We start from the raw sequence: 142,500 nt of genomic DNA, 5'->3' as shown, positions 1-142,500 counted from the left end.
CTCACGGTAATGCGCACACACACACACACACATAAAAACAGGTCTCAATACCAGACATTCATAGACACCTTAGCCGAGAAAATATCATAACCCAAATCTCAGATCTCAGTAAGGTAGCATAAAATCACCTCCGAGAATTTTGCGGGCATAACACAAAGTCCTCTGCAAAAACTCATGGCCGCAAAAGGAACACTAATGGCAATTCCAAAAACGGTCAGTCCATGTACTGGATTTACATAAATATGGCTTCCAGACCGTTTTCTTCATGGTTACGACCCAATCTTCTTCCTCCTTTTATTTTATTCTGGTTTTCTCCCGGACTGGGTTAGACAAAGGTAGATTTGTAGGTTATCCGTCCCATAAGGCTTTGGCTGGGATATATTTATCAAAGTAATGTTATAGATAATCATGTCGTATTAGAGGAAAAAATGGCTGAATCATCCTTTCCGTTTGGAGTCTAAACTTTCCCGTAACCTCTTTATTCATTTTTTTATATAGCTGAATATCATGACCTGGACTATATTATATTTTTGGGCTTTTGTAACTTACAGGTACTGAGCAAAGACAAACTGACACCGAACAAAATAGCCTATTAAGAACAGGCTATTTAGCTTCCGTCCCAAAACGATACTGTACAGTCATTTTAAAAAGTAGGTAAACCTGATGCACTCTCTACAAAGAGAAAGTAATGACTAGCAAATGTCGGAGAACTTTTGAATTTGACGCTCCCTGTCTAGAAAATTGAAGCAGACGAGTTGGTCTTAAAATCTCAGCTCTAAGGGGATGTGCAGCGTATAGGTGCCCCGCTTTACGGAAACATATATACATAATAAGCATACAAACATGGAATCAAATTCTATTGGCAAGGGTAGTGTGAAATTATTTGACTAGCGTAGCTGTCAAGGTGAATCAAGCAAATGCACACACTTCAGTGACAGACCTGGTAGATAAATAGATAGATAGAATATATAATTTAGGCCAAAGGCCAAGCCCTGGGACCTTTAAAGTCATTCCGGGCTAAAAGGAAAATTAGGAGTAAGAGGTTCTAAAAGTTTAACAGAAGGAAAACCTCGCAGTTGGGCTGTGAAACAATCATTAGAAGGTGGAAGGTAAGATGGACGAAAGACTGAATGGAGGCAGAATAAAAGGAATAAAAAAGGGGTTACAGTTAGGGGCCGAAGGGACGCTGCAAAGAACCTTCAGTAATGCCTACAGTGGACCGCGAGAGGTGCACTGACAGCACTAACCCCCTAAGGGGCAAACCTGGCAGATGACACTACGAACAGTGGCGATGTAGTTTCTTCATGTTCGTACGTTTATTCGAAAGAAACTTGGCGGTCACTACTGAGTCTTAAGCTGAAATTACTGTAGTACTAATAATTGAAAGGATAGGCAGCGATAGCACAAAAATCAGCGTCCCAATCACTACCATTATATTGAAAAATACGGTTTGAAAAACCACACTCATGCCTTGCCTTGCGTATAAGTCCCATTTTAGTATTTTGTTATTAGCCCGTTTAGAATATGCATAAGTCATTTAAAAAATATCATACGTTTTGGTGTATATGTAAGGCAGAAGTTAAACCTAGATAAAATCCTCAAAATATGGGAGGTCATATAGAGCAGGAATAGATTGTCACCCTTGGAAAGAAGGACAGATTTAAAACGCACTCGTGTAAGTCCAAGGTTAAACCAATCAGTAGATTTCCTACAGGGAAGCTTACAGGCAATTTTGAGAAGCCATATATATATATATATATATATATATATATATATATATATATATATATATATATATATATATATATATATATATATATATATATATATAGATAGATAGATAGATAGATAGATAGATAGATAGATAGATAGATAGATAGATAGATAGATAGATATATGTAGTAAGGTTATACTAAAATAATAATGCTATAACTTGCCTTACACCTTAAAATAGCAGTATTCATTCTGATGCTACAATCTTAAGCCTCTTGGAGATATTTACAAAACAGTATCGTTATTTGTGTGTTATGGTACAGAAAAATTTATTCATATCATTACACATTCCAAAACGCATAATGGTCATCTGGGCCTTATGCAGTCGGACGTAATATCTGACTGTCTAGCAGCATAATCTCTCTCTCTCTCTCTCTCTCTCTCTCTCTCTCTCTCTCTCTCTCTCTCTCTCTCTCTCTCTCTCTCTTTGACACATACACACGCACTGTATATCATCAGCATTGTAACTCTAAGCCTCATAAAGACATCACAACACTGACACAAACGAAGTAAAATAATACAGTACAGTAAGAGTGTACGTACACTTTGTTTTCCTTAGTTTTTATACGCATGCCACGCACGAGGAGCCTTTAGTGATGATCTCAAGTCGTTTCAGAACTAATCGTGACAGAAGGGACGTGACAATATATCTAATCTTATACAAAATGAACAGATTTACTTCAAGATGAAAAAATCCAAACACTATTATTTTAAAGCAAATGTAATATTGATTTTAGAATGTGAAAAAAAATCGTATCGTATTCCCCTTTAACCTGAGGAGATAATTCGTGAAAAAGCGCATGACAATACTGGTTGGCGATTGACCAAAGACCGGCCAACGAACAACCACATGGACTGATTAACGAAGCCACAAACAAACAGGAACTAAGGAGGAAATATGATAAACAATTATCAGTAAACACTGACTTAACCTCTACAATCTAAACTGCAGAAGAAAATCAAACATATATGGCGGGTGGTGCGTGGGTACTAGCCTACCATTACCTTATAGTGGCACAAGAACTTAGCTCCACCAACACCTGGCCAGGTTGAGGAGAGCTAAGCACCATAAGCCCTTTAAAACATAGGCAACGATGAGCAACTTGGTTCACTGCCCTTTTTAACTAAGCAATCAGGGGAATAGGACAGCCTGAATTGTGTTGAGATCAATTTCATCCAATGCCACTGTGGATGTTCTTAAGTTTTTAATCAGTCACAGTGATATATACTTTCATTTTTTCAGGGAAACGTCCGTTATGGGTTCAAGCATAAAGTCAAAAGAAAATAGCTCGCCAAATGTTTGTTTTCAAGTGAGCAAGGAACGAATGAATGATTAGAAACTATCTGGCATCGTGACTACCAGGGTCACTGATGCCGATATAGTTTCTTGAAATCTACAGATAAATATATATTCAATTTAAAACCATTTAGAGTTCACTATAAAAACAGGAACAAAAGAACAAGTGAGCGAGGGTGGTCTGGTTTATTCCGCCGACGACTTTTAAGAGACGGGTCACCAAAACTTGAACAGCCACTTTCGGGAAACTATTCATTTATAACTGGGAAAACTGATTATTTCCTATTATATAGTCTAGAACTTAAAACCTGACGAAGAGCGCAGTCCGTGTTCATTAACAGGTGATCGCTCATTACATATACAACATGTCCTTATGGCAAACGAGGACAGAGGCAGTACGATTTTCACTTCAGTTACCTTTTTGCTTTGCCCTTGAAAAAGAGACTTTTACTGAACAAGAAGAAGAAGAAGAAGAGCGTATTTATTCATCTGGTGCCCAGCAGCAGCAGGCCCAAGTCTTCATTCAAGAAGGCTGCCAAAGAATTTGCTTTTTTGTGTATCTGATTTCACTTTATTTTTAAGAACTATGGCAATGAGCTCAATAATCTCAAGGCGAAGAGGACCGTGCAAAATCTTACTCAGCAACTTCGTAAACTAAGTATTTCTTCTAGATAATTCTATGGCGGAAAATTGGGTGAAATTAGGCATAAATCTCATTTTAGTACCCATTCTTATCTACGCTCTTATATAAACTTGCTTGATTGATAAGTGAAATCTGACAGATTCCCTGAACAATCTTTCCGGCAGGTTAATTGAATTTACATCAATCTATTTCCGAAAATGGCATCAAATGTTAAATAATTCACCGAAATCAAGCATAAAATATACCTGTGACGTTGACTTGACGACCAGTTTACTTTAAAAGATGGAATTAAATCAATTAAGCATCGAGAAGTTGTTAGTGGTCTCTGTGACTACTCTGGTTAGAGTTACAGGTCTGCAAGTTTTCACTTTGTTGGGGTGGGGGCGGAAGTAGGGAAAAGCAGAGAAAATGGGTGGTTCATTTAACCTGACAGTCAAATCTGAAACATGCCACTACCATTAGACGGAAGTCTTACCAACAAATAAAAAGTTATGCTAAAACGCTATAGAAAACATGTGGAAAGATCAAGATATATATATATATATATATATATATATATATATATATATATATATATATATATATATATATATATATATATATATATATATATATATATATATATATATATATATATATATAAAGCCATGCACGCTCATGAATGAGTTTGCTCTACAATCTTCTCAACTTCTAGGGGAGAGAATCAAACAAAATGTTAAAACAAAGATGGTGTTACAACAATCTAGGAAACGCAATCAGGCAACACGTCCCATCCCTAAACCAAGAGGCTTGATGTAAGATTACACTCGCGCCTTCAAAATATACAGCTTATTAATCTAAATATAACTGACACTCGAATAAATGCGAAATCCTACACAGATTCTAATGTATAATTTAGTCAAACCCAACATATAAAACACGATACGTATAAAACTAAAAAGTCTATCGCAGGCAACAAATCGTCACTACAACGACAGAGAGAGAGAGAGAGAGAGAGAGAGAGAGAGAGAGAGAGAGAGAGAGAGTCGTAGCCCCAAATACCTCTCATTTTCTGCCTTACAACGACGTCAGCTCACCTAAACTTAACCATGATGTCATTGCTATCAAGAGCCAAATCCACGCACTGATAGAGAGCGCACACTTCACCTTCCGTGCTCGCTTACTCTCTTTGTGCTTCTGTACGTACAAACACACACACACACACACACATGAAGTTACACATATTGAATGCAATGTATACATCTTAATTTCCATAACACCATTACATGTTTATACTGTTAATCAGTGAAATTCCAATATTCCCCTACCGGCAAGTAGGAAGAATCATTATCTATTTCTTAATAAATTGTTTATACTTGGGAGTTTAAATTTAACAAGCACAGTAATAGAATGGAATAAACTTAAGTAAATCACATATAAAAATAATGAAAGTTTCCTATTTGAAATTACCTTTTGATGAAATAAAAACTGTCTACTGCTGGTTTCCCTCTTTCCATACAGACATACATACATACGTATATGAAACATGAGTGTGTGCGACAGAGAGAGAGAGAGAGAGAGATACAAAATAGGAAACGTTCCTTAGTTTTGTAACTATTTCAGTAAGCTTATTTCAATGTATTTTAATTTTACTTATTACATATTCAATGTCAAATGTAATGCATTAAATACCCTACTAGTGACAATTCAATTAGCAATTTTACTTGAGATTATAATATATTCATGACACTTGATTCGTATGACATTATTTGTTCTTGCCTATTACCAATACTAACATTTTTCTTTACAAATAAATCATAAATATCATTAATTCGTATTACTCTTCGCGCAAGAGATGTCTTACTTTCTTTTATCCTTTCATTGTTGCTACCATCTTGAAAAGTAAACTGGAGTGAAACTGCGAATCCCTACAAACATTTCGGTATACTTATGAATGGTATCTTCATCTAGTATAGGACCGAACAAGACAATTATCTCCGACAGCGTCTAATTGGTGTTCAAGTAAAGACAATAATGATGATCTATAATGACAGCATCGTCCCAAAGACCAACCCACTGTTGACGTACGACTTAATAGCTAATTGCTCGTCTGGTGCAGAATTAAAAAAAAAACAAAGGCGCATCACAGCTTTACGCTTTTGTTGTTGTCGTAATTCACAAACAATATCTTGACGCTTATTACTCCGTCTTCATAAATGAAATGTTAACGACACGATGCCCGTGATATCACAAACGGGGAAAAAATCCCATCTGGTTCCCAAGATCGGCACTGCTGAATTTTTCTTCTAGTCCAACAAACCAAAGGGGGTGATGCCACCAAGTAGTTCGATAATAAGAAGTCAATTCATCCTTCTTTTCCAGAAACAAGAATCGATAAGTTGGCAAACACATATAAGTGGTCATTACGAAGCAAACGAGTGTTAGGGTGCGCCTACACAGCAGTAGAACATGTCATAAACACTCGTTGGCGATTTATCGGATACACATCACAAACAGTGCCTCATACGATTTACAGCATTTAACAAAGGGTTGTTCTTCAGTTGAGGTCGTTGACTTGTTTTCAACTTGTTTGTAACAAGGATGCAGTGAGTTGCCGACGCGTATTTATGACGTGTTTTATTGCAGTGTAGACGCACCCTTGACACATAACCATAACGTAGGTCGTACTAACCCTTAAACGATATGGAAACGCGGCAGCAGTTCCTTTTCCAAGAAGGCCACTTACTAAATCATGTTCTCAAAAGCATAAAAGCAATATTTTTCAATATTCTCTGCATGTTTAATGAACAAATAACGCAGTTCCTGCGCTCTTTGTTGTTCACGCAAATATTTTCATGGCTCTTTTTTAATAAATTACAATATAAAAAAAATCATTTTTAGAACTACTGTACTACTTTCCTCTACGCTGTTAAGACGGAGGACAGCTAACATATCAAATCTGATCTCTTTAAGAAAACGGGGTGAGAGAGAGAGAGAGAGAGAGAGAGAGAGAGAGAGAGAGAGAGAGAGAGAGAGAGAGAGAATTAGGACTTTCCTTCTCAAGTAACAAGCATTTTTGTAAATTAGACACAAGGGAATGCTGTGTGTTTTTATCAATATCTAAAATGAGACTTAGCAAAAGATAGTTTCCTGCACATATGCAAATGAATTAATATTTAAGAACAATACTGATTTCAACATAAGCGGCAGGGATGATAAAGGTAATAAAAACAAGCTAAGCCAAGGGCATTATCCAGTAAAATGAAACTGTTAATCAGTCTGCCACTTCAACACCCTATTACAGAAAAAAATAACTTTTGATAATGTCCAGATATCAAGGAGAACTTCTCAGATGGAAACCAAAACAACTCTTCAACACTGCAGCAACAAAAAAGTCTCATCACATCATTTCTAAAAAGATTTGAAGACTTCAGTATTTTTATCGGTGGAGTAAACATGTACGCCATTCTAATCAGACCCTTCAATAGCCACACACATCAGCGGCAACTGAAAACAATCAAAACTCCACTTTTCTATATTTTGATTTAAAAATTAATCCCACAGACAGGAACATCATTAATGAACAGCAATACAAAACATGTCTCTATAGCAATTTTCAAAGGGAAACGGTATATGCCGTACCTACAACTTATTTTTTCTCATATTATTATTAGTATATTATTAAAATAGTTTAACCAGATCACTGAGCTGATTAACGGCTCCATGAGGGACGGGCAATTTTTTTATATATACCAGCATCACAATTCAAATTGAGCAAGATGAATTTCCTAAAATAAAAAAGTTAAAACACTGAACCATTCGTGGGAACCATCTTGTCTTAACCCAATGGTTTTATTTAAGAAGATGACAAAGCCTCATTCAAAAAATTCTGTTGGTAAAAATATACTTCTGAAAAATTTTAATCCCCAACAAAAACAATACATGTCTGACTGCACACAGACTTCTGATAGATAACATCTTTCTTGAAATCTGGATAAGGTTGTCATAGAATTCCAAACCACACAAACACACTTGTTATCTAACTGTTCCCGCAGGGTGTGAGACTTGAGAGATAATTCATTTAATCCTGACAAGCTGACTTGTGCACCAACCTCTGAAGGGTTCCCCATCGCCTGTCTCTAAATCTTTAAGTTGGACTGCCAAAATCTTCAATAGTTTATCCATGATAATAAGTACCTCAGGTGAGGGAGTATGCAAAGGTATCCAACTACCATGTGGTTAGCGCTTGACAAATGTGAAAATCGACTTGACCATCCTTCACTAAATGTACTTCCTACAGATTATTCCTATATGCTGCTGATCATTAGTGATAAGCTTAAGCTGAGGTTGACAGAACCTTCAATAGTCACTGTGGGGATAGATTTAGACATGAAAGATACCTTGTCTGTTCTTACAATATGATGATTGTAAGACATTACTGTACTTTACAAATTCACAAACTGAAAAAAATGCCTGGTAATGTTTTAACTTTTCTTTAACAAACAAATCAATAGTTTTTTAGATAATAATCAGAACTTGAAATTATTGAGTGCATGTTCAAACAAGAGGCCCGTGGGCTACAGTATTTACCTAAGCCCCATTGCTGCACACGCATGTATATATGATTTAGGTTCTTCTATACATTCCTAGCCAAAAACTCGAATCCTTGTGGTCTTACCTCTGGCATATGAAGCAAGGGTTTGAACAAACTTGATTCTACAAAGCATAAGGTCTGATGCTTATCAGTCTTACACGGTGGCCCTTTTGTTCTCAAGAAGGGTATTTTTAACGATTCTCCTTAAATATTCCAAAGTAAAACTTTGAAAAGCTATTGTGACCCACTTCTGCCCTTCAAATAATTTTTACAATTTTTTTGAATGACCCCAACATATATCAGCTATTTCTTAATCAACCTACTTCCCCTTTGAAGAAGGTGTGGGCCCCATCTGAACAAACTTTAATCCCCAGTGGTTCTAAGAAGTCAAAAATCAGGAAATTGAACTATTGTACACAGGCATATATAAATACAGGCAGACAGATGAAACATGAGCTTTGATCAGAAAAGCACACTTGCTTTCAGCTCCCAACTGTAACTACTAACTGACTAAATCAATGGTCCAAAATGTAACTAACAAGTAAAATAGCTAGAACAGTACCTGACCATAACTATGATACACTTGCCTACGGCATCAATAAAATTTTCCTCATTTGTGTTGACACAAGTGTTTTCAAATCGTTTTTATGGCTTTCTGGATCAAAATCTACTGCCTAACAAAACGCCACTAGTGATAATAAGTACTGTAGTTCATATCCTTTCAGGTTACAAAACTTTTGTACCCTACCCTGTGCTATCATTGTTACTGCCTCCAATGTCATGCAACACCACTCATGTATTTCCAGTGCTTCCACTTCCTCTTGTTTCATAGCTGTCATTCAATTTAGTCTGGGTTTTCCAGCTGTCCTGGTGCCCTCAGGACCCTAGTGACACTATCACATATATATTCCATGCTATGCTATAAAGTTCTCATAATAATTTTGAGCTCATGCTACCAATACAACCATAAAATACTTGAAACCTACAGCTGACTACATCAAGTCTAGCTCTAGCCTAAATCAGCTCCTACTTTGGTTTAATCCCATTTCCATCAGCACATCTGTTAACTGCATCCTACCTGTCTATTGAAAAAAAAAAACATGATAATTCAAAAATATATTCTTTAAAAAAGTTTCATTCTTCCTTCTAGTTCAAAAATATGCTTATACCAAAAAAGATGCAGTACCACCAGTAGACTGCTTACATCATGCAAGATACATCATAACACACAACTTGTCATCTTACTCATCTTTATAATTTTATAATGGCACGGATACTTTATGTACAGTATTCCATTAAATCCAAATATTCAGTGCTGCAACCTTTTATACAAAGTTCATGTAAATAACTCAAGGGTCTTTCCTTTTCCTTATTATTTTCATTTTTATTTTTTAGGATTCTCACCTAATATCTGTAAGGTGGCATGATGTATCAGGGAACTGCTTGTAAAAAAAATAAGTAGTTCCCTGATACTGGGTTTTCTTCTTCAGGTGGAGAACTGTCTCAACAAAAAATGATAATTAGGATGGTTCAAAGATGATTTCATATGATAACATATTGATAGATTAGATTGTGGTAGACTGTACTGGCTTGTGGCAAACTGTTGCAACCCATTTCCAAGGGACACATGGGCTAGCCTTCATTAGGCTATAGCAACTACCTGAGCTCCTGGTAAGGGTATATTAGGTAAAATATTTTATTTTGGTAACCATGTCTCAGTGTGCCTTCATCAATCACTCCATCCTAGGTTTACTTCCTGCACCTGTCAACGTAAATCTAAAGGGCAATGCTTTTTCATTTCTTGTCAAATCCTCATGGAGGAATTGCTGAGTTAATGTTCAGTACTCTACTAACTTATGTGGGAACATGTTAGATTCCTATAACATATAGTACTATAAACAATATGCTTACTGAGTACAATATTTCAGTCAAATCTGAGACATTCTCCTCCTCAACCAGAATTGTTTTCTCCTGTGCTTTACCTTCCATAAATCTCCTACTTTCTCTTAGCTCTTATCCAAGTAGATCTGGGTCTTCCAACTTTTCTGTATTGTGCTATGCTCAAATTAATTTTAAAGTCAAGCTATAACATGATTGTAAATAACTGACAACCTAAGGCTCCTTTGGTGCGCTGAAAAAATTATAACCCTTTTCTCTATCTAAGGCACTATATTTTTATGGGATATTCATGTTAATTTGCTAGCCCCAAATATTTTTTACCTAACTACTAAATTTACCATTAACAAACAACATATTCTTTCCCAGATGTTTTTATTACTCAACCAATTATGTGATTCCTTAGTTCTGTTAGCAAATTGGAGTTAATTTTTCTTATTTTATGCTCCTTTGGCCATGACCGTGCCCTCCTGCAAGGACTAAAAACTAAAATACAGTACAGTGATTTGTCATAAATTACATTAAATAATCTTAGGTTTAAATTGCATTTTTTTATTCTTTTATGAGACTTCTGAAAAATTTTACATTCATTTCTTTGGAAAAGACTGAGTACCCTATTATTTGCTCTGTTTCTAATCCATACTGTTTGGTGCAACTGGTGTTATCACTCCACAGTTGTGCAAGTGCAGTTTTGCATATAATTTGTCAAGAACTTTCTTTTTTCCCCCTTTTAATACAAAAAATAATTTGTTCATTCATGTGTTCTGCAACGGATCATAATGCTTCTATTTCATTTGGATATGCAGTTGCTTTTTAGCCAAGGCTGCGAACAGCGGTTACTAATTCTTTGACCCCAAGCTAAGAAACAATGCAGTATATCCACTGCCATGATGTAAGTTCTTTAATAAGACAACAATAGCAATCATTATATATCAGATGAAATACAACTTTCTAAGTATTTGATGTGATTCTGGTGAAACAAATATTAATTTCTGGCATATATGCTGGGCTAACCCGTGTCTAACGAAAGGGGGGAACCCCAGTGAAAAACCATCATTTTAGGGGCAGGTTAAGTTAGCTAGGGCCAAATGTCCTAAGTGAGATTAAGTTAAAAATGTTATGTTACTGTATACCTGCAGTTTTCATTCAATTTCAGTTTTTTTTTTGATAAAAAATCCTATTATTATCATTACTACTAGCTAAGCTGCAACCTTAGGCAGAAATGCAGAATGCTGCAGGCCTAAGGACCCCAGTAAGAAAAGCAGCCCTGAACAGAAAAGAAAACTGAGAAGCAAAGAATAAATAATCCAAGAAAGAGAAATAACAAAGAAAAACAAGTAGGATAAATAAAAAAAATTAAATCAAATAAAAAATTAAAAGGAATAAGGTAAATAATGAAAAAGCATTTGTGCCTAGTTTGAACCTCTTAAGTTCCAATGATTCAGCTACTGTACAAGATTTGAAAGGTTATTCTCAATTTGGTCTAAACAGTTATAACTTTGAGAAAACTGTGTGGTATTGCACCTTATAGTAGAAGAGGCAAGACTGTTAGAAATAACTATACATCTAGTATTATGTGGTACAAAGAATGATCAGAATTATGAAAAGCTATATCTTATACAGCATACACAATTAGCCTATTGAACAATGATGCCAGAAATAAATATTAACAACAGAGATCAGAATTTTAATAAAAATCAAGTTTTTGTTCATCAGTTTAAGATGTAAGTCTGCCACTGAAGATTACAGATGAATATTCACAACAAGGAAGAATAAAAGAATGGGCAGGTCTCCAAAAATCTTTAGAAGATTCTCATTATACCACTTTTGTCCAGCTTAAAAAGAGAAACACTGAATATATTTCTCAAAATGAATTGGAAATCAAGAATGACACCTAAAATTTTGAATGAGTTGCATGCAGTTGAAGAAGCACTGTCAATGAAAAGATCTAGGTAGGGAGGGGGAGGGATTTAAATTCCTTTGAGCTGTTAATAATTATATTTTGGGCATAATTTGCATCATGCACTAATTTTAGCTAAATCTCAACTGGAAGATTCAGCAAACAAAGCTGTATACTCAGAAGATAAGATCAATGCATAGCATCATCTGCATCAGGATTAGGCATGTTTTCCAGATTAAACCACACAATCCATCATACATATATAATCACTGTCAGGTATGGGTGTGGTTGTAGTGCACTAACCAAATGCTTCCAGAAGAAATGAATATCAAATTCATCAGAATTACATTACAAACTATCATACAATTGCATTTCACCAATTTTAGAATGGAAAGCAATAGTAAATATTTAACTTTATAGATGGCTAACCATACATCAAGCTAGATTTGGTGGGGGATCAAGGAGAGGTAGAAGTGCAGAAGAGTTGCAATAGTTAGGCCTAGGCCATTTCCAATGGTTGCTGCCTGCTTAAAATCAGATCAAAGACAGATTTCTACAGAGATGCATTCTAACCTAACCCCCTCAGCCTAACCAATCCTAGATGCTGTGACCTGACCTGGTCAGGAAGATGGAAATTTGACCCCTGGATCCCACCAATGGGGCATCATACATAGCAGAACATGTGCGCAACTAGGGCTATCTGCAGTATCACCAAAAAGCCCCCTTGGTTAGGCAGAACCAGTGACCTAGGTTACCTTAGGATACGGAGGCATAGGCCTACGCCAGGTTATGACATGTTATGTTAGGATGCAGCAACCTAATACTGCAGCTTCTTATCCCCTTCCCGGCCTACCTAATTACATTGGCCTCTTGTTAGACACAGATTATCAGGTGTAACGGGTTAGCCTAAAAATGCGTTTCCACAGGAAATTACATCCAAAATCCTCAAAATGAATCTACACTAAATCCAACATAAGCTAGACCTACTGCACTAAGACAGCCAAGTGGCCTTTAGCCTCAGATTAAAAGATTTACCCTCAGGCTATGTATTGCCTCATATCAGAATGGGGTAGTCTAAGCTGAGCCCACAACAGTCTAAGTAAGCTTGTCAATGAATGTCTATGCCTGTTATGATTTTAATTCAACAATTACAACATGACAGGCTAAACTTACCATGTTTTTGGGCTATGCAAACTAGACTACCGTAGGCTAAGACACAATTCACGTAACCTAAATACATATATCCTAAATAAATAACATATCAATAGGCCTAATCAAGTGTGTGAATAACGTAAATCTGGTGAACTAACCTTTTTACTTTTGACGTTTTGTCATCTGAAGCCACCAACGTAATTGTTAAAGTCAGCTTTCCAAGATGTAAATAAAACGACAACAAAATGCTTACATTTGTATTTACTTTACGATTCACTGATCTGCAAAAATAATAGAGCACAGATGCTCATAGATTATTGTGAATATTGAATTCTCTCTCTCTCTCTCTCTCTCTCTCTCTCTCTCTCTCTCTCTCTCTCTCTCTCTCTCTCTCTCTCTCTCTCTCTGACCAAACCTCAACATACAAAGGGGTATTCTTTCGTACTCGACGCTTTAATAAACCAGTTGTCTTTGTTTATCATTCTTTATTATTAACAATTCCTAAGAAAAACGCCGAGATTATTAATATATTTTCCGAAATAAAGCTGCTTTGGGTTTTAATTTCACTGTATCAACTGTTCACTTAAAGTATTAGAGTATGTTTTAACTATAAATTGTCATCATAACGGAAGAGCTTGCCTTCATTCTCGTAGTGATAGATTGATATATAGATCTATCACATACAAACTGTTTGATGTTAATAGTCTTTAAGCTGTAATTTGACAGTGACAAAACGATGTTACACTTTATATTTCATTTTGAAAATTCATATAATTATTTAAAACTTCCTCCGTTTGGAAGGAATAGAAAGATATGTGAATAGGTAACGGCTAACTACAGTAAATAGAAAAAATGGTTCTTATGAATCTGTCCCCCTTAGCTAATGAAAACCTACGGGATAAGTTTTCCACATTTCACGCACAATCCCATTCATCCAAAGCAAAAAAACTCTATTTTTCATCTAGTTGAGCTGTCGTGTTCTTTTGCTCCGCAAACATACAGGATGCACCCAGAATATATATATATATATATATATATATATATATATATATATATATATATATATATATATATATATATATATATATATATATAATTTCATTACAACATAAAATTAATTATTTTTAGAAATACATTTCCATATTCAAAATTTCTACACGCACAGACAGAACATTCTTGCCTAGATATGGAGTAAGTCTTATATATATATATATATATATATATATATATATATATATATATATATATATATATATATATATATATATATATATATATATATATATATATATATGTGTGTGTGTGTGTGTGTGTGTGTGTGTGTGTGTGTGAGTGTGTGTGTGTGTGTGTAAAATGAAGGTGTTCAATGCTTAGTTTTACAATGCTCTACAAACGATTTTTTTTATTAAAAATCTGGCATCCAAAGCAAAGGTTACAATTGTTTTCGGTTATTTGTGTTTGAAAAATATCTTCAAACAAATTCGAACCTGAGGACTCCATCAACGAGAATTAACTAGAGTGTTCTGAGTGCATCGAATAAGCTTCCTATTGACAGCATCTCCCTCTGTAGGCTAAAATTACACAGGATAGTTAAGCGACCTAAATAAATATTCTCTCAGGGGCAGGAACACCACTACAGGACGTCGATCCATTAACAGGGATTAACAGTGCAGATCCACCGCGACAGGGTATGAAAAGGTTCTCGTTCTTAAGGCAGAATAAAGAGCCCGTGCTGGCATATAGCCGGCTTCTTGTAAAGAATTACTACAAAATAAAGTTGCGGGCTGCTCTAAGAGCAGGAGACATACTACGGGGAGGCTGGCTTACTCGAACAATAACAAAACCAACTACAAGGGAAGAATACGTCCAGAGAACCAAGGATTGCAATTTATTTGTTTTAATGTGACATTTTTAAGAAGTAAATTATTCACATTATATAAACTACGTAGAACAAAGAAAGAGGTCCACTCCGTCCACTAAACTTTCTACGAAAATGTTAAAATTGGAATAGGAATGTTGTATAAACCGCCAAATACAAAGACAACAGCAGAAGGTAAGGTAACAGTAATGTTCTGATTCTGGAATCAAACCAATAACAATAGTAAGGCAGTAAAAAAAAAGATAAAAAATAGTGACGTTGACTGGTTTTCTCAAAACAAAATTATAGATTTGATATAACAATAAACAAACGTAGGACATATATTGAAAAGCATTCATCTTTCGAGATAAAGGTTGATCTGACCCATTTACATTTACAGAAACCCGGACAAAACTTGTCAATGGAATAAATTACATTTGTGAGAGAAAATTCGGAAGTTTTTAGTTTTTATGACAAGCTGCTTTATTCATAATATACCAAGATAACATCTGATCATTATAAAAGATCTGAAGTGAAAGAAAACTCGCCATTATTTAATGACGAAATGAGAATAGCTATGAAAAGGAAACGGAAAGCAGAAGATAAAAACTTAAAAAGGAAAATTCCTGAAATGGCAGGAATGCGAAAATAACTGACATTGAAATAAGGTGGCTGACCTGATACAAAGTTAAAGGACAGATACAAGAAGCAGGTGCAGATGCGAATAAGTTGTGCCTGTCTGTAAAAGATTTAACGGATATAAAATGAAATCAACTCTCTTAGGAGGTAACAGCGAAGATCATACAAATAAATTTGCCAAGTTTTTCTTCTGTAAAAATAGAAAACTTGCATAGCAATTTTGATTCGTGTAACAAAAATCGAGCACAAGTTGTCTTTAGACCCTTAAAAAGATTAAAAAAACATACTGTGATGTCGACCTATTTCCAATGGCAAATCTTGAGACTGCAGAAAATATTTATGAAGTTTGGGAGTCACACACACACACACACAAAGTATAAACAAGATTCTACATGTACAGTGATGTAGGGCAAACGACAAACCAATTTCAAGAGTCAAGGAGATAAACAGCCTCTACGATCTTATGGATCTACATAAAACTTTCTATTTTCATCTAAAAATGAATTGTCGAAACAGTAGGCCTACTACATTTCCAACTTATCGAGCCCCTGAAAGGCATAAAATTTTACCACATAATCAACCAGTCTTCAAAAGAAAAACGAAAATCACTCCACTACAACAGCATCACGCTCTGTGATGAATGATCCGTTGAAATGCATTGGTGATGGTGAATGTGTTACATTAATGTTACTGGACCTAAGTGTACCCTATAACACAGTAGTAAATGTGTTTAGAATACAAGGAGCGATGGACGAAGGGCACAAACAAAGCATTAAAATGGACTTAGAATTATTTGATATACAAACACTTCAAAGAGCAAATTATAAATAGTTAATCAATGCAAGCAAATCCTATAAAGGGAAACACTATGAGGCAGTGGTCGAGGGCTACGTGATTTAGTATATACGCTATCAGACTATCATAGCTGATTTTTAAAAATGAAGTCAAGTGTAAAATTTTCACAAATTATATCAGTTTTGCCTAGCCATAGGCAGTGTTGAAAATAGCATATCCAGAACATGGACCAAAATGTAGGATGTAAAGTTGAACGGATCAAAAAACCGGAACTAAACTGGAGCAAAATTGAATGGTTATCAGTCGGTACAAAAGGAACTTGCAATCGAGTTTTCTTTACAGCCGCTACAACGTATGTAATCAAGGCCACCGCGCCCCATGAAACCTTAACCACGGCCCGGTGGTGGCCTATCCTATATCGTTGCCAGAAGCACGATTATGGCTGTCTTTAACCCTAAATAAAATAAAAACTACTGAGGCTAGAGGGCTGTAATTTGGTATATTTGATAATTGGAGGGTGAATGATCAACGTAACAATTTGCAGCCCTCTAGCCTCAGTAGTTTTAAGATATGAGGGCGGACAGAAAAGTACGGACAGAGAAAGTGCGGACAAAAAAAAGTGCCGACGGACAGACAAAGGCAGCACAATAGTTTTCTTTTACATAAAACTAAAAATCTGGAGCACTGATTGATAAACAGTTTACTGTGCTAGATCAGATGCTAAATTTAGTGGAAATTTGCCCACACCATTTCAGAAATGTAGCTTTCATTAAGAAGTATTAAAATATGGAAATATTATAAATAAATGTACCTTCATAAATAGATGATTTGAGAGCTGTGAGTGACGTCATAAAATTGTTGCCAAATGACTTACTGCGGCTGAAATGATTGTAGAAAGGCAGCCCTATTAATAACGGATAATGAGATGGCAAAGTCATTCCAGTCATAACTTGAGATATTTGCTGGTTGTGCGTTGAAGCTAGATTTGTCTGCTGAATATGTGTTTTAACCCACATTGTGATACAAAATAAGAAAACGAGATATATATGAAGAAACCGGGGTCGTATACCGCTTTACGATTAACTACGCGCAAGAGTGCTGGTTTTAAATTATTATATAGATTAATAAAACCAAGATACGTTAGATAGTGAAAAAGGTCTTTTGACTACATGGCTCCCACACTTCTCGATAAGTTGCCCTAGAAATTTAAGAGAGTGTTATTATTATTATTATTATTATTATTATTATTATTATTATTATTATTATTATTATTATTATTATTATTAAATTGGTCTGTCACAGTCGTCCTATTCTACTGGGTGGTTTTTATAGTGTGGGGTTCCGGGTTGCATCCTGCCTCCTTAGGAGTCCATCACTTTTCTCACTATTGCGCTGTTTCTAGTAGCACACTCTTATACGTGAGTCCTGGAGCTACTTCGGCATCTAGTTTTTCCAGATTCCTTTTCATGGGTCTTGGGATCGTGCCTAGTGTTCCTATGATTATGGGTACAATTTCCACTGGCATATCCCATATCCTTCTTATTTCGATTTTCAGGTCTTGATACTCATCAATTTTTTACTTTCTCATCTACCCTGGTGTATCATGGTATTACCACACCAATGAGTGATCCTTTCTTCTTGATTTTGTCAATCAACGTCACATCTGGTCTATTGGCTCGCATCACCCTATCTGTTCTGATAGTATAGTCCCAGATGATCTTTGCCTGATCTTTTTCTATCACTCCCTCAGTTTGGTGTTCGTACCACTTATTACTGCAAGCTAGCTGTTGTTTCTTGCACAGGCTCCAGTGGAGGGCTTTCGCTACTGAATCATGCCTCTTTTTGTGCTGGTTCTGTGCAAGCGCCGGACATTCGCTTGCTATATGGTTTATGGTCTCGTCTTTCATATTGCACTTCCTGCATATGGGTGAGATGTTATTTCCATCTATTGTTCTTTAGACATACCTGGTTCTTAGGGCCTGATCTTGTGCTGCTGTTAGCGTTCCTTCTGTTTCCTTCTTGAGTCTCCCCTCTGAGTTTCATCGCTGGCCAGTGCCCAGTTCTTTAGTCTGTCTCATGCACTGTCCGTTCATTGGTTTGTTGTGCCATTCCTCTGTTCTGTTTTTCATTCTCCTGTCTCTGTATATTTCTGGGTCTACGTCTACTTTTATCAGTCCTTCTCATGTACTCCTTAACCACTCGTCTTCTCTGGTTTTCAGATATTGCCCCATTGCTCTGCTCTCGATGTTGACGCAGTCCTCTATGCTTAGTAGTCCTCTCCCCCATTCCTTTCGTGTTATGTATAGTCTGTCTGTATTTGCTCTTGGGTGTAGTGTTTTGTGTATTGTCATATGTTTCCTTGTTTTCTGGTCTATGCTACGGAGTTCAGCCTTCGTCCACTCCACTACTCCTGCGCTGTATCTGATTACTTGTACTGCCCATGTTTCCGGCGTTGAGTTTTGACTTGAGTATCGCCTTAAGTCTCTGCCTATAGTCTTTCCTGATCGTGTCCATCTCTCAGTATTTTATATCCTCTCCTTCTATTATTCCCAGATATTTGTATCCTGTCTCATCTATGTGTTTGATGCTATTGCCGTCTGGTAGCTTTATCCCTTCAGTTCTTGTTACCTTGCCCCTTTGTATGTTGACCAAGGCGAATCTTTTTTTTTACTCCAAACTCCATCCTGACGACCCCAGATACAATCCTTACAGTCTGGATTAGGGTATCTATTCCTTGATGCTCTTACCATAAAGCTTGATGTCGTCCATGAACATCAGATGGTTAATTCTGTTGCCTCCCTTCTTGAGCTGGTGCCAACATACATCTGCAGTACTTTTGTCATGGGAATCATGGCTACTACGAAGAGTAGTGGGGACAGTGAGTCGCCTTGAAAGATCCCTGTCCTGATGTTAACCTCTGCTAATCTTATCCCAGAGCTTGTAGGTACTGTATTCCAGTTGCGCACTGTATTTTTTAGGAAGTTGATGGTGTTGTCCTCTGCCCCATATATTTTCAGACATTCTATTAGCCATGTGTGCGGCATCATGTCGGAGGCTTTCTTGTAGTCAATCCATGCCATGCTTAGGTTGGTTCTCCTTCTCATTACCATTTTGTCTATCAGGAACTGGTCTTTTGTTCCCCTACACTTCCTTCTGCAGCCTTTCTGTTGGTGGGGGATGGTGTTTGTATCCTCTAGGTAGTTGCATGGCCTTTCACTTATGATACCTGTTAGTAACTTCCACATTATTAGTAGGCAGGTGATAGGCCTATAGTTACTTGATATATTTCCCATGTTCTTGTCTTTCCGTACTAAGGATGTTCTCCCTGTGGTCATCTATTTTGGCACATGGTGGTTTGTGATACAATGCTGGAGTTGTTCTGGTATTCGTGGGTGTAGGGCCTTGAAGTTTTTGAGCCAATATCCACGGACTTCATCGGGACCTGGGGCTTCCCATTTGGGCATTTTCTTTAGTTGGTGTCTTACTGTGTCTGTCGCAATCTCGGTGAATCTTTTTTTATTCTCCCCATTATTATTATTATTATTATTATTATTATTATTATTATTATTATTATTATTATTATATTATTATTATTATTATTATTATTATTATTATTATTTTATTTTTTTTTTTTTTCAGATGAACCCGATTCACATGGAACAAGCCCACAGGGGCCATTGATTGAAATTCAAGTAACAGAGATGAGATAACATAAAGATATGAAATAAGAAACTATTACAAATCTTTTCTAAAACAATTACGACTCGGAAGGAAAAGTTATTCAGGATAACTGCTATACTTTTAAAGAAAACCTAGTGAGCCCCTAAGAAGGGCTCCAAAATTAGAAGTGATATAAACCTCTAGATACTACATGTATTGAAAATATGATATTACCATCTAAGAAAATTGACGTAGCTTTCATAAGAAATATTTTAATGGTGGTATGCCAATTATGCTAGTGCATGATTATAGCAACTGCCTTTATAATGTTCTATCTAGTTACTAATAAAGCAGCAGTATCTACTTGTAATGAGGATGGATACTACAGCTTGTTAATTAAGAGTTGGGCACAAAAAAGTTGGCGTGATCTATTTCAAAATAGAAAAGCAATATACCACACTGAGTGTAACTACATTTTGGAAAACATGGCTCTGTAAAATGCCGAGTTGGTTCCTGGTCGCTCTTCACTCACGCCAGCAACACTGTTATAGACACCCCAAGTTCCTGAGTCAGGTAGTTCAAATAAAAAAAAAAAGGAAGTCAGTGTCACTTCCACGCCTTATAAAAGTTTTTCCATGTGGTCTTTTTCTCAACTTTTCTGAACCACAAGCGTTACCAGTTTTTCATAGACTCGATTTCCTCACAAGCTGGAATTGTCTGTCTGCCTTTTTATCTATTATTTCCAAGGTCTCTTTGTTAAATCTACCCGGTTTATTTTTTATCTCAGTAACCAATTGCTTTTCTCCATGCACTTTCCATTAAAAAAAAAGACATGTTGACCCTTTGGGTCACTTGTGATGCAGCCAAAGTCAACTATAAAGCTTTGGTTGCGTCATTTTTGGCGATTTTACTCTTTATGTTTAGCATTTCAAAGTTTTGACATAAAATCCTAAATAATATGCAAATATTCTGGCCTAACATGACACTAAAACGACCATCGTAGCATGAGTAATGAAGCCATAGAAGGCGTTCATATGAAAAAAAAATCACTTAATACACCCAGTCTCTAAGACAGACAGGACAGACAAAGGCTTAGTGACTGAGAGAGATAAATGTTAATTTAGCTCATATAGCTCACCTTACACAACTTTTTAAAATTATTATTATTAATTATTATTATTATTATTATTATTATTATTATTATTATTATTATTATTATTATTATTATTATTATTATTATTATTATTAATCTTCACATATAAAATGCAATGCTTATTCACACATTCACCTTTTGTGTGTGCGTCACAAATAGTTTATGCGTAATGTAATTCACGCCTAACTATCACAAGATCGTAGACAAGAAAATGCAAGAAATCTAAAGTACACTTGATATATCATGAATACGCTACAGCTGCAAAATTATTATACCTAAATATTGACGTATTTTGTTTGCATGAGCACCACACTATTTTGCACTACAAATTCCTGTTTGACATCATCATAAGTCGTCGAGCCATCTCTTTAACCAGCTCGAATTAAATGTTCTGGTCACATACTTGCTTTGTGTCTTTTACTCAGTTAATAAAGAATCAGTACTGCCCTCTCCAGTTCAGCACATGTCATAAAAATCATAAGCTCAATCAGAAATTAGCTTTTAGGTTTAATATTGCGTTACATTGGTAAATCTATGTTTTATTATGGCAACGGTGTGAATCATTGTCTCAGGGTCTTTATTTCATTAATCTTCGCTTTTAATGTCTTTCTGTCCCCTCATTGACTCTCCTGTCATTGATTTGCACCTTTATCTCTCTTCTAGCTTTTTTTTCTTATTCCTCATAGAAATCATAAAAGGGACGGGATTGCAATTGCTCATTTCAAGGTGGGGTGAATGTCTAATGTCTTGAACAACAAAAACAAGAAGTAAAACGCAAACGTAAACACTGTCAGGTGTTTGTTCCCTTGACGCTTCGAAACGTTGCTTAGGTAATACCCAGGTAATCTACATACGTGGAAGCAGTGTCTGTTAAGTTTCTAGAGAGAAGCAAGACCTCTGTAGTACAGCTTTGGGTAAAAAATGTAGATACATACCGCCCTGAATTTTAACATTGTTAATTTGACGTTGAAATTTGTTTGTGACTAGGCCCATTACCGGTATCCTTCTGGTAGGCTAAAGGTTACTTGGTTGAAGCTTAGCCTAGTAGTAGAACCCACCATCGTATTCAAGTAAATGATCTCGACTAATTACCACTCACTAGGGACGAACCTACCCTAGGGTAATATGCAGAGTAGGGAGATAGCATTACCTGGGGGTGTCCAACCCCCCCCCCCACCAGGTTAGGGCATGACATCCTAGGCTAAGTCGGGGTAGGGAGGTAAGGTCTGGTTTGGTCAAGATAGGCTATGGCATTCTAGGGGTGTCCAACCCCCCCCACCAGGTCAGGGCATGACATCCTAGGTTAAGTCGGGGTAGGAAGGTAAGGTCTGGTTAGGTCAAGATAGGCTATGGCATTCTAGGAAAGATTAGGTAACGGGTAGAAGGTAAGGTCTGGTTAGGTCAAGAAGGCCAGTTTTCATGGTCAGGTTTCTCATGCCTGGACCTGGTGGGGCCCACCAGTCAGGGCATGACTCCTACTCTGGTTAGGTCAAGCATCCGATTAGGCTCCAGTTTTAAATTTTCATTGGGGTAATTTTTCTTGTGGTAAACAGTGTTCTCTGCAGTTATTCAGACACTGTATGTTGTCACCATTTAAGAGTGACACCAAATAGGCAAATTTAATATTAAGTCATTGAGTAAAATTGCCATACCAGCATGGGGTCATATTAGACAGGCTAAATACTAAAGAATTGTTCTCTTAATGAGGAAACCCTCACTGACCAATTATTATAGTAGGCATAGGCAAGGTTAATTTACCAAAGTTGGTCAGGTGTGTGACAGTTTAGGCCTAACTTGTACATATTGGTTAGTTTATTGCTGCAAAATGTTAGGCCAGACTAATATGCCAAACCAACCAGACTATAATGGCTTTACAACCAGACGTAGGTCTTGGCTGGTTCCTAGTTAAAGTACTCAGAGCTAGGTGAGATGGAAACTATGAAATTGATTTATTTAGTCATTGAACTTGTTACTTGGGTTAGTACTACTGTGGATTAGGTACATCACATACTGCTATGCATGACAACTCCATGGGGCCATCCAGGGGGGATGGGTGATGAATCCCTCCCATCCAGGTTAGGGCACAGCAACCTAGGATAGTCTAGGTTAGGTTAGAGTGCATCCATGTAGAAATGTATCTTTGATCCACCTTATAGCTGGATGCAACCCACAGTAGAAAAAGTGCACAACTCTTCTGCACTTTTACTCATATGTTTTGTGATTTGTCATTTAACAGTGGCCTACGTAGAGGTTAATCTTAGTTTAACTATTTTGTTTAATTGAACCATCATTTGTGAATACTGTAATTGCAGCTCCTTTACAAAGTTAGCAGCATTTCATTTTATTACATTAATGGTTAGAGTTCTAGTCATCTCTTAGGTTACCTGTTCTTTAGTAATTAATAAAAATAAATTTTAGTCAGAATTCTGCAACAGGTTCCTCAATATTCTGTTTGGGAAGATCCTTACAGTTGAGATGGTTATGGAATTCACAAGTATCCCAAGACAGAAAGTGTTATTGTAAATGTTTTCATATCTGAAATCCAGAATTGGATTGGCAAACCTCATTGCAATGTTTGATAGGTATTTATCCATGCTGTGATATTGTTCACTGATATAGCACCAATTAAAGTTTAGTATTGACCAGGTAATCTTCATGTACTGCACTATGTGCTAATTCAGTTGTCTGCAATACACTGATGAATATTCATATTTAATTTCAATAAATTTAACACACATTTGAAAGACATTTGTTTGCTGTTAATTTCAGATTTGCCCAAACTCATAATGCCAGAAGATGAACCCTTACTCTTCCAGGAGAAGAAAGGACCAATGGGACCTGAAAAGAACTATGTGTACAATGAAAGTGCAAACAAATTTATACCTGTTATCAGGGCTCAGAGTGGGTAAGTTGACTGTATCTTTTCTACGTTAGTACTGAAAACAAGATTTCATATAAGTAACTTACCAAGTAATACATAGCTATAGTTTCGACTTGAGCTGCAGCTTAAATTTTAAAAGTCGCTGTAGCGTTCTATTGTCTGTGTGTGGTGACTAGCCCTGCCCACTATCAGGGAACAACACAGCTGAAGAGCTCAATTCGTTTCTGCCGGCTTCTGACTGAACATTGGTTGTATGCAGCAGCTTATTTTTACTTTTTGTTACTTGTTGGTTGATATTTCTCCAGGATTTTGTGAAATACTCTTACTTTTGGTAGCCTTCGAGCTTATTAGCTTTAGTTTAGGTTTTTGAGACCTTGTATTATGTCGGACTCTAGTTCCTCCAGTATTCATTATTGTAGCGAAGGCTGCAAGACAAGACGTACGAAAGCTTCATATGATTCTCATTCTCATACTACTGTATTTGTATTAATTGTACGGGGCAAGTGTGTACTAAAGATCTTACATGTAACAAGTGCAAGGACTGGGATGATAGAAAATGGAAGGTTTTGAAAGTCCATTTGGATAAGCTTGAAAGGGATAGGACGTGGTCCCAGGAAACAAGAACCTCCATATCAACGTCAGAGAATTGAAGGCAATCCATTTAGGCCTACAATTCTCGACCGTGAACTTCCAACAAAACAGTGGTGGTCCACTTGGACAACACCACTGTTCTGTCCTACATAAGGAAGCAGGGCAGGACTCACTCCTTCTCCCTCTGCGAAGTGACAAAGGACCTCCTTCTTTGGGCAGAGCAGAATTGAACCAAGATCGTCACTCGGTCCATACAAGGAAAGTTGAACGTGTTGGCAGATGAACTGAGCTGTCGCAAACAGGTCCTTCCCACAGAATGGACCTTGGATCGCCTTCCTCTGTTTTGTTCTCCTGGTCAGACCCTTTGGCATGGGTGACAAACACCTTGCTTCAGAATTGGTCAGACTTAGACTCTATGCATTCCTGCCTTTCAGCTTGGTCAGGGAAGTGCTGAACAAATTCCAGACCCATCACAACGTAACAGTGACTGGTAGTTTCGTTCTGGCCTCTGAAAGAGTGGTTCCCAGACCTTCTGAGAATGTTAGTAGACTTCCCAAGGCTCCTTGTGCAAAGACCAGGTCTTCTCAGACAGCTTCACTTCGGAAGTTTTCACCAAGGACTATCCGCTCTTGCCCTGACAGGCTTCAGACTGTCAGGATGCTCATCAGAGTGAAAGGCTTTTCAAGACCAGCTGCAGAAGCTATTGCAAGATGTAGACATCAGTCTTCTTGCAGGGCCTACCAGGCTAAGTGGATGATATTCCACAGATGGTGTAGAAAACATAACGTCTTTTCTTCTCAGACATCTGTGACTCAGATCTTGGATTTTCTGCTCTATCTGATATCCTTTAGAGGTTTGTCTTCCTCTACCATTAGAGGATACAGGGCCATGCTGAGTTCCGTCTTTAGACACAGAGGTATGGATCTGTCGTTGAACCAGGATCATAGCGACCTAATAAAGTCTCTCAACACATCCAAACAGAGGGAGATAAACTTGGTCGCTTGGAATCTCAATGTAGCCCTGAAGTGGCTTGTAGCCCTCCTTTCGAGCCCGTTTGTTCCACGTCATTAAGGGACCTTACTTGAAAGACCCTCTTCCTTGTCGCTTTGGCTACTGCCAAGTGTATAAGTGAACTGCAGGCCATAGATAAAAGGATAGGATTCTCGCAAGGAGATGCAGTCTGCTCGTTTACTCTTGGTTTCCTGGCCAAGAACGAGGTACCATCCAAGCCATGGCCCTGTTCTTTTACTGTTAAGAATTTGATGGAGATCCTTTCCCTGGAAGAGGAAGTAAGATCTATGTACCCCTTCAGGGCCTTAAGGTATTACCTGGACAGGACCGAGAAGATCAGAGGACCCTCAAGCAACCTCTGGTGCTCTATGAAGAATCCTTCGCGACCCCTTTCTAAGAACACATTGTCGTTTCTAGGAACACATTGTCATTCTTCTTAAGGGACCTTATTACTGAGGTACATTCTCGATTTGAGAGGACATCTTGCCTTCTTTTAAGGTTAAAGCCCATGAGATCACAGCAGTCACTACCTCGTTAGCTTTTAGACATAACTTGTCCATCTCTTCTATTTTACAATCTACGTATTGGAAGTGTAAATTGATCTTCGCATTGCATTATTTGTGAGAAGTGGAAACAGTGTTTGAGAACTGCAGTACCTTGGGACCGTTGTCAGTGGCTGGCATGGTATTGGGGGACGAAGCATAGGAAGCATCCCTTTTATCCTTACCTCTTCGCCTTGATATAGGGTGTCGAGTCTTTGGGGGCCCTGGGGGTACCATGTACCTGGAGTGCCTACCACTCTTTAGTGGATGGGTGGTGGTTTTTATTTCAGTTGTTTTTATTGTGGTACTTTGCCCAGGGCAAGGGCATCTATAGACGCTTTGGTTGGCTGTCGGACATATCCTTTGCTGCAAAGCTCGCACCGAAGTAGAGGTGCTCCACGGCTATATCGCCATACCACTACAGGTTAAGATAAACATCAACCAGAGGCAGTATCTACCTGTAGTAGCTCTCTTACCAGTTCAAGAAACAACAAACATTGTATCAATGCTAGCAACTTTTCTATTTCAAAATCTTTACCATTACTGAATGTTTTGGATTAGAATATGTCCATGTATCCCACCTCCTGTCAATGTGGGATTCAGCTATGTAATTACTTGGTAATTTACTTATTTGAAAATGTTATTTTCATGATAAAATTAAGTTTCATATATGCTTACCAAGTAGTTACAGAATCGGAGCCCTCCCTCCTCCCCTCTCTTGGGCATCAGGGCACAAACGAATTGAACTCTTCAGCCGTGTTGTTCATGTTGTTCCCTGACAGTGGGTGGGGCTAGTCACCTACCCGAAAATGATAGAAGCGCTACAGCAATTTTTAAAATTTAAGCTGCCATGTGAGTTGAAACTATAGCTATGTAATTACATGGTAAATATAGGCTATATGAAACAATTTTATCATGAAAATAACATGTTCACAGAATTTCTGTACTGTAATTTTTGTACATGCAACTTACCCGTCAGATATATACTTAGCTATAGTCTCCGACGTTCCCGACAGAATTTCAAAACTCGCGGCACACGCACAGGTAGGTCAGGTGATCAACCATACCCGCCGCTGGGTGGCGGGAATAGGAACCATTCCAGTTTTCTAATCAGATTTTCTCTGTCGCTGGTTCCGGCAACATCTGTTGTTGGTTCCTCCTGCTTTGATTTTCGTTTTCTCGCTTGCTGAGGATCTATTTTGGCCTGATTTTGGTGACGTATTGATCTTTGGTTTGGCATACGCTATTGTGGACTGTTTTTTGATTTGCTTTTGGATTGTTCTTTAAGATGTCTGACGTTAATGTTTCGCCTGTGTTCCGTGTGTGTGCTAGGCAAGAATGTAAGGTGAGGTTGCCGAAAGCTGGTAGACCCTCACACTGTATGTATGAGGTGTAGGGGAATGATTGTTCTTGGACAATAGGTGCAAGGAGTGTGAGAAATTGTCTGATCAGGAATGGAAGGTTTTGTCTTCTTATCTGAAGAAGCTTGAAAAGGATAGAGTTAGGAAGGCTTCCTCCAGAAGCTCGAGTAGGTCTCGCTCTGCTGAGCACGATTTAGAAATTAACCCAGTAGACTCTCCTAATCCTTTGGTTTCAGCCCCTTCTCCCTTCATCGAACCTGTGGATTCGTCCTCTGAAATGGCTGCGATGAAAGCGGAACTTCTTTCGATGAAATCGCAACTGCGTGCGATGAAGGAAGGTAAGAGTGACAGTGATATGTGCAGTGTCCCCAGTGTAGTGGAGGGGGCGTCTGATCGGCTCCGCATTGCTCCTAGGCCTAGACCTCTTCCAAACTCCCAGGACCAGTGGAGGAGGAATGTCGAAAGTCGCAGGGAGGATGTAGAGCATCCCCAACGATCAGGCGTCCCTTCGCAGCAGATCCTGTTGTTGCATCCCAGGCTGCCTTGGATCGCCATAGAAAAGGCATCCTGAAAAAGTGTTTTCGTCGTCCTGACTGCGTCTTCTCCGAGACGTGGTTGGAGTTCGGCTGAGGAGTCGCGCCCTTTGAAGAGATCTTGGAAGGCTCCTAGAGTAGAGCGTTTGGACTCGAGCCCTGAGCGCTTCCCGGAGGATTCTCCTATTGTCAGGAAGAGAGCTCAGAGATCCCCTCCTCCTCTCCATCAGGGGTGAAGGATCGACGAAGAAGATTTTGATCGGCCTCCAGGAGCAGTTATCGGCGCTTGTTGGATCTCTTTCTAAGGACTCCTCTTCTCGTAGGAAGGATGACTTTCTTCCTGTCAAGAGTTCCAGGAAGCTCGTCTTCAACTCGTCGCTCTTCTCCTGCCAAGCTTCCTTCTTCCAGCAAGTTTTTTCTTCGTCTCATGTAGGCGCTCTTCGCCGAACAGGCGCCAGTCTCCCCAGCAGGCGCACTTGTCTTCCAGGCGCTCATCATCGGAGAGAAGCGCCTCTCCTTCCAGGCGCACTTCGCCTCACTGTACTTCTCCTTTGGGCAGGCGCTCTTCGTCCTTCCAAGCTCCCTCCCTCCTTCCGGCAGGCGCCGCTCTCCTACCAAGCCCCTCGTTTAGGGCCTCTCCTGGAAGGCTCTCATCAGTGGACAGGACCCCTCTCCTGACAGGCGCCCGTCCGGGGTCAGGCGCCATTCTCCTGGTAGGCGCTCTTCGTTGGACAGGAGTGCTTCTCCTTCCAGGCTGGCTTTCCTGATAGGCGCTCTTCTTCTCTTAAGCCTTCCTCTCCGCCTGCTGCTTTGGAGGAAGTTTCAGAAGAGGATTCTCCTAAGGACGCTGGAGTTTCGGATTACAAACGGTTGGCTTCTGGTTCTAATTCAGGAGTTTGGAGATTCTCTTTGTCATGCTGCCCCTCCTTCTCCGGGATCTTTGTGGGACAGCACCAAGTCAACTAGACCCTCTTCGTTTGTCAAGATGCGCCCCTACGATTTCGATGAGGAAGGCCTTTAAAGGAGTCGGGAGTGGATGCAATCTAAGAAGGATGCAAGCAAGACGGTTTCTCTTTCCCTCCTTTGAAACTTTTGGGAAAATCAGGAATGTGGTATGAGACCAAGGAGCCTATGGGGTTGGGGCTCCCCTCATCTGCTGACGCAGATTTCTCTAATCTGGTTGACTCCTCCAGGAGACTTTCCCTTTCTTCAGCCAAGGCGACTTGGGAATGAGTGAAATGGATCATCTCCTCAAGGGTCTTTTTAGAGTTGTGGAGGTCTTCAACTTTATGGATTGGTCTCTTGGAGCTTTTGGCCAACAGGACTCGGGATCCCGAATTCCTGTGTTTGGATGACTTCGTGAGTGTTTTGTCTTGCTTGGACAAAGCAGTGAGGGACGGTTCGGAAGTCGCTGCCTTATTGGAGCTGCTATTCTGAAGAAGAGGTCAGTATTCAGCTCTTTCCTCACAAGTCTGTGTCTCCTCTTCAGAGATCCTCTCTTCTGTTTGCTCCTTTTTCTCCTCACCTTTTCCTCAAAATTTGGTGAAGGAGATTTCTCGCTTCTAGATTATCTGAAAAGGCGACACAGGACCTTTTGGCCCAGTCATCTAAGAGGGTCAGACCTGCCGTCCCTTTCGCCAAGAAGGAGAAGGCTCCCTTTCAGGAGCCCTTTCGAGGTGGTCCTTCGTCCAGATCCTCCTTCAGGAGCAAAAGACCAGAGAGAAGAGGAAGGTCTTCCTCTCGTCCTATCAGAAGGACCAAATGAAGAAACAAGTACTCCAGACGACAGTGGGTGCCAGACTGCTTTCGCCGAGGTCTGGGCACAGAGAGGGGCGGACGACTGGTCCCTCTCCATTTTAAGAAGAGGCTACCTTATCCCCTTCAGGGAAAGTCCTCCTTTAACATCAACTCCCAGGGAGTTATCCGCCAGCTACAGGGATCCCATCAAGAACCAGGCTCTTTTTCTAGCAGTGGAACAAATGTTAGAAAAGGAAGCAATAGAACCAGTTCAAGACCTCCATTCCCGGGTTTTACAACCGTCTTTTTCTGGTTCCGAAATCCTGGGGGTTGGAGACAGGTTCTGGATGTGAGCGCCCTGAATTTCTTCGTAATCAAGACGAAATTCAAAATGGAGACTACCTCTTCGGTTCTTGCAGCTCTTCGTCCAGGGGATTGGATGGTCTCCTGGACCTGCAGGACGCTTACTTCCACATTCCCATTCATCCCCTCGTCCAAGAAAGTTCCTGAGGTTAAGTGATTCGGGAAAAGTTTTTCAATTCAGGTCCCTGTGCTTTGGGTCTTTCGACGGCCCCACAAGTGTTCACGGGCATCTTAAGGAATGTGGCACGCTGGCTTCATTTAGAGGAGTGAGGATATCAATGTATCTCGACGATTGGCTGATTCGAGCTCAATCAAAGGACAGTTGTCTGGAGTACTTGTCGATCACCCTAAATATGACACAGTCCCTTGGACTATTAGTAAACCTTCAGAAATCCCAGGTTGTTCCGCAGCAGAGCATTGTTTACCTGGGGATTCTGATGGATTCTCGGGATTTTCTAGCCTTTCCATCCCAAGAGAGAATAGATCGCTGCATAGAAAAGGTGACAGTTTTTCTAAGGAGAAAACATTGTTCAGCGAGGGGAGTGGATGAGTCTGCTGGGGACCATTTCCTCGCTGGAACAGTTCGTCTCCTTGGGAAAACTTCATCTGAGACCTCTTCAGTTTTTCCTAAAGGAGAGTTGGGACCAGAAGTCTCAGGACTTAGCAACTTTGTTCCAAATTTCGGACAAGATAAAAGAGGATCTCAACTGGTGGTTAGACCCTCGAAAATTATGCCAAGGAATGTCTCTTCAGTTACCGAGCCCTACCCTAGTGTTGTTCTCAGACGCCTCGGAGTCGGGATGGGGGGCAACACTAGGGTCGAAGAAGTGTCAGGCACCTGGGAGGAGACCAGGTGAACTGGCACATCAACAAGAAAGAGCTATCAGCAGTTCATTTGGCTCTCATCAAGTTCGAGTTCCTTGTCGCAGGACAAGTAGTCCAAGTGAACTCAGACAACACTACTGCCCTGGCTTATATAAGGAAACAGGGAGGAACACACTCCTTCTCCCTTTACGAAACGGCAAAAACGTTGCTGTTATGGGCTCAGGAGAGGAGGATCAGACTCCTCACCAGATTTGTACAGGAGAGAGGAATGTGAGGGCCGACCTTCTCAGCAGGAAGGATCAGGTCCTTCCCACAGAGTGGACTCTCCATTCAGAAGTCTGCGAAAGACTGTGGAACCTGTGGGGAAGGACGAATATCGACCTCTTTGCAACCCACTGGAATGCAAGGCTAGAAAACTACTGCTCTCCGATATCGGACCCCAGAGCAGTTGCAATAGACAGTCTTCTCCTAGATTGGACAGGATTAGACGGGTATGCCTTTCCCCCATTCAAGATCCTGGGAGAAGTGGTAAGAAAGTTTGCATCATCGGAAGGCGCGAGACTGACACTAGTAGCTCCGTTTTGGCCAGCTCAAGATTGGTTCACAGAGGTACTGGAATGGATAGTAGATTTTCCAAGATCGCTTCCCACACAGGAACGATCTTCTCAAACAGCCCCACTTCAACAGATTCCACAAGAATCTCCCGCTCTCAGTCTAACTGCCTTCAGACTATCGAAGGTCTGGTCAGAGCGAAGGGTTTTTCGCACAAAGCTGCGAAAGGCTATTGCAAGAGCCAGGAGATCCTCAACCCTTCGCGTCTACCAGTCGAAGTGGGAGGTCTTTAGAAGATGGTGCAGGACCAATAAGATATCCTCTTCCAGTACCTCTGTGACAAACATTGCTGATTTCTTTATCTTCCTGAGGGAACATTGCAACCTCGCTGTATCCACAATTAAAGGGATACAGGAGTATGTTATCTTCAGTTTTCAGACACAGAGATCTGAATATCTCGGAAAACAGAGACCTTCATGACCTTATAAGGTCTTTTGAAACGTCAAAATTCATGACTTGAAACCTCCCAGTTGGAATCTAGACATAGTTTTGAAATTCTTAATGTCTAAAAAATTGAACCTCCTCATCAAGCTTCCTTCAGGGATCTCACCAGGAAGTCACTTTTCCTCTTTGCCCTTGCCTCAGCTAAGAGAATAAGTGAAATACAAGCCTTAGACGGCAAAGTTGGTTTTAAGGAAGGTTCGGCTATATGCTCCTTTAAACCATTCTTTCTAGCAAAGAATGAGAATCCTTCTAAACCGTACAAGAACCTTTGAATTAAAAGGTCTTTCTTCTGTGACAGGACATGAGTTGAGAGGACTCTATGCCCTGTCAGGAGCCTTAAATTTACTTAGAAAGAAGAAATCTCTGGGAGGATCGGTTGAAAGTCTTTGGTGCTCTGTCAGGAATCCTTCAAGAGCGATCTCAAAGAATGCGCTGTCCTTTTTATTAAGGACGTCATCAAGGAAGCGCATATCTCATGTGAAGATGAGCACTTTAAGCTCCTTAGAGTGAAAGCACATTGAAGTGAGAGCCATTGCTACATCCTTGGCTTTTCACAAGACGTTGTCTCTCCAGTCTATTATAGAGGCAACCTATTGAGTGTAATTCAACGTTTGCATCTCATTATTTACGAGATATTAGAGTAACGTATGATAAGTGCTTCTCTCTAGAGCGCACGTATCTGCGGATTCGGTGCTGGGACAGGGGAGCTGAATCCAATCCTATTTAGTTTAGTTAATTTAGTTGTTTTTTAGGCTTGGTGGTGTGTGTTTTTTATGGTTGGTTGAAAGAGGGTGATGGAATTTTGCTTCCCCTTTCAATTCTTATCACTAACAAGGTTAGGATTGGTCAGGTGGTCGGGATTGGTTGTCATGTTCCTTGTAATTTGTATGGACACCTAGCTCTGTCATGTAAGAGGATAGCCCCATTGATACGATTCAGGTGTAGGCTCGGTCATGTAAGTGGGTCAGCCCCTTTGACACGATCCGCTATAGGCTCGGCCATGTTAGTGGGTCATCCCCATTGGCACGATCCAGAAGGGCTGTCAGTCACAGGTCACATCCTCGCTGAAGCTCCTGAGGCAAGCAGACTCATAGACAGTATCCATGAAGTCTTCTGCCCAATCAGGTAAGAACCATGGTTTTTGTTTATCCTACAACATATGTTGTTTTCCCGTTTTTAGTTATTTTCTGTCTCTTGCCCTCCTCCAAGGGTGCCATTCAGCTAAGTATATATCTGACGGGTAAGTTGCATGTACAAAAATGATATTTTTATGATAAAATAAAGTTTTGTACATACTTACCCGGCAGATATATACGATTGATGGCCCGCCCAGCCTCCCTCAGGAGACAGGTGGAAGAGAAAATCTGATTAGAAAACTGGAATGGTTCCTATTCCCGCCAAGCGGGTATGGTTGATCACCTGACCTACCTGTCGCGTGTGCCGCGAGTTTTGAAATTCTGTCGGGAACGTCGGAGACTATAGCTAAGTATATATCTGCCGGGTAAGTATGTACAAAACTTTATTTTATCATAAAATATCATTTTCCTCACAATCCAAAACTCATCTTTCCATTGTGCTGTCATTAACTGTTTTAGAAGATTAGGTGGCTCATGTGGGTTGGTGCATATGCATACATTCCCTCAGCTCCCCATTGGTTAACCAAATCAGTGTGGTTACTGACTGGTCAGCAGCTTCAGTTGATATCCAGACTTTTGGAACCTCTCAGGGTTTTTGTAAAGAATGACGAGTTGAATAATGACAATTAGATTTTATGGAAATATCAATGTAGGTTTGTAAATAGCACCAGCAGTTTTGCTCCACCTGTCTCCTGAGAGAGAAGACAAAGTGTCTGTAAATAAATTTTTTTGCTACATTCTTTCACTTGCACTAATTTCTTTGGTTTTTATTTTTAAACTCATAACCTGAACTTGATTCTGTGTCCTTGGGTGACAAAATGTTGATTTTAGGTCAGTACTTTTCAGACCTGATTTCATGTTAATAATAATGAGATGCTTTCAGGTGCCTTCCTTCTTGAGTAAATATTCTGCTTTCAGTATTCAATGAGTACATTTATAAGGATACATTGCATAGAAAACGTATGTTTTTTGTACATGAAACTTACCCGTCAGATATATACTTAGCTATAGTCTCCGGCGTTCCCGACAGAAATTCAAATTTCGCGGCACACGACAGGTAGGTCAGGTGATCTACCATACCCGCCGCTGGGTGGCGGGAATAGGAACCATTCCGTTTTCATGTCAGATTTTCTCTGTCGCTGGTTCCGCAACATCTGTTGTTGGTTCCTTCTGCTTTGATTTTCATTTTTCGCTTGCTGAGGATTATTTTGGACTGACCTTTGGTGACGTATTGGATCTTTGGCTTGGCATACGCTTTTGTGGACTGTTTTTGATTTTGGCTTTGGTATTTTCTTAAGAATGTCTGATCAGAGTGTTGCACCGGTGTTTTAAGTGTGTGTGTAGAGGTCTGATTGTAAGGTGAGACTACCAAAGCTTGAGATCCTCATTCTGTGTGTTCGAGGTGTAGGGAGAATGAATGCTCTTTTGAGAACACGTGTGTTGAATGTGAGAATCTCACTGAACTGGAATGGAAGGCGTTAAACTCTTATGTTTGCAAGTTGGAGAAGGACAGAGTTAGGAAGGCTTCTTCCAGAAGCGCTAGTAGGTCTCTTTCAAGGAGGTAGATTTAGATCCTAACACTCTTCCAGATTCTCCTGTCACTCCAGTTGTTTCAGCTCCTTCACCCTTCGTCGAACCTGTGGATTAGTAAATCGGAGATGGCTGCTATGAAGGCTACGATCCGCAAGATGCAGTTGCAGATCGCAGCGCTATGGAGAAAAGAAAGTGATAAGTGATAGTGATTTGTGTAGTGTCCCCAGTGTAGTGGAGGGGGCGTCTGACCGGCTCCGCATTGCTCCCTAGGCCTAGACCTCTTCCAAACTCCCAGACCCAGTGGAGGAGGAATGTCGACAGCCGCAAAAGGGGATGAAGAGCGCTCCCAAGCGGTCAGGCGTCCCTTCGGCAGCTCCTGTTGACGCGTCCCAGGCTGCCTTAGATCGCCGTAGGAAAGGGATCTTAAAAAGTGTTTCTCTTCTTCTGCTTCTTCGTCTCCTAAACGTGGTTGGAGTTCGGCTGAGAGTCGCGTCCTTTGAAGAGGACTTGGAAGGCTCCTAGAGGAGACGCCTTGGATTCTAGCCCTGAGCGCTTTCCTGAAGATTCTCCTGTTTCAAGAAGAGAGGACTCAAAGATCTTCCTCCTCTTCTTCTGGTGTTCAGGAGTCCACCAAGCAGATCCTGGTAGGCCTCCAGGCTCAACTCGCTGCTCTTGCTGGCTCTTTATCAAAGAGCTCCTCTCGTCGGAAGGATGCCTCTCTTCCGATTAAGTCCTCAAGAGACTCTCTTCTCCCAGCAAGTCGTCTTCTAGGAAGCGTTCTTCTCCTGTTAAGCGCCCCTCCAGCAGCAGGCGCTCCTCTCCTTCCAGGCTCTCCTCTCCTGGTAGGCGCTCCTCTCCTTGCAGGCGCTCCGTCCAGGCGCTCCTCTCCTTGTAGGCGCTCCTCTCCTGATAGGCGCTCTTCTCCTGGTAGCGCTCCTCTCCTGATAGGCGCTCTTCTCCTGGTAGGCGCTCCTCTCCTGGTAGGCGCCTCTCTCCTCAGCATCTCTTCGTCTCCGAATAGCGCCTCTCACCCAGGCGCCAAATGTCGTCGGTCTTCTCCTGTTGGAGATACTTTCTAGCTCAGTCAGCGCCCTGCTCGTTCGCCTCGTAGAAGTTCCTCTCCAGCCTCCCTTTCGTCTGTTGGCGCCCCTCTCCCAGCAAGGGCTCCTCTTGGTTCGAGCTGCTTCTTCTGTCAGGCGCCAGTCAGCAGGCGCTTCTCTCCGGATCATCGTTCTCCAGTGGACAAAGGCTCTTCTCCTTCTAGGCGCTCTTCTTCTGATAAATGCCCTTCTACTTCTAGCGTTCTCCTCCTCCTTCTGGCCTGGAGGCGTTATCGGAGATTTCTTCAGAACGAATTTCCCTAAAGACATCACAATTTCTGATTACAAGAGGTTGACAGCTCTACTAGTCCAGGAGTATGGAGATTCCCTCAAGCCTGCTTCTCCTCCTTCTCCTGGTTCTATGCTCTCGAGCACCAAGGCCTCTGAAATCTTCCTCTCTTGTTAAAATGCGTCCCTACGATCTCCATGAAGAAAGCTCTTAAAGGTTTCGGAGAGTGGCTCTCCTCAAAGAAGGATGCAGGCAAGACTGTCTTCTCTTTGCCTCCTCTAGGCTTTCGGGAAAGCTGGGAATGTGGTATGAGACCAGGGAGCCGATGGGGTTAGCTCTCCCCTCTTCTGCTGGCTCAGATTTTTCTTCACTGGTAGATTCTTCCAGAAGACTCTCCTCTAATTCGGCCAAGGCTTCTTGGGGACTGTGTGAACTGGACCATTTCCTCAAGGGCCTTTTCCGTGTGCTGGAAGTGTTCAACTTCATGGACTGGTCTCTTGGGGCCTTAGCCAAGAGAAGTCTTCAAGAGGATTCAGTCAGTATGGAGGACCTCAGCAGTGTGTTGTCTTGCCTGGACAAAGCTGTTAAGGGACGGCTCGATGGAATCGCTTCCCTGTTTGGCACTGGCCTGCTTAAGAAGAGGTCAGTCTTCAGCTCTTTCCTCTCTAAATCGGTCTCTCCTTCCCAGAGGTCTTCCCTCTTGTACTCTCCTCTTTCTAGCCATCTTTTCCCACAAGAAACTGTAAAGGAAGTCTCTCGTTCCTTGTCGGAGAAGGCTTCTCAAGACCTTCTGGCTCAGTCTTCGAAGAGGATGAGACCTGCTGCTCCTATTGCTAAGAAGGAGAAGCCCCCCTTTCAGGAGCCCTTTCGTTCATCCAGGTCTATTAGGAGGAAAGACCTGAGAGAAGATCCAGGCCTTCAGGACTCCCTTCCAGGAAGTCCAAGTGAAAATCAAGTCCTCCAGACTCCAGTAGGTGCCAGACTTCTCAAGTTTGCGAAGCCTGGGCACAAAAGGGGGACGGACGAATGGTCCCTCTCTGTTTTGAGGAAGGGTACCTCATTCCCTTCTTTAAAACCTCCCTTGACTACAACTCCGAGGGGAGTTATCGGCGAGATACAAGGATCCTGTCGGAGAGGCAAGCCCTTCTTCTAGCCGTCGATCAAATGCTAGAAAAGTCTGCCATAGAACCGGTTGCAAGATCTTCCATTCCCCGGGTTTTTACAACCGTCTTTTTCTTGTTCCAAAATCCTCGGGGGGTGGAGACCGGTCTTGGACGTGAGCTCCTGAACTCTTTTGTCAGAAAGAAGAAGTTCTCTATGGAGACGGCGTCTTCAGTTCTGTCGTCTCTTCGTCCAGGAGATTGGATGGTGTCCCTGGACCTTCAGGATGCTTACTTCCACGTCCCCATCCATCCCTCCTCCAGGAAGTTCCTAAGGTTCATGGTTCATGGCAGTACCTTTCAGTTCAGGGCTCTTTGCTTGGACTTTCCACAGCTCCCCAAGTGTTCACGACCATTCTCAGGAATGTGGCTCACTGGTTGCACTTGGAGGAGTGAGGATTTCCTTGTATCTCGACGATTGGCTGATTCGGTCCAGTTCAAAGAACCGTTGTCTGGAGGACCTTTCTCGGACTTTAAACCTGGTCCAATCTCTAGGACTTCTTGTGAACCTCGAGAAGTCTCAGATGATTCCTCAGCAGGAAATTGTCTACCTGGGGATTCGGATGGATTCTCGGGGTTTTCGAGCGTTTCCTCCCTGGAAAGAAGGAACGCTGCCTTCAAAAGGTGACAGACTTTCTGGAGAAAGACAGTTGTTGCGAGGGAATGGATGAGTCTGCTGGGGACCATTTCCTCGCTGGAACAGTTCGTTTCTCTGGGAAGGCTTCACCTCAGACCTCTTCAGTTCTTCCTGAAAGAATCTTGGGATCGGAAGTCCCAAGACTTGTCAGATTCCTTCCAAATATCATCTCTGGTAAAGGAACAGCTCCGTTGGTGGTTAGACCCAAAGAAGCTGGGTCTAGGAATTCCTCTACAACCCTGAGCCCTCGCCTAGTGTTGTTCTCAGACGCGTCGGAGTCGGGTTGGGGAGCGACACTAGGCTCGGAAGAAGTGTCAGGTACCTGGGACACGGATCAGAAGGGCCTGGCACATCAACATGAAAGAGCTGGTAGCCATTCACCTAGCTCTTTCCAGATTCGAACTTCTGGTCAAGGGATCAGTAGTTCTAGTCAACTCCGACAACACCACAGCCCTGGCTTATATCAGGAAGCAGGAGGGACACATTCCTTCTCCTGTACATTGCAGCAAGGAACCTTCTGTTGTGGGCGGGGGAGAGAAACATCGTTCTCCTCACCAGATTTGTTCAGGGGAAAGGAATGTGAGGGCGGATCTGCTCAGCAGAAAAGATCAAGTTCTTCCCACGGAGTGGTCCCTTCATCAGGAGGTTTGCAAAGGCTATGGTTCCTGTGGGGAGACCTCATATAGACCTCTTTGCAACCCATTGGAACAAGAGGTTGGAGAACTACTGCTCCCCAATCTCGGACCCCAGAGCAGTAGCTATAGACGGCCTTCTCCTAGATTGGGAGCGGTCTAGACTGTTCGCTTTTCCCCGTTCAAGATAATTGGGGAGGTAATCAGGAAGTTCAGTTTGTCGAGGGCACCAAGCTCACCCTGATCGCTCCCTTTTGGCCATCCAGAGACTGGTTCACAGAGGTACTGGAATGGATGATAGATTTTCCCAGATCGCTCCCTCTCAGGAGGCGATCTTCTCAAACAACCCCACTTCGACAGATTTCACAAGAATCTTCCCGCTCTAAACCTAACTGCCTTCAGACTGTCGAAGGACTGGTTAGAGCGAAGGGTTTTTAGCACAAGGCTGCTAAGGCTATCGCCAGAGCCAGAAGATCTTCTACCTTGCGCCTCTACCAGTCGAAGTGGGAAGTCTTTAGGAGATGGTGCCGATCTAAGAAAGTTTCCTCTTCCAGTACCTCTGTAATGGAGATTGCGGATTTCCTTCTCTACCTAAAGGGAGCAATGTAACCTGGCGGTTTCCACCATAAAGGGGTATAGGAGCATGCTGTCTTCAGTCTTTAGACACAGAGGTCTGAACATCTCGGATAATAAAGACCTTCACGACCTTATAAGGTCTTTTTGAAACTTCTAAAAATAAGTCCCCTAGACCTCCCAGCTGGAATTTGGACGTGGTCCTAAAGTTCTTAATGTCTAACAAGTTTGAGCCTCCTCGATCTGCCTCTTTCAGGGATTTGACCAGAAAATCGCTGTTTTTTTTTGCTCTTGCTTCTGCAAAAGAGTTAGTGAATTACAAGCTTTGGAAGGTTCTGTAGGCTTTAAGAAGGACTCTGCAATCTGCTCCTTTCAGCCTCTCTTCTTAGCAAAGAATGAGAACCCTTCAAAACCTTGGCCTAGGAGTTTTGAGGTCAAAGGACTCTCCGATCTTTCAGGACAGGAGCTGGAACACACACTCTGTCCAGTAAGAAGTCTTAAACATTATTTGGAGAGAAAGAAACAGCTCAGAGGCAACACCGAAAGTCTTTGGTGTTCTGTCAAGGATCCTTCAAGAGCAATTTCAAGAATGCCCAGGCTTTCTTCATTAAGGATATTATAAAAGAGGCTCATCTTTCATGTAAGAAGAACATTTTCAGCTCCTAAGAGTTAATGCTCATGAGGTGAGAGCAATAGCTACTTCTCTAGCTTTCCACAAGTCTTGGTCCCTCCAGTCTATTGTGGACTCTACATACTGGAGATGTAACTCAGTGTTTGCTTCTCATTATTTGAGAGATGTTAGTGTGACATATGAGAAGTGCTTCTCTCTAGGAGCTTACGTATCCGCGGATTCGGTGCTGGGTCAAGGAGCTGAAGCTAATCCTATTTAATTTAGTGTTATTTTTAATTGTTTGTTGTGTTTTTATGGTCGGTTGAAAAAGGTGTTGCAGGTCTCTCTCTTTTTCATCTCGTATTACTAACAAGGTTAGGCTTGGTCAGGTGGTCGGGTTTTGGTTGTTAGCTCCTTGTTGTTTTTTTATTACCTAAGCTCTGTCATGTAAGAGGGATAGCCCCCATTGATATGATTCAGGTAGAGGGCTCTGTCTTGTAAGTGGGTTAATCCCCATTGACACGATCCATAACAGGCTCTGTCATGTAAGTGGGTTTATCCCCATTGATATGATCCAGAAGGGCTGTCAGTCTTAGGTCACTTCCTCGCTGAAGCTCTTGAGGCATGCAGACTCATAGACAGTATCCATGAAGTCTTCTGCCCAATCAGGTAAGAACCATGGTTTTTGTTTATTCCTACAACATATGTTGTTTTCCCGTTTTTAGTTCTTTGCTGTCTCTTGCCCTCCTCCAAGGGTGCCAATCAGCTAAGTATATATCTGACGGGTAAGTTTCATGTACAAAAATGATATTTTATGATAAAATAAAGTTTTGTACATACTTACCCGGCAGATATACGATTAATGGCCCGCCCAGCCTCCCCTCAGGAGACAGGTGGAAAGAAAATCTGACATAGAAAACGGGAATGGTTCTATTCCCGCCACCCAGCGGCGGGTATGGTAGATCACCTGACCTACCTGTCGCGTGTGCCGCGAAATTTGAATTTCTGTCGGGAACGTCGGAGACTATAGCTAAGTATATATCTGCCGGGTAAGTATGTACAAAACTTTATTTTATCATAAAAATATCATTTTTTAGATACAAACCATTGCCTTACATTTAAGTCCCTTCTTCCTCCGATGATTGTTTACAGATGACAGATGTATTAATTTGAGAACTACGTGTTGTACATATGACGGGTAACAGATTTGGGGCTTACCACACTTGAGAGGTATCTGCATCAGGAAATACAGGATTTTCTTTTTTATAAATTCTTAGTTAGTCACCCCTTTGTAACAAAGTGGTAGGTTTTGGCCAGCAGTACTGTTTTCATGAAACATGAGTTTATTCAAAACATTATTTCCATACTGGACTGCTTACATCCCTGTACAAGTTTGATGTTTTATTTTTGGCAACAGTTTAAAAAAATGGACTGAATCCCTTCTTATTTTCTGTAAAGTTGGTAATAAAGGGTATTCAGTATATATCAATAGCCACAGAAATTGTCCTAGGAGTGAATTTTATCCTCCATTTCATCCATTTGAAGAAGTTGCTTTTCTGATTGGCATCATGTTGGAAGTGCCCCTTCTTTCAGCACCACTCTTCTTGTCATTCTAGACCAGTTTCCATACTGTATAGGAGAAAAGACGTTCTCATTGGAGGTTGATGATATATGTACTTTAGCCATCTTCAGTGTAGTTCTCCTGTATTTTGTTGAAATGATTTGTCACTGTCTTAAAAAAATAATAAAATAAGCACTGTTTCCAAATTGCTAAATTAAAATCCAAGGACTTGGCTGATATCTGATTTCAGCGAGAAGTTGGATGAAAACATCGTCAGCCTTTATGTACTATAGACGGTATTTGGCCTTCGCTGCTCTTTTAAAAGGAGTTTGAGTACTTATATTCTCATTTAGGAAGTTTCTAACATCTGAAATTAAAATTACAGTTAAGCTTACATCTAAGGAAAATTGTGAATGCTGTTTTGATGGACTTTTAGAAGTCTTCATGGGTGCATTTAACCTTCTGTTTTTACTGGTGACCAAGATGGCCCATCAACAAGTATCCAAAGAGGTATTCTGTAGAGAAGCTACAGAATACCTTTTTTCTCTTTCTTTTTCTTAGGTTTTTTGTCTGCATCAGTTTTTTCAGTGTTACTATATTTGGTTATGGTTCAGATAAAGGGTAGTACTGTACCCTAAAATTGTAATGTGTTTGTGTCTTTTCTACTTTTTAGGCAACTCAATCCACACATCATTGGAGGTTTTCCATTGGTGGTGTAGTTACAGTAAAATGCAATTCAACTAAAGGTATTTTATTTTATTCCTCTCCTTGCTTAATTTGGAGATAAGAAGGCATAGCAGAGTAATGACCTCATGTTTGTTTTGATATAATTAATTCAGTGATGTTTCCAACTGAAATTGATATCCCCTCTTGTGATGATTTTGCTTTTAACTGGGCATCCTTACTAATAGCCTCTTGTAAATTTGTTTTGTTAATTAGTGGAGACTAGTATGGTTCAACATAACTGAGATGGTATTTGCAGTGCCTGAGACTGACATGTGGATGTTTGAAATTCCCCTTATGAAATGCTTTAGGCATACAAAGTATTTACAGTAGTCCAGATCAGCCTTGTGCATGTTGTGGACATTTTTACCTTATATTGTATTTAATGATAATCTGCAAAGGATTTATGAAGTACTGTAATTTATTCAGAGAGAACAACAAGCTGTTCCTAAAATAAACAGCCAGTTCATCATATAAGTACACTCTATGTACGTTATTTAACTACTATTGAAGTTTAAAGATCTGGATTTTCTATGAACTTGAACATTCATAGGACAGTACTAATTGTTTTTGCATTTTACTTTGTTATATACATAAGATTTGTAAGGCTAATTGAAATAATCCATTGACAAAGTACAGTAGATGGAAAGTTAACATTGATGGGGTCTGGTCAAATAAATTTGCAGTAAATAGTGAGGTGCTACAAGAAAATGTTATTTCAGCTTTGTTGTCTGCTCTTCTTGTAGATTTATAATAAAGTATGTAAAGGTGTAAATTAAACTGAATTAGACCTAGAATATGGAGAAGAAGCTGTTTTAATCAGCTTGAAGAAAATCAGAAGTAATGAGAACAACACATGCTCAGAGGCATAAAATAACATTAAATGGAGAAAGGTTGAATGAGGTTGAATCTTTCTAATATTCTGGGACAGTTATATCCAGTATAGGTACTCACGAGTTGGAATTTAGTAAAAACTAAAAAATGCAAATTAAACAATGGCCACACTGAGTAAAATTTAGAAATCATACGAGATAAAATTACATACAAAAGTAGATTATAAATGAGTGTGTTGCCATACTGATATGAATCATGGTATGACAATGAAAATAAGATTTTAAGCTTTAAGAGAAATGTTAGGAGTCAGATAATAGGATATAGTGAGAAATGATATTTTTTAGTAGAATGGATGATATTACTAATGCAATAAATCCCATAGTAACAAAAATAATGTAAGATGTTTGAGAGCAGCAACGGTGGCTGCCTAGTCAATCCACCAAATGTTTCTTAAAAAATTGCAACTTTGTAATTTTTTATCAGTGCTGACCTAGTGACACCATGGGAAAATGCGAAGAGTTGGATTCGTGAAGCATTTCTTCCCCAAGGATATCCAGATTCTGTTTCTCCTGATTATCTCCATTACCAGTTCTGGGACTCAGCTCAGGTAAATACAGTTATGCATCATTAATAAATAGTACTTTTATAGCTCTTCCAAGTTGTGTACAAGGATTATAAATTAAATTAGTATACCATCTTCTGCACTCAGGTGAATTGATAAATAAGTGCTTTACATAGAAAACATTGTATGTAGAAAATCTGGATTTACGACTCAAAGAATTTTCAGTGATTTGTCTCCAACATTTTCTGATGAAGCTGCTTTAAAGATATCCAAGAATCTTGAAAGAAGTACCCATACTGTTAATAAAAATATGTATATTATCGAACTTTATTATAACTGTATTGATATTATGAATAGTTTAACAAGACCACTGAGATTTTCAGCTAAGTAGGAAGGGACCAAAGCAAATTAATGAAATGTAGAAGGCACAAAGCAGCCTAGCTGGGACCAAAAGGAAGCTACAAAGAACCTTTAGTATTGTGTACAGTGTGCCACTTAGGTGCATAAGTTGTATCTTCTTATGGGGATAACTACCGTAAAAATGAACCTGACTTGTACAGTAGACCTGATGTAAATCTAATAATTAATTGCAACAATTACTTGCTCAGTTTTATTTACAATAATAGTTTTGTTCATGAGACTTACCTGTCAGATATATATATAGCTGTATTCTCCGAAGTCCGACAGAATTTCAAAACTCACGGCACACGCAGTGGGGCCAGGTGGTTAGTACCCATTCCCGCCGCTGGGAGGCGGTATCAGGAACCATTCCCATTTTCTATTCAGATTTTCTCTGTCGCCGGTACTGTCAACATCTGTTTTCAGTACCTCCGTCTTTGGATTTCGTAAACTCGTTTTTTTCACTTAAGTATTCGATTTGACTTTTGGTTTTTTGACTGCATTGGATTGGATTGGATTGCATACGCTTTTGTGGACTGTTTTTTGGATTTTGATTTTGATTGCTCTTTGAATGATGTCTGGATCTAGTTCTGCTAGCTTCAGAGTATGTTGTGTGAATGAGTGTAAGGTGAGGCTACCGAAGACTTTGGTAGATCCTCTCTGTACACTGTATGCATGTTTGGTGAATATTAAATGATCGCTGCAAGGAGTGTGAGACTTTGCCGGATGCAAGCTGGAAGGTGTTTGTTGCCTATATCCGGAAGTTGGGGCGTGATAGGATCTGGAGGTCTTCCTCCAGGAGTGCTAGTAGAGTCAGGATATTTATTCCTCTCCTGTAAACCCGAGCTTCTCGGGGAAAGCAATTAGATCAAATTTAAGACAACAATTTGGAGCTGGTGGTGATACTTGGCCGCCTAAGGTTGTGTTTGTCAAGTACTTGCATCGGCAGTTACTTATACCATTAGAACGTTACAAATTATAAACACCATCCTTGCTCTGGAATCAAAGTGATTTCTCTTTAAAGTGCAGTAAGTGTTGTGATCCCCCTAGTGCAGTGGAGGGGGCGTCAGATCGGCCGTATAATGCCTCTAGGCCTGGACCTCTGTCGGACTCCCAGGACTTTGGGAGTGGGCAAGTCGAAAGCCTCAAGAGGGTTACGCGATCTTCCACCGATCTGGCGTCCTTCGGCAGGACCTGTTGCGCTTCCCAGGCTGCCAAGGATCGTGTGGCGTGCACGTATCCTGAAGGGACTTCTTCGTCCTCTCAGATCGCCCCTAACGCTTCTAGGCCTGGACCTCTGTCGGGAGAGGACTCAGGGAATGGACATGTCGAAAGCCGCAAGAGGGTTACAGGGCTTTCCCAGGCCGATCTGGCGTCTCCTTCGCAGGATCTGTTGACGTTTCTCAGGCTGCAAGAGGAGGTCGTGCTCATGCAGTATCCTGACAGGTTGCTTTTCGCTCAGGGGAGAGAGCTGTCCTCCCGTGCAAGGTGGAAGAAGGTCCCCTCCCCTAGAGTCTTCAGAGAAGATCAGCGCTTCCCACGTCCTCTTCTCAAAAGTTCATATTTTCGATTCTTCTTTGAGTGTTTGGCGCTTTCCATCGGCTGCAGCGTGACGCTCCGCAAGCAGCTATCCTGGACGCTGTAACTGCTCATCAGGACGCTCCTCTGAAGCTGCCGTGCAGACGCTCGGATGTCCGCTCGACAGGGCGCTCATCAGGACTTCTCTTTGGTTGCTCGTCGTGACTCTTCAGAGCAATCTCACCTCGCTCGCTGGATCGCCATCGTGGCGATCGGCTGCAGCCTGACGCTCCGCAAGCAGCTATCCTGGACGCTTCTGTAGCTGCTCATCAGGACGCTCCTCTTGCTGCCGTGCAGGGCGCTCACGGCTGGGTTCGGCTGGGACTTCGTCAGGGACGCTCATCAGGGCGCCTCTTTGGTTGTTCAACGTGGCGCTTCAGAGCAATCAAAGACTGCGAGAATCGAAGCTCCCTTCTGCGTGTTGGACCGCAGGTCTTCGTTCTCCCAAGGACTTGGGAGACTATCTGGTTTCTTCCATTGAAGAGAGAAGTCTCTTGTGAGTCGGGAGCCTGCAGACCTTGAGCAGCCTCCACCCCTTCCTCGTCTACGGTCTACCAGGTGTTAGTGGTCTTCTCAGGACTTGTTTGGCGACAAGTTCAAACCCTCGGCTCCTCTCTCTCCTCCTTCGCAGTTAACCGTCCAAGACGATGAGAGCGTCGGGGTTTGTTAAGATGACTTCGTCTCTCAGCGAAGAAGGCCTTCAAGAAGGTTAACACCTGGATTGAGGAAAGGAAGACCCAAGGCAAGACTTCTTTTACCCTGCCTCCGTCCAAGATTTTGCGACAAAGGCAGGTTTGTGGTACTAGACTGGAGAGGGCGTTGGCTCAAGTGTTCCTTAAATCGTCCCAGGGGTCTTCGCTAGCCTTGGTCGACTCAGCGCCTAGAAGGTCCTTCCTATCTGCAACTAAAGTGTCATGGACTTTGTCGGAGACGGATCACCATTTGAAGGGACTTTTCGTCCCATGGAAGTCTTTTATTTCCTGGACTGGTGTTTGGGGACTCTAGACGTTAAGATTGAAGTTCTTTCTCTATCAGCCTGGGGAGCTGTCCAGCGTCTTGATCTTTGGACAAGGCCGTCAGGGATGACTCGGAGGAACTGGCTTCCCTCTTTTATGCGGGCCTCTTGAAGAAGAGGGCCTTGTACTGTAACTTTACACTAAGTCAGTTTCTCCACAGAGGGCAGAATTGCTGTTCGCCCGTTGTCGAGCCATCTCTTCCCCCTGTCTTTGATCAAGGATCTGCTTGCCAGCTTGAAGGAGAAGGCCACCAGATCTCTTGGCCCACTCGTCAAACGCCCGGCAGTCCCTTTGTAACGTCGTCGTCAGGTCAGACCTCCAGGAAACAGAAGCCCTTTGTGGAGGAGCTTCTTCCTATAGATCCTCTCCCAAGGAAGAGGTCTTTCCAGAGCGGAGCCCGCCTAAACCTAGGGGCAAGAAGTGACCTGCAGCGCCTCCAGACACCTGTAGGAGCCAGGCTTCTTTTGTTTTGCGGGAGCCTGGAGAACAAGAGGGCCGACTCCTGGTCCCTCTAATTATCGAGAGGATACAAGATCCCCTTTCTCGACACGCCACATCTGTGCACGTCGCCCAGGGATTTGTTGCCCTTCTACCATCAAGAGAAGCAACAGCCCCTTTTCGAGTTATTAGTGCAAATGCTCGAGAAAAAAGCTGTGGAGCAAGTCCTGGAGCTGGACTCCCCAGGATTTTTCTGCCAACTGTTTCTAGTTCAAGCAGTCGGAAGGATGGAGACCAGTCCTAGATGTCAGCAGACTGAAACCATTTCATGGTGAAGGGAAGTTCACGATGGAGACGTCCCAGTCTGTTCTAGGAGCATTTAGACCAGGAGATTGGATGGTTGTCTCGCTGGAACTTACAGGACACCTTCTTTCACATCCCCATACATCCCCAGTCGAGGAAGTTCCTGAGGTTTGTCCTCGGGGGACGAGTGTTCCAATTCAGAGCTCTTTGCTTCGGGATAAGCACAGCCCCTATAATCTTCACGATCATCATGAAGAATGTGGCGAGATGGCTTCTCTTAGTGGGCATACGAATCTCGCTTTACCTGGACGATTGGCTCATTCGAGCCTCTTCGCCAGTCAAAGTGTCTGGAGGACCTGAAATCGACTTTGAAGTTGGCGTCCCTAGGACTTTTAGTAAGCGAAGACAAGTCCCATCTGATCCCGACGCGGTCCATAGTGTTCTGGGGATTCAGATGGATTCAGTGGCTTTTCAAGCTTTTCCGTCCCAGGAACGCAGCAGCAATGCTTTGAAAAAGTCCCATCCTTCCTGGGAAGGAAACATGCCCGGTGAGGAATGGATGAGTTTGCTGGGGACCATTTCCTCGCTGGAGAAGTTTGTTTCCCTGGGAAGACTGCATCTCAGATCCCTCCAGTTTTTCCTGGCGGAAAACTAGATAAACTAGGAGGATCTAAAGGAGTCCCTGAGGATCTCTCCGTAGTCAAGGATCTCCTGAGGTGGTGACTCGTCCCCTCAAAGTTGGCAGAAGGGTTTCCTCTACACCTTCAGAGCCCTGATATAGTGTTGTTTTCCGACGCGTCCAGGGAGGGATGAGGAGCAACACTGGGGGAAGGAAGTGTCAGGCACCTGGAGGGGAACAGGTGTCCTGGCACATCAATCTCAAAGAGTTTGGGGCGATTCTGCTGGCCCTGCTTTTCTTCGAGAGCCAAGCTTCAGGCCGAGTGATACAGGTAAACTCGGACAACACCACAGCCCTGGCATACCTCAAGAAACAGGGAGGAACTCACTCCCGGTCCCTGTTTGCCCTGGCGTAGGAGATCCTGCTTTGGGTGCATGCTCGGGGTATCACGATCCTTACGAGGTTCGTGGCAGGAGTGGAGAATGTCCACGAGGACCTTCTCAGTCGGCAGCGTCATCTTCCGACCGAGTGGACCCTTCATGAGGAGGTGTGTCAGGAGCTGTGGAGATTATGGGGAAGTCCTTGGTGGATCTCTTCACGACATCCAGGACAAGGAGGCTTCCTCTATACTGCTCTCCGTACTAGATCCAGGAGCAGTAGCAGTAGTTGCCCTCGTCTGGGATTGGAAGGATTGGATCTTTACGCCTTTCCTCCCTTCAAGATTCTGGGGAGGTCATCAGGAAGTTCGCAGCGCCGGAAGGGACGCCAATGATGTTGATCGCCCCTTTGGCCAGCAGCAGGGTGGTTCACAGAGGTCATGACCTTCCTGGTGGACTTCCCAAGAGCGCTTCCCCTTAGAACCGATCTGCTCAGACAGCCCCACTTTGAAAGGTACCACAAAACCTCCCGCTCTGAGTCTGACTGCGTTCAGACTATCTAAAATTGGCAGAGTGAGGGGTTTTTCATGAGCAGTGGCAAAGGGCTATCGCCTTTGGCGCCAGAGACCCTCCTCCAATTTGGTGTACCAATCTTAGTGGGCCAATTTCAGGAAAGGGTGCAGAAGCAAGGGATTTTCCTCAACCTCGATCTCTGTGCCTCAGATAGCAGACTTCCTTCTTCGTCTTGGGAGAAGGAAAAGCCGGCAGTCTCGACAATTAAAGGGCGTTGAAATGTGCTCTCGGCAGTCTTCAGACATAGAGTTTTAGACTTAACCGACAACAAGGATCTTCACGATCTCTTGAGGTCCTTTGAGACTTCTAAGGTACCTCATCCGTGACGCCTTCCTAGAACCTGGATATCGTCCTAGAATTTTTGAAGTCGGTTACATTCGAGCCTCTTCATTCGGCATCGCCCAGGAATGTGACAAGGAAGGCTTTTTCCTAACTGCTCTGGCGACAACGAAGAGTTAGTGAAATTCAAGCCATCAACAAGCACATAGACTTTAGAGGGCATAAGGCCTTATGCTCCTTAGCCCTATGTTTCTTGCCAAGAATGAGAACCCTTCTACCCCTTGGCCCAAGAGTTTTGAGATCAAGGATATAGCAGAAATTCTTGGGCAAGAATAAGAGAGAGTCCTGTGCCCTGTCAGGGCTCTCAATTTCTTCTTAGATAGGACGAGAAGGAGGCAGAGGCCCGTCGGACAATTTGTGGTGTTCTGTCAAAGGCTGGACTTTCCGATGTCCAAGAATGCTCTGACATTCTTTTTAAGAAGTACGTTCAGGGAGGCTCATTCTACCTGCCAAGACAGTGACATGAGACTCCTGAAAGTCAAGGCTCACTTAGTGAGAGCTATCGCGACCTCGGTGGCTTTCCAGAAGAACATGTCCCTTAGCGATCTTCTGAGTACCACCTTCTGGTAAGCGCGATCGGTGTTAAAGCTGTCACATTTTTTTAGTGGTGTGTGTTGGACGTGAAGGCGACATCTCATGACGTAGTTAGGCTTGGTCAAAACTGCTGGTCGCCCGTGGACAGATCATCTAGAACTCACCAGCTATATAGGTCACTACCTTGCTGGAGACTCTAGTAAAGCAGAAGCAGGCTTGGGTGACAGTATCACGAAGTCAGCTATGCTAACAGGTAAGGAACCAAGGCGTCAATCGCCTACATATTTTGTTTCCTAAATCCAATTCTGTCTCTTCCCACCTCCAATGGTGGGATTCAGCTATATATATATCTGACAGGTAAGTCTCATGAACAAAATGATATTTTAATAATAAAATAAAGTTTGTTCATACTTACCTGGCAGATATATATAATCATAGTGCCCACCCTCCTCCCCTCAGGAGACAGTGGCACTAGAAAATCTGAATAGAAAACAGGAATGGTTCCTGATACCCGCCTCCCAGCGGCGGGAATGGGTACTAACCACCTGGCCCCCCTACGTGTGCCGTGAGTTTTTGAAATTCTGTCGGACTTCGGAGAATACAGCTATATATATATCTGCCAGGTAAGTATGAACAAACTTTATTTTATTATTAAAATATCATTTTTGTACTGTATTTCCAGGCATACTGCAGTAGCATTGCTGGAGCTCTTAGTTTAAAAGCAGCACTAACTGGTTTAGGAGTAGGGGAAGCTTCTGCAACATCATTAGCAGCAACCATTACCTGGCTTTTGAAAGATGGTTGTGGGATGATTGCATCCATTGTTTTTGCATATATGAGAGGGTACGTAGCATTTTTGCATTACAAAGAAATGTGTAATCAAAATCTTTATTCTTAAGTATTTTCTGTTAAGAAAATTCACTTCTCTTTCATCTCAGCACTGTATTTTGAGGGAAAGGGGACTACTTCTCTTTCTTTCAACTGATTAGTCCCACTGTATAGCAGGGTTGGCTGCTTGAGTCAACTTTCTCCATCTATTTCTATTCTTAGCATCTTCTTCCCCCCAGTCCCACCTCACCCATATCGTCCTCACCACATCCATCCATCTGATCCGTTGATGCCCCCCACTCCTCCTCCCCATCACTGGCATGTTCATAGCTCTCTTTATTGGTTCCACCTGCTCTCTTCTTATTACATGGCCATAGTATCTCAAACAAGCTTCCCTAGTCTTCTCCTTTACATGACATATACCACACATTCTTCTTATATCTTGACTCTCTCTCCTTTCCAGTGGTGATATTCCAGCAATCTATCTCACCATCCTCATCTCGGTTCTTTCCAACAGTCCCTCCTCTTTCCTCTTAAGTGCCCAGGTTTCTGCCCCATATAATAGTACGGGCCTGATAACTGTCTTATAAATCTTCATTTTGAGCTTTAATGGCATTTTCTTGTCTAAAACAACTCCAGTTACATCTCTCCATTTTTGCCATGCTGCTTTCACTCTCGGTCTCACTACTTTCTCAGTACCTCCCTCCTCTGTTATTATTGATCCCAAATACTTAAACTCATTGTTCTGCTTTAGCACTATACTATCTTCCACTTGAATGTTCACTTCTTCATGTCCTTCTCTACTACTAGTCATTAGCTCTGTCTTTCCAATGTTCACTTTAAATCCTTTCCTTTCTAGGGCTCCTTTCCATGCTAAAAACCTTTCTTGCAGTTCTTCTTCTGTGTCTGCTATAATGACTAAATCATCAGCAAACAACATATCCCACCGTTCATCGGTGTTCCTTAATTCTGATGTCAGCGTGTCTATAACAACGATGAACGAGAATGTACTCAGAGCTGATCCCTGATGGAGGCCCCCCTCCACAGGGAATGTCTCAGTCTCCTAATATTTTGTTTGTACAGTAGTTCTTGCACCCTCATGCATCATCTTCACTAACCTTACCAACTTCCTCTGGTACTCCTCTCTTTCTCAAACACCAGTACAGTAGACTACTCTTCTTGGTACCCTGTCATATGCCTTTTCAAGATCCACAAAACACAAGCTAACTTTCCTGTTTCCTTCTAGATACTTCTCTTGGACTTGTCTTACTATAAAAACAGCATCTCTTGGACTTGTCTTACTATAAAAACAGCATCCACTGTGCTCTTTCCTTTCATAAGCCCAAACTGCTGCTCAGCCTTCCTTCTACTATTCTTTCTAGTATCTTGAATACATGCTCCAAAAGCTTTATTCCTCTGTAGTTCCCACAGTTTAACATGTCTCCTTTTTGTTTATACATTTTAATCATCCAACTATTTCTCCAGTCCCTTGGCATTTCCTCTACATCCCAGATCTTTTCCAGTAGTGTGTGCACCCACTCTTTGCCTAGATTTCCCAATGCTTTAATCATTTCTTTTGTTACCTCTGACCTTCCTGCAGCTTCTACCTTCTGCTAATTCAAGTAGTGGTATGTTATGTTGTGGTGTGTGAAATAAAGACTACTGCTGTGCTGTATATATGTTCATACAAAACTACAAACCGTTGCGTTTTATATAGGAATATTCCTGGCACAAGCTTGAAACTGTTTTTGAAGGTTGTGAACAAGATGCTTAATTGGTGTCAAGCAGGTGAAATTTCTGAGTGGATGTTCAGCTATCCCTCCAGTCCGTTGCTCAGAACACAAGCTTATGGGACATGGCACAGGTTCACAACCTTTCATGTTCCTCAGGTTTTAAGAGCAGTGCCACTCAGTTCAATGAGATGATCCTCCCACCTTTGGAGAAAGTCTCCTACATAAAAGGAAATGGTTTGTGTCTCCTACATAAAAGGAAATGGTTTGTGTTTTTATTAGAAGTAATAAGCTCTTCGTTGGGCGAGCCGGTAGAGCTGTGGATTGGCACTCGCCAGGCCCGGGTTCGAGTCTCCGGCCGGCTGATGAAGAGTTGGAGGAATTTATTTCTGGTGACAGAAATTCATTTCTTGCTATAATGTGGTTCGGATTCCACAATAAGCTGTAGGTCCCGTTGGTAAGTAACCAATTGGTTCTTAGCCACGTAAAATAAGTCTAATCCTTCGGGCCAGCCCTAGGAGAGCTGTTAATCAGCTCAGTGGTCTGGTAAAACTAAGGTACACTTAACTTTTATTAGAAGTAATACAATATTTTAAAGGTAATTTATATTTTTCCAAGATATATAGACCAGAGCCTTTAACATACTCCCACCCCAACCATTCATGCATAGTTCTTACTGCGAAAGGAAAAAGTGCTGAGTTACTGACAGGTGAGTGGGTGGTTATTGCTGAAAAGCTTCAGTGGCTGTTTCCAGCTTGCACTAGGAATACTCCAGTTTGTATATCTAGAAAAAATGAAGTGTTGTATCTGTAAACATTGGTGTACGTATTGTAGGAGTGAAATGATTTGTAATTTAATTGTTGGGGATCTCAAAATATTTTAGAATATAAACAAAAGATCTTTCCTTCCATTTTTTCACTCTCTAGTAGCTATATTCTCTGTACACATTTTTATATATATTTATATATTTATCTTTAATTTTTATTTTCAGAGGTCAGTTGGACTGTAACAGTAAACAGTGGCGTTTGTTTGCAGATGTTGCTAATGATCTAAGTCATTTTTTTGAAACTGTTGGCTCCCATTCTCCCTGTGCCATTCCTTGCAGTTATGTGTTTTTCAGCTGTCATGCTATCTTTGGTTGGGGTAGCAGGTGGATCTACCCGCGCTGCATTCTCTTATCATCAGGTAAGGATTTTGCTCTATCTAGCATGAAGAGATGTTAATTGTAAGCTTGCTCCTACAAAGCATACAAACTTTTGTCTTATTTAGAAGTATCTTTGATATGCAAGCTGGTTGTGAGTGAGTGCAAGGGAGTATGTACAGCATATGTGACCAATCACCCACTTTCTTTGACTACTGTGATCTTCATTTCTAACTTTGGATTGCTGAGACTTGCCTACATCCTGGGTGATATTTTGTTGTTTTGTGGGTGATGTTAATGTCCCTTAGTATGTCTGGTCTTGAATATGTAATTGTGACTGGCTGTAGGTCAGATTCAGTGATAAGAAATCCTGGCATAGGCACGTGTATGGGTGGTAGGTTCTTTTCCCCCAATTAAGTTGAGCCCACATATTTTGTACATTTTGCAAGGTTTGTGCTTTTATTATTTCATTAGGCTCTTAAATCCTTAATTAATGAGCTATGCTCGTGATATTTTGCTTAGAGTTCTTTTTTTCTTGGGGAGGAGGGCGTTTGGGATGGGGTGAGAGAAGAAAATGTATAATTGGCTTCTTATCCCTTGAGATAGTTGTGCTGTGTGATAGATGTTATGGGCATGCCACTTTCATGTTTGCTAACTATCTTATGAGTAATTGCTTCCTGTTTTTCATCTCATCAGTAGCAAGAGACACAGATGGTTGTTTCTTTGACATGATGAATCCTTAAAATCACAACATTGAATTAGAAGGATATCCAGAATTAATAGTAGCAACACAGATCACTAGAATATCAGTTGTAAACACATGCATCTCTGTGGTTGACTAGGATATGAGGAGCATTGCTGCTGTTTGTTGTTTAATAGTCTCAAGATCTTTAACTACTAGCCATACTGGCACCAATTAACTCCCAGCCCATAAAAAACTCCACAATTAATTATGAGAAAATACTTAGAAAAGGTAACTCTAGCTGAGAGTAAGCTAATAGTTGTTCTTTGTTTGAACCAAAGAGATCAGCGATATATTTACAAAAAGTTTTCCTTGCAAATAGCAATTGATGGAGCAAAAATCACCTTACCAGAGCTGAAAACCTGGGTAGCTGAAAATCTTCCAATTATCCCTGTGGAAGATTGACATTACATGATTATGAAAATGACGATGATGTACTAAATGCACTAAATGAATTAGGCAGCCATACGGCATGGAAAGGGTCTTAGGAAACTTGTGACTAGTACACTTGTACACAGAAACCAGAAAAGTGACCACCTGGCCATTGGACATCCAGGAATTCTAGAGACTCGTGTACACTGATCTGTATGCACCTGCCTTTCATCTGCTGCTGTTTTTTTTTACAGTGATTAAGTGTTTGGTGAAATTCAGTGACCATGATGTTAGGCTATTATAGGTTGTGGTTTTGCAATGAATCAGATAATTTTTTAAAATTAATTTTTATATAAGCTACTTACCAAGTAATTACATAGCTATTAGTTTCTATTTACCGGCAGCTAGAATTTTGAAATTCGCAGTAGCGCTACTTTTGTTTTGGCTAGGCGAGTGACCCCGCCCACTTTTGGGGTAAGAGAGGAACTAGCTTAGCAAACGAGTTCATATGTTTCTGCCGGCTGATGGCTGTGGTTACAGTGATTGGCAGCAGTGGTTTTTTGGAATTTCTCTTCTCTGTTGATCTTGGATTATTGGTGAAGTATTTGCTTTATGGTAGCCTTTTCAGCACAATTAGTTAGTGTCAGGTTTTCTTTGGAGACTAGTATTACCGAATTTGACAGTTATTTGGACTTTCTTTGGCTCGACTTGTCAGCATGTCTGACTCAGGCTCTCAAAGTGTTAGGTATTGCAGTAAAGGTTGCAATATGAGACTGATTAAAGCATGTTATGACCCTCATACTCTCTGTACTTCTTGCAGGGGTCAAATTTGTTCTCCTGAATTGACCTGTAATGAGTGTGTCTCTTGGGATCCGAAAATGTGGAAGACCTTGAATAGTCATTTGACGAAATTAGACAGGGATCAAAAGAGAAAAGCAGCGGCTAGAGCTAATAGTAAGAAGACTTTAGCTAGTCAGGTGTCAGGAAAATCTTTGTCTGATAATTTTGATTCTTTATCCTTTGTTCCAACTGATTCCATGCCTCAATCTGCACCGATTACTCCACACCCTGGCTCCCTTACTCGCGATGCCGACCTCATTACCAGCCTGGAATCGAGAATTAATCTTAAGATTTGATTACTCGTTGACACAATGGAGAAAAGTGGTGCTTCATTAAAGTCCTAATGGACAAAGTGAATGTGAAAGGTGATAGTGAAGTGTTAATGGAGGAGGTGGCTGTCTGTCCCGCCGATTCTCCTAGGCCAGGGTCCCTGGCAAACTCCCCTAAACCTGGGAGGAGCCAAACTGGCAGCCCAAAGGAGGTCAGTGGGGTCTGCCCACAGGCAGTTGCCCCTCAGTCGTACCTGTTGCTGATTCCCAGGTTATGACACAGCGCCGCTGGAAAGGTGCCTCTATGGAAGTGGATCGTCTGTCCTCTAGTATTTCCAGCAGTGACTCCAGTCCTAGGCGCCAATGGCTAGGCGAATCTCGTCCTCTGAAAAGACACGCCGTGGGCGCTTCTCAACCTTCTGCTGTTCCAAGTAAGAAGGCTAAAGAGGTTTCTCCAGAATGTCTTCCTTCCTGTAGCCTCTGGGACAGTCCGGAACGTTTCTCCCAGGATCAACCAGTGTTAGTGGGACAAGTTCTACCTTCTAAGCACGCTACTTCTCGGAAGCGCTCTTCGGCATCGAGAACTTCGTCTTCTTCTAAGCGCGCATCTTTTGCTTCAGAGGACTTGCCGAGACAGGTTGTGATGTCGGAATGCTCTCCGGCGCCCATGCGCCCAACTCCTGTGCTTGTAGCGCCTGTACAATTTGCTGTTCCTGAATCTTCGTTGGCGGAGAAGACGTCTGTGGCGCCAAGGCGCCCACTGGCGCCAGATCTTCCTTCTCCAGTGGTTCATGGTGCTTCTTCAGTTGTGGCTCCCTCCAAGTGCCATTCATCTGTTGTGCGTCCATCATCTCCTGAGTGCCTCTTTGCTGAGCGCTCTTTGGCTCCCAAGCGTCCGTCAACTCCCAAGCTCCCATCAGCTCCCGAGGACCCACTGACTTCTGAGCTCCCATTGGCTCCCATTCCCCTCTTGCAGCAAGACGCTCCTTTGGCGCCCAAGGTTAATGCCACTTCTAAGTGCCCGATTTCGTCCGTTTCTTCGGCAGAGCCTGTGTCTTCTTTGGTTTTACCTGCTCCGGCTACGACAGTTGCTCCTTCTGTTTTGGATCCTTCTGTTCAGTCGATCCAACGCAAATTGGACAGTATCCTGGGCTTAATTCAGAAAGCCCCATCGGTCCCCCAGCCTGTTGCAGATCTGTCACCAATCTCTTCAGAGGAAGAGGAAGTAGCGGACCCTGTTTTCCCTCTGTTGGCGTACGCCTCCTTACTCAGTTTTCTGCTGGTGACTTTTTCTGATCACTTTTTTTCCTGCAACTCCGGCATCTCCAGCTTCGACTTACATTATGGATAACCCGACGCCTTCTTCAAGACTGCCTAAAATGGTACTGCCCTCTTCAGCTAAGAAGGCTCTCCGTGAAATGGAGAACTGGCTCTTGAGCAAGATGGAGCAGGGAAGAGCCTCCTTTTCTTGTCCTCCGTCTAGGCTGTCGCAGAGAAGATATCTTTCGTATGTGACTGGAGAGGCTCCTTCCATGGGAGCGCCTGCCTCCTCCCAGGGAGACTTCTCCGGTTTAGTGGACTCCCCAAGGTGGTCGGCGTTCAGTGCAGCCAAGATTTTGTTCCCGTCCTCGGAATTGGACTATCTGATCAAGCATTTGTTCAAAGTCTTGGAAGTGCTCAGCTTTCTTGACTGGGCAGTAGGAGCTCTTGCTCCTAAAGTGAAGAAGTGCCCTCATATCCCTGAAGATTTCTCTTCAGATTTTTTGGGAGTCATCTCTTGCCTGGATAAGGGTATTAGAGACAGCTCTTTTGAGTTATCCTCCCTTTTTGCAGTGGGTATCCTCAAGAAAAGGGAGCTTTGGTGTTCATACACCACGAAGGGAGTTTCTCCCTGCCAGAAGTCTGCACTCCTTTTCTCGCCTCTGGACAAGAAGAACCTCTTCCCTCAGTCGACTGTGCTACAGATTGCGACTGATCTTCAACAGAAATCTACGCAGGATCTCCTCACACGATCAACAAGACAGCCTAGAGAGTCTCCCCCCTAGGATAATTTCTCCTGTCCAACCCCAGCCCTTTTGGGGTAGAGGCAGACAAAGAGACTTCCCCAGACCTCGCGGAAATGCTCGTTTCACCCCCAGAACTGTCAAGAAGTCCTACAAACCACCCGCACGTAAGTGAGGATCTAGTCCTCTGCACACCTGTGGGGGCAGAGCTCCTACATTTCTGGGAGCGTTGGAAAGCAAGAGGAGCAGAGAGTTGGATTGTCCAAGTTCTAAGAGAAGGCTACTCGATCCTGTTTCTGGAAAAACCCCCCTTGAGCAACAAGCCTGTTTTATTGACGACCTATTCGGCAAACTCCAAGAAGTTTTCAGCCCTCTCCCAAGAAGTGACAGCTCTCCTCGTAAAAGAAGCAGTCAGACTAGTCGAGGACACCTCATCTCCGGGGTTCTACAATTGACTGTTTGTAGTCCCCAAAGCATTGCAGAGCTGGAGGCCAGTTCTGGATGTAAGCGCTCTGAACTTGTATGTACAGAAAACCAAATTCAAGATGGAGACGTCCCAGTCCGTCCTTACATCCATTTGTCTGGAGGATTGGATGATCTCGATAGACATGAAAGACGCCTACTTCCATGTCCCAATCCATCGAGATTCGAGGAAGTTTTTAAGGTTTGTGTTCCAGCGAAAAGTGTACCAATTCAGAGCCCTTTGCTTTGGTTTGTCGACAGCCCCACAGGTATTCACACGTGTTCTTGCCCCAATGGCAAAATGGTTACATCTGGTGGGAGTCAACGTTTCGTTGTATCCCAATGATTGGCTTGTTCACTCCCAATCGAAAGAAAAATGTGCGGAGGACCTTCACAAGACCCTTCTTCTCACCCAGGATATGGGCCTCTTGTTGAATTTCCAAAAATCTCAACTGACTCCTTCTCAGGAGATAACTTATTTGTGGATGAGGATAAACTCTTGGAGTTTTCAGGTTTTTCCCTCTCCCCCAAAGGATAAACTCCTGCCTTCAGAAAATAAACAAGTTTCTTGCCCTTCAGTCCTGTTCTGCGAGCACTTGGATGAGCCTGTTGGGGACTCTCTCGTCCATGGAGCAGTTCGTGTCCCTAGGAAGGCTTCACATGAGAAACCTACAGTTCTTCCTGAAAGTCAACTGGTACAGGAAGAAACACCCAGATTCTTTCGTTTTTCCAATAACGAAGGAAATAAAAGAAGATCTGGCCTGGTGGAATTCAAGAGACAAGCTCTCTCAAGGGAAGTCACTTCTCCCTCTGAACCCCGACCTAGTGTTTTATTCAGACACAATAGACCTAGGTTGGGGAGCCGTCCTGGGAGACAAAGAAGTTTCAGGCCTGTGGACTTCGGAACAGATGAAATGGCTCATCAACGTGAAGGAATTGACGGCAGTTCACTGGGGATTGCAGGTGTTTGCATCGGAGGTGTCCGGGAAGACAGTGTCCGTCCATTTGTACAACACTACAGCTCTATCTTATATAAGAAAACAAGGGGGAACTCATTCTTTCTCCCTTTGCCAAGCAGCAAGAGCCCTTCTCATTTGGGCAGATCAGACGAACTCAGCCGTCAAAGACAAGTTCTCCCCATGGAGTGGACTCTAGACCCTCTAGTTTGCATGGAGTTATGGAAACTGTGGGGAAGACCGATTCTAGTTCTGTTTGCGACCGCAAAAAATCATCGTCTCCCCTTGTATTGTTCGCCAGCGCCAGATCCACAAGCTTGGGCGACAGATGCGATGCTTCTGGATTGGTCGAACATGGAGGTTTACGCCTTTCCCCCATTCAAGATGGTGAGAGAAGTGTTAAACAAGTTCCGAAGTCATCGGAGTGTAAAGATGACATTAGTAGCCCATACTGGCCAGCACGAGAATGGTTCCCAGATTTGCTGGAGCTTCTAGTAGATTTTCCAAGACTATTACCTCAAAAACCAAGTCTACTCAGGCAACCACTTTTCAGAAGGTTCCATCAAGGACTGTCCACTCTGGCTCTGACTGCATTCAGACTGTCGTCAGATTGGTGCGAGCGAAAGGATTTTCAAACGCAGTTGTGAACGCTATTGCTCGGTGTAGACGACTTTCCTCGAGCAAAGTTTACCAAGCCAAGTGGACAGTCTTCTGTGACTGGTGCAGGAGAAACAACATCTCGTCTTCTTAGATGTCTATAGCGGAAATCGGTGATTTCCTTCTATATTTGAAGTCTACCAGGAACCTTCCCACCTCAACCATTAAAGGATACAAAACAATGTTGAGCTCTGTTTTTAGACATAGAGGTTTAGATCTTTCCTCTAATAAGGACCTTTCTGATCTTATCAAGTCGTTTGATACGACCAAGCAAAAAGATATTAGGCTAGTAGCCTGGAATGTAGACGTGGTACTGAAGTGGCTATTGCAACCACGCTTTGAACCTATGCAATCTCTGTCCTTAAGGGACCTTACTAGGAAAACTCTGTTCCTAGTAGCGTTACTGACGACCAAGAGAGTCAGTGAGCTTCACACTTTGTATAAAAAGGTTGGTTTCTCTCAAGGTAATGCAATCTGCTCATTTACCTTAGGATTTTTAGCCAAGAATGAGTCCCCTGCCAACCCCTGGCCTCACTCATTCGTTGTTAAAAGTTTAATAGATATCTTAGGTCCTGACGAAGTAGAAAGAACCCTTTGCCCTGTAAGGGCGTTAAGATACTATTTACTGAGAACAGAAAAGATCCGCGGGCCGTCGAGCAACCTTTGGTGCTCAGTTAAGGATTATTCTCCCCCTCTTTTGAAAAATGCCTTGACGTTTTTCATCAAGGATTTAATTCTAGAAGCACACTCACAAATTGACGAAGATACATTGCCCATAGAGAAAGTCAAAGCGCATGAAGTAAGGGCAGTTCCACGTCCCTGGCTTTTAGGCATAATTTGTCTATTGCCTCTATCATTCAAACAACGTTTTGGAAATGCAAATCGGTTCTTACAACTCATTATTTGCGTGACATTGAAACTGTCTATGAAAATTGCATTACCTTGGGGCCTATTTCGATTCCTGGTATGGTGTTGGGAGAAGTAGTGTAGGAAGCTTCCTTCATCCTTCCTATTTTTTCGCCTTGATTCATGGTATCGAGTCGTAGGGGAGCCTGAGGGTACTTGGTATTTGGAGTGCTGACCAGTTTTTATCCACAATGGTTGGGTAATAGTATGCTGTAATGTTTGGCTGTACGTGATTGTGTTTTGTATTATTTATTCTGTGGTTGTGTTTTTTCTGGTACTGTGCCCAAGGCAGGGGTGAACTGATTATTCTTTGTATGCGATCGGACACTCCTTTGCAACAAAGGAATCCTGCTATGTAGCAGACGACTCCTGGCTATACCGCCATGCCGTTGAGATGAGCGCCATCGAGAGGCAGTACTTTCTTGTAGCAGTTCTCTCAACAGGTAAGAAACCAGCAAGCATTTTAACTAATGCTAGCAATATTCTATTTCTTTACATTACTAATTTTAATGTATCAGGATAGATAACCCATGCATCCCACCTATAATGTGGGATTCAGCCATGTAATTACTTGGTAAGTACCTAATTTAAAAATGACATTTTTATAATAAAATAAAGTTTTATATATACTTACCAAGTAATTACATGATCAAACCCTCCCTCCTCCCCTCGCATGGTTGGAAGGCATAAACATATTGAGCTCGTTTGCTAAGCTGGTTCCTCTCTTACCCTGAAAGTGGGCAGGGTCACTCGCCTAGCCAAAACAAAAGTAGCGCTACCACGAATTTCAAAATTCTAGCTGCTGGTAAATAGAAACTAACAGCTATGTAATTACTTGGAAAGTATATATAAAACTTTGTTTTATTATAAAAATTTCATTTTGTCTAGTCATGTTAATTCCTTGTAGTTCATGAATCAGATGACACAAATATTGAGACTGATAACTACCTGAGATACTGGGATGTCTTTCTTATAAGAGGGAAAGAAATTCCTGAGACAGCTTCATGACTTTGAAAAGAGTTTGTAAAAAAGTTAATTTTGTTGCCAAAATTATACTTTTCATGTTGCAATTTCTGTGGGTGTTTTACCAGGTTATTACTAAATTAAAAGAAAAATTAGTTCTTGTTGGTTTCATATTATTTGGCTTTGAAATTAACTGTAAGATACTAAACCACTTAGATAGCTATTTGTGTTACTTAGTCTTTGGTGTGTTAAAGAAATAAGGTTTTTCTTCGTGGTTACTTTTGCAAACTTTCAAATTGTTGTTGTCATGAATTAATATGTTTTCATGTGAAAGTGGATTCTGAAATATTTGCTTCCTCCATAGGCACGTAGTGACAACATGGCAGAAGTATCAGCTAAAGATGGTAGCCAGGAGACTATGGTGAATCTAGCTGCTCTTATCACCAATATCACTATTCTTCCTTTTGTTATGTCTAGTCCACTGTAAGGAGAAAACACTTATTATTTTTAATGGGTTTGGGATTGTAGATTTATGACAAAAAATTGTTAAATCTATGCTAGAGGTTGTCAAGTATGCATATTACAAAATATAGATTGTATCTGCATTTTTTAGGTTCATATTCATTGTTACAAATTAAAGTGTATGTATTTGTTTAAATATTTCACTGATTTGGTAATATGTACAAATGCTTTTCGTTTCTGGAACTTGCTTATGTATATGATAGATGACATTTTAGAGCTATATTCTTATGTAGAGACTAGCTTTTCCTCTAGAAATAGTACAGCAGATCTATAATAATTTTATGGGTCATAAGTATGGTTGTATGTAAGCTGAGTAGGTTGTAAGTGTTAGCTTTAACACTTTAGTTCCTAGTCAAATATAACCTCCTATGCATCTTGAATTAGGATGTGTAAAACTTCCTTAGATACTTTCAGCTGATAATGCAATTTTTCCCAACTGCCTTCCTATTTTTTGTAGTTAACAGGAGTCACAAAAGCTCCTGTTTACTGTGTATGTGTCATGTCCCATAGTTTTAGACTTTACACACATTTGATTAGCAGTTTGTTCTTTGTTCTTTAAGTTTACCCTTATTTTGAACTTTGGCGCAATGTTAGCATAATTCAACTTTATTTTCCTTCATATTGTTAACTTACTGACACCAAATTTGATGATTGGGAGTGATGTATAGTCGTGATTGCTGCTAGAATGGAATCTTGTTGCATTTACTATTGATTTTTAAATGAATTTCTTTTATTTCAACTGTGTTATTATAACTTACAAGCTTTGTAATTCTGCTTTTTTGATATCACCTCAAACAAGCACAAGAATTACATGATGAAACTTTCTCTAAATTGTGGAAGCCCTTAAAGTGACATGCTGAGAAAATCAGCAAGTTTGTGTTTTGGTTTTAATTTACTTGTAATCTTTTCACTGTTCTCAAAACTTTTTATTCATTCAGGGATATTGAGTTGCCAGACTTCTAGTGTGCAGCCTTATGTATTTGTTTAAATATTTCACTGATTTGGTAATATGTACAAATGCTTTTCGTTTCTGGAACTTGCTTAGCCAGCTTATGATAGATGACATTTTAGAGCTATATTCTTATGTAGAGACTAGCTTTTCCTCTAGAAATAGTACAGCAGATCTATAATAATTTTATGGGTCATAAGTATGGTTGTATGTAAGCTGAGTAGGTTGTAAGTGTTAGCTTTAACACTTTAGTTCCTAGTCAAATATAACCTCCTATGCATCTTGAATTAGGATGTGTAAAACTTCCTTAGATACTTTCAGCTGATAATGCAATTTTTCCCAACTGCCTTCCTATTTTTTAGTTAACAGGAGTCACAAAAGCTCCTGTTTACTGTGTATGTGTCATGTCCCATAGTTTTAGACTTTACACACATTTGATTAGCAGTTTGTTCTTTGTTCTTTAAGTTTACCCTTATTTTGAACTTTGGCGCAATGTTAGCATAATTCAACTTTATTTTCCTTCATATTGTTAACTTACTGACACCAAATTTGATGATTGGGAGTGATGTATAGTCGTGATTGCTGCTAGAATGGAATCTTGTTGCATTTACTATTGATTTTTAAATGAATTTCTTTTATTTCAACTGTGTTATTATAACTTACAAGCTTTGTAATTCTGCTTTTGCTTGATATCACCTCAAACAAGCACAAGAATTACATGATGAAACTTTCTCTAAATTGTGGAAGCCCTTAAAGTGACATGCTGAGAAAATCAGTCTGCAAGTTTGTGTTTTGGTTTTGAATGCACTTCAGCCTACCCTTTATTTACTTGTAATCTTTTCACTGTTCTCAAAACTTTTTATTCATGTCAGGGATATAAGAAGAGGCAATGAGCTCCGTGCCAGACTTCTAGTGTGCAGCCTTAGCAGTAAGAATCAGATCTTTAATTCCAGGTGGTCTCTTCATCCATGGATATGCAAAGTCTTGTGGTCTACCCCACTGATAGACCTGTTCACAACCAAGCACAACTCCAAATTTCCACCCATTTGATTAGCCCTCATAGATCCACCAGCACGGAGAACAGGCACACTGATGAATGCCTGGATGGTCTGGAAGTTTACTCCTTCCCACTCATGTGCATAATCAGGGTGGTCATGGACAAACTTCAGAACTCCAGGGATGCAATGATGGCTACTGGTTCCTCTTTGGATGCAACAAGAAAGTTACCAATCACCTGACAATTCTGATAGACTCAGAGGGCTCCCAAGTGTAAACTTAGGAACATCTGCTCCAGCTACATTTCCATTGATTCAACAGGATGTTATAAGACCTGTAACTGTACACCTGGAGATTATCTGGCTTAACCTCAGAAACAGTAACTTCCTGAGGAGGTAGCTGCTTGTACTACGTTACTCCTTATCACATGATATCTTTTCTTGGTTAGAAAGATTAGTGATGGTTTACCTTATTCCTCACTATGGCATCATGGAAATTAAATAAACTCCTTGCTCTGCTGTCTGTATACTGCATGTTGTTGGTTGTACTGTCCTTTTAGCTTGTGCCAACCCAACTGCCTACCCTGTAGAAGACACAGTAATGTTCACAGTCTCTTTTCTCAGTCCACTGATAGCAAAAATGGTCGATGGTACAATTACAGTCATAAGTATAGAACTGGGAGAGAAACATTTCAGATACACTGAAACATGGCTCAACAAATTTTCATGTCATCCCAAAGTTAGTGCCTAGACTTTCATGTTCAGATAATACTAGGTCATAGGACTGGAGTACTCTCTCCATTGATATTTTTAAGGAATAATGTTGCATCTGGAGAACTCTGCAGCACAGTCTCTTTGCTACATCTCTCATCAACAAACTTCCAGTATGCTGGTTGCCATTGACAGATACTGTCACTTAAAAAGTGAAATCGTTGATCTTTAGTTCCACTTGGAAGGCTATGCCTATCGACCTTCTGAATCTCTTAAGGGAATTAATAGGAAACTGTACAACTTTAAAGGGTATAAATATAACTTTTGCAGACACTTTTCTGCATATCTCAAATAGTTCCTCATGGGTGTGATTTGTTTGCTGTCCTTATGTCAGGGGGCTTTAAAAGAATGTTGTCATCTTTACTTTCATATCTGAATTACCTATTCAACATTGATTAGGATATGAAACTGGGTCAAATCATGTCCAATCTGCCATTGAGGATATCGGTTCCAGTCAAAGCGTACTAGTTGTATCTTCAATAACTTCCTCATTTTGAGCTTTTTTGGTTTATGAAGGTAGTGGTTTTTACTTATGTACATACTAAAATTTCTGAAGCAACTTTTTTTTTAATACTATTTATTACTTTCATGTAAGTAACTTACCAAGTACAAGTAGTTAACTTACCAAGTAGTTACATAGCTATAGGTTTTGTAACCATGGCAGCCTAAAAATTCAAAAATCGAAGTAGCACTTCTATTGTTTTTGTGTAGGTGAGAAGCCCCTCCCACTTTTGGGAAATGAGAGGAACAACCTAGCAGAGAGCTTCAATTCACTTTCTGCCAGCTCCCAACTAACATTGGATGTTTTTCTGCAACCTTCTTCATTGTTTTTTGGGTGTTTTGTCCAGAATTTGGTGAAGTATTCAAATTTTTTGTGGCCTTCAAGCGTTAGTTATCATGTTAGCTTTAAGTTAACATTATTCATAGCTTTTTTTGGATAATAATGTCAGACTATTGTTCTTGTAGCATTTGCTATTGTAGCGATGGATATGAGACTAGGTTAACTAAGTCGTCATACGACTCTCATTCTAAATGTGTCAAATGTAGGGGGCAATAGTGTAATAGGGAAAGTACTTGTATTGAATGTCAGGACTGGGATGGCAAGAAATGGAAGGTATTAAAGTCTCACTTCGACAAACTTGAGAGGGAGAAAAAAGAGGAAGGCGGCCTCCAGAGCCAAAAGTAGGGCTGATTCAGAGACTATTCCTTTGCCTAGGCTAGTAGATGATAGTACTATTTCTTCATCACCGGTTCCTGCTATCTCTCCTATCCCCAGCCCTCCTACTACTGTACTTTACCACATACTCGTGTGCCTGGTTCCCATACTTCCAAACCCGACCCCATTGCCAGCCTCGAATCTAGGTTCGACCAGAAACTTAATTTAGTGGTTAACGCAGTGGTGGAATTAGGGACGTCCCTAAAAGTCCCGAAGGACAAAGTGTTGGGTGTGCATAGTGACAGTGTTGTGCAAGTGGAGGAGGTGGCTACTCTTCCTGTTGGTGCTCATAGACGAAGGTCCATATCTCGCTCCCCTGAACCTGGGAGAAGAAATATTGGAGGTCCAAGGGAGGCCAGTGGGGTTTGCCCATGGGTAGTAGCCCCCTCAGTCGAGCCTGTTGCCCAATCCCAGGCTGCGACAGATGGCCATTGGAAATGCGTCTCAGTGAGTGCTCATCTCCTCTTGTGGGATTTGGAAAGTTCCAACCCTGATAAGAGGCACCGGTGGCACTCCCCAGCTTTGTCTCGTCCTCTTGAGAGGCACACCAATGATGTGGACCGCTCACCTCTCCCAGTCAAGAGGTATAAGGAAGCCAGCCATAGTTCTCAACCCTCCTGTAGTTTTGCTGATCCACCATCTGCCTCTACTTCGGCTCGACCTTCTCTGTCTACTTGAGACAGCCTGGAGTTGTTTTCTCCATATGTCGAGTGCCCATTTTTGGTTCCCATGTGCTCAAAGGTACGCTCTTGCACCCATCGTCTTCTTCAAAGCACCTCTTTGCCTCCGAGCACCCATCACCACCAGAGGGCTCGTCGCCCACCTCCAAGCGCCAGACACCAGTTCCTGAGCTTGTGGCACCAGCTCCCGAGCACCCGGCACCAGCTCGCGTGCACTTGGCACCACCTTTTCCTCCTCAGTTATACACTTCTGTTCAGGAAGATCCATCGTTAGACCCGATTAAACGTCAGTTGACGCCTATTATGGGCTTTTTTCAGAAAGCTCCCATGGCTCTCAAGACCTCCAAGGATACATCTTTGTTACCAGTCTCTTTGGATGAGGAGGACTTTGGACAGGAACCTGCACCTTCTTTGGCATATGCTGCCTTGCTTAAATATTCTTGGCCAGCTCTCCTGATTTCTTTGCGCCTACTGCCCCGGTCTCTCCTGCTTTGACCTTCCTTATCAGAAACCAGCCAGATGACAGTGCTCAACTCCCTAAGTTGGTGCTTTCCTCCTCCTCAAGGAAGGCGCTCAAAGAGGTGGCTGATTGGCTCTCTGCAAAGAGGGAGCGTGGTAAAGCCACCTTCGCTTTTCCTCCTTCTAGACTGATTTGTAGGAAGTACCTCTGCTACTCTATTGGAGAAGCTCCCTCTGTGGGAGTCACTGCCTCCTCCCAAGGGAACTTCTCTGGGCTGATTGATTTGTCTCATCGTTCAGCTTTTTCGTCGGCAAAAATCATGTTTTTGTCAGCGGAGTTGGATCACTTAGTCAAGAACATCTTTAAGGTGTTCAAAGTCTTTAGCTTCCTGGATTGGACTGTTGGGGCCCTCACTAAGAAGATCAAGGACTGCCCTGACCTTGCAGAGGACTTCTCTTCAGACTGGCAGGTGTTTTGTCATGTGCTGACAAAGCCATCGGGGATGGCTCTCTAGAGCTCGCCACTCTGTTTTCTATGGGGGTCTTAAAGAAAAGGGAGTTGTGGTGTTCCTTCATCACAAAAAAGGGTCACACACCCAGAAGTCTGCTCTCCTTTTCTCTCCCTGAGACCAGCTGCATCTCCTCCCACAGACCACCGTCAAAGAGATTTCATTGGACCTCCAGAAAAAGTCAACCCAGGGCCTACTGGCCCAGTCCACTAAGTGACCAAAAGAAACCACCCCTTTCGTCACTAAGTCTGCCTCTTCATTTCAGCCACAGCCCTTTCGTGGAGGCAAACAAAAGCCCCAAACAAGACCTCATGCCAGTCTATGCTTCTTGTCAAGGTCCATCAAGAAATCTACCTTCAAGCCTGCCTCCAAGAAATGAGGATTCAGTCCTTTGTGCTCCAGTAGGGGCCAGACTTCTACACTTTTGGGAGGAGTGGAGTTGCAGAGGGGTGGAACAATGGGTTGTCAAGGTCCTGAGGAGGGCTACTCCATTCCATTCAGAGAGAGGCCTCCACTAGTCAAGTTCCCCATCATCTTGACTGCTGACTCGGAAGGCTGTGAGGGCTGTACAGGAAGTCGAGGAATATTACTCAGAAGGGTTTTACAACTGTCTCTTTGTAGTCCTCAAGTTGTCAGGGGGCTGGAGGACCGTCCTAGATGTCAGCACCCTGAATCAGTCGTTCAGAAGACTAAGTTCAATATGGAGACAAACCATTCAGCTGGCTTCTCTGTTCCCTGTTGAAGGAGAAGTGTATGGAGGACTTGAAGAAAACTCTTCTTCTGACTCAAGAGTTGGGCATTGTTATCAACAGACAGAAATCTCAATTGACTCCGACACAAGAGATTCTTTATTCGGGGATGATCCTGAACTCACAGACTTTTCAGGCTTTTCCATCCCCCAAAAGATTCGACTCCTGCCTTCGAACAGTCTGGAGGTTCCTCTCTCTCCCATCCTGTTCAGCCAATCAGTGGATGAGTCTCTTGGGGACTCTGGCCTCCATCAAGCAGTTTTTAAGGTTTGGCAGACTGCACATGAGAGTTCTGCAGTTCTTTCTCAAGGCCAACTGGAACAGGAAGACCCAACCGGACTCCTTTGTCTTTTCCATCACGTTAGAGATCAAAGAGGACCTGCAATGGTGGTTGTATGAAGGAAGACTTCTGGGAGGGAAGTCTCTTCTTCCTTTGAGCCCCGACCTAGACCTTTATTCCGATGCCTTGGATCTAAGTTGGGGAGCCCTTCTAGGGAATCAAGAAGTTTCCGAAACGTGGCCCACGAAACAAAGAAACCTCCATATCAGCATCAAGAAACTGAAGGCTATTCACCTGGGTCTCCAGTCCTTCTCGACTCTGACCTTCAGTAAGATGGTGATAGTTCACGTGGACAACACCACTTCCCTGTCATACATCCACAAGCAAGGAGGCACACACTCCTTCTCCCTCTACGAGGCTGTGAAAGATCTCCTCCTCTGGTTAGAGCAGAACCAGGTGACAATCATCACTCGGTTCGTTCAGGGGAGATTGAACATCTTGATGGACGAGTTGAGCCGTCATGAGCAGGTCCTTCCCACAGAGCGGACCTTAGACCCTCTGGTCTGCAAAGACCTGTGGAGGTTATGGGGCAGACCAACTGTAGACCTGTTTGCGATGTCGAGGAATCCCAACTTCCTCTCTTCTGTTCATTAACCCCGGACCCTCTCTCGCATGGGTGGCGGATGCCATGCTTCTGGACTGGACAGACCCTGGACATCTATGCCTTCCTGCCCTTTGGTATGATCAGGGAAGTGATCAACAAGTTCTCCTCCCATTGCAATGTTTCGATGACCCTCGTTGCTCCATTTTGGCCCAAGAATGAGTGGTTCCCAGGCCTGCTTCGGTTATTAGTGGATTTTCCAAGGCTCCTTCTACAAAAACAGTCTCTTCTTAGACAACCTCACTTCTTCAGGCTCCACCAAAGGTTGTCTGCTCTGGCCCTGACAGGCTTCAGATTGTCCAGAGTCTCGTCTGGGTGAAGGGTTTTTCAAAACCAGCTGCAGAGGCTATTGCTAGATGCAGACATCAGTCTTCTAGCAATGTCTGTCAGTCCAAATGGATGGTCTTGCGAAGATGGTGCACTCGACATAATGTCTCGTCTTCTGAAATGTCTGCAAGTCAGATCGCAGACCGTGCTTTACCCGAGGTCCTCCAAGAAGCTGTCGTCCTCTACCATCAAGGGGTATAGGCCAATGTTGAGTTCATCTTCAAACATAGAGGTCTGGATCTGTCCTCCAACCAGGATCTCAGTGACCTAATCAAATCGTTTGATAAGTCTAAGGAAAAGAAGTCTGATTGCGTCTCTTGGAATCTTGACGTGGTTTTAAAGTAGCTTTCAGGTCCCACTTTTGAGCCTCTGTGCTCTGTCTCACTAAGGGATCTCACCAGAAAGACTCCTCTCCTTGTTGCGTTGGCTACTGCCAAATGTATCAGTAAGCTTCAGCTTGTTGACAAGAGAGTTAGTTTTTTGCAAAGAGATGCAGTCTGCTCCTTCTCTCTCAGGTTCCTTGCCAAGAATGAGGACCCTTCCAAGCCCTGGCCCCATTCGTTCACCATTAAAAACTTAATGGATATCCCTGGATCGGAGGAAGCAGAAAGGCTTCATTGCCTTGTGAGTGCTCTTAGATATTACCTGCAAAGGTAATATCTAAGAATATGCTTTCTAAGAATGTCCTGTCATATTTTTGAGACAATTGATCTCCGAGGCACGCTCTCAAGAAGACATCTTGCCTGCCTTTAAGGTGAAGGCTCACAAGGTCCAGGCTGTCGCTACTTCTCTGGCTTCTAGACATAATATGTCCCTCTCGTCCATTTTACAGTCTACCAGTTGGAAGTGCAAGTTGATCTTCGCTGCACACTACCTGAAAGAAGTGGAAACCGTGTTTGAAAACTGTAGTACCTTAGGACCGTTATCTCGACACCTTGATGTAAGGTGTCGAGTTCAGAGAGAGCTTGGGTACATTGTACCTGGAGTACCCACCAGTGTTTTTTAGTGGTTAGGGTGTGGTTTTTATTACAGTGTAGGTGACAACGTTGTCTGATTGTTTTATTCTGGTACTACGCCCAGGGCAAGGGCATTTTTTGTAAACTCTGCTAGCCATCAGAATGTCTTTTGCTGCAAAGTTTGCACCTAAGTAGGGGCGACCCATGGCTATACCGCCACGCCACTACAGGTTAAGATGAGTACCAACCAGAGGCATTATCTACCTGCAATAGCTCTATTACCAGGTAAGGAAACAACAAGCATTGTATCAGTGCTGGCAACTTTTCTATTTCAAAGTCATTAGAATATATCCATGTATCCCACTTCCTACCACTGTGGATTCAGCTATGCAATTACTTGGTAAGTTACTTATATGAAAATGTTGTATTCATAAAAAAATTTAAGTTTCATATATACAGGCAGTCCCCGGTTTACAATGGGGTTCCGTTTTTATGCTGCGTCATAAACCGAAACTGGTCGTAAACTGAAAAATTGTCGAAAATCTTCAAAAATCCTAAGAAAACCTTATTTTAATGCTTTGGGTGTATAGAAAACGATGTAAACTGCATTTTTATTTAGTTTTTCATCAAAAAACCTCCAAATTTTGATTATTTTGCCGTTTTGGAGCCATATTTCTTCCGTCAGATCGGCGTACAACACGTTGTAACCCTGGAACGTGCGTCGTAAACCGGGAAATAATTTCTGATGAATATATTAGAAAAGCGTCATAACCTCAGAACGTCGTAAGCTGGACCCGTCGTAAACTGGGGACTGCCTGTACTTACCAAGTAATTACAGAGTCAGAGCCCTCCCTCGTCCCCTCGCATGGACATCAGGGCACAAACGAATTGAAGCTCTCTGCTAGGTTGTTCCTCTTGTTCCTTGAAAATGGGTGGGGCTTGTCACCTACTTAAAAACAATAGAAGCGACACCACGATTTTTTAATTTTTAGGCTGCCGTGGTTAGAAAACATATAGCTATATAATTACTTGGTAAGTATATATGGAACTTAATTTTATCATGAAAGTAACATTTTACTCATTTTTATTTACCTCTCTAATTGGTTCTTTACATGGCTTAAATTGAGCAAAAAAAGTTAAGGTAAATGATGACATCATGGTAAGGGTATTATAAGTAGCAATAACAGAGGTGGTCTTACCCATTCAGCTTAGCTTATTTGACTTACTTGTGCTTGCTTTTTATTTTGGCATGGTCTTATCACTGAAGTGATTGATATAAGCATATAAAGCAATGGTTTGTATCTGACAAAACAAATTTTTATAGAGAACAATTGAATTTTTTATGTATCACATTATATCTTTAATCATGTTTGTTTCTTTTAGGTTCACATGGGTAACATTTGTTGTATGTGTATTTTTCCACCTCCTTACCAACTACTTAGCTGTACGAGCTGTAAAAATGGAATCACTCAACAGACCTCGCTTATTGTACATTCTTTCTACGTGGTTCTCAAAATCATCCATTCCTGGAATTGAGGAGACTAACCTCTCTGAACCTCTCTTCTCTGGGCCTGCTTTTATCCCAGGTTAGTGCTTTACTGAACATTTATGATAAATTTTTTTTTAATTATAGAACAAGCCAATAAGAATATAGACTTGCTAAGTAAGCTTCCACTGAACAGATTGTATCCAGTGACTTCCTGTCATGCAGAAAGATACAGCCATATATCCTGTCTGAAAACCAAAAATAACAGATTACTGCAAAAATTCTCCCTAAAGCTCTTACCATAAGACAATGCAGTAAAGACACTTGTGGTACAGCATTTATGCATACAATGCATATATTAGTACATTTAAATTGTTTATGAATGAATTTTTACTAGCTCTCATTTCACATATTTATAAACACCTCTGCAAGCAACATAAAATTCAGTCAGTTCAAATTAGTATACAAAATTACCTTGACAGTTCTATTAGCAAAAAAGCATTTACAAGTGGTAGAAGGAAGAAGATAGAAAACGAGTTTTTTTTCTTTTCCTGTTTAGATTTTATTTAAAAGTATGAAAGGCAATACACAAAGACAAAAACTATTATGCAGTAATGATATATAAATATGTATTTCAGACTATTTTCCTTTTGGATTTCGGCTTTCGTTGGGATGTTCTTTTTATGAAGTAATAGAGAGAAATATGGAAAAGATTGATCGTGGAAATTACTTCACTAGTACATTAGAAGTTTTTAGGCAAGAAAAATTTATGGTAAGTTTTTCTAATTTGTTAGTTTTCCTATTTTTTTTTATGAAGTTTGGGTAACATACTGTTGAGTGTTCAAAAATATAATTTTCTAAAACAAAATTTTTTCATACAAACCAATCACTGTACAGTAGTCTTTTGCTTATCTGCATTTTCTGTATCTTCACTACACCCTGTTCTGTGTGAAGGGGTACACTCCCTTAAATATGCAAAATCACTTAGTGAAAATAAGAGCTATACTGTTCTCATGGCATGACATCAAGTACTGAGTTTACATCGAACACTCTTGAACAGAAGTAAAATTATTGTTCCAATAGGCTCTGTCCAGCAAGGTGTAATTGCTGACTACTTTACACATGCTTATTGGCTTTATTTGAATGTCATGCTGATTTGCGTAATGATGTCCACTGGGAAAGTGTGAGAAAAATGGCTGTTGGTTGCAAGGGTGGATACAGGTGAGGGAAATACAAACATTGGTGTTGCCTCAGTGTCATCTTGGCTATGAATTGAGTAAATGTTACCTACATTTCAATGCTCTTTGCTATGTCAGGGTAGATGTTGCTGTGCTGTTTGCTTTATGTGTGTTTATGGCACTGCCAGCTGCCAAAAAGATGAGGAAATGCTGAGGCCTTAGACAAAATTCAGTGTTTAACAGATTAACAGAATCTTAAAAAAGGGTTGTCCTTCACACAAATATGTGTTGAGTATAACATGCATATGTCTCTTCTTCTAAGACAACTTCAACAGAGATTGCTGATTTTCTGTTGTTACTGAGAACTCTCAAAGGTTTGTCCTCATCCACTATCAAAGGTTACAGAGCATTGTTAGGCTTGGTATTGAGGCATAGAGGCCTGGATATTTCTTTGGATCAGGATTTATCTGAACTTATTAAATCATTCGATACAACGAAGCACAAAGATTTAGAGCAAGTATTATGGAACCTGGACATAGTAGTTAAATGGCTTTTAAGGCCACCCTTTGAACCTATTGCTTCTGCTTCGCTGAGAAACCTAACTAAGAACACTTTATTCCTAGTAGCCTTGGCTACAGCCAAGAGAGTAAATGAGATCCAAGCTTTGGATAGGAGAATCAGTTTCTCTAATGGAGATGCAATTTACTCCTTTAATCTTGGTTTTCTCGCTAAGAACGAGAATCCAGCCAAATTTGACCTCGTTCTTTTAGCATTAAGAACTTATCTCAGGTGGTAGGTTCATTAGATGAGGAAAGATTCCTTTGTCCAATAAGGGCTCTCAAGTACTACCTCCATAAGACTGATAAGAGAAGAGGTACGTCCGATCACCTGTGGTGTTGAGTGAAGAACCCTTCATGACCTCTCAAAGAATGCCCTCTCTTTCTTTCTAAGAGATCTCATTCGCAAGTCACATTCACAAGTGGGAGAAGAGCATCTTCCCTGTCTAAGGGTAAGAGCGCATGAAATTAGAGCTGTGGCTACATCCTTATCATTCAGATATAATCTTTCTCTTGCCTCCATTTTCCAACCCACTTATTGGAGATGTAAGTGAGTTTTTTCAGCATATTATCTATGCGATGTTGAAACAGTTGTAATTATTGCAGTACCTTGGGTCCTTTATTGGTGGCTGGCACAGTGTTGAGTAAGGAAGTATAGGAAGCGTTCCTTCCACCCTTACTCTTCACCTTGGAATCTGGTGTTGAGTTTAGGGGAGCTTGGGGCTACTTTTTACTGGGATGCCCTCCAGGTCTTTTAATGGTTGGGTAATGGTGTTTTTAATCTTTTGGTGTAAGTGTCAGCATTATTATATGGTGTTGTGTGTCAGTACTGCGCCCAGGGCAGGGCAAACTTTCTTTACTTTGCTAGTGTTCGGAGAAGTCCTTTGCTGCGAGGTCCCCACTTATGTAGCAGGTGACACTTGGCTATACCGCCACACCTCTATGGGGTAAGATGAGCACCACCAGAGACAGTATCTTCTTGCAACAGCTCTCTTACCAGGTAAGGAACAATAAACATTGTACAGTATTGATGTTAACTACTTTCTATTCTCAAATTATTACTTTTAATACTTAAGGTCGAGTAAGTCTACGAATCCCACCACCTATCAATATGGGAATCAGCTATGTAATTATTGGTTACTTATATAAAAATGACATTTTTATAATAAAATAAAGTTTTAAATATACTTACCAAGTAATTACAGAGTGGGAGCCCTCCCTCCTCCCCTCTCATGGACATTACGGCATAAACAAATTGAGCCTTCTTGCTATGTTGTTCAACTTCTTCCCCAAAAGTGGGTGGGGCTAGCTACTTACACCAAAACAAAACAAAAGAATCGCCTCCGCAAATTTTAACATTTTAGCTGCCAGTTATTAGAAATTGTTAGCTGTAATTACTTGGTAAGTATACTGTATATAAAACTTCATTTTATTATAAAAATGTCATTTTAAGCTAATTATCATTATGGGTTTGTGTTGAAACAAATATTTTTTTAAAATTTGATTTCTTCACACAAACCCATTAGTCGTAATGGAAGTTCCCAAGTCTCAGCCCCTCTGATTTATCACAGCTCGTATATTGTATTAAACAAAGAAGGATTTTGACTGCCATGGAAGACCCCAGGACCTCCTGGGATGCAAAGTACTGGCTGACTGCTATGTTGTTTCTTATATGGATTAAAGTGTTTGGGATTATTTGTGGCAGATTAAAATTATAAGTATTAATAATTTATTTATTGTTCAAATATTTGTATTTTTTAAGTTTTCATGGTGTTAAACAATTGAGAGTTTGCATGTATTAAAAAATATTTTCATGAAACAAAGCCGATTTATATTTAGATATGTTTTCCTGTTCCTTTCCACATAGCACATACTAACACGGGTTTGTAATCAATTGTAGGTTATAGGGGACTTATCAAAGAGACATCTGTACATTGTATATCGAAAAGACATCTCTCCCCAAGAAGAGTTAGAAGCCTTCTACATTGCATACCTTAGTGTCCTTAATTATGTTCATCTGTGTGAGGTATGTTTAAAGTTTACTTGTTTGTTACAACTGTGTATAGAGACTGTTCTTGTTAACATTCTTTATGTGACATTTGCATTATAGTAGCACAAATACTGACTAAGATCACTGACAGGACCTGAGGATCTGTTAATGCAGGTATGCAGAGTGATGACTGGCATCTTTTACTTTCTCAGAAGGATAGTAGTTTCCAGATGTTTTATTGACCACAAGCATGAGCTCTTATAAATTGGTCTGTCATTGTTCAAGAATTTTTCAACAATTAACTGCTTTACCACTTTCAGGATTTTGTTTTATCATCAGAACATGTAGCACCAACCTTGACATCATCCTCTTCATTAAGAGAAATCATTTCAGCTGTAAGGCTATATAGCAAGAAAATATATCCAGACTTTCTACAGCATCTCAAAATAAAAGGTGAGTTTTCTTATGTTAAGATGTTCATATAATGAAGGACAGGGTAGTTATAATCAGACTTTAAAATATGTATATTTTTAAACAGCTTCTATACTTTATGGATACAAACCAATGCCTAGTATTTCAGTATTCAAAAGGTCAGCCAAGCAAGAACTTGTGAAGGTGATCTTCCGTGTGGTAGAGGATGCCTTTCTCCAAACTGTATAGAACCTGTTGGCTTACATGGCTCTTGCATAAATTGAAATTTGCTCATGAACTAACAAATGTGCTTTTAATTAAAGACTGGTTTGCACATACAAAATATAATAGAAACAGGAATTGTTTATTCGTAGATGCTGTGAACAGTCCATTTCTAGAGCTAAATCTCTACATAGGTAGAAGGATATTTCAAGAACAGAGGTACTCACCTTTTGGAATGACATTATTAGGTGAAAATTGCATTTTCCCTTTGTCAGTCATATTATTAACTATTGGTGACATTAGAATTCCTCAGAGCTCAAGTTGTGAATTAATTATCACGAGCTTTGGTACAGATGTCCGAGAAGCAGACATTAAAATGACTGGTGGTTTATCCTGGCATTATTCGATGGGAAAGAAGTAAGATTGAATTTCTAATTTACAAGGCTGTATATTATGTTCAGTATGTATCAGTAGTGGGTGAAATGAAGAATTGGAGGAATTGAAGATGAAATGGTGTGAAGTAGAGAAGGTTGGGTGAAAATGCATTAAGGTACTGGTATGTGATATCTCATAGGGAGAGGAATGACAAAGAGAGGCTGAATAGATTACTCCAGTGTCACTCTTTTGACTCAAACAACACATTGGTTATGCTTGAACAGGGCTGTGCTCAGGACTTTGTTTGTCCTTATTGTAATGAAAATAAAATCTTTTGTACGCACATAAGTTTCCCAGTGACTCTGTAAGTTAGACAGGGTACTTATTTGGTGAAGGAGCAACTGAAAAAAAATTGTTGGCAATTAGGCATTTTATCATGATATAAGAACATTTTTGCCAAGTCTTGACATGAAGGTTGAGGAAGAAAAAAGACCTACTAAATACTCTAGTCCTACTACAGTACTTATAATCTTGCATAGCCCATTTTGTGTTAGATGAAATCTCAGAGACATCTACCTTCCAAAGAAGGAAGAAAAGGATGGTCAGCTGCAGCTAGTGGTTCAGTGTATGTGCTTAGGGATTCCATGTCTCCATTGGCTAACTGCCTCACTTTATGTATGTCTGCTGACCTGTTTGCAGCACACAAACATCCCCTGATGTGGTGATTGGTGATTGTTCTCAAAAGGAGTACCATCACTTGATCATCTATTTTTCCCTTTGATGAATTCATTCAAATGTTTTCCTATACTGTATTTCATTATCCTTGTTATCACTTGTGTCATGATGATGAAAATAATTACAGTTAAATCCTATTGCATGACATATTCAGGGAGACTGTTCCAAGTCCAATGGTGTGAGGAAAAGGACCTCTGGAACTTAGAAGTTTGACAGTGAGGCACATTAACTGCATATTGGTGCTGCTGTTCAGCAAATCTGGTTGCACTCAGCAGGAAAAGGGGATCAGGGATCAATTTTGAATGTGAAAGATCTCTGTTAGCATACAACTTATGAAAAATTGAGAAACAAGAGACTATCCATTGATGGTCCAAGTCGCAACTGCTAATATTAGGAAACAGAAACCTACCACCATGAACCACTCTATCTAAAAGAAATAAATCTCTGGCAGAATAAGGCATCCACAACAAAGACCATTATTCTAGTCAAGGAAGGATAAATGACCTAAAACAGGTTGCATTGATTTTATCACTGTTATGACCTTTCATACAGTACAGAACTTAAGTGTGGAATTTGCTAACACTTTTGTAAAATGTTTCTCAAAAGTAAGATGCGAGTCAAAAGTTACACCAAGAATAGTTAAGGCTTCAAATTCATTCAGCAGAGTCCCATCCAGTTGAAGGGGAGGATGTGGTGGGAAATCAGTACGAGATCTACTACTCAGTAGTGTTTTTGCCTTACTGTAGTTATGGCTCATAACCCATTGACTACACCATTCACTAATCTGCCCATGTCACAATTGAGACTAAGGGCTGCTTCATTTCTTGTAAGTGGAGACTTTACTGCACCCACAAGTGTTGCATCATCGGCATACTGAACAATCTTGTTTTCCAGCCCAACAACCATATCACTTGTGTACTACACTAAAAATAACAGTGGACCAAGAACATTACCCTGTGGTACTCCAGACACAATAGGTCTTGGTTTGCTAAGGATTCCATTAATAGCAACTCACTGCTGCCTACCTGTAAGGAAATCTTGAAGTAAACCTAAAACATATTCATCCACTCCAAGATCTGAAGTTTATAAATAAGTGCCTTGTGATTTACTAAATTGAATGCAGCACTAAAACTCAAAAATCTTTTCAAGGTTCTCTTGCAAATAGCATGTCAAATCTAAAAGAGCATCACAGTTACCTAACTGCTTCCTATATGCATATTAACTGTCAGCTAACAATCCTTTAGGTTCCACATACTTATGTGGCAGCTTAAAAATAAGTTTTTCTGCAACTTTGGGGAGCACAGGGAGAATGAAAATTGGCCTTTAGTTATTCTTTGGAACAGGCACTGTATTACTAAGCTTGTACTCATCCACAAGTATATTATATTGACTTAAAAATCTGTAGAATCTGCTAATCTTGGGAGACAACACACTAGAAAATTTTTTAAAAAACAAAGTATATCAAGAATTTTCTTAGCATCCCTAGAGCAAAATGCAAATTTTGTAAGAATAGGTTCAGGATGACAAGTATCAGGGAGAGGGACACCCTCAGCTGATTGCATAGCTTTAAAAGCTTGATGAAGCTGTTCAGCTTTTTCCTTAGGGCCAGGTACCAATCTCCCATCATCTGTTAGTAGTGGTGGGATGGAAGATGGGCCCGACTCAAAGATAGATGATGCCAATTTGGTCCACCACTGATAGGGCTGAGTAATTCCTCCAGGTTTCCTCTTTAAGGAATTATTATAATTTCTCTCAGCTACATAGAAATTGCATTTGCAGCAATGTGAGACTCAAAAAATGGTGTAATTTTCACCAGAATGATTTCACCTTCAAGTGTTAAATTTGGTCTTTTTCATGGTAAACAGCAAATATGTCAACATTGTAGAACTTGCTGAAAATCTTAAAACAAAGAGCTTTATGGCAATTATACTCCAAAGATTTTTTATGATAAATAGGCCATCTGGACTTAGTGTATTCAGCCATACCTTGTGCAATTGGGATGTTACGATGATAAAGTAAGTCAGGGCCATCAAGCCCTGGAATTAAACACTCAGCCTTTGACTTGTGATTACCTACAAGTGTCTCAGATAAAAACATCAAATCTAGTTACAGGCACAACTCTGGAGACCAAGAAAATTTGACCTTAAGCCTCAAATATTTAAGTAAAGTACTCTGCAATTTTTCTTGCAGTAATGAGTGACAGGCCCAGGGTTCAGCTCAATGTTTCCCAAAAGAATTAAAATTAACAAAATAAAATTATTAGCAAAACTAAAAAATAAACTTGTAAAAAAAGCAACATACTAAAAATCAACAGAACAGTAAACAATACTAATAAAATCAATAGCAGCAGTATTTATATTATTTACAAAAATTTCATTGACAGTATCAATAAACCTGACCATATGTCATTGAAAAAGTGCCGGAAGCAACTGGTCAACTAGGTAGATCCAGCACACCTTGTAAGGCATATAAGAAACCTGCCAGGTTTGCCACAACAATGGGTCAGGATGGATTTAGAAATTATAAAGAGCCTTATAGGAAAAGATTAGGTAAAGAAAGCACTTTCCTGATAATTCACCAAGAAACTTTTGCTTTCTCATCAGCCTGCCTTACACACTTTCTGTAAAAACAGGAAAGTTAACAAAAAGAGAAAAAATGACTGATTGCACCCTTGAGCAAGGGATCTCAAACCCAAGACCAATGGAGGCCATGGTACAATGGCAGTGGCACAGTCCGAGGTTGGAGAACAAGGTTTGTATTTAGAGTAACCAATCCTAGAATGGTTGCCTACCAAGGCTAAGGGGTCCCTCCCACCTGCTGGCTTAATTATGGAGTGTCCTAGAAAAGTTGCTTGCCAAGACTGAAGAATCTTTTTTCCCCTAACTTGTGTAGGGAGGAACATCACACCCTGAAGTAAATGTTGCTAAGGAAAAGCCACATTAACCCACTACCTCTAACAATATCTGAAAGTATTACTGTTTATTGTTTGTAGCACAGGGTGCCAGGGCAAAGGTGTACTACTTTACTGGGTAAACAATGTAATGTATATACTGTACAGTCAGCCTTTGACTTGCATAGATTTCACTTAGGCAAATTTTAAAATGTGAATGGAAATTATTAAAACAATTTCAACGAGTTCCAAAACAGCAAGTGTATGTAAAGAACATACAGTATAGTTTTTAAAAATTAAATTGATTATTTTATCAGAAACCCATCAATTTGCAGTAACATAAGTAGGTATTTATACAATCCAGAGGCTCTAGCAGCTCTAACAAGGGATCATGGAATGAACATGAACCTTGTTAACAAGGCCATGGAAGTATGGTCATGCCCTTTGATCCCATCTGAGAGCTGGAAATCATCACAGACTGACTGACTATGGAGGCATTAATGAGCCTCTTGAGCTGCACCTCACTGTTGACCGTACAAGTGATGGCCATAAGTGCCTGTGCCAGGTGCGGGAAAGAAGTACTGTAAGTAAATCCTAAACTAATTCATCCTCAAACTCACAGGAACAGCAGTGCTTGACCAAGAATAACCTCCATCACATTTTTCACTAAAATGGTACCAGTGGTGGGCTTCTGATAACACAGTCACACTCCAAGTAACCACAGTATTCTGTGAGCTGTGTTGGCCATAACTACTCCCAAGTATTCACATTATCTTTGACCTCATTCCGAAACCCCCAGAATGGACATGGTCTCTAGCAGTCGTTGCAAGTATTCACATTATCTTTGACCTCATTCCGAAACCCCCAGAATGGACATGGTCTCTAGCAGTCGTTGCCAACTCCAAGAAACTTAACTTATGTCCCTCCTCCATGTTGTAGGGGCTTCTTCAAGCTACACAATTGGATAGAATGATGGGAACAAATTTAGGGGTTACTAAATAACTCTCGACTTTCCTTAACCTAATTTATTTCCTTAAATATTACAATGACCAAAAAAGCCTTAACATGATTAATAAATCTTAATCTACAGAACAGAAGCTTATCTGCCTTATCACTATAGTTCATCAAACCTTATTCTACTCAGTCTTGATCCTATAGTTTCCCCTGCCCTTCTATCAAAAGAACCTTAACCTAAAAAACTGTAACTTAAGCTATTTCAGGCTTAATATTACCATGACCACCTAAGAACCCTAAACCTAATTCTTAACCTAAATCTATAGTGGTCCGCCACCAACTATGGTCTCTTAGACAACTTCTTCGGATTGGGAGTTAACTTGCTCAACATCAGTCAGTTGTGGATTTTGTCAAATTTTCTTTGCGACAAATGTGTCGAGATCAGCATCTTTTACGGTTTGGAGTGATGTACAGAGGAACAGGAAGAAGAACAGCCTGACCAAGTGTATGTTTCTTTCCTGCAGTCTGGCAGCTTCACGCTCTCTACATTTCTTATCACTTCTCTGTCTTATCCCTTCCGCTACTGTCTTATCCCTTCCGCTAATTTCAACAACTCTACCACAGTAAGGTTGTTTTTGCTTGCTGTATCCAGTTACAGTATATTGCTTGTATTATTATCATATTGTTATTGTATTACAGAATATAAACATTGTCATCCTACGCCATTTGCGTCTGATATTGTTTACATTCTCAAAATGTCGATATCTTCATTGCCATTAGTTGCTAAAAGAGATATGATTCAGAGATACTTTTTTCTGTAAATTAACAAAGTTGGGTTTAAAACGTGCACATTACTTAATTGTTTAAGTGTTAAGTGTGGTTTCACCAGCTCCGGACATCACTTTCACCTGCCCGTTATTCATTTTATTCAGCTTTGGCTATAACCTGTAGCTTTAATTTACTGGTATTCTTTCTTAAGATCTCCATTGCGTGAAGGTTGAATAAAAATGTATTTCAGTTTTAGTTATGGAAGCCACCATTGAGAATAGGCAGGGTTTAACAACTTGACAGTTTTAGCAGAACTCATAATAAGCTCCTGATAGTTACAGTAAATGACATCGGCAGTCAGCTGTTTGTCGATTCGGTTCTTTATGTTGGCTCAGTTTTACAATCACTTCATCCAGAATTCTAAAAACTGGAGTTTTTTAGTGGGTGAATGGAGCACAAATGGAGCATCAATGAGAGAGAGAGAGAGAGAGAGAGAGAGAGAGAGAGAGAGAGAGAGAGAGAGAGAGAGAGAGAGAGACTTCTGCCTGAGTTAGTTTGTTACACTGACAGATATCCATTTGCAAAAGTTGAATAATACAGGCAGTCCCCTGGTTAAGATGGGTCCGGCTTACGACGTTCCGGGGTTACGATGCTTTTCACATATATTCATCAGAAATTATTTCCCGGTTTGTGACACATGTTCCAGAGTTACGACGCGTCATACCCCAATCTGACGGAAGAAATATGGCTCCAAAATGGCAGAATAATAAAAATTTTGGAGGTTTTTTGTTGAAAACTCAATAAAAATGCAGTTTACATCGTTTCCAATGCACTCAGAGCATTAAAAGTAGGGTTTTCTTAGGATTTTTGACGATTTTCGACAATTTTTCGGTTTACGGAACCCGTCGTAAACCGGGAACTGCCTGTAGTTGTATTGAGAATAATGATAATTTTAATAAAACTGTTGTTTTACCGTAGCTAATCATAATGCACGTCTTATTACCATATAGTATTACAAAATGTGAACAGAGAGATCATGTGCGATTGGCATTCTGGTTTTGTTTACATTCGTAAAATAATCAGCTGCCTGCATTTTACCGACATCATCACTGTCTTTAGTTGCTGAATGGCACTTAATTCAGAGATAAATTTCTTTCGTAAATTATCAAAGCTGGGTTTAAAAATTGCCACTACTGTAGTCTATTTATAAACGCAGTAAATTAAATTGAATTAAGCACGTGTGATTTTGCCAGTTGCAGATGTTGCTTTTGCCTCCAAAGCATTATGCAGTCTGCTCATTATTCGTTTCTTCAGACACAGCTGTAACCTTCTGCTTGAATTTGGTGGCATACTTTCTTAACACCTTCTCCATTGTATGAAGGATGATTAAAAATATATTTTATTTTCATTCATGGAATTACACTGAAAATAAGCAAGTTTTTAACAAGTTGATAACTGTAAACCAGTACTTGCTGTTGTTTACTTAAGTGTTTTGCGTGCAGTAGCAAGTGGTTGTTAATGTAAGAAACAGTACTGAATTCTTACACAAGCCACAAGTTTGGTAAACCTGGTTGGATGCAGGATGATTCATGTTTAACCTACTGAACTTTTGCTCCTAAGCCTATTAGTTTAAAGCTAATTTACTTATCCTTTATTGGTGAAATCTACCGAAACTGAGACAGGCATAGGAAGCCTGTGCTTGTACAATGCATAGGAAACTTAGCCTTGTATCATCTACCAAAAGATTTAAACCTGCACATTAAGCATATCCTTATGCAATCTACTGAAAATGTATCTCTCACTATGTATACACGATATATGTAATGAAATCATGTTTTTGGACAAAATTTTAAGGATCAGATGATACATAAGATCAGATAATTAACGAGTATATACGAAAATTACAGTTCTTATTGATGCTGTATATTTTTTAGTTTGACAGAATGTAATTGTTAGACATGAAATGTGCTTATGTATTAAGGAGCAACTTTCAGTTCCAAAATCCATAAAATTACAAAAACCGAAACAGCTTGCCGTGAGGGTTTTGGATAAGTACATACATTCATTCATTGTGGACCTGTACATACATTCTACCATATTGAACAAATAAACTCAATCATTTTAATGTTGCAGTTATGTATCGAGGCTGATGTCAACAAATTATGGTAAATGGTTTGGTTAAAAACACCTGTCCACTCCCTCAGATCTGTCATGGTATCATTGTCTGTGTTCACAAAAACCTAAACAATGCAAATGGAGTGTGATCACTATGTTTGTATTTTTTAAAATAATAGTATTATGGGAACACATACAGTATTATTGGATACAGTGAAGTAAAGCATAACTTTTTAAGAGGTCCATTGAAAAGATACATATTCGTTATGTTTGTATTTTATTATACGATACTAATACAGTATGTGAATATTACATACGCTAATTTTATATCTCGTTTATGATGTGACCCCTTTAAAATTAGCTTCAAAATTAAGTCTTCAAAAGTCGCATGATGTGCAAGTATATACGGTAGTTCTTTTGCTGATAATATATATTTTTTAAATTGTGCTGATTTTCCTGCCATGGAAGTTTTCACATTTGGAAAAATCCTAAATTTGTTCTTTGAGTTAAAACAAATTTCTGTTTAACTTGAGGTTTTAAAATCATTAGGAAAATATATCTAAGAACATTCATCTTGATCTTGAGTAATACATTGATCTTGATCTTGAGTAATACCATTAGGTTATGGCAAAAAAGCATTTTAGTTGTATTATGGTAAATTGATCAAGTAATTTATTCAGTGTGAAATGTCCACATCTTGTTGATTCTACTGAATCCTGCTCCTGCTCTCAGTGCTACAGTTATTAAGCACCTGACTATCAAAGATAAACCATCAAAATCAGAAGTTCATCAGGCTTTTTATCTGGACCCTTGGGTTGGTATATAAGGATACTTGTACTGCTGAAGAACTTTTTCAGGGAACCTAGAAAAATTATTGTTGATATTGTTGAAAGAGGTTATTCGCCTGTTATTTCTGAAGATGAGAAGCAGGCTAAAGACCACATATCTTTTCTGCAGTGAATTTTGTTTCTTTTATCAAAGAGAAAGGTTTTGCAGATACTTTTGTGTCTGTTCAAAAACTGTTAGGAGTATGTGATTCTTATGAAAACATTGAGATTCTGATAACAATTTGATGTCATTGTATGAGTTTCTAATAGTATCAAATGACCCTAACTAAATCATTTGTTTCTTTTTCAAACATACTACAGAATGTATAATTATTCAGCTTCAAAGTGATCAACAGCAGCGTTACATCTTGAAAAACAAATTTACTGTGAGCAATAAAGAAAATTCTCTATAATAAGCTCCTAAGCAATTAGCCAAAACAGAGACTAATTTTGTAAGGATGAGTTTTGGACCTTCCTAAATATATCAGAGGTTTGTGTAAGAATGAAGAATCAAGAAACTCATTTCATCTGTTTTCTGCACTATTGCATGTCAGTGAATAATGAAATCTGTTGGAGCTTGGAAGAAGGAATAAAGGGCAATATATATAATGTCAAGCATCTGAAATTGCAGATCACAGTATACCAAATACTGTACTGTCATATTTCTCAAAACATTTTCTATCTTCCAGACTGGCATACAGAGAAGCTGCTGTTTGCTGCAGGAGAATGGCGAATTCAGACGTAATTTATTCTTTATTTGAGGGATTGTCAACAATCCTGCCAATTCCCTCTTTTAAGAATAATTTTATCTTCATTATTTTTGCACCAGTTTCTCAATATGCATCTAGTACTGTACTAACTTCTATACTAAGAAGCTCATTATTGAAGAAAATTATTTTTCATATTTTACATATCATATCTGATATAATAATGGAACACATTCATTCAATGTTATATACTTCTGAGGTTACAAATTTCAGGTGTATGAAGGTACAGTATCATATAATTTCCTTTAGATTTAAGAAGTTTGGAGTTTCCTATTTTTGAGAATAGAATGGCCTTATATGAAAAAGGAAAATACAGCAAATAAGAAAAAACAAGTACCATATATAATAAAAACATAACATAAATGTATAAAAATATATAAAATTATCAATTTAAATATAGATGTACAAAAACAGTAAATTTAAATGTTAACTGTATATGCAATAAATATCAGTAGCAACAAGTAAATTGATTACACAATAACCAAAGAATAAAAATGGATCTAGTAAGGAAAGTGTGTTTTAAGTATACTTTCAAGCAAGGAAACTCCAATCCCACTGTGGAAGGCCATAGCACAACCCAGATATTTATAAACTTTACATAAAATATATAAGAAACCTTTATTGACCCCAAAAATGGTGTATGTTTCCCTTGTTGCAAGTGGCAAAAAGTTTTAGAATTGAACATAGTAATGGAATAACGGTATGTTAACCAAGAATCTTAAAAAGATTTATAGCCTGTATATGGGGTGAAATTTGTGTTATTATTGCAATATGATTATTGCAGCTCATGGTTCCCTAGTTGTAATGGTATTAATTCTCTTTAAGGTGAAGGTCAAAGGAGGTGCCACCACATCCTTTGTTTGATTGCTTATTTTATATCCCTTTGTAGGGGTATTTATTTATTTATTTCTTCTGCTTTGTGTTTCGGTTTTGTGCTACTCTGCTTCTCAAATTTGTTTACTCCTCCATATGACGTCATTGTCCCCAGTATCTTTGGTCAATGACCAATCCACATCTGAATCAGGCAGTTAATTTTCAGTCTTGAGTATTATTGCTGTTTTTACTTGTAAATGATTGATTTACAACTACTACAAGGTTAAGTTGTGTAAATGTAACAATTCAAGGATACTAGATACATTCAACACAATTATTTTTTTAGCATTTTATGGCAATATTTTGCCCTGTCATACATCAGTGATGTAAGATTCTCCACTAAAGTTGTTATTTTATGATATTGTATAGAATTCCAAACAGAACGTAAGGTTTTTACAGATGTACCTGAATTAAGACACGTTCTGTCTTGTTTTTAACGCACCAAAAAAGATGATCTTCTGCAGGTATAAAAGTCTTTGATGAATGAGTCTTACAGAAATATTTGAATACTTGAAATCTACTGATCACTTTCATAAAAAACTCCATAAATACAATGGCCTTGGAAATATATTTTTGTTATATCAAATGACTGTTGTATAATTTAACCTTGGCACTCATATCCTTTTGTATTCGTAAGCTTGAAAGTCAGCTGGCTAAAAAAATTTGAAACTCGGAAAGTTGCATTTTCCTTGAGTTTTCTTTTCAGTCAGAATACGGGATTAGACTTTGCTCTGGTGTGTGGTTCTACACCAGGTAGTAAATCATTATGTGCTAATTTAAATTCTTTAGATTCTTGTTTGTATTCAGGTTTTCACTGTACTCTGTATTTTGGAATGTAGTTCCATTTTAGATTTAGCATAACCGTGATGGTAGCTTTAAGGTAATGGCTGAAACAGCTGTCAGTTTAAAAGTATAAAAATGGAGTATCATTGCAGTAGTTTTTGCCACTTCTTTAAAAACTTCAGCTTGAATTTGTGGAGAAGTACAGGCTTATTGTCTAAAAGAAAGACTGGAGATGAAAAAGCTAATCCATTGCTTAGGGAAGTAAACACAGTGACACTACAACACCTAAAAGCGCAACATTGAAGGTACCTTATAAGGAACTACTGCTGAAAATCATCAGCTGCCCTTGAGATAAGAAAACTCCCTGCTCCCTGATGGTCCCAGACATCTGGGATCAGTGTAATTGTAAACTCAAGTTCATAGGAGGCATGAAAGTCTTGGTATATGTACTACATTGGGCACAAAACACCTGTAGGCCAGTGAGCTGGAGGATCCAGTCTGGTAAAATTTCAGGGAGAGGCATCCAAACCTGTAAAATTTATTCAGTCTTTCCTTCCTCTCCTCCATGAAATTTATACATTAGTTTCATTTTTAGATTCTCGTTTTTAATAATTTTTTGTACTGTACTTCCATGTATTGGGGTGTGGTTCCACTGTAAATCAAGTATAGCCCTGATGATAGTCATTGCTTAATGGCTGAAAGAGTTGTCAGTTTAAGAATAAATAAATGGCGCAACAGATAGCAATCTGTTCCTTCAAAAGGAAGTACAGGAAATTGTAAAGGTGTTGCCCAAAAACAGCAGATGCCACAGGGGCTGTGAATATTTCACAGAAGAAAGAATATGGCCAAAAAAACAGAATCTGAATGGAAAATTAAGGAAATCCTGGATAGACTTGGAGAAGGTATTCCCTCACAGGGAGAAGGATACCATTGTGATAAACATTGCACCTCTTACAGAATCTTAGGAAATTTTCTTTATATTCATCTAGAACTTATTGGTTAATTTAACGAGATTGTTGAAAATGTTAATTTTCAAAATTTGCCTTTCATCATGCAGTTTCTTTTTGTTGAATTGTTTTACCAGTCTAGGAAATAACTTGAAGAGTCAAGCACATAAATGCTGTGATGCCTTTGGGGTTTAGGATGTATAATGAAACTTGGTGGGATGCAGCAAAAATTCATTCCATTACATTAACTTTCTGTATCATGAGTTTTATGTAAAACAATCAAAGTTCTTTGAAAAAACTTAACAGATAATTGAGTGAAAAGATCATAGGAAAACACCTTTTATGATGCCAGTTACATAAATACAATGTTAAAAAATGCCTAATTAACATTTTAATTTTGTGCTTTGTGAAGGGTATCTAATCAGTGGATTGCCAGAACTACTTTTAAGGACTTACAGACAAATAAACCATAAGAGTCATAGCCTGATTTTCTTGATTTTCTCTTCATCTATGTACTGTATTACCATTAAAGTTTTCATCATCACCATTCCATATCGAGATGGCAGAGCAGTTTCTTGGTCTTGGATGAGCCAGCTATCACTCAGCATGATTTTTCATCTTTATAATCACCTCCAAAATGAATGCAATAGCTGCTATTACAATTCCTGATGGGAGAGAGCAAGTTATAATTTTATGACACTCTTTTGTTGAAATGATATTCCGGATAAATACTTTCTTTCCAAAATATATACAGTATTTATTATTATTATTATTATTATTATTATTATTGAAAAGGATGGCTGTATTGTGCAAATTTATCTTATGCAGGATCTTTTCTGTTTTCCTTATAATTCGCTTTTCAGGCTCAGTGATGTTGGTCAGCAACTGGCCAATATTCATATTGGAAAAAGGATAGTGTGTGGAATGCGGGAAGTCTTTTACCGAAATATTCAATCAGAAATCCGTGGAATCCTTCGTGGTCTGGATTCAGGTTCTTCTACTTCAGTTTGTGGTACCGTGGACATGTTTCGACCATCATTGGTCATCTTCAGGACGTGGTTGAGAAGGATCTGGAGAAACAAGGCTCTTGGGTCGGTATTTATAGGGGGGGTCTTGATCAGTGCTGAATTATGATTGGGTGCCCAGGGCAGGTCATCTCAAGTGGAGCCATCTCTCCCATGTTGATGTCGGGAGCTCGTCTTGCGTGCGAGCAGCTTTGTAGTGCTGGGGATGAATAGGAGAATTTCGATCCTCAGATGCAGAATTTTGATTAGCTTGTTCGCTATGGGGGTCGCTCGGTGCAGGTCTCCTGGCAGCCGTGGGGAGAAGAAAGGTTTCCTGCATGATGTTGAGGGTTGGTTTCTCCTTCCTAGTGTGCAATGCTTCCAAGAGGCTCAGGCGGCTGTGGTCCATAGTTCGGTCAGTTATTTCCATATTTGTGATTATATCTTTTCTTGAAATTCTCCTGGTTATGGGTGGTCCTGGCATGGTTAAAGATGGCTTCCTCTTGGGTGTAGCAGGAAATCCTCTTGGAGAAACATCGGTATGACCACCATATACCGGTGTAAGAACTGAGGCATCCACAGACAGGGCATGAGTACTGGGATACCACATTGGTTTTCTTCAAGGGGTCCTGCTGAGAGGGGCCTGGATTGTTACACATCACCAGGCTGCTTGTCTTTTTGCTCTTGTAATAAACAACCAGATGAATATTCTTATTGTGGTCAACAGGGCAGACATTATCCTCGATGATGTTCTTGAGGACATGTTCATCTTCTTTATATTTATGATGAAATTGTCCTTTATAGAAGAGCTCTATGCATTCAGGGCCATCGAGGCAAGGTTCCTGCCGGTAACATTTATCGATGTTTGCCTTGATAGACTCTTCTGTATATTGGTTTGGGTGTCCATTGTCGATGAGGTCTGGGGCAATATGTTCCATTTCTTCGTGTGTGTCATTCCAGGAGGAGCAGTGCGAGAGGGCCCTCCTGACGTAGCCCAGACCCTCATCGACAATGAGACCCAAACCGAAGTATAGAAGAGTCTATCAAGGCGAACATTGATAAATGATACTTGCAGGAACCTCACCTCGATGCCCCTGAATGCATAGAGCTCTTCTATAAAGGACAATTTCATCATAAATATAAAGAAGATGAGTGTGCCCTCAAGAACATCATCAAGGATGATGTCTTCCCTGTTGACCCCAAAAAGGATATTTATCTGGTCGTTTATTACAAGAGCAAAAAGACGAGCAGCCTGGTGAAGTGTAACAATCCAGCCCCCTCTCAGCAGGACCCCTTGAAGAAAACCAACTTGGTATACCAGTACTCATGCCCCATCCGAGGATGCCTCGGTTCTTACATCAGTATGGCCACCATGTGTTTCCCCAAGAGGATTTCCTGCCATGCCCAAGAGGGAGCCATCTTTAACCATGCCAGGACCACCCATAACCAGAGAATTGCAAGAAAAGATATAATCACAAATATGGGATTAATCGACTGAACTACAGACCACTGCCGCCTGTGCCTTTTGGAAGCATTGCACACTAGGAAGGAGAAACCAACCCTCAACATTACGCAGGAAATCTTTCTCCTCCCAAGGCCGCCAGGAGACCTGAATCGAGCGACCCCCATAGCGAACGAGTGAATCAAAATTCCGCACCTGAGGATCGAAATTCTCCTATTCATCCCCAGCACTACAATGACGCTTGCTCGCAAGACGAGCCCCGAACATCAACATGGGAGAGAAAGCTCCACCTGAGATGACTTGCCCTGGGCACCCAATCATAATTCAGCACTGATCAAGACCCCCACCCTATAAATACCGACCCAAGCACTTTGTTTCTCCAGATCCTTCTCAACCACGTCCTGAAGATGACCAACGAGATGGTCAAAACATGTCGACAGTACCACATCCTGAAGTAGAAGAACCTGAATCCAGACCACGAAGGATTCCACGGATTTCTGATTGAATATTTCAGTAAAAGACTTCCCGCATTCCACACACTATCCTTTTTCCAATATGAATATTGGCCAGTCGCTGACCAACATTGCTGAGCCTGAAAAGCAAATTATAAGGAAAATAGAAAAGATCCTGTATAGGATAAATTTGCATAATACAGCCATCATTTCAATAAGACCTGTTTAAGAGAGTGTCTGTTTTCTTCATATTATTATTATTATTATTATTATTTTTATTATTATTATTTATTATTATTATTATTATTATTATTATTATTATTATTATTATTATTATTATTATTCAGTAGATGAAACCTATTCTTTGGAACAAGCCCACGGGGGCCATTGACTTAAAATTCAAGCTTCCAAAGAATATGGTGATCATTAGGAAGGAATAAGAGGAAGTAAAGGGAAATGCAGAAAGAAGAGATAACACTTACAGTATTAACAAAGAAAAAATAGATTAATAAATACCAGGTAGATAAATAGATAAAAATGTATCAAAAGGCAGAAGAAGAATAGTATTAGGGTAGTAATTCATTGCATTTTCACTTGAATTTCTGAAGTTCCAATTGCATAACATCCTCTGGGAGCCTGTTCCGCAGTACAGTGATTTGAGGAGTAAAGGACCTCTGGAACTGAGAAGTTCAACAGCTGGGCATATATACTGTATATTGGTGCTGCTGTGCAGCGAATTTGGTTGCTCTCAGCAGATAAAGGGGATCAGGGATCAAGTGTGAATGTGAAAGACCTCTGTTGAAATACAACTTATGAAAAAGTGACAAACGAGAAATGAAAAGTGACAAACAAGACCATCCATTGATGGTCCAAGTCATAACTGCTACTATTAGGAAACAGAAATCTACCACCATGAACCACTTTATCTAAAAGAGATAAATCTCTGGCAGCAGCAGACATCCACACCGGAGAACAGTATTTTAGTAAAGGAAGTACAATGACCTAAAATAGGTTGCATTGATTTAATCACTCCTAAATATATGAGGCCTACGAACAATACCTAAATTTCATGTGACATTTGCTGAAACTTTCATTAGATGTTTCTCAAACGTTAGATGTGAATCAAAAGTCACACCTAGAATAGTTAAAGCTTCAGACTCATTCAGCAAAATTCCACCCACCTGAAAACCCGTGCACTGTAGGCATTAAGGTTCTTTGCAGTGTGCACTTGGCCCCTAGCTGCAGCCCCTTTCGCTCCTTTTACTGTACCTCCTTTCATATTCTCTTTCTTCCATCTTACTTTCCACCCTCTCCAAACAACGTTTACCTCCTGTTACACCTTTCAAACCTTTTTTTCATTGCTGAATAACCTCATAGGTCCCAGTGCTTGGCCTTTGGCTTAAACTCTATATTCACTCAATCAATCCACCTGAAGGGGTGGATGGGGTGGGAAATCTGTACAAGATCTGCTTATCAATAGTGCTTTTATTTTACTGGGGTTCAGCCTCATACCCCACTAACTACACTATTCCCTGATCTGGCTCATGTCCTGATTGAGGCCGAGGGCAGCTTCATTTCTCATAAGTGGAGACTGTACTACACTCATGTGTTGCATCATCGGCAACTGAACAATCTTGTTTTCTAGGCCAACAACCATACTGTATCACTTTTATTCACTAAAAATAACACTGGACCAAGAACACTGCCAGTGGAACTCCTGACACAATAGGTCTTGGTTCACTAAGGATCGCATCCACGCCAACTCACTGCTGCCTACCTATAAGGAAATCTTGAAGTAAACCTACAACATATTCACCCACTCCAAGTTTCTGAAGTTCATAAATAAGTGCCTTGTGATTTACTAAATCAAAAGCAGCACTAAAATCTACAGTATTTGAATTACTCTGTACTCAAAACCCTTATCAAGGCTCCCTTGCAAATGGCATGTCAGGTCTACAAGAGCATTGCAGGTACCTAACTGCTTCCTGTATGTAAACTGACTATCGGCTAACAGTCATTTAGATTCCACATACATATATAGTGGCATGAAAATAAGTTTTTCTGCAACTTTGGAGAGCACAGGGAGAATAGAGATTGGCCTGTAGTTAATGCAGTTTCCAGATATGTCGCTCTTTGGAACGGGCACTGTATTACTAAGCTTGCGCTCATCCACAAAGATACTACATTGACATAAAAATCTATAGAATCTAGTAATCTTGGGAGACAACACATTAGAAATTTTTTTAAAGAACAAAGGGAAGAAACCATATAGATCCTCTCCACCCCAGCTATCAAGATTATCCAAATTTTGTAAGAATAGGTTCAGGATGACAAGTATCAGGGAGAGGGACATCCTCAGCTGATTGTTTGGCTTCAAAAGCTCCATGAAGCAGTTCATCCTTTTCCCTAGTGCCAGTACTCAATCTACCATCAGTTAGTAGTGGTGGAATGGAAGACAAGCCGGACCGAAAGATAGATATTGCCAATTTGGTCCACCACAGATGAGACTGAGTAATTCCTTCAAGTTTCCTCTTCAAGGAATTACTGTAATTTCTCTTGGCTGTATGGTAAGTTCTATTTGCAGCACGCGAGGCTCAACAAAAATGGTGTAATTTTCCTTTGAACAATTTTGTCTCCATGGGTTGAATTTGGTCTGTTTGTTTGGTAGGCTTGTCTACATGTACCATCAAACCATGGCTGGTCATTTGTCTTGGATTTGATGACCTTCCTAGGGACATATCTTATTAAAATAGCCATCAGCATTTCACTCAACTTCTTGGGATCAGGATCTAATATAGCAACTGAAATGTTAACCCTCTTAACCTCTCTTAACATTTCAGTGCCTGTCAGGCACTGAAATGTTAAGTGCCTGACAGGCTTCAATAATGCTATCCCAGTTGGCTCTGGATTTCATCCAGACCGTTTTTCCAACGGTGGAATTAGGAATATACATTGACAGATATATCCATTTCAGTGGCACAGTGATCAGAAGTGCCTATATATTCACAGACCTTGGACTTCACAATAGCTGGAATACCTGTGAATATGAGGTCTAATCTATTACCAGAAATGTGCATGGGTTCCTTAGTCAGCTGGACAAAATCAGAGGATACATAGAACTCAAGACCAGACTGGCCATGTTGATCTGTGGAATTTGAATTTAGCCACCCACTGTGCTTTACATTACAGTCTTCACAAATAACAGATGAAGCTTTTGAATCCTGTGACTGAGTCATACTAATTCTTGCTAAAAGGCAGTCATATATATAATCATCGATATTTGGACTGCGGTAAAGAGCAAATACGTAAACATTGTAGAACTTACTGAAAATTTTAAAACAAAGAACTTCATGGCAACTACACTCCAAATTTTTTTTTTATGATAATAGGTCGTCCAGACTTAGTGTATACTGTACAGCCATACCTTTCGCATGTGGGATGTTACAACGATAAATAAAATCAGGGCCATCAAACCCCGGGATTAAAAACTCATCCTTTGACTTGTTACTACTTACATGAGTCTCAGATAAAAACATCAAATCGTAGTCAGGGGCACAACTCTGGAGATCAAGGAATTTTGACCTTAAGTCCCAAATATCTGAGTAAAGTACTTTCAGTTTTTCTTACTGTAATGAGTAACAGACCCAGGGTTTAGCTCAATGTCTCCCGAAAGAATTAAAATTAACAAAAAATCATTATCAAAACTAATAAATGAACTCATAGCAACAGTAACTTTATAAAAGTCACCAGAACAATCAACAACAATATCATTAACAACAACAGTATTTACATTATTTACAAAAAAATTCTTTTGAGAGTTTAAATAAATGTCACCATACGACATTAAAGAAACGCCAGAAGCGACTGGTTGACAATGTGGGGCCAGCACACCTTGTAAGACAAAAGAAATCCGCCAGGTTTGCCACAACAGCTTGGGAAGGATAGCCAACATGGATTTAGAAATGAAACACTCAGAAGGAAAAGATTAGGTAAAGACAAAGGCACTACTGATAATCCACCAAGCAACTTTTGCTTTCTCATCATCCTGTCATACACACTTTTCAATACAACAGGAAGGTGAACAAAAAGAGGATGAATGCCTGATTGTACCCTCATGCAAGGGAACTCAAACCCAAGACCATGAAAGGTCATGGTACAATGGCTATGGCACAGTCCAAGGTTGGAGAACAAGGTTTATATTCAGAGTAGCCTTCTCTTAGAAGGGTTGCCTACCAAAACTAGAGTCCCTTCTACCCACTGGTTTGATTCCAGAGTGTCCTTCTTGTAAAAGAATTGCCTGCCAAGGCTAAAAAGTCTCTTCTACCCTAACTCATGTAGGCAGGGACATCACCCTCTGAAGTGAATGTTGCTAAGAAAAGCTACATTAACCCACTACCCACGATAAAATTGGGTCTATTCCAACTCTAATAAATATAATGTCTGAATTTGACAGGTATATATATGTATGAGAGGTAATAGACTTTTAACCTTCTCATGGTCAGGTAGGCAACATGACCTTGTCGTGATTATGGGACATGGGTTTGTTTCCTGCTACTGATCATCATAACTGCTTCAAATTTTTTGCACTTGGATCTAAGACTTTGTAGTGACAAGCATACTCGTCCAAAAAAATGTGAAGAATTCGAGAAGTTAAGAGGGCATTGTGGCTATTACAATTACACATACTGTCTATATACCTATATATACCATGTATATATATATATATATATATATATATATATATATATATATATATATATATATATATATATATATATATATATATATATATATATATATATATATATATTGTTATGTTCTGAGGCCCAGTTGGAAGAGTTAAATTGGATTTTGAATGTAATTTGCCTTAGGGGCCAACACCTAGAGCTCAGAACATAAGCAATAAATGTAAATACTAAGATGACTTACCTTGATATTACATCTATTCAACAGGGAAATGGAAGGTTGCCCTTCAAACCAGTCAAGTAACTTTAAATTGAATTTATTTACAAGCTGAGCAATCAGAAAATTAATATGAAATGGCCAACTGAGCAGCAAACAAGAAACATGCAATGTGCAATAAAAGTGAGACTATGCATAGCAAATAAACAAATCTGGGAAGGGCTGCAGCCCTGAAAGAGTTTGACACGCAAATGAAAACCACTGCTGTTGAGACTGGCTGATAAATACTAGATTTTAGCACAACATGAACGCAGATGGGGGCCCGATCACGTGCCCCTGGACCACTGGTAGTCACAAGACTTGCACATAGCAAGATGGCAGTTAAACGTTTAAGGCTGTTTGGTTCACAAGGATGGGCAGAAAACTCGAAGAGCCAGATAACAGGATTCTGGAAAAGAATTCAAGGTTAGCATTCACATATATTGACTTTCCTCATGTGAAATTACTTATTCACGATGGAAGAAATTATCAGTTAGATTTAATTATGACATGGTAACACTATGCTGGGAATGCTCTAGTTATCACAAAACAAACTTGATTTAAGCTTGGAACAAGTCATGAGGGCAAATATGCGTGCCAGGCTGTGGGAAACAAAGGGGCTTTGTTTTGGGAGAATGAAAAGTTGGAAATACTGAAAATGGAGAGAAATTCACATGAAGGAAAAGAGCACTGGTGTTGCTTGCAACTTCAAGATGTACCTTATTGCATCTGTGCATGGAGCTCGCTTGCAAAAGATGAATTCCAGCTGCAGAAGTCCCAACACATGGCCAGTGTAAAGAGGGAAGGACAGTACCAACTGGGCACTGTGGCGGTCAGTAGTGGAGTGACGAGCGAGGTCGTGAGGCGTCCCCATTCAATTTCTAGGGTTGGGCAAACAGGACAAGGGTCAGTCTGGAAGGACCAATAGCAACCAGCACAGAGGTCGAATGGAAATAGGTCTTATAGTTAAGGCTACTAAGGGTCAGCCTAGCAGCCCAACTACAGTCCTGACTGGTCTTTCTTGCCTGATGGCTTTCTGTCCCCCAAAATCATACAATGTCAGGTTAGGACGTCTACATTTGTCCACCCCCTAGTGGGGTCTCCCCCAGCCACCATTAAATTTGATTTCCTAGCTAACTGGCTGAAGGGACGAATTTTCTAAATATGTGAATATATATATATATTATTGTAAGAGATCACATTGGCGGTCTCTCGGGCGCACGTGTGTGTGAATCATCCATCGGAGAAAACAAGACAAAGCATCCCGTTTTCTCTCTCTCCCTCCTGCGTCAGCTGGAGGGGACTGCTCGAAGGAACGCAACTTCTACCATACAATATTTCTGTCTGTTTCTCTCTAACCATTGTTGTCTCGATTCATGTACAATCACCACTACTTGCATTGACATGCAAGCATTACAATCACGTACACCTAATGTTCCACCGAATCTTCTGTGTCAAACTGTATGTATGTTTCTGTTTGTGAAGATGCCAAACGTCTCGCCATTTCACATATATTATGCTACTGCGTTGTATTTATTAATCTGTCTCGAATCTCATGCAATTGGCCATATGTGGAATTTCCTGGCCTTTCCACTGATATATGTTTTATCATTGTATGTTTATTATGTCTCTCCCAATCGCCATCTGTTTGTCTGTTGACAAACACAGATGTCCGAAACATTACCTCTGTTTTGCCCTGTCTGTGTGTAGAAACTACTTTGCGGCTCTCACCAGCCAATAACAACTTCGAAGATTCTGTACATTCATTTTCAGTAAGCAACCACCAATAAACTAGACAACACCCAGTCAGTATGTCACTCAATACCATCCTTACATATATATATGTATATGTATAATTGAATCACAAAAATATGGAATGTGATGAATATATCAATAAAGACAAAATCCACGAAGGAAAGAGAAACTTGCAGCACTCCAGTGTTTCTCTTTCCTTTGTGGATTTTGTCTTTATATATGTATATAATACAGTATATATATATTTATATATATGTATATATATGTGTGTGTGTGTGTGTGTGTAACTGAATCTCGAAAATAAGAAACGTGATGAATATATAAATAAAGACAAAATCCACGAAATAAAGAGAAACTGCACTCAATGTTTCTCTTTCCTTCATGGGTTTTGTCTATATTATATATTTATATATATATATATATATATATATATATATATATATATATATATATATATATATATATATATATATATATTATATATATATATATTATATATATATATATATATATATATATATATATATATATATATATATATATATATATATATATATATATATATATATATATATATATATATATATATATATATATATATATATATATATATATATATATATATATATATATATATATATATATATATATATATATACATATATATATATATATATATATACATATATATATATATATATATATATATATATATATATATATATATATATATATATATATATATATATATATATATATATATATATATATATATATATATATATATACATATACATATACATACATACATATATAGTCACGAAGTGATCAAGCACCTGGTTATTACACAGATAATAAGACCAAAAAGTTACCTCACTTCGATCAGATATTTGAAACCACATAACAAAATTATTAAGACTGAATACTCTAAAGGTACAGTGACCCCATAAAACTTACTTATCACTTGAGAAAATCAATCTAATTTTATCAAGTTATGGGTGAGGTAACAACCAACAAGCTATAAACAGACTAATAGAAAATGGGCATCACTTCAACAAACACTATAATGGTTTCCCTGGTTCTATTTCACCTAGATAAGTCTCAGGTGAACAAACAGATATATCACTTACCTTGTACACATTCATTAATTTCTCTTATTACTAGTGGTCAAAATAAAACACTGTGCTTTTAAAACTTTAAACAGACAAATTTATTTCTAAGTTCAAAAGTTATATGCAGAGTTCACAGTCTCAAAAAGATTTACTGTTATCTGACAACAGTATAAGATTTAAGTATTTCTTAATCAAGTTTAATTCACAAAACTTTAATTTATTAAGAAAGCAATTTGGTTAAGTAAGATTCCAACCATTAACTATTACTCAAGTTTTAAACATATACCTAATTAACTAAACTCAACACAAGTGTTCACCAAAATATTACTGTCTGGAATCTATATAAGTATTCTCTGAAATCTCAGTAATAAGTATGCACTAACAAAATGCTAAGTAATGACCAGCACAAAACTTTGTAAAACATTAATTATAAAATTAGAGTAATATGATAACACAGACCCGCAGCCATTTCACTAAGACAAAAATATGTTTAAAGATTATATCAATCTTTCAAAAGATTACCTTCACTTTTAAAAAGGTTAAACTCACATCTTTCTAAGACACTTTCAAAGACAACACTGCCAAGTCACAATGACATACACAATGATATATAATTAGCAGCAATACACATTAGAACTCACTATAAGAGATATTATCCACCTCTTATCAAAATAATAATTCTCTTTTACCTAGAACATCACTTTAACTCTCAACACAATAAAAACCAGTAAACATCACATTATCTTTTTTAGGTGGTACACCATTATACACTTTACACAATGCTTGCACAATATAAATACCTTAGATCACTCTTACAAAATGTATACACTTCTTGGGTGAGTTTAACAAAACTTTTACAAACAGGAGAGCAGGCAGTATAACAGCCTTATACATGAATGGTAATTTGAGAGAGAGAGAGAGAGAGAGGGACACCCTATTTCCAGCAACCCCTGTTCCTGACTAACTCTTTCTCATTCAGCACTCCTCTTTTATCTTCAAGCCCTCCCAGAATACATGATACATAAAGTGTACATACATTATACATACAGGTATACATGTACGGTATACGTACAGGGAATTCTAAGGCTCAGAAGGAAATATGCCAGAGCTCTTATCAATGATTGACACCATCTGCTCACTCAAAACACCTGAGCAAATAAAGAGAAACGATTTTGGACCAATTTTGGCTCGCTGTCAGCATGTCAACTTCATCTACCTCTCTTCCTCATTCTTTCTACTCAAGATCATGGAAAATAACAGAGATAGACACAGCTAATAACCATGGAACAGACACACATGATAAATATATAATAAGGCATTCTGGCCGCTAGCTGTCAAGTCGTTACTGATAACCCAAGAGGCCCTTGCCTTTCCAAACACAACTTCGTCCAAACACTTATGTCAGTACAGGATGTAGTGATCTGATAATGGTTAAAAAATATCTCCCTCTCTACAACACAGCATGTTACGAATTTGAGTTCACTCAGTATAATATACTGCACAAGATATTAAACAAATGGAAAAAACATATCAAGATATTTTAAAAATATCATCACAACAAATGACAAATCTGCAAACAAAACATCAGAATTTTTACAGAGACACATATGATATTTGTAGAATGGTTTTATATATTATATAACACCTTATAATATATATATATATATATATATATATATATATATATATATATATATATATATATATATATATATATATACATATACATGTATACAGTAATACCTCGAACTTTGTGAGGTTAGGTTCCAGAACCCCTTGTGTTAGGCAAGGATTCGTGTAAGTTTGGTAGAGTCACTAAAAATGCTAATACATAAAGTAAATGTTCATTTCTAGAGTATAAACCCTAAATATGACAAAATCATGCTCCCAAAGTACTTTAATTTCATTTACAAATTAGCTTAATACCGTACTGTAATTCATATTTCAGTACAGTGCAGAGAGAGAGAGAGAGATTTGGGTTGTCCTCATGTTAAGTATCAAGAGAGTGAAATTATTCACGAATTATTATGGAGACAGAGAGAGAGAGAGAGAGAGAAGGGGACTTTGTTCTTACATTGAATATCTAGAGAGAAATTATTCATGATTTATGACAGAGAGAGAGAATAACTTTGGAAAGAGATAGAAAAATTATTCTTACGTTAGATATCAAAAGATGGAAATTCATAATTTATGAAGGAAAGTGAGAGAGAGAGAGAGAGAGAGAGAGAGAGAGACCAACAGTGGGCAATATTTTTTTCCCTTGATGGTCAATATGTCAATGTGTCAAGTCAAGATAATTGACAGTTAGGTTACACACTCCCCTCACTCCAAAGGATCGGAGAAAAGACTGGGGAAACTATTTAATTCTTTTAAAATTTACTATAGAAATGCACTAAGTTTTAATCATAACATGGAAAATATGAAAAAATTAATAACAAAGTAAGTCACATTTATCTATAAAACTACAGTATACAAAACAAATAAACATGCATGTTACATATGCATAAAAAATCTCTCTCCTATCTCAGTGAGAGGGAGAGAGAGCAAAAATACAACTCATACATCAAAGCAAATATTAAAGTACTGAGAGAGAGAGAGAGAGAGATGTTTACATCGATAGCTGTTTTGTGATTTTGGTTGATTTTACTGTATTTTAATGTAAAGTATGCCTGTACCATACAGTATTTATGTACAAAAATAAAAATACAAATTTTTCATAACAATTTTAGACATAAAAGCACGAAAACATATAAAATACTTCAAAATTAAACGTTTCCACTTCTGCAGGGTTTTTCGAGGATTTTGAAAAAATTCCATGTGCCAATTAGTTAGGTTCCAATGAAAAGTTTGCATGTCTGTGAATTTGTGCAACTCAAAGCGTATTACTGTATAGTATTACTCTTTAGTGTATATATATATAATTATATATTTATGTATATATATATATACAGTATATGTATATATATATATATATATATAATATATATATATAGTATATATACTGTATATATATATATATATATATATATATATATATATATATATATATATATATATATATATATATATATATATATATATATACTATATATATATATATATATATATATATATATATATATATAATATATATATATATATATATATATATATATATATATATATATATATATATATATATATATATATATATATATATATATATATATATATATGCAGTAAACTCCTGTATTTGCAGTCTCACTATTCCCAGACTCATGTATTTGCGGATTTCTCTGTGGAATGTATCTACCCATTATTCGTGAAAAATTTGCCCATTCGCGGTATTTTTCACTGAGAAATATTCACTAATTACTGTATTTTCATATCATTTTCTTGACTAAATGCACTTTTTGTGATAAAACAATTAAAATACTCAGGTATAAGCATTTTTAGAGTTTTTTTTTTTTTTTTTTGTTTAAACTATCAAACTAGGCAGTTCTAAGTGTTTTTAGAGGGGTTTCAAGTGTTCATGGATTTTAGCTATTAGCGGGGGGATGTAGTACGCATCCCCCACGAACACTGGGTTTACTGTGTATATATATATATATATATATATATATATATATATATATATATATATATATATATATATATATATATATATATATATATATATATATATATATATATATATATATATATATATATATATATATATATATATATATATAATGCCATGAAGGAAGGAGAAACAACGGAGTAGTGCTAGGCCTTTTGGCTTTATGACCTTTGCCTAGCAGTCTGCTAAGTAAAGGACATTAAATCGAAAGGCCTAGCACCACTGTTGTTTCTCTTTCCTTCGTAGCATTTGCGTTTTATGCGTTTATTTATATATTCATCACATTCCATATTTTTGTGATCCAGTTATATATATATATATATGTATATATATATATATATATATATATATATATATATATATATATATATATATATATATATATACATGGATACATACATATCTTTTCACTCTGTACCTCCCATAATATCTAAAAAATGTAAGACCACATGCAGTGCATGTATTAGTTGAAGGTACACTGAAAATATATTTTAAACTACAACCTGGTACACACATTGTGTGTGGCTTACATGTTTTGATGATTATAGTTTTTGTCCTTATTGTTATATAATTTTTACCATATGTATATGCATATATACATACAGTATATACTCTATATATGTATACAGTATATATAATGTATGTATATTATATATACATATATACATACATACATACATACATACATAATTCGAAGATTTTATATCATGTTCTGCTAAGTTGTGGGCACAGCTTTTTTTACTGACCCCACTATGGTAGAAAACTAAACTTTCGTTCAGAAACGAGCACCACTTTATGTGCCTATCTGCTGTTTGCCTCAAGTCAGACAGTTATTTTTAAACTTCAGGATATTGTAGTTGTTGTATATGTTTTAGGCTCTTCAAAATTTCTTTACAAGTAATCAGCAGAGAGTTGTTGTTGATGGGATCTTTATCAAGCCAAGACCTAGTGTGTCTGGAGTTCCACAGGGCAGTGTTCTTGGTCCAATGTTATGTTTAGTGTATACAAGTGATATGGTTGTTGGCCTGGAAAGCAAGGTTGTTCAGTAGGTCGATGATGCAACACTTGTGGGTGTAGTAAAGTCTTCACTTACGAGAACTGAAGCTGCCCTTATCGTCAATCATGACGTGGAGCAGATTACTGAATGGTGTAGTCAGTGGGTTTTGCAGCTGAACTCCAGTAAAACGAAAATGGTAGATTTCGTACTGATTTTCCACCCCATGATTCCCTTCAAGTGGAAGGGACTCTGCTTAATGTAACTTTTGATTAACATCTCACTACATTATTGAGCAACATCTAACGAAAGTGTCAGCAAATTCTGTACAAAAGTTAGGTATTGTAAGTAAAGCCTCATATATTTATAACAGTGATAAAATCAGTGCATCCTGTTTTGGGTCATTTGTCCTTCCTTTACTAGAATACTGTTCTCTGGTGTGCATGTTTGCTTCTGCCAGAGATTTATCTCTTTTAGACAGAGTGGCAGGTTTCTGTTCCCTATAATAGCAGTTATGACTTGGATCATCGACGGATGGTCTCTTGTTTGTCATTGTTTCATAAGTTGTATTTTAACAAGAGATCTTTCACATTCACACTTCATCCCTGATCCCCTTTTCCTGCCGAGAGCAACCAGATTTGCTTAACATCAGCACCAATATGCAGTAAATATGCCACTCTATTGAACTTCCCAGTTCCAGAGGTCTTTTATTCCTCACACGGTTGGAGTGTGGAACAGTCTCCCTGAGGATCTCAAGGAAGTGAAACCTCCAAAGTTCAATCAAAGATGCAATGCATTACTACCCTTAAGCAGCTCTCCTTGTATTTTAATAATTCACTTACAGTTTTATCCATGTATTTATTAATTTGTTAGATATTTTTTCTTTTCTAATAACGATCTCTTTCTGTATATCCTATTACCTTCTGTTACTTCTTTCAAATGAGCACCAGCCTTTGCTTAGATATTTTTCCATATGAATATGGGTAATCTAATGAATAATAATAATAATAATAATAATAATAATAATAATAATAATAATAATAATAATAATAATAATAATAATAATAATAATAATGTGTACTTCCAAAGAAAATTCTCTCACACGTCACTGTCGATAACATTATCATAATTTTTTCACATGAGATATCTGAATGCTCATCCCAGCTAATCTCCAGAGGAATAGTCGACTGTAATTCTCAAACTCATTTAAAGTTTCAAAACATTCTCAGAGTCCTAAGTTCACTGAAGATTTTCCAAATACCTTTACATTATAAATTTATTACCCAATTGCATATACACTGACCTCCAAGATAGACGCAGAAAACTCCATAGAAATCGCCAACATCCAAAGGTCGTAGGCCATCTGTCCCAAGAGATTCTTTCTTGAGACACAAGTAAGCATCCTTGATCCTCCTCTTGAACAGGTGATCCAGAATACCGAATTCTTTTAAGTTACAGATCCTGGGTGAGAAATCAGAAGAATTCTTTATGATCAATGACTAAATCCTCAAACCGTTATGCCTGAAGTGTCTTGGGAAGAATATTCACCATGTTTGCAATGAAAGTAGAGTATTTAATTATTTTTGTAAAAGTTGGAATTTAAAAAATGAACTTTTAAGATAACCTAAAAGTAGAATTACTTCATTGAAAATCTGCAAGAACAAATATTGCATGATTCAAGTAACTCTTGGCATTACAGCACATTATTATTATTATTATTATTATTATTATTATTATTATTATTATTATTATTATTATTATTATTATTATTGAAAGTCGAATTTGACAGTATACTTTGACAAAATATTGTTATTGTGGATGTTAATAGCAGTCCTACAGCTAGTCTTTGTACAATGCATCGTTAAACAAAAGCACAAAGTTTGTATGAATAATCTTTCCTTGATATTTTGAAATATAATGATGTCATGGAAAATTTAAACTCACATAGGATTGATCTTCTCCCTCAGAGGTGACCCTTTTGGGAACCCAAGTCCAATACTTGTTGCCTCAAAGAACTTCTGCGATGCCAGATACTAAAGGGCAGGTTTTGGTCTGTCGGGAGAGCAAATCGTCAATGAGAGTGAATCCATCAGTATTCCAAAGGTAACATTTTTCTCCTTTATTAGGTGGTATGCATGTAAAGCAGATTAAGGAAATAATGTGGCAATCACTGGATTAACCAAAAGAGAGAGATGCAAATAATTTGTTCATACTTTAAATTCTTATTATATAATTTGACATTTAGATATATCAGTCTCTTCAGCTGTACCTTGTAAGTGTGGTTGCATAGGATTGAGAAATTTGCCATGTTTGGAAACAGTTTTGAGGAGCATAGCAACTATTACCAAACATTTCCAAGAAGGGTTAATAGCTGTCAGCTGGACAGACTAACACACTGGCAGATTTGCCTGCTGTCTTTGAACTAATGCTGGTTACAAGAAAGATATAACGGTTTTCCAGTTTGTATGGAAACAAGTTTGTATGGAATCATGTACGCATCTGCGCAAAGCCATTCAGAAAGCTATCCAAGAGTTTACATCAGATTATTTTTTTTATTTTTAATGTTAAGGTTCAGCTTGGTGCATTTTTGCTGCTAATGAGTTCTAATCCCACCAAAAGCTACCTCACTCAGTTAACTAATATGATCATATAGGTGGGTTAAAAGACATTTCCTATCTTGCTAGATTTTCTACAGTACTTTAAAGGATTGTTCTTTTCTGAAATTGCTTTTCTGGTTTAGTCAGTATTACCATCATTGTCAAAATTGGTTTTTATTGGTGCTCTATAAAAAGAAAACTATTGTGCCGGCTTTGTCTGTCCGTTTGCAGTTTATTCTGTCCGCCCTCAGATCTTCAGAACTACTGAGGCTAGAGGGCTGCAAATTGGTATGTCGATTATCCACCCTCCAATCATCAAACATACCAAATTGCAGCCCTCTAGCATCAGCTTTTTTTTTTTATTTAAGATTAAAATTACCCATGATCGTGCTTGTGTCATCGATATAGGATAGGCCACCACCTGGCCATGGTTAAAGTTTCATGGGCCGTGACCACCGAAAGATAGATCTATTTTCGGTGGCCTTGATTATACACTGTAGCGGCTGTGCGCATTTTTTACTTGTTTATATCTGTAAAAAATCTGTTACCACGTTATCAGCACTACAATTGTCATTTTGTCAAAAGGACTATTTTACCTGAATTTATGCAAATCATGATTCACCAGAACTGCCACTTTGTTTATCGAGGATTGACCTACAAGAAGACAATCGTTTTACAGAAATTGCTGAAAATTCCTCACTGAAATTTCAGTAACTGTTTTCCCTGTGGGGGTTCTTATTTTAATCTGTAAACGTTCACATTAAATTGTGTATAAAATACTACGATTCTTTTGGTGGCAAAATATAATATCTATTTTACGTGAGCTGTTAGTAACAATTAGTTGAAAGTGTCACCAGCCTTGCCAGATCACCATTACCACTTGAGAATAACAATTAGGGTTACAACACAAGGAAATTCTAATCCTGACCTTTCTGTAAACGTCGTGCACAATGTAAAGCAGGAGCTGTTCGCTTACGAATGTTGCCATAGCCCCTCTTATTACCAAATCAGTAGCCTCAGAGGTATTCGTTACTGAAGATAGCTGGTTTTTAAGGAGGTACAGTCCCGAGTTCGAGGAGGATTCCTGTGGTAGCAAAGGAAAGGGGTGGGTGATCTAGTTGAAGGGAATTCTTGTTGTAACAAAAGAAAAGAAATGAGACAGAGTTCCAAATGCGTTCCAACGTAAGTGGAAGAAAGGAACTAAAAATAGCAGTTAAAGTTGACTCGGTTACCGAAAAAAAATGGGTTAAGGATTCATATAGTTTGAATGGGACTCCTGTGGAGGCAAAAGAAAGTCTGAAGAGGATTCCTGAGGTAGCAAAAGAAAGATGTTTTTGATGGAGCTTAAATGGATTCTTGTTGCTGTAAAAGAAAGAAAAAAATAGAGATCAAGTTCAAAGCGGATTCTTAAGGTAGCTGGCAGATGTCGAAATTCAATGTGGAAGGTGTTGAGGATTATGATACAGAAGGCAATTTGTTCAGAGGAATTAATAGCTTTTATGATGGAAGCAAAGTGTGTTAGATCACACAAAGGAAATGACTGGTTAAGGCTTGATAATGGGTCTCAAAGAAGACTGTTTCTGTGCAAACAATAATAGAAGTAAGCGAAAGACATGAGATGAGGATAAGAAAAGGGCCACTGCAAGGAGTGTGTGGTACCTGGTGCTTGGAGATGATATTGGTTGAAGGTAGTGATGGTTTGAAACTATTCGTAAGTGGAGAAATATGAAAGTGAATTTAAGCAGTATTAAGAATAGCGGTGACTGATTCATAGAGGTGTTAGATAGTAAATTTGATCGATGATGTTTGGATTAAGTAAGGGGTAAGTTGCAGAACAGGTTAAACAAGAAGGGTAGCAAGGTGTGATCAGAAGATTTGTAATAGACAAGCATTATCGAAGGAAGACAGAGCTGGAATATATGAAGGGATTGTTAAGCTCATTCTCGTTTATGAAAGAGAAATATTGAAGTTAAAGTTACTGAAATAAAATGACTGAAGCTGGGGAGAAATCTTTTGCATATTTCACATGGAATGAGATTATGACTGAATTTGAGTGGCAATAAAGTCAGTATAGGTGAAAATGTGGACCACAGTGTTTTGAGGTACAGTAGATTTTGATCATGTGGAGAGAATGGAGGATGACAATGACAGTATTGTGAAAAATGTACAATTCGGAAGTTTTTGTAAGAAGGACGAGAAGGAGAACTAGAAAGGTGTGGATAGATGCGGAGGAAGAGTACTGCAATGTACTTGTGTTAGTAACCAGGAAATTGGGGTAGGTTTGCACAAAATGAGTGAATTGCGCAGTTTGTTTAGGGGAATCTAATGAATCTTCTGTGTAGGTATAACAAGAGGTTAATGATGTAGAAGCTTTCGCATAGGGAGTCAATCAGTGATTCAAGGTAAAATTATTAAAGTGTCCATGATAGTCATGTAGTTTTTATCTTGGCGCCTTCTGTTACGGAAAACGGGTTTTGATTGATATATATATATATATATATATATATATATATATATATATATATATATATATATATATATATATATATATATATATATATATATATATATATATATACACGAGTTTATATATTTCTGTAAAGGGGATTTTGATTCTCAACAAGTATTGCTGGAAGAGACAGCTAGTGCAATGCCCACAGCTACACCGACTGTGAGTTATCTGTCAACAAAATGTTTCTAATCAGCTGAGTCATAGTGAAATTTCTGAGAGAGGTGTCAAAGTCTCTTCACCTCTTCATCTATACGGTCAGATAAGACTGGGACTTTTATATATATATATATATATATATATATATATATATATATATATATATATATATATATATATATATATATATATGTATATATATATATATATATATATATATATATATATATATATATATATATGTGTGTGTGTGTGTGTGTGTGTGTGTGTGTGTGTGTGTGTGTGTGTGTCTCATACAAGCCGTTGGCCTTTGGTATGCTGGATTCAGGTACAGTAACATTCACTAGAACCTTACTTCAATGGTTTGTCGGAGAGCACTTCCTGGAGGCACAAAAGTTTTGATCTTGCTCGCGAGGAGCTGTTGCAGGTTGTCGAAGGGAAGTTCTAACTTGGGGAGAATAAGCATCGCCTTCAGGTTCCCTCGGTAGACGGATCCGATGATGAAAGTCGCCAGAAACCAAATGCACGAGATGACTCTTTTGCCGTTGCTGGTTGGATTCCAGGGGATAGCTTTGAAATGAAGAAGTGTCAGTTTTTTTTTTTTTTTCTTCTCTGTTTTTGAGATGGTAACTGTTGCCCTTATTGTAGTTCGCTTAGCAAAATGATGTGCCTATACTGTGCAGTCTGCATGTGAATTATACAGGTATTCTATTCGGACAAAATTATGCTCATTTCGTATCTTTATTATGATAGTTCTTTGATCCTAGAATAAGATCTAACTTTTGTATTTCAGCGTTTATGTTTACTTTTAGTGAGATCATTCTCAAAATGATTACAAAAGTTTTGGTAAGTTTCCAGGTTAAGTGGTACAGATAATTTTGACTTAGTATAGTACAGTAATTGGGCAAAATAGTTGTAACTTATGCCATAAAAACCTTATTTCGTGATTGAATGCTGTATACTGTGTAGTCAAGTGATAAATTCCATTCCCTTCGACTTAGCACTTAGTTAGATACGCATGCATATCTGCCATATTTTTATGTATCATATATTTGCGAGTGAATTATGTGCATAAAATTCCAATGCTTTCTAGGTCTACCTCTCATCCTTCTTCCAAAAGCTTCTGAACTGTACATTTTTTACAGTGCTGTCATCCACTGTTCTCTCCACATCAACACCTTTATGAGAGTAACCGATGAAGAAGACACCCCCCCCCAGTATCCCAATGATGCCTTTGGAGTATGAGATTTAGGCCTGATGCCAAGCGCTGGGACCTGTGAGGTCATTCAGCGCTGAAAAGAAATTTGAGAGGAAAGGAGTTTTTGAAGGGGTAACAGGGGGAAAACCTCGCAGTTGCACTATGAAACAATTGTTAGGAGAGGGTGGACAGTAAGATGTAAGAACGAGGATATGGACTGAGGTACAGTAAAATGAATGAAAGGGGTTGGTGCAAAGAACCTTAAGTAATGCCTACAGTGCACCGCGTGAGGCGCACTGAAGCCACTACCCCCCTACGGTAAAGGATGCCTTTGTGTCTTAAATTTCGTCATAGTGAGGAGCAATCTACATCGACCGAATTCTTTTCCTAGACGTCCTCCTGATTTTACAAAAACGTTATAACTTCACATTCAGCATGGTATGTCAGTGATACCAACTCTGGACACTGCCCAAATGGCATCAGTGACCTCCACGACTTGGAGGTAGCCTTCAATTGAAGGAGCTTGAAAGAGCTACCCAGGAGCTAGTAAATAATGGTTCTCCAAAATCATCATCGGGAGTGTAACTAGGATGATATGTCAACTACAACGCTATAAATGACCAAGTGCAGATTAGTGCAGCCTACAAAAAAGGATGAGAGAATAATAAAGGAATTTATAGCCAACAACTTCTGTCCTGCAGGCATAAAGAAAACCCTTCATCTATCCCTCCAAAATGATGTTGGCCCCCTATCCATCCAGCCAGAGAACCAGTCAGATGTACAGACATACCTGCCGAAGGTAGGAGTGCGATCTCATTATACTTCCTGTATGGTGATGACTGAAGTCAAAGTCAAAGTCAAAGTCAAAATTCTTTATTCCATTAAAAATGGTTATCCTGCAAACTCTAAGAGTTTGCCATTAATTGATACTGCTGTCAAAAGCACTACTTCCTTCTCTTCAGGGGATACTGGCAGCAGTAACCGGAATATTGGAATATGAAAGGAACCCAGGGTGCATATACATTCTTGAGACCCTCAGCATTAAAGATGACTAGCTCTCGGTTAACTTACAATAAAAGTGGATATTTAGTTTACCAGCTTTAAAGTATCTTTACGACCACTGAACTTACTTAAGGATCACGAAGATGGATAGTGCATACACTTCCCATTCATTGGTCAGCACCATACCGCCATATATATACGAGTGTATATATATATATTTATATATATATATATATATATATATATATATATATATATAGTATATATATATATATTTATATAATCATTAAGCTACAAATTTCATTAATATCTAATTCGCTCTACCTCTGTAGTAATACCGAAGGGGGATTGTAATTGATAAGTGATAGTCACCTGACGGGCTCGACCCACCGACTGTAGCTATCTCTGAATTCAGTGCCGAGGGCTCTACCAACTGGCCTAATGATTGTGTAAAAAATCACTTTGAAAAATGCATACACTTTGATGTGATAAAAATTATATGCATACATATATATTAATATATATATATATATATATATATATATATATATATATATATATATATATATATATATATATATATATATACATACTGTATATATATTGTGCGTGTGGTATATCTATACTGTATAACTATAAACCAAAATTCAACTGGAAAAAAATACATGAATAATGAGGGCTAACTTACCCTGTCCAAGTAGAGGCATTATTATCAGCTCAGATGCAAACCATGCTTTGTCCTTCTGGTTTTCAGATCTTGAAAGAAACCGAGATCAAGTGTAGCAAGATTCTCGTAAAATGAACTAATTTGCTGTACTAATTTACTGTCATACAGGTTTCCGATACCTATTAGAAAGAAGACTAAGACGCGGCCATTTAAATATGTCCAAGAGACGCATGTCATTGATTATTTATTTATTACTTGATGCAGACCCAGTCGTTTGCTTTCATTAATTTCAACTTTTATAGATGTATGTTCATTGAGAATTACGCAAGGAAATACAATGCGGGAGCTGAATATTACCTCTTAAGAGATGAGCCAAATGAGATGTGATTGATGGCCAAGATTACGAAGAACGTTATAATCATAGTCACAAAGAGCAGAAGCCAGACCTAGTAGGATCAACGTAAAAATGTTTTAGTAATATAACTCTCTCTCTCTCTCTCTCTCTCTCTCTCTCTCTCCTCTCTCTCTCTCTCTCTCTCTCTCTCTTATAGCGGAAAGAAATTTTCCATATTTAAATTACGTATATTTTCTAGTTTATTAAACAGAGTTATGCTGGTTATTGGATTGATCTTTAGCCAAGACTCAGAAGCTAAATACATATAGGGGTACAATCGAACGCAGTCATTTACTTAAGAGTACGTAATTCTTACGGAATACATTGTAATCGTTACTTGTATCAGCTTTTTCAAGATTGCTTTTCTTTTGCGAATTTAGTGGTAACAGCAATTAATCTTTCAGTACTTTACCTTCTGAATCACTCCTGTAGGCTCAAGCATTTGTGAGGTACTTATCAATAACCTGGACGAGGATGATTATAAATATATTTCACTAACTGGCAGTTTACGACTCACCTGGTTCTTGTAAGCCTTAATGAAACCGGCCAGGTCGGACTCGTACACAGGGCGCTTGTGCGCGAATGCTTGGACGTCCATGTACAAAGGAACGCTGAAGTCGATCGCCTTCGCTCGGGAAGAGCTCATACTCAGCAGGGTTGCAGTCATGTCTACCTCCTAAGAAGGACATTGATTAGAGAATTTGTTTGCGGCGTCTTATGATGTGTAATAGGGAATAAAAAGGGAAATTCCTCTATAACCCGCGAAGCTTAGAATGTCGTGATGTAGTTAGGCAGTAGCGATTTTTTTTTTTCACAGACGGAGGTTCCAAGTTCCCAGGGAGAATTTCTTCATTTGATTTCATCTTTTGAATTTTTAAGGACTTCATTGGAAATCAAATAAAAAAATTAAGAAATTCGTGAAATTCGGAGCGTATTATATTGCCGTTCTATTTTCACACACACACACACAAAACACACTGGTCCCTGCAGGAGGTTAGTGCCGTCAGTGCACCTTACGGGGTGCGCTATAGGCATTACTAAAGGTTCTTTCCAGCGTCCCGTCGGCCCCTAACTGCAACCGCTTTCATTCGTGTTACTGTGCCTTTCGTTCATATTATCTTTCTTCCATCTTGCTGTCTACCCTCGCCTAATAATTGATTCACAGTGCGACTGTGAGGTTTTCCTCCTGTTACACCTTTCAGATATACCTACTCTCAGTTTCCTTTACAGCGCTGAATGAACTCATAGGTCCCAGTGCTTGGCCTTTGGCCTAAACTCTATATTCCTTTTACACATACACACACACATATATATTACATATATATATTATGTATATACAGTATATATATATATATATATATATATATATATATATATATATATATATATATATATATATATATATATATATATATATATATATATATATATATACACACACACATTATATATATATATATATATATATATATATATATATATATATATATATATATATATATATATAAAATGGTGGTACGACTATGGGAGTTGTAGTTGTCATACAGGTACTTTCTGGGAAGCTGGACAGAGTCCGATACTACAATTTATTATCTTTAGTAAACGCAATGCCTTTCTTATCTTTGATTACAAAGAAACATATTCAATGTAGGTCTATGAATAATGGTCCTAAATTTGCATCTTTATTAAGTTTTCCTGCCAGGTTAGAATGAGATCATGCGTCCACCGTCGCCTCTCTGTTTTTCTTTTTACAAAGTTGAATAACAAGTTACCGGAGGATTTCGTGCCTTGTATTTAGGAATGACTACGGGCATAGGAAGAACTGATTAGTTTCTTTTTAATTAGATCCAGTTCCGAACAAAGGATTTTTATGCTTCTGAATTCTTAAAATCTTTATAATATATGAAATGTACATCTGTGGACCGGGGATTTATCAGTAAAACGTAATGATTTGTGAATTCAGGCTTAAAGTTTCCTGTGGATCCGTACGAATACCCTTATCTGGTGGATAAGATTATTTATGACTTCATAGAAGCTGGCAAGGGTGAAGGCATATTATTATGGCTATTGGATGTGAATAACACATTGCAAATGATACGCCCAATTTTCAGTCGGTTACTGGTTCAGAATAATTTAAATTATTTATGGTATAGAGGATCGCCAAATTACGTGTACTCACATGCCTGGTGAGCTGCCCAATCAAACCCGACCAAGTCTTGTTAGGCAACTCGTTCCCAAAGAGTTGTCTGTCAGACCACTGAGCTGATTAACAGCTCTCCCAAGACCCATTTGGTGCTGGAAATGTGGAATCCGAACCACATTATAGCGAGAAATGAATTTCTATCACCAGAAACAAAATGGTGTTAATATATACCTACGCTACCCACAGTAGTGTGAGTAACTTCTTCGATACCTCATTATCCTTATTAGTTCTACAGATGTAGATTTGATTTGTGTAAAGACCTTCAGTGATTCGGGTGCTTAATTTAAACACTAACAAAATGATAATTACAGTATTCATTATGGAAGACTCGGAATGTGTGCAGGTGAGTGGAGCAAACCTACTGTAGATATTAACCACTGAAACGTGAGTTTAAGAAAAGATCTTGGCAAATGATATGGCTTGTTTTCACTTTATTTCGCTAGTTGTTAAACACTAACTAACATTATTTCCTTAAAAACTGAATGATAGCTGTCGAAAAATTCCTCTGTCCTATTCAGTAAGTGTGCATGTTTCAAGTAGCTATGTTATTTTCTAGATGCTATTGCGTTATTTTACCCATTATCATATCAGTAAGCATTTAAGAGCAATGTTGATTTTGTTTCTGAATCTTTTTACGCAGTTCATTACCTAGAAAATATCTTGCCTTATAAATGGAAGTTAGTTCTGTTATTTTCTGTGATAATCCAAATCATTCGCTTTCGAATCTTTGATTCCCCGGTTATTAGACTCACCAGTGTCCGAGTTTAGCAAAGATTATTTGCATTATGTCTACCATCGACCCTACGACGATGTAAGGAGGAGTGGTTTTCGGGATGTAGATATGAGGCATCCACTGAAAAAAAAAGAAAAAAAAGTATAGCTAATAGGCAGAATGCGTGTGTTTTTACTGAATTGTGATTATACACCTGCAGGACAGGCCAGGTACTGTAACTGAGAGATAATTAGGAGAAACTGTTAATTGGAATCAAGCCCTTTCAAGTCCTTTTTAGTAAAGAAAATAAAGTTGCTCAATAGAGCTATGCAAAGTTTCTTTATCTTATAGATAGGTCAGTCCCGATTGGTCAGTAGGAGGAAACCTTAAAAAAAGTTTAATAACCACCTTTAACTGGATAGAGGTGCGCCGAAGTTTCTCCGGCGCAATCGATTTTCTGTACAGTCGCTACAGCGTATAATCAAGGCCACCGAAAATAGATCTATCTTTCGGTGGTCTCGGTATAATGCTGTATGAGCCGCGGCCTATCCTGTGTCCTTGCCAGAAGCACGATTATGGCTAAATTTAACCTTAAATAAAATAAAAACTACTGAGGCTAAAGGGCTGCAATTTGTTATGACTGATGATTGAAGGATGGAGGATCAACAGCAATTTGCAGTCCCCTAGCCTCAGTAGTTTTTTAAGATCTGAGGGTGGACAGAAATAGTGCGGACAGAAAAAAGTGCGGACGGACAGTCAAAGCCGGCACAATAGTTTTCTTTTACAGAAAACAAAACAGTGAACTGAATGTGCCTGTAAAGAGCTGACTAATCAGTATGCTGTGAATCCACCGCCTGTAAGGTGATAGGGTTCGAAGTTTCTCGAAAGTCATCAAGTCATTCTCTCGCTTAAGCGTTCACGATAGCGGCGGTTTATATGACTTTGAAGTCTAGACGACAAAAAAACCCTTAGAAAAAAGCGCAAAATAATGAGTTATAACTGTTGCTTCGAATTCATCTTAAGTTGCTGTCCTTTACCTGGAAGACAGGGTAAAAAAAGATTATGCATTAAGAGCTGAAATTGGAAAAAAATTGAATTTGGTTCTGTCTTGTTTTCTGGAAGATTGCACATGGGAGCGATCTGGAAGGAATTAGTAATAGACTTTTTATTACTAAAATGATAATCCATTGTCAGCTGTGTCCACTGATCTCATAACAGGGATTTTTTTATAGATAGATTATAAGAAATTTCTCAGGTATGCGAGAATGCTACGAAGCAAAGAATCTAACTCGTTTCAGTCTTGCCCCTATAAATTGTCTTATTATTTATTATTTTTTTTTTATTTTGCATGTCATAGCGGGCGTAGTAATGTCGCGTCACTTTCAGCCAAAGCGCAACGATGTTCACAGGAGTATTCTAATATATTATTGTGAATGCCACTTATTTTTATGGTTACAGATGTTCTTGACATTTACGTAGGAAATCGGCGTTACATTCTCATTTACTTAGCTATGAAAAGGCTATCGATGTTTTCACAGTTGTACACCGTCTGGACAATTAAATGAACATCTGGAGAAATCATTGAAAATTTAAAACATTTTTGTTGAAACATACAAGGAAAAAATGAACTCTCAGATGTATGTATACAGCAAAAAGGCGCCAGGAAATTTTCTTTTTCCGTTAAGTCTAAAAAAAGTTCTGACCTCATTGGGATGTGATAAAAAAAATATATACTGGTAAAGACAGGTACAAGCAAAAACATGCTCGTGGGTACATAAAGCCATTTTTCCTCAGTTAATCAAGCAATTAAAACTCAGAGAAAAGACTTGCATTGTTGATGCCGAGCTTAATGCACTCTGTCTTATTCGACAGTGTGTGATCCATGATATGAAGTCGACTCGAGCTTCACTCTTATATAGTTCTGGATGTTAACAGCTTCGGACCTCGTGCCGCCTTCAGTAGAGAATTCACCACGACTGACATATTCTTTAGAAACCCCCGCGCTTTATCGAGGAAAAATGATCATTAATTACTAACATATCTGATTGGCTTCTCCCGATGCATCATTAAAAGTTAACTATAATTTTTCTGTATCATGTATGTAATACGTACAGATGTGTTGCCTTTAATTTTCGTGGGGATTTTATATATATATATATATATATATATATATATATATATATATATATATATATATATATATATATATATATATATATATATATATATATATATATATATATATATATATATATACTATATATATATATATATATATATATATATATATATATATATATATATATATATATATATATATATATATATATATATATATATATATACGATTAAAATCTTGACACAGTCAGTCGTCTGACGGCAATCAGTTGATGTCTGGTTCAGACTGCTGTAAGAATTTTTGTCTTTTTGTGAGTATCTATTGACTTGTCATTCTATTCCGACTTATGCATTAGTTTTATTAGCCTTTAGATGTACGACAGAACACTTTGGCGTACCGGAAAGATCCATAGAATAATAAATATAGAAAGATTATTACTGAAAATGTTCCTCAGAACTACCAGTACAATGTGAAAAATATTCTCGAAATTTTCAAACATTCTCTCTCTCTCTCTCTCTCTCTCTCTCTCTCTCTCTCTCAATTTTCATTTATGCCATCATATGTCACGTGAGTATGCATCTAGAGTATGCTACTTTGCTTTTACTTTTTGCTTATCAGATATCTGCCTTTGTACCCCCATTGTTGACGACAGTGTTTTTTTGATGAAGGTTTTAGGAGCAGATATCATTTGGCGATAATAATAATAATAATAATAATAATAATAATAATAATAATAATAATAATAATAATAATAATAATGAAGAAATCCACAGCGGTGTAAATGTAAATATATATTACAAACACACATAAACGAGTAAAAAATGCGCTGAAGTTTCTTCGGTGCAGTCGAGTTTTCTGTACAGCGTATAATAATGTATGACACTTTCAGCCACGGCCCATGAAACTTTAAGCCACGGCCCGGTGGTGGCCTGTGTTGTTGACATCTATAGCGGTGCCAGACGCAAGATTATGGCTTACTTTAACTTTAAATAAAATAAAAACTACTGAGGCTAGACGACTGCTATTTGGTATATTTGATGATTGGAGGGTGGATGATCAACATACCAATTTGCAGCCCTCTAGCCTCAGTAGTTTTGAAGATCTGAGGGCGGACAGAAAAAGTGCGGACGGACAGACAAATAGCCACCTCAATAGTTTTCTTTTACAGAAACTAAAACGAGAGCTTTCGAGAGCAAGTTATCGAAAGCTCTCGTTTTTATGTGTATTTCGAATGTAAATTATATTTACATTTACACCACTGTGAATTTCTTCACCATTTTAGTGACATGCTATTTTGAGATTTTTTGAATAATAATAATAATGATAATAATAATAATAATAATAATAATAATAATAATAATAATATTAATAATAATAATAGATATTAATTAGCTTCAGTGATTACGGTACGACTCAAAATGCTGAAGTTTTCTTACAAAAACTACCTTTGTGAATCACCATCCTGACTTGTTAACAACACCTTCTTGATGTTGGCTTTAGTCTTACTCTCTGATTTTTTTTCTCAGCTTGCAGATATTGATTGTCAGTGGTATCGTTAAGTTTTGGAGCCAAATGGAAAACTGAAATTCGCGTTTCCCGATACCGCATTTTTTCTCCGTAAATAAGCAAATATGCGAGTTTTTCAAAGAACCAATATTTTTAGCATAATTCATTTGAATCAGTTTATATATATATATATATATATATATATATATATATATATATATATATATATATTATATATATATATATATATATATATATATATATATATATATATATATATATATATATATATATATATATTTAGTCACACAAAGTTCCTTCTGTTCTCATATTTTCCCGAATATGGATCTTTTTTTTAAGATATCTCCTCCTTGGCTTATATTCTTGTAATGGTCGTCGAGATTGGCACTGTCTCCCTGGTACTGCATGCCAGAAGTGCTTATGAGAGTCACTTCAGCCTTGAATGAAAGGCCTCGTTGATAATAGAAACAATGTGTTCGTGGAATGTTGAAATCATTTATGTAAAGTGAATGAAATTAGCCATATATTCATTCGGTAAAACGATTTCTATCATCTGGGAAGTTACTTTTTTTTAAATCCTCCTGTGTGTGTGTATATATATATATGTATGTATGTATGTATGTATGTATATATATATATATATATATATATATATATATATATATATATAATATATATATATATATATGTGTGTGTGTGTTTATATATATATTTATAATGTATATATATATATATATACATTGTATATTATATATATATATATATATATATATATATATATATATATAATGTGTGTACTTACAAAATATATAATATATTGTATTTAGATATATGTATATGTATATATATATATATATATTATATATATATATGTGTGTGTGTGTATGTATGTATGTATGTATGTATTCGGGAAAGTAGCCATTTACCAAGCCGAATACTTAACATGAAAAGGATGACAAAAAGGTGATACATGATTTCATATTTTATTCTACAACGATGTTTCAAAGCATTGCTTCATCATCTTGATAAAAAAGAAATTACAAAAATTAAAATCAGTACAAAAAATGACTCGGGTGAAAAGAACTTAAACTGGGTAACTTATAGGTTACACGTTAAAAACAGAAACATGATGTCAACCTGGAAAGCACACGTAATATGAAGAGATTTTTTCAAGTGGCAAACAGAGCGGCAGAAGAAGTCTAAACGATCAGTGATAGAACTGGTAGGATCTGGTTCCATTCAAAGTCTACAGACTCTAAAGAGTTTTGGGCCTTGGTTCCAACATTTAAATCAGGGTAAAAGCACATCTTTCTGTACGAAACGAAAAGTTGCTGAACCTGTAAAACCGTGAATTGCACAAACGAAGTAATCATTGATAATTGTCTTATGTAAAAAAAGAATATACTGACACTGACAAAGAGTAATGAAGGACAATGCTAAGATGTAAGAAAGTAATAAAAAAAAAGGGGTAATATCTTAAGAAGGCAATGAATTAACGCAAAGAAAATAGACAAATAAGAGAAACAAAAGCTGTTATTGTTGTAATAAGGTCTGTTGATCAAATACTACAGACAGTACACATCAAAGTCTATTTTCACAGATTCCACGTTAAACAGTGGGTGTTTTCATCCGAAGCTGTTCCATTAACGGTCGTTTCGTCAACAGCGGTTCCATTAACGGTCGAATGAGCGCTTCAGCCATCGTTATGCGTCAATTTTCGTTTTTCCACTCTGTTTACTATTAGCTCGAGAATGAACACCATCAAAGATACCACGAGTCCTGTAAATAATAAAAATAGAATAATCTGGCTGCAGTGGGGAGGAAATAGTGAAAAAATAAAATGCACGTATGGTATGGTTTACATATAAAAATAAGGATATACATATTTTGACACATAATACACACATATACATATACATATATATATATATATATATATATATATATATATATATATATATATATATATATATATATATATATATATATATATATATATATATATATATATATATATATATATACTGTATATGTGAAAAGTAAAAGCCCATATTTTATGGATTATTTGGCAGGTAATGGGAGATCAGATAACTGATGGAATCTGATTGTCGAAATCCTTTTCAAGACCAAATGATTGTATAATTTCTTTGTTAACTATATACGAATACTGCCCTTTTGACAGACTGCCACTTGATTGAGGGAGTTGTATCTTATCGTTTTTATTTTCTAAATTTTTTATGGGTCTTATATCCTATTTTACAAGAAAATCTCAATTTTCATTTCTGTGATTTGTGAATTATGTTTTTCCAGCCTTGGTGAAAGTGAAATTTCGAAATTCATAGTGAAACAAGGATATACTGATTTAGACAATTTCTTCAGTTGTTCTCCTTCCAGAATATTTTCAATGAGGCGAGAATAACGTTTGCTAAGTATAATTATATTTCTCTTTGCTTGTCTCAGTCATTTCAGCATACAGAAGATACGATTAATGTGTAAAAGAAAGTGTGTCCTTTTGAAATTTCTTCATATTCTCTTTCTTCAGTCATGCTTTCCACCCTCTCCTAACAATTGTTTCAACATATTTTCAGCGCTCAATAACCTCATAGGTCTCAGCGCTTGGCCTTTGGCCTAGATTTTTATTCCATTCCAATCCTACTGAAATTTCAGTTTTGCATAAGGCAAATTAAATTCAACGATTATTGTGAATTCCTTAAATAGAGGTAGATTATCCATTAATAGAACGTAGTCTGTTAAATGTTGAACTTTGGTAACAAGAGTTGTGTTTGTGCTGTTTCTTATTATTCTTACCTCCAAGAAATATACTGAACACTCCGTAGAAGTCCCCGACATCCAAAGGACGGAGATTATTCCCAGCGGAAGGGTCAGAATTGAGACAGAGCGACGCGTACATTAGAGAACTCAGGTAAAGGTGATCTAGAATGCCAGCTTCCTTCAGGCGGGAGATTCTGGAGCACAGACAACAACAACAGTCATATTAATGATGATGATAATAGCTATTATCAGCATCATATTAATCCCGGCAAAGGGGTAGTGCCGTCAGTGCGTCTCACGCGGTGCACCGTGGGCATTACTTAAGGTTCTTAGCAGCGTCCCTCCGTCCCCTTGCTGCAACCCCTTTCATTCCTTTTACAGTACCTCCGTTCATATTGTCTTTCTTCCATCTAACTTTCCACCCTCTCCTAACAATTGTTCCAAGGTGCAGCTGGGAGGTTTTCCTCCTGTTACACCTTTCAAACCATTCTACTCTCAATTTCCGTTTCAGCACTGAATGAACTCATTGGTCCCAGCGCTTGTCCTTTGGCCTAAATTTTATATTTCATTCCATTCCATTCATTATGTCAGTGATGATGATAATAGCTATACTGTTCTCAAGTGATTTGAGGAAAGGAATTCAGTTGCAGTATTACAAATGTCTTTTTCGATCAGCTAGATAACAAGCCACAGAATGCAAGCTTTAATTACAATAAGTGTTGCAGTGCAAATGAAAAACCTGGGTATAATTAAACGAACGTCCTTTCTAAACAATTCTTTGAATGAAAAAAAAGTGCAGCTGAAACAAGGATGAACCTCTTCTTGTTGTGCAGGATACAAAAAACCGTAAAATTCCTATTTCTGTATCTAATACAATCCTCAATGATAGGAAATGTGGAAGAAGGTATACAGTATGTATATATATATATATATATATATATATATATATATATATATATATATATATATATATATATATATATGTATATATATATATATATATATATATGTATATATATGTGTGTGTTTGTGTATACATACATGCATATATATATGTATATTATATATAATATATATATATACATACATATATATATATATATATATATATATATATATATATATATATATATATATATATATATATATATATATATATATATATGTATAAGAGAGAGAGAGAGAGAGAGAGAGGGCGACACCACTGGGACAAATTAGGGTCTGAATCTCCTTTTCCACTACTTTTTGCTCTTGCATTTTCACGGTGGAGTGCCTGTTGTTGAGTGCAAGAGAAAAGTAAAGAATTTTGGAAAGTATAGATGTTGGTTATAAATATACATTAGGCATTTTTTAATCTTCCAGTTCTCAGGAAGAATCTGGTTGACTTTGTTTTCCTTCTGTGCTTGCTTTTTATCCATGCCTTCTTTGTCTTATTCCTTCTGTTATTGCACTTATGAGCGAATAATAATAATAATAATAATAATAATAATAATAATAATAATAATAATAATAATAATAATAATAAAACTTACATGGGATTAACCTTTGCTGTCAGTGCAGATCCCTTTGGAAAGGCAAAACTGATGCTTGTCGTTTCGAAGAATTTCTCTGATGCCATGTACAGCGGGCAGCTTTTGGTCTAAAAACCGGATTACTGTCATTATAAAATTAAATCACCTAAGAATATAACAAACATGATGTTGTTCAAGACTAAAACGATACTTTTCCAGACAGATTATTATTTCTTAACGCAACTTACCAGAGCGTACACTTCGTGTATCATGTAAGCTAGAAGGTACTGGCTTGTGAATGCTACCGTCTTTCCCGTTATTATCATCTTTTTGGCCTTTGCGATGTCAGATTCGTGTACGATTTGCTGCTGCAGTTGATAGAACTGTGAGTCGGCTCTCGCTTCCTGCAGTCAAACAGTGTTCAACCAGTTTTGTAGTCAGGGATTCAGATATTTTAGAATCATACTATTATTCATGTGAATGAGAATAAAAAGCACATATTTTCTGGCATGCACTAAAAGTAATAATTCGAATGTGCCCGGATTTTAGTAAACGCTGGTAGAAGGATTTAGATTGGTATGCAACATAAAACTGAACTGATGACTTTTATGGCCGTCCTTGTTCTTTAGAGGTGGCATTGTTCTGAGACGAATGAAATAATGATTGCGGTGCTACAGAAAGTGTGAATTTCTTTGGCAGACTAAAGCGGGTTCTTTGAAGACGATCTCCTTGGACACACTCCTCCATCTCAAAAGATCTGTCGTAAAGAGGAACATTAAAGTGTTTCTAGTTATAGTCCAGTGATACATAGTCTAAACTTACGTAAATTGTTTGCATCAAAGCACTTCCAGCAGGTACATATGTTGGTAACTTGCTCTCTATAAGTTCGTGTAAGTTGTCGAATGGCAGACGTAACTTAGGTAAAATCAGCATCGCTTTCAAGTTCCCTCGATACACAGAACCAATGACAAAAGTTGCCACAAACCATGTTCCAATAACAATCTTCATCGCAACGCTTCTTGGGAACCAGGCGCAAGCTTCAGTTTAATGAAATGATATCAGAACATAATTATCAGTTAGGAGAGACAGGATAGTTCACCGATATTCCATCTAAGAGTGGCTAAGAAAGCATTGGTCTTTATGCCTCCTAAAACAACAAGTATGAATGTCTGAATTTTTTACATTTTATAGTTTCTCTCTGTCCTCTGTTTTTACATAAATGTCCGTCACTCACTAAGCTGGCAACGGGCCCTGTTCTGTCCGGTCCCTTTTGCTAGTGTTGTCACTGCAACCAGTCATTATAATAACTAATTTCTGGACTTATTTAACCCTTGAATGATTCAGGGAAACGTTGGTTTCCAACATAGCTTTATGGTGGTTCACATATAACTTCTAAATTATGATAATTTTGGTCCATAAATCCTGCGGTAAAAAAGATATGTGGTAATAAAATTTTGGTGCTTTCATTTATAAATAGGGATGTGACCTTGAAAAGTAGGTCAAAGTCACTTGTATCGGGCTCAAGGAATAAAGTCAGCCAGATGTCCTTATCTGCTGAAGGACTAATGGTAAAAAAGAGGGAGTGATAATAATAATAATAATAATAATAATAATAATAATAATAATAATAATAATAATAATAATAATGACCTACATACTTTAGTTTAGGGGTTATGCCAGTTATTTAACAAGCGAGAGGACATATGTTGAAATTCCTAGTGAAGATTGAGCGATATAGAGACACTGTCATAACCACGGTGCCTTTTTTTAAACTTAAGAAATGAAGTATATATCTAGTATTTAGTTAGCCATGATGGGTCACACCCAGGATATAGAATGGCATGGGGCTAGCAACTTCATCCTGAAACACTTGCTGGGAATAGGAAGGATAACACCATTTAAGGGAAGAACATAGTTGGCTATATATATAACATATATATAAAATAATAATAACGATAATAATAATATAATAATAATAAAAACTGAGTTTCACCAAAGCTCCTCAGTGTTTTTTTTTTTTATTTTCTCTTCTCTGCCGTAGGAAGATTGAAGATGACTTCTCCAAAAGCCATTGGTGAAAAGGAGTCATCTTCAGGGAAAACTTAAAAACAGGAACTGTTTCTTTGAATGTATTCTGAGTACAGAACTAGGGTGGATTACAAAATGTTTTAGCTGAATTCTGATTGGTCGGTATGTTGAGGCCATTCCCCTCTATTAAGAAAGAAACAGTTATAACTTACGCTGAGACAGGAGAGTTCCAATTGTCCATTCAGCAGAGACCCACACACTCTCCGCGCCACTGAACGATCTGTTTAAAGAAACCATGCTATCAAATCATTAACCGAGTACGATTTACAGAATAAACTTTTCTGTATATTTCTAATATGCTAGAAGTTAGAATAGGAAGTATAGCAATCTCCGAAGTAATATGAATAATTTCAGCTAGTGTCTCCTCGGCTAGCATTTTGATCTCATGATTAAAGCGGTCAGTGGGTTGAGTATTTCACTGCACCACTGATGATAACAGTTTCATTTACGGAATTCTGCTGTATTTAATAAGTGTAGATTGCCAATCTTGTGATTCATCCTTTTTAGTGTCAGATATTGCAGTAATTTAGCTATCACTAACGAAGCTCCTGGAAAACTGCAATACTTAGGCCTACCTTTTAGACTGCTGAAATCCGTCCGTGTAGCGATGAAAGACGAACGTTAACAAGAAAGCCATAATGAGAGAAATGAAGAGCAGAAGCCATACCTAGAAAGAGGAGGGAAGTTACTGTTATTCCAGCAATAACTGGTAAACAATAATCCATTCATGATGATGGTAATAGGGTCTTGAGCCTAAGACATCTTCCAACATGCTCGTTGTGCGAGTTTTTGTCAAACGAAGTATTTTAGAAAAGTGTGATTGCGTGATACGTTGCATAGGCGAACCTGCTCCAAAATACACATAAACGTGTCTGGTGGAACGAAGGTAGTTATTTCGAACTGCTCTTTATCACAGTATATTTAATCAACTCCCCTATTATGGAAATTTCTCGACTTCTTGCATAATCACAAAGTTCTTTCTCTACTCTATTTGTCACTATTCAGGACGCACTTTTTTCAGAAAGGTCCAGCTTTATGATAGTGCAATGGCTAATTTCAATCTGACCGCACCAAACAGGAACTTAGGATTCTGTGTGTGTGTGTGTGTGTGTTCTATGAAAGCAGATAGACTCATTTCGAATATGATTCATGTAGACTCATTATCATCAACCTTCGCTGGTTGTTAAAATATTCTTACCAGTACAACAAAATTTTACGTTTTCAGCGAAAGTCGGACTTAGAGTGAAGGCATGCTGAGAACATTTTTGTGATGACAACAATCATGATTATGGCCCGTGCCCACTTCAAGTAGAGAACAGGTTATAGAAAGAGACATCGATACGGACTCACCTGACCAGTATAAGGTTTGGCAAATCCCGCCAGATCCGACAGAATGACCGGGCGTTGGTATATCATCGCTTGAGTGTCCATGTAAAGAGGGACGCTGAAGTCAATCACCGACATCCGTGAGGGACTTTGGCTTAGGAGAGTCCCACTGGCATCTATTTCCTGAAGGAAGTCAGTAGGTATTTATGAAAGTCATTGGATCAACTGTCGCTGTAGGCGATCGCATTTATAGGCAAAAATGTTGTACAATTTCAGTTTAACCAGAAATTCAGACATAAAAGGTTTATATGCAATACATATATACACACACACATATATATATTTTTTTATTTATTTATATATATATATATATATATATATATATGTGTGTGTGTGTGCGAGTGTGAGTCTGTATATCTGTTTGTCTGTAAGTGTTTTATTGAACACATTGATCTAAAACTTTACTTCCATCAATCTTGACCTGCCTTCGAAGCCGTAAACCCGGGTCGGCTTTACTTCCAGTGCTCTGTGCCGTGATGCTGCAGCATCAGTATTTAATTTTGGTGTCGCATTCTCTTTGAATGACCGCGCCCCTTTGCCTTTTCTTAGTTTTCAACTGCACGTTCAGTTGCCCGTTTAATCTTTTGGTTGTTTACCTGTTTAATTTTATTTATTCCAATTATTTTTTAATTTGTCTGTATTTTGCCATATTTCCTTGGCTTTGGGCTTTACTTTCTCATACATGGGTATTCCATCTGTGAAAGTTTGCTTTCCAAATCAGAAATCGACTTTTCGGTTTGATCCTTATGGCTGAATGTTTTTTTAATGACAGTATTAATAGAAGGTCAGTGGCATGATTAAGGGGGAGTAGGGTAAGGTTCGACCACAAGCTTCAAAAAATATTTCAACGTATTTTTAAATCTTAAGCTCCCTTCTGCTCCCTCTGCTCTGTCTCCTTTGATGTACTGGTGTCCTTATTCACTCACAAAAAATAGTCTTTACTTGCCATATGCCTGTCATTTAATTCAGCTTTTTGGAAAAGATATAAGAAACGTACGTAATGGACAAGAATCTCAGTTCAAACAGATTGTGAATAATCAACGGGATTTTCTCGAAATGTATTATTAATGCGAAATACAGAAATGAAGGAACGTTTGATGCCCGACAGATATTCGATAGATGAATCCTACTCAAGTATCCTCAGATTTTTTTATAAACGAGACAGGTAAAACTAGATGAGCATTTTAAAATGTCTTCCTTAATTTAGGTGTTTGGATTATAAGCATTTTAACAACGCTGATATCATCAGATTAACTTTTTAGCCTATACGTAGGCTACTCAAAGGCGCCATCGACATACAAACTGAAGTCGAAGTTTCGGTGGTACTTTGGCTTGTTATCTACGCGTCACCTCCGAGGTGCTTGTACTAAACATGGCGGAAGCTCAATGGGACGCCGTGTTTAGTACTAGCCCCTCGGGGGTCAAAGATATCTTTTATTAATATCATTTGTCGACCACACAATATAGAAAGGGTGTATATGATACTTTGATCCCCGAGGGGCTAGTACTAAACATGGTGTCCCATTGAGCTTCCGCCATGTTTAGTACTAGCATCTCGGAGGTGACGCGTAGACAAGAAGCCAAAGTAGCACCGAAGTTTCTTTCATTCCGACGTATCCAAAGACGTAAAGAGCCCCGCAGTAAGGTAAATTGCTCTGTCAAAAAACTGACCATGGACAAAGCGCGAAAATTCACCATCACCAGTTACGTTTTCTACTTAGGCCTATTCTAACAATCCACAATTTACCACATTTTGTGATCTTATCAATTAGAACAATTATAGAAATATTTTTTTTATCCAGCGCGAACGCATGAAAATGATACCTTGGTACTACCAAGGTAGACTGTAATTAAGTTATAGGGAACTTTTCTGGAATGACACCTTTGAAGTAAGAGACTAGTGCAGTTGCTTTCTATTTTTCATAATACTTTTCGTTTGAAAAGTAATATAATTCAGTGACTAGTCTACTGTATTATGCTTTGATCACGAGAAAAATTAATTTCTAAACGTGCAATAAACTTCTTTTTTGAGTTGTGATTCTAAATGTAAAAGAAATATTTATTCACTTCCTCTGAAACGGTATTATCCTTACGTTTTGCTTTAAGAGCAAAATGTATTACTGACATTATTCAACTGACACTGTGTTCTGTTGCCTTGATTTATTCCTCGTTCCCTTAGCTTTAGAATCCGGCTACGCTGCTGTAGCAGGTAGGCTACGTGTTTGCCGGCAAAAGTCTTTGTTAAAGTGATTTGCCTTTGTTTAAAAAATCAATGTATTTTGAGCAAAGCTGAAGACAAAGAAGAGGAGAATGTATCCTGTTTTGTTGGCATATTAATTGAAGATGCGTGGCTAAAATTGTTTTTTTTAGTACCTGTAAATTAATCTCGAAATAAGAGGTGAATTACCGGGGCAGTTGTTCAAGTGTTTATACCTGTTTCTTACCAGAAAAAAAAAATGCTATTCAAATGTATTGTAGCAATCGGAAGGGTAGCAGCATCTGAAGCTTCTCCATACAATGAGAAAAAAGGCGTGTGACAAAAAATGTGTATGTTAATATAGTTACACTTTTTGATAACAGAGAAGTATGGTGATTTGTTGGGATGTATATAAACCATATATTTTCATACATACCCCTCTCATTAGCTGACCAATAATGCCGGTCCAAGACTTGTTCGGTAACTGACGTCCGTACTGCCAACCATCTCCTAAAACCCACTCGGTGCTGTGGGAGAGAAACTTTTAGGACATATCCACATACCCACCCATTCTGTCAGTCTGTGTTGTTATTATATAAGAGAAGTTACACTAATTCAGCCGAGGGATGCTATGTCTCAATCCTCTTCAAATGGTCAAACCTAGGCTAATTATGTTTCTGCTAGTCTTACTTGGTTGTACTTCACTACTCCGGGATATCACTGATGACGTGCATAAGAAGTATAAAAAAAATGTTCGATAATGATAGCTACTTGAGGCAATTTCCATAACGGAAAGAGTAAGGTTTTCATGATGACGTATGGAAATCGCCGAAGATAACTGAAAAGGATCTCTCAATATTTGTCGTAGCATCGTGAGGCAAAAAGTTTATAGCGCTGGTAGAACACTCACTAGGTGCAATAAACCGCTCATCTTTGTTATGTGCTCCTTTAGCCCTTTAAAGAAGACCAAGTTCTACAGATCATGTTATGACAGTAGGCATAGTAGCTACTGTGTGACTGCCTAGTAGCTTATAGCTGCTTTGGAAATGTCCCCCCCCCAAAAAAAAATGAACATAGGTCAAGACCTAAATTTTTTTTCTTTATATTTTACATACTAGTGTCATCCTCAAAACGTTTTCAGGACACAAAAGGCAGGATCTACTTCGACGACGAAATTCCATAAAGATAGACCAGATATTTTAACTGACATATATTTTTAAAAAAATAGGCGTGGAATGTAAGGATAACACTTTTTTGGGGGGGTGAAAAATAACTCCTTATTGGCTGGCGCTGGTATAGTAATAATGATAACGTTTGGATACGATTCGCGTACTCACAAAGTGCAAAGTTAAGAAGAATCAAAGCATGTATAAGGGTCCATTGTATTCTACACATATTTTTCTTCATTATTAAAGATGTCCTTATAGTATCACTTTTCAGCATAATTTTATCTGAACGACCGATTCCTTCTTCCGCCTATGGTGTCTGCATTCTTCTTCACTTTGGCACCAACCCTGAGCTAGATATAGCCCTTGCGTTACTCTCCCGATTCGCCTTCGCATAAACGGGTGAAAATCAACCCAAACTTACCAGTATCCGAGTTCACCATAAATAATCTCCAGTATGTCGACCAATGAGCCTTTGGGGACGTATGTAGCTTTACCTGGCACTTTCTCTACGAACATGTGAGGCCACCACTGAAATCACGTAAGAATAAAAATATACATTAATAGAAATTGAAGAACATTGTAAAAGATCAGTTTTGCAGACAGCAATGCCACACCGACAGATGGTGGGAAGTAAGGGGAGTTGAATTACCAATGCGTAATTAAACTCTGTTTAAATAAAGTATTTGTTTCAACTTGGTTATAAGGCAAAGGTTTTCGCCTCATTTAGTAGATGCTACTTTGTGTAATGCATCACTTTCTGAAATTCCCTGGCAGCACGCCGCCCCACTTCGGTACCATTGTAAGCGTTAGGCCTAGTAAATTCCGTAAGTACTCACAGTTGTGTTGATCAATTCATAGAACTCAAAATCCATGTCAAGAATATTTACCATAATGTAATTTCACTTTGGAAATGATAAAAGAAAAATTCTAAGTTCATGCTTCGGGTATTTACTTCCCAGTAAAACAACTTATTCCCCCTAAAGATCAATTCGGTTCTTTATATTACCTAACATGTCTGTTTTTAAAAATGCATGTTTGTTATAGAATTGTTTGGGTTACAATGTCCGTCTTCACCAATGTAAAAAAAATACATGCGAATAGATCAGAGTGAGTTTTATCTTTAGGAATTTATAAGCGTGTGTGTTTTCGTGCTTCGAAGGAAAACTTACCACCATTATGCCAAGCTTTAAGCATTCCGTTGTATTGGCGGAATTTGCTTCCATTGTTGTAATATGCGTACCGAGGTTCCTGTAAGCTCTCTGTCTCAATACGAAAGATGATATGATGGATGTAATCACTTACCAGTACATATCAGCCATGACGATCTACCTAAAATATTTTTTTGCTTCATTTTCCCCACTGATTGGTTGTGGAATAGCCAATGAGGGTGCTCGAGGTTGCTCTACATACTAAATGATGTTTGCCCCCGTTAATCTCGTAGCCTGCTAATCAAGACTTCCCGTCTTGAAAATATCAAAGCAGTGTCAGATTTCGAAGCAAAACGTCTGTCTGAATGAAAATAAAGTATTAAAACCCTCTACCTTCTTTGTTCCATAAGTTTTGTTGCAGAAACGCAAATGACAAACTTGACGAAGGTCTTACAAACAAATATAGAACAAAGTAATGGGGAAGGTATCGATGAATTTTGTCCTCAACTTTAAATTTTACTCAGTGACCACGCAGGACAAGTTTGTTGTTCTCCAGTCAAAGTTTCGCACAGAATACAGATACATTTCGAAGAATGCTCAACGTGGGTGCATCGCACAACTCGGTGCATCCCTTTGTTAACATTTCCATGATGGGACTTTATGATACATTGTGGATAACGTATACCACACTGAAAATACGCGTTGAAAAAAGTTTGAGGCACTTAAATTAGAATTTCTCGTAATTTGAACAAAGGAATCGTTGTTTAGATCATCCTTTGTTATTTTGAAAGGAATTAGAATAATGAATAACTTTTACAAGACACAAAATCCAACCCTACGTATCCAATTAAATTAATGACATCTCTGTACGGGCGAAATACTTAAATCTTGAAAGCTGTACAGCTCTAAGATGATGTAAACTTTATCCTTTACTAGATATTCTTATTAAAGGAAAGGCTGCATCACTCGTGAACGTGCAATACATATTTTGGACAAGGTTTTGAATAATGATTAAAGAACGTTTTATAAAAATTTGACGACTGATGCTTATTCATTAATCCATTAATCGTTTTTCTTTCAAGATACAGAGCTTGAAAGGGCAAAATAGCTTTTATGATATGGATGTTCCAACCCCTAAAACAAAACACCGAATATGGATGTCACGGACTAGTATATATATATATATATATATATATATATATATATATATATATATATATATATATATATATATATATATATATATATATATATATATATATATATATATATTAACTTTATCACATACATTTTGTTCTGTGCATTAGCAGAATTACTAAAAGGACCTCACATTCAAACTGGATGGTATCTAATGGAGTATTTATTCAGAAAAAGTTACAAGCTTTCTTGGACAAACAGTCCACATTATCAAGTATCCGTACAATGAGCAGACGCGTAGTCCAGCTGTATTTATATCTGTGTGCTGGGTACTTTTAATCCTGTAATCGCCTAGCTCCTCCCATGTGACACCCACCCCCTCGTGATCTTGGTCTTTCTCTGCCCCCTTCTTCTTCCAGGTGTCCGTTTTCCGTGCGTTCTCTTGCATTTTTCCTTCGTTTCCTTGCTACTGTGGAGTATACGATTTTTCTAGATATGCTGTCTTCAAAGCCGTTTCCGGTGTTCCCTGCCATTGTGTTGTTGGCGCAAGTTATGAAGGCGTTCTTTACCACCAGTCTGGATGTTTTGTTGGTGTTCCTGTACAGAAAACTCATATTTTCCCAGTCTATTTTATGATAATTTTCCCAACAGTGTTTGGCAACTGCCGACATCTGATTATAATGCCTTATGTTCTGCAGATGTTGCTTGCTTCGCTCTTTACATGATATGCCAGTTTCGCCATAGTACCCTTCTTCACAGTCTAGACACGCTGCCATATATAACCGCCCTCTAATCTCTCCCCCCTCTACCGACTTTTTGTTTCTAACTATTTTTTTCCTAATGGTGTTTTTGTAGCTGTCTATCAATTTGAAATTATCTAGCTTTCTGTTGATGGGTGCCCTCAAGAGACTGGTTACCCTTGGGGGCATTTGGGCCTCATCCTTGAAGTTCTTGGGCCCTCTCCAAGCCTGCTTCCCCAACCTGGCAGGATACCTGCCTTCCTCCAAGAAAGCAGCCTCTGGGTCAGACCCTTCCCTTCAAGACTGCCCTCAAGAGACTGGCAAGCCTTGGGGGCTATTATGCCTCATCCTTGAAGTTCTTGGGTCCCTCTCCAGGCCCACTTCCCCAGCCTGGCAGGAAACCTGCCTTCCTCTAAGGAAGCATCCTCTGGATCGGACCCTTCCCTTTAAGGCTGCCCTCAAGAGACTGGCGAACTTTGGGGGCTTTTGGGCATCTTCCTTGAAGTTCTTTGGCCCTCTCAAGGCCTGCTTCCCCAGCCTGGCAGGATACCTGCCCTCCTTCAAGGAAGCAGCCTGTGGGTCAGACCCTTCCCTTCAAGGCTGCCCTCAAGAGACTGGCAAGCCTTGGGGGCTATTGGGCCTTATCCTCAAAGTTCTTGGGCTCTCTCCAGGCCCACTTCCCCAGCCTGGCAGGATACTTGCCTTCCTCCGATTAAGCAGCCTCTGAGTTGGACCCTTCCCTTCAAGGGTGCCCTCAAGAGACTGGCAAGCTTTGGGAGCCTTTGTGATTCATCCTTGAAGTTCTTGGGCCCTCTCCAGGCCCGCTTCCCCAGCCTGGCAGGATACGAGGAAGCAGCCTGTGGGTCAGACCCTTCCCTTCAAGGTTGCCCTCAAGAGACTTTCGAGCCTTGAGGGCTTTTGAGTCTCATCCTTGAAGTTCTTGGGCCCTCTCCAGGCCCACTTCCCCAGCCTGGCAAGATACCTGCCTTCCAAGGAAGCAGCCTCTGGGTCAGACCTTCCCTTCAAGGCTGCCCTCAAGAGATTGGCGAGCCTTGGGGGCTTTTGCGCCTCATCCTTGAGTTCTTGGGCCCTCTTCAGGCCCACTTCCCCAGCCTGGCAGTATACCTACCTTCCTCCAAGGAGGCAGCTGTCACATTTCAGTGAATTGTTGCAGGTTCTTTTAACCTCTAAACAATGAGGATTCAACACCTGCAATTGAAATATGGGAAATGAATATAAAAGGAAACTCTCACAACACTGCAACACACTTATTCACAACCTTATTTATAAAGAAACGAAATGTTGCTTCCCCTTTGCTTTCATTCAAAGTGACACAACAAAATAAATCTAAGCAGTTATAGGCAGGGGAAACAGCTTGGAAGGTAGAGCAATTTTAATACTGAAATGGTGAGTTGGTGAGTTATCCTTCGTGGCTGGGGGTTCAGCTGAAAAGATGATGCTGGCACAGTGGCTTTGGGCTTGAAGACGTCACAGAAGGGCAGCTGGAGTTTCAGCTGAAGAGCTGATGCTGGCACAATGGCTTTGCAAATGTTATTTCTCCAAGAATCCGGAGATTGTGTTAATGGGGGCCAGGAAGGGCTGGCAACTCCTCCTCACTACAGACAGGAAGGGCTTGGCGACTTCTCCTCCACACAGGCTGGAAAGGCTGATTACTTCACCTCATCACAAGCTGGAAGGGCTGACTACTTCTCTTTGTCACTTGTATGTAGGGCTCACTTCTTCACCTCATCTCTGGCATGGAGGGCTTAGAGACTTTTCATCACAAGCAGGAAGGGCTGGCTGCTTCTCTCACCTCAGGCAATCAGGGCTTAACGACTTCTCCTCATCACAAGCAGGAAGGGCTGGCTGCTTCCCTTCGTCTCAGGGAGGACAAGATTTTATGGAGATTGGTGTTTGTTTCTGTCTTTATCTGTCCTGGGGAGTCTCTTCTGGGTTTTTATATACCACTGCACGGGCAGAGCTAATAACGACAGGCAATCACCATTTCCATATAGGGAATTTTTGATTTTCTGCATACTGATTGACTCCTCCAAAACTGCCCCATTTTGATCAAGCCATAGAAGCTTCTAGAACAAATTTTCTGATGCAATCTGGACCCAACAGTATTGTGCCATATAACAAAAGCTTGGCATGAGAGACCATGTGATGTCTCCACAAGAACGGGTTTTCATCGAATTGCTAATTGGCCACGAAGTTTTGACAACTGTAACTGACAGCTGATGACATCTACGAGCAAACACTAGCTGGATTTCCTCTTGCTGCAGTCACTCTTGGAAAAGAGATATTTCTTTTTTTTTAACATATTTCTTCAGCATTATTGCATCTACTCTTGACAGCAGCCTCTGGGTTGGACCCTTCCCTTCAAGGGTGCCCTCAAGAGACTGGTGTGTCTTGGGGCCTTTTGGGCCTCATCCTTGAAGTTTTTGGGCCCTCTCCAGGCCCACTTCCCCAGCCAGGCAGGATATGCCCTCCTCCGAGGAAGCAGCCTCTGGGTCGCACCCTTCCCTTCAAGGCTGCCCTCAAGAGACTGGTAAGCCATGGAGGCTTTTGGGCCTCATCCTTGAAGTTTTTGGGACCTCTCCAGGCCCGCTTTCCTAGCCTGGCAGGATACCTGCCTTCCTCCAAGGAAGCAGCCTCTGGGTCGGACCCTTCCCTTCAAGGCTACCCTCAAGAGACTGGTGAGAATTGGGGGGTTTTGAGTTTCATCCTTGAAGTTCTTGGGTCCCTCTCCAGGCCCACTTCCCCAGCCTGTCAGGATACCTGCCTTCCTCTGAGGAAGCAGCCTCTGGATCGGACCCTTCCCATCAAGGCTGCCCTCAAGAGACTGGCGAGCCTTGGGGGCTTTTAGGCCTCATCCTTGAAGTTCTTTTGTCCGTCTCCAGACCCACTTTCCCAGCCTGTCAAGATACCTGCCTTCCTCCTAGGAAGCAGCCTCTGAGTCAGACCCTTCTCTTCAAGGCTGCCCTCAAGAGACTGGCGAGACTTGGGGGCTTTTGAGCCTCATCCTTGAAGTTCATGGGCCCTCTCCAGCCCCACTACCCTAGCTGGCAAGATACCTCTCTTCTTCCAAGGAAGCAGCTTCTGAGTCGGACTCTTCCCTTCAAGGCTCCCCTTAAGAGACTGGCGAGTCTTGGGGGCTATTGGGTCTCATCCTTGAAGTTCATGGGCCCTCTCCATGCCTACTTCCCCAGCCTGGCAGGATACCTCCCTTCCTCCGAGGAAGAAGCCTCTAGGTCGAACCCTTCCCTTCAAGGCATCCCTCAAGAGACTGGCGAGACTTGGGGTGTTTTGTGCTTCATCCTTGAAGTTTTTGGGCCCTCTCCAGGCCCACTTCCCCAGCCTGGCAGGATACTTGCCTTCCTCCGAGTAAGCAACCTCTGGGTCGGACCCTTCCCTTCAAGGTTGCCCTCAAGAGACTGGTGAGACTTTGGAGTTTTTGGGCTTCATCCTTGAAGTTTTTGGGCCCTCCCCAGGCCTGCTTCCCCAGCCTGGCAGGATGCCTGCCTTCCTCCGAGTAAGCAGCCTCTGGGTCGGACCCTTCCCTTCAAGACTGCCCTCAAAACAGCCTTGGGGGCTTTTGGGCCCCATCCTTGAGGTGCTTGGGCCCTCTCCAGACCTGCTTCCCCAGCCTGTCAAGATACCCGCCTTCCTCCAAGGAAGCAGCCTCTGTGTCTGACCCTTCCCTTCAGGGTTACCCTCAAAAGACTGGCGAGCCTCAGGAGCTTTTGGGCCCCATCCTGTAGGTGTTTGAGCCCTCTCTAGGCCCACTTCCCCAGCCTGGCAGGATTTGCCTTGCTCCTAGGAAACAGCCTCTGAATCGGACCCTTCCCTTCAAGGCTGCCCTCAAGAAACTGGCAAGTCTTGGGAGCTTTTGGGTCCCAACCTTGAGGTGCTTGGGCCCTCTACAGGCCCACTTCCCCAGCCTGGCAGGATACCTGCCTTCCTCTGAGGAAGCAGCCTCTGGGTCGGACCCTTCCCTTCAAGGCTGCCCTCAAGAGACTGGCGAGTCTTGGTGGCTTTTGGGCCTCATCCTTGAAGTTTCTGGGCCCTCTCCAGGCTCGCTGCCCCAGCCTGGCAGGATACCTGCCTTCCACCGGGGAAGCAGCCTCTGAGTCGGGCCCTTCCCTTCAAGGCTGCCCTCAAGAGACTGGCGAGCCTTGTTGCCTTCTGTGCCTCATCCTTGAAGTTCTTGGGCCCTTTCCAGGCCCGCTTCCCCAGCCTGTCAGGGTACCTGCCTTCCTCTGAGGAAGCAGCCTCTGGATCGGACCCTTCCCTTCAAGGCTGCCCTCAAGAGACTGGCTAGCCTTGGGGGCTTTTGGGCCCCATCCTCGAGGTGCTTGGGCCCTCTCCAGGCCCGCTTCCCCAGCCTGGCAGGATACCTGCCTTCCTCCGAGTAAGCAGCCTCTGAGTAAGACCCTTCCCTTCAAGGCTGCCCTCAAGAGACAGGCGAGCCTTGGGGGCTTTTGGTCCTCACCCTTGTCCTTTGAGGAGGAATTGCGTAGGCAGGATTTCAGACTCCATCTTCAGGAGGGCCTTCTTGTTTTCTCGTCCTCTTTTGAATTTCCACTTCTGTTGTTGTGGTGCAGTTTTCTTTAGGAAGTTCTGTTTTAGCCTCTTGATCTTTTCGCTTTAAACGATCTGCGCTGATTTCCAAGTCCTTCATCATACTCTATGCTTTCTCTTACCCAGCCTTTCAAATATGACACTCGTTCTCTCTGAAGGCTTCAAGACGATTTGAAGCATCTTGGAGATTGTTCCTGGAGACTTTGGAGTTTGGCGCATGTGCAAATGGCATTTCTCTTGTCCTTCAGGAGCCGGAGACTGAACGATTCCAAAATATCTTCAAGGAAAATCCCAAAGGTTTCATCTCATTGTAACATCACGTGAACCATTACTTAGAGGTCTTTTTCTGACACATAAGCAGTTTCGTTTCTTTAATGAATCGTCTTCTATAATCATATGGAATTCCCTCTTACTGACGACATTGATCATCCCTTCGATTTTACCTTGCTTCTCCAAAAAGTAATTCTGTGAATCCAAAATCTTTCAAGCAGCTTCTAACACCTCAGGTTCAACATTCATCAGTTTACCTGTACGCCGATGCCCTTTTTTCTTTATTCCTCTTCTTTCTTATTTCGAGCGAAGAACTGCTCCTAGTAGTAATTTTGGGCATCCAAAATCTCACAATCAGCTTAGACAACACCTCAAGTTCTCTACATTTTATTTAGTATAAATACTTCAGTTCCCCCACGCCACTGTCTTCCTCTCTGCTTGATTATTTCCTTCCTTATTTCGAATGAAGAACTTGCGTCCATAACACAACTGTAGAGCTGCTGAATAAATCCATAATCGCAGAAAGCAGGAACCTCGACTTCATATTGCTTTGCTAAGTAGTCCATATTTTCATCAGTAAACAATAATTGTAGACTGAAGTTATCTGCCATTCTCCTGATAGTGCAGCAGATAATTGCATATTTCATAAGAATCGTTCAGATAGTGAAACAAGCATGAAATTTTGCACAAGTGCTCTTTAAAGTTCCTCTATCAGAAAAGGGCGCTGGCCACGCAAAAAATTTAATATGGCGGCCAAATTCCAAGATGGCGGCCAGTATCGACAGATTTTGGCTAATTTTTCACTAGAATGGCATGTATTTGCTTCTAGCAATATGGTAAAGCTCTTCCATACTATTTCTTGTAGAATATTATGTTTCTGTAGCTTCCCAGTACAGTTTACCTTTAAATATGGGGGCTATATGGCTGCCAAGAAAGGTAGAAACAATAATTATAATGAGAAATAATGCCCGTTCAACAATTATCGTTTTAAGCATGGATCTTGGTTTCTGTGGTTTTAGATCCTAATGAGGCCATCTCTTTCGAATAACTCAACAATTTTGAAGGAAAATTAATAAATGTAAAAGAGTGTATGTCTGCACAACCAGGGCACACTGGTGACATCACTGCTGTGTAACTCAGCATGGGGTTCAGTGCCAGCTAATCCAGCTTTACTAATCCTGTAGTCTTAGACTAGTAGTTGTAGTATAGTTTAGTTTAGTGTCCCAAATGCTTTCTAACAGCCCCAGACCAGCTATAGTTAGATAGCCGCACCTGAATAGACAGGATGTGCCATTGGGAGAGCCGAGCCAAGGGTATGGGGCTGTACATGATGGTTCATGTACTTACCGGATGGTGTACAGATCACACGGGACTTAAATGGCACTGGATGAATGATCGGGCTAGGTGTAGGGAGACCGAACCTAGTTGAATCCCATACAGGAATGTGTGCTTTTGTTTAAGGTGGTAAAAGGATAACCCTCGGCCTTAATCAAAAGTGAAATCATGGCAGAATGTGATGCCAATCCAATATTGAGCAGTAGAAAAACAAACTGGAGTTTGTGTTGTCTTTGTCAGAAGGACAAAAGAGGTGAGCACTTGACATCACCTCCAAGTCATCATGTCCTAGACCATGATGGGTACACAATGCTGGCAAGGAACATTCCCATGTTCAGTGAAATTAATGAAATGCCACTGATAATGGATCCAGCAAGGCTGGATGAAGGTGATGGCATAGAGGCCACTCTCAGGAAAAATGCAGCAAAATACCATGTGAACTGTCACTTGTTGTTTAACAACACTAAACTGGACCGTGCAAGAAAGCGACAATCCAATGACCAGACCAGCAACACTGAGACTAGTCGTGCAAAACTTTTTGAACCAGTCATGACAATGAAGTTTGCATTTTCTGTGAGAAAGTGGCACCTGCATCTGATCTCAGACAGGCTAGTTACAACAGTGGTCTTCAAACTTTTTAAGACCATGGCCCACTTTAGGCATTTCCAAATATTCGTGGCCTACTACCCTTCAGATTTAGCATATAAATTATGTTCATAATAAAACATACGATACCAGGTCCTTAAGGAACTTTATTACATTTTCTTAACATGTTCAAACAGAATTTTCATAAATGCATTATATGGTAAATGTATCTAAGAAATTTTCAAGAAAGTTAAAAATAATAATCCAGAAATCAATGACTGAACTTTGATTTTTGTAAATAAAAGTCATATACTGACCTTACGGCTTGAAACATGGCCAAAAGATAAACATACAACGCAACTTCTCTGCTGTTCATGGTAACCACTGGCTCAGGTAAGGCAGCTAATGAGATGGATGTACTTGCTTCATATCTAAAAGCTTATCAAATCGGGGGAGAATTTTGGACAAGGCACATCGCATGTCATCCTCCACCTCTAAGCGGTTTCTTGCTTTTGTTTAGATTTGAAGTAAGGGAGAAAAGCCTGATTCACATAAGCGAGTGGAGGAGAAAGGTAGAAGTGTTTTTAGTGCACGCTTACCAATTCTAGGGTATGGTGCACTTACTTGAGCCCAGAATTCCTGTACAGGGAGCTCTTTTTGCAAACACTTTATACCAGAATCAAATTTCATTTCCAAGTATTCATCTTGGTCAGGGTCTGGCACAGAATCTGGCTCAATATTAAATGGATCTGCTATAAATGACAGCTCTATGGACTCAAGATCAGGGAAGTATCTGGAAAATTCTTGACCCAAATTTTGAAGGTGGTTAATTATTTCATTTTGGAAACAAGGATCTAATTCTTTTTCACCTTCAACAACTTCACAAAAATTCTCGAACATTGCAAAATTGCGGGCATTAATTTTCCTAACCCGGTTCTGGATCTTAGCAATGAAGGCACGCAATGAGTCAACAAAATGAATTACAGTTTTGTCTTTACACTGAAGTTTCAGATTTTATTTCTTTTGTTTTTATTTTATTTTCTTATTTTTTATATAGTTAATTTATTTTTTATTATAATCTAGTTAAATGTCCGTGGCCCACCTGAAAACCAGGCCATGGCCCACCAGTGGGCCATGGCCCACAGTTTGAAGATCACTGGGCTAGTACTAAGGGCCTTGACTTGAAATTGCGTGAATGTGCAGAGATACTTAGTGATGGCAAGCTCCTTGCTAAGTTGACTGGTGAGGATGTCATTGCACAGGAGTTTAAGTATCACCATGCCTGTCTTTGTGCCCTCTACAACAGAAAAAGGTCCTACCTGAGGAGCCTTGAGAAAGACCAAGGTAGCACTGAGTCAGAATCAGATGTGTATCCACTAGTTCTGTCAGAACTGATGACATACATTGTTGAAAACAATCTTTGTTCAGATGATCCAGTCACATTTCGGCTGGCAGATATTTGCCACCTCTACCAACAACGTCTGGAACAATTAGGTGTAGAGTCACCAGTGTAAATTCACGAGACTCAAAGACAAACTTCTGGCAGAAATTCCAGAACTTGAGGCTCATAAATCTGGCAGAGATGTATTACTTGCATTTCAAAAGGATGTGGGGAAAAGCACTTGCTCAATCATCTGATCTTTCAGAGGCAGTTATCATTGCTAAAGCAGCAAATATTCTCAGAAAGTCTATACTTGATCATCAGTCACGGTTTGATGGCACATTTTCTGAGGCTTGTGTACGAAATTCTGTGCCTCCTCTCCTGCTCCAGTTTGTAGGGATGGTTGAGCATGGGGCTGACATCAAGTCACAGTTACACATCATCACATCTTGTATTTGATGTATACAATACATCCAGCCTCAAAGCTGAGACCAGGCTCCAACGTGGTCAGGAGGAAGGCGCAAGGTGACAGACAAGAACACAATTCCATCCAACTGGCGCAATTTCCTAAGACACGATGCCAACAAGACAGAGTTGTTCCAGTTCTGGCAGACAAAGTTGCCCAGATGTCTGCCACAAATGTTGTCATTGCCACGAAAGGGTCTGCTGTCCTCAGCACTCATGAGGCTAGTCTTCAGGGACTGGAAAAGTGCTCTCATGAGGAAGCTGACACCGCATCTTTCTCCATGCCAAATATGCCACAGAACATGGAGCCAAGACCATCACGGTTAAAGCAAATGACACAGATGTTCTTGTCGTTGCAGTCAGTGCTTTCTCCACTCTCCACAATCTAGGGCTAGAGAAGCTATGGGTGGCATTTGGCCAAGGCCAGAGCCTGCGCTGGATTGCTGTGCATGACCTGTGCAACTCTCTGGGCCAGGAGAAGGTGAATGGCATGCTCTTCTTCCATGCGTTCACAGGCTGTGATACAGTGTCAGCCTTCGAGCAAGGGCAAGAAGACCGCCTGGCAGACATGGAACATCTTTCCAGAGGCCTCCACTGTGTTCTCCAAACTGAGTCACTACCCTCTCAGAGTGGAAGAGAGTGACCTGAAGGTCCTGGAGAGGTTTGTCATACTTATGTATGAAAGATCCAGCACTGCTGGCACTGTGGATGAGGCTAGACTTGATATGTTTGCCAGAAAACAAAGGGCATATGAGGCCATTCCACCAACCAGGAGCTCTCCTCCAACACACCAAGCGT

The 142,500-nt window shown here is 39.4% G+C and overlaps 4 protein-coding genes across 6 annotated transcripts in view; 1 reads left to right on the top strand and 3 right to left on the bottom strand.

Moving 5' to 3' along the window:
* raw overlaps positions 1-13,604 on the bottom strand; it is a 241,832-nt gene extending 228,228 nt beyond the window's left edge. Inside the window, exon 1 of the mRNA XM_067124460.1 lies at positions 13,393-13,604. The gene's annotated coding sequence lies outside the window, so the exon portion shown is untranslated. The remainder of the gene's footprint in view (positions 1-13,392) is intronic.
* Positions 13,605-22,044: 8,440 nt separating this feature from the next.
* On the top strand, positions 22,045-87,382 carry LOC136850672 (RUS family member 1). Its single transcript, XM_067124452.1, is given in 12 exon segments — positions 22,045-22,180; positions 24,109-24,244; positions 43,451-43,574; positions 50,388-50,548; positions 53,255-53,321; positions 53,323-53,448; positions 61,939-62,057; positions 72,032-72,234; positions 72,773-72,906; positions 75,770-75,895; positions 76,180-76,312; positions 85,846-87,382. Coding segments are annotated over 11 exon segments (1,368 nt in total). The 5' UTR covers positions 22,045-22,180; positions 24,109-24,125; the 3' UTR covers positions 85,902-87,382.
* A 17,733-nt stretch (positions 87,383-105,115) lies between these two features.
* On the bottom strand, positions 105,116-113,171 carry LOC136850443 (uncharacterized). The gene is made up of 4 exons (XM_067124021.1): positions 112,891-113,171; positions 109,468-109,782; positions 105,792-105,880; positions 105,116-105,308 (listed from the first exon to the last, which is right to left on the bottom strand). Exons 1-4 carry the CDS (start codon positions 113,038-113,040, stop codon positions 105,116-105,118), a joined length of 747 nt encoding a protein of 248 aa, XP_066980122.1. The 5' UTR covers positions 113,041-113,171.
* Positions 113,172-119,904: 6,733 nt separating this feature from the next.
* Positions 119,905-130,664, bottom strand: LOC136850673 (glutamate receptor 1-like). Of its 3 annotated transcripts, none has more exons than XM_067124453.1 (10): positions 130,479-130,614; positions 129,325-129,415; positions 126,656-126,814; positions 125,881-125,972; positions 125,458-125,525; positions 124,040-124,254; positions 123,466-123,621; positions 123,239-123,345; positions 121,743-121,900; positions 119,905-120,713 (listed from the first exon to the last, which is right to left on the bottom strand). In XM_067124453.1, exons 1-10 carry the CDS (start codon positions 130,571-130,573, stop codon positions 120,628-120,630), a joined length of 1,227 nt encoding a protein of 408 aa, XP_066980554.1. In that variant the 5' UTR covers positions 130,574-130,614; the 3' UTR covers positions 119,905-120,627. The 3 variants fall into 3 exon arrangements, with proteins under 3 accessions (XP_066980554.1, XP_066980556.1, XP_066980555.1); XM_067124455.1 differs by lacking the exon at positions 130,479-130,614 and adding an exon at positions 130,226-130,377; XM_067124454.1 differs by lacking the exon at positions 121,743-121,900 and having other exon boundaries at positions 130,479-130,664.
* Between the last annotated feature and the right edge of the window lie 11,836 nt (positions 130,665-142,500).

Source organism: Macrobrachium rosenbergii, chromosome 22 (genome assembly GCF_040412425.1).
Source record: "Macrobrachium rosenbergii isolate ZJJX-2024 chromosome 22, ASM4041242v1, whole genome shotgun sequence".
Classification (NCBI taxonomy): domain Eukaryota; kingdom Metazoa; phylum Arthropoda; class Malacostraca; order Decapoda; family Palaemonidae; genus Macrobrachium; species Macrobrachium rosenbergii.
This window is presented reverse-complemented; position numbering and strand designations above follow the sequence as displayed.

Excerpts from the sequence above, each read along its gene's own strand:
- LOC136850443 (XM_067124021.1), bottom strand. The coding sequence starts at position 113,040 with ATGACTGCAACCCTGCTGAGTATGAGCTCTTCCCGAGCGAAGGCGATC. Across the intron at positions 109,783-112,890 it reads TTAAGGCTTACAAGAACCAG|GCACATCATTTTGCTAAGCG; the intron begins GTGAGTCGTAAA and ends TGCACAGTATAG. Across the intron at positions 105,881-109,467 it reads CTCTCCGACAAACCATTGAA|TATCTGGCATCGCAGAAGTT; the intron begins GTAAGGTTCTAG and ends CCTGCCCTTTAG.
- LOC136850673 (XM_067124453.1), bottom strand. The coding sequence starts at position 130,573 with ATGTTCGTAGAGAAAGTGCCAGGTAAAGCTACATACGTCCCCAAAGGC. Across the intron at positions 129,416-130,478 it reads TATGGTGAACTCGGATACTG|CACCGAGTGGGTTTTAGGAG; the intron begins GTAAGTTTGGGT and ends TCTCTCCCACAG. Across the intron at positions 120,714-121,742 it reads GTTCAGTATATTTCTTGGAG|GACTCGTGGTATCTTTGATG; the intron begins GTAAGAATAATA and ends TATTATTTACAG.